The sequence below is a fragment of the Passer domesticus genome, chromosome 18 (genome assembly GCF_036417665.1).
Source record: "Passer domesticus isolate bPasDom1 chromosome 18, bPasDom1.hap1, whole genome shotgun sequence".
In the NCBI taxonomy this organism is placed as follows: Eukaryota; Metazoa; Chordata; class Aves; order Passeriformes; family Passeridae; genus Passer; species Passer domesticus.
In genome coordinates this window covers 10,828,901-10,970,132 of record NC_087491.1, presented here as the reverse complement: position 1 = coordinate 10,970,132, position 141,232 = coordinate 10,828,901, and the positions used below count along the sequence as shown (strand labels likewise).

At 49.8% G+C, this 141,232-nt stretch overlaps 3 protein-coding genes and 1 long non-coding RNA gene across 18 annotated transcripts; all 4 read right to left on the bottom strand.

Annotated features, from left to right (window-relative positions):
- Positions 1–7,954: 7,954 nt before the first annotated feature.
- On the bottom strand, positions 7,955–20,554 carry UBAC1 (UBA domain containing 1). 2 transcript variants are annotated; one of them, XM_064393289.1, is made up of 10 exons: positions 20,183–20,554; positions 16,459–16,579; positions 16,155–16,228; positions 15,379–15,486; positions 14,733–14,835; positions 13,971–14,079; positions 12,581–12,812; positions 11,307–11,393; positions 10,508–10,646; positions 7,955–8,476 (listed from the first exon to the last, which is right to left on the bottom strand). In XM_064393289.1, exons 1-10 carry the CDS (start codon positions 20,318–20,320, stop codon positions 8,361–8,363), a joined length of 1,227 nt encoding a protein of 408 aa, XP_064249359.1. In that variant the 5' UTR covers positions 20,321–20,554; the 3' UTR covers positions 7,955–8,360. The 2 variants fall into 2 exon arrangements, with proteins under 2 accessions (XP_064249359.1, XP_064249358.1); XM_064393288.1 differs by having other exon boundaries at positions 14,733–14,850; positions 20,183–20,456.
- Positions 20,555–27,271: 6,717 nt separating this feature from the next.
- Positions 27,272–33,751, bottom strand: LOC135283081 (uncharacterized). 2 transcript variants are annotated; one of them, XR_010348978.1, is made up of 3 exons: positions 33,646–33,751; positions 29,658–29,954; positions 27,272–27,708 (listed from the first exon to the last, which is right to left on the bottom strand). It is a non-coding gene; the product is annotated as an uncharacterized LOC135283081 (long non-coding RNA). The 2 variants fall into 2 exon arrangements; XR_010348979.1 differs by having other exon boundaries at positions 29,674–29,954.
- A 2,414-nt stretch (positions 33,752–36,165) lies between these two features.
- On the bottom strand, positions 36,166–91,613 carry NACC2 (NACC family member 2). Of its 12 annotated transcripts, none has more exons than XR_010348941.1 (7): positions 91,419–91,613; positions 54,755–55,678; positions 46,731–46,898; positions 44,026–44,131; positions 43,410–43,507; positions 37,268–42,138; positions 36,166–37,156 (listed from the first exon to the last, which is right to left on the bottom strand). XR_010348941.1 is itself a non-coding variant. In XM_064393267.1 (6 exons), exons 2-6 carry the CDS (start codon positions 55,614–55,616, stop codon positions 41,639–41,641), a joined length of 1,734 nt encoding a protein of 577 aa, XP_064249337.1. In that variant the 5' UTR covers positions 55,617–55,678; positions 91,419–91,613; the 3' UTR covers positions 36,166–41,638. The 12 variants fall into 12 exon arrangements, 6 of the variants coding, with proteins under 6 accessions (XP_064249337.1, XP_064249342.1, XP_064249341.1 ...); XR_010348936.1 differs by having other exon boundaries at positions 36,166–37,278; positions 37,346–42,138; XR_010348937.1 differs by having other exon boundaries at positions 36,166–37,267; positions 37,346–42,138.
- Positions 91,614–109,215: 17,602 nt separating this feature from the next.
- On the bottom strand, positions 109,216–112,882 carry TMEM250 (transmembrane protein 250). 2 transcript variants are annotated; one of them, XM_064393558.1, is made up of 3 exons: positions 112,716–112,882; positions 111,640–111,794; positions 109,216–109,767 (listed from the first exon to the last, which is right to left on the bottom strand). In XM_064393558.1, exon 3 carries the CDS (start codon positions 109,659–109,661, stop codon positions 109,242–109,244), a length of 420 nt encoding a protein of 139 aa, XP_064249628.1. In that variant the 5' UTR covers positions 109,662–109,767; positions 111,640–111,794; positions 112,716–112,882; the 3' UTR covers positions 109,216–109,241. The 2 variants fall into 2 exon arrangements, with proteins under 2 accessions (XP_064249628.1, XP_064249629.1); XM_064393559.1 differs by lacking the exons at positions 111,640–111,794; positions 112,716–112,882 and adding an exon at positions 111,366–111,631.
- Positions 112,883–141,232: the final 28,350 nt, after the last annotated feature.

The following is a 141,232-nucleotide window of genomic DNA, read 5'->3' as shown; positions in this document are numbered from 1 at the left end:
GCTGCCCTTCCTCAGAGGACAAAAAGAGGTTCACGGCTACATAAATGTGGTTTATGCCCCAGCTACAGCTCATAAAAGTCAAGAAACCACATCATGCATAAGCACAGCAAGTCTGCCATGAATAATTCAGTCTCGGGGTGCAGCAGCAGCCACACACCTGCACAGCCCCAGGAGGCTCCAGCAGCCCTCAGCAGGGATCAGGAGAGAGGCCCCTGGAGCCCCTGCTCACATCGTGCACCAGAGCAGGAACCAGCTCCTGGAGAGGCCTCTGGAGCCCCTGCTCACATCCTGCACCCAGAGCTGGAACCAGCTCCTGGAGAGGCCTCTGGAGCCACTGCTCACATTGTGCACCAGAGCTGGAACCAGCTCCTGGAGAGGCCCCTGGAGCCCCTGCTCACATCCTGCACCAGAGCTGGAACCAGCTCCTGGAGAGGCCTCTGGAGCCCCTGCTCACATCGGGCACCCAGAGCTGCAACCAGCTCCTGGAGGGGCCTCTGGAGCCACTGCTCACATCCTGCACCCAGAGCTGGAACCAGCTCCTGGAGGGGCCTCTGGAGCCCCTGCTCACATCGGGCACCAGAGCAGGAACCAGCTCCTGGAGAGGCCTCTGGAGCCACTGCTCACATCGTGCACCAGAGCTGGAACCAGCTCCTGGAGGGGCCTCTGGAGCCCCTGCTCACATCCTGCACCCAGAGCTGGAACCAGCTCCTGGAGGGGCCTCTGGAGCCACTGCTCACATCGGGCACCCAGAGCAGGAACCAGCTCCTGCCCCACGCTGCTTCCCACAGTGGGAGAGCTCCTTATGCAACTGCTGATGGATGGGTAACAAAACCTGCTGGAGAGCTGGGACTCTCCCTGTGCCACTGGGGAAGCTGCACTGCTGCATCCCAGGCTGCAGGGTTGGTGCAGGACCCCAGCACGTGGGGTTTGCAGCCCACCTGCAGCCCACAGCTGGATGTGCTGCTGGAGCCACCAGTGACCCCCTGGCATCACAGCTCTGAACTCAGCCCTTTTAAATGGGCACCAGCTCCTCTGCCAGGCATCTGAATCACAGCCCTGGCTCACAGAGCTGGTCACCTCTCCAGGTTTATTTCAGTGCAGCGTGGTCTGGTCCAGCACATCTCGAGTTACTGGAGTCCCTCCCCCAGCCCCACCAGTGCCCGGATTCCTGGTGACACTGGATCTGCAGGGCTCGGGCTGTGTCCCAGCTCAGGTCACACTCGCTGGCACTCAGACCCAGCTCACGCACGTACCCTGCAGCCCTGCCCTGCTTCCAGCCATTTTCCAGGAACAACGTCCAGCTCACAAGTCCTACAGTTGAAGTGAAAGCTTTTGAATTACAAGAGAAAATAATTTCTCCCTTAATTCTGCTCCAAACCCAATTTCCCTATACAAAATCATCCCCAGCAGCTTCCAGAGCTGCCGCTTCCTTTGGCCAATTCCTCTTATAATAAAATGAATTTTAAAGAAAGGCATGATCAAGCAGAGAGCACATGACAGGATTGTCACCAAGGGGACGGAGCCTGGTCTGAGCTCACTGGGCTGTCAGGGCACAGGAGCTCCCAGGGGAAGCATCTGCTGCTTCCATCTGTTTCACAGAATCACAGAATGATTTGGATTGGAAGGGACCTTACAGACCATCTTGTTCCACTCCCTGCCACCAGACCAGGTTGTTCCAAGCCCCGTCCAACCTGGCCTTGAACACTTCCAGGGATGGGGCAGCCACAGCTTCCTGGGCAGTCACTGGAACCCTGTCCAGAGGAGCTGATGGGCATTTGTACAATATTCTGCTCTTTTATGGGGCAGCGTGACCATGACCATGAATTCATGGGAGAGAGAGAACACAGGGAAGGAGAAAAGCCAGCCCAGCCCTGGGATGGCACCGGCACGCCGCCCATGGAGGCTGGGAACGGCTCTTGCCACACCGCTGTGCTGTCAGCAATGCCTCACCTTGCCAACACCAAGCTGCTCCTCCACAGCCCAGTGCAAGCTGTGCTTCCCTTCCCCGCCCTTTGGGATGGATTCGGGCCCTGCTGGAGGTGGCTCATCCCTGCTGGAGCACCCCGGGACACGTCCCTGCGCCGAGGGCGCGCGGGAGCTGCCAAGCACACGCCAGTGCCAGCCCCTCCTGTCACTCACACAGCAGCACTTCTTCATTTTTAAGGTGTGGATTTCTGCCCAGACCTGCTGTACCAGTTCAGGCTCACAAGTGTCATTATCTAATGATACATCCCCAAGCTGCTTTAAGGTAATTTTTTTTGTTTTAATTGTAAATTAGCAGAGAGCCAAAGCTTTGAATTGTCCTGCTGCTGTGCATTACAGCAAACCTGAGTTAGGACCTGACACCACAACCACCTGCTCTTAACACCACCACATTTACCAACGTGATCTGAACAAGCAGCATTTTGATGTCTCACACTCTAATCCTCCATCTCTCATGGGACACAATGAAAATCACTCTCAACTCCTCAGCAGTTGCTGTAACTGCTAAACAAACAGGCTGCTGGCAGGTTCCTTGCCCTGAACATGGAAGAAAATGCTAATTAATTAAAAAACCCAACCGCCAAAAAACTCCAAATGAACTCTACAGATTCTCTCTGCTTTACAGAAATAAACTCACACATTTACACCACCATCAGCTGCCTCCAAGGTACCCAGAGAGAGGGCCAAGGCTTGGAAGTGCTTCCCAATCTCCCACAGCAGCGCTGGCACCACGACAGCCAGATGGGAATTTTGGTTACGTCACGTGCAAGTTGCTGCATCCCACCAGCTGCTGCTTGCTGGAGCTGTTTTCCTTAATGAGGGTTCCCTTGTTGGGAAAGAAAAGATTTCAATTTGTCAGTCAACAACTGTCAAGATAAATCCATCTTCAGTGGCATCGGAACATCCCAGGGGATCACCAGATTGTGTTTCACAAAGCCCTTGCAATAAAGCTCCCCAAGTGCAACTTTTCCTGAAAAATAGAGAAACACCTTCCAGGTGCAAAACCAGCTGCTGAAGCAGGATTTCCTGCACAAACTCTGTATGAGCAGCTCTCAGACCCCACTTTCTGAGAAATAATTCCAGCAACCTGCAGGTACAAGGACCATCGAACAATGTAGATTCACAAACCTTTGCTGCTCCTGCAAATGATGGCTCCGAACACCTTGTAATAAATCAAAAAACTTTATTTTGAAGATATATTATAAATGTACAGCACACACAACATCAGTGTCTGGGGTTATGTGTGAGCAGGTTTAAAGCCTCAGCATTCATTCCAGCCCCAGCCGTGGGTTCCACATCTCCACACAAAACAATTCCAGGCTGAACAGCTCTGGCTTTGCCAACACCTCCCTGACTCCCAGGAACATATTTCAGAACAGCAACTGCTTGAAATGATCACAAATTAGCAGCATTCCTTGCTTTTGGCCTGGAGGATTTCTGCAGGGAGCAAATCCTGCTGGTTTTCCTGCTCAGGGAGAGGTCAGCGACCCACGCGAGCATGGCCAGAATGAATCCCGAATTCCACAGGCTCAGGGATGTCTGCCCTAGTTTAAGCTTCAGAAAAGTAATGTTACACCTCAGGAAGAGCTGTGCATGCCACACGCCGGCATCAGAGCCAGATCAAAGTTATCCTATGCAGTACCTAATTGCTGGATACACAGGTGAAATGAGAAAACGTGAAGTCAGTACCTCGCAATGTAATTTTACTGGTGCTGCCTCGTGGGAAGTGCTGGGTAGCAAATCACATTCGTGTACAGTTCATTAAGCCATGATAAAAATATGCAAATTAAAAATCTCTACAGGCCTCTGTTACCTGCTGCAACAGAGACTTGGGTTTGTGGGGCTTCGTTTAAAACGTGATCCAATTTCCTCCCTCTCCCCAGAGCTCGATATAAAACTATACCCAAATTCAGTAAGAATTTAATGCATTTACATTTACTGAAGTTCACATGCTGCAAACAGGATCTGCATTGAAGATCTTCAAATCTAGGGCAAGAGGTCCTTAAAAAAACCCTTTTGCTACACTGGATGTGGGGATGGAGGTGAGAGCCACCACGAGAACATTCACATGTTACATGGATGTAACACCCCGTGCAGGGAGGTGGGGACTGCCCCCAGGGCCCTGCCACAGCCAGCACAAATCCTTCCAAGGAGGGGCTGCCCCAGAGAGGGGGGTCCAGGCAGGATCACCAGCCCCAAAGCTCCAGGACTCTCAGTTGGGTGGAAATACCAGCTGGAAGCGCTGCTGTTCTGTTGGTTAATAAAAATGGTATTTATTATTAAAAGTAGAAAACCAGGATGGTTCCTTTGGATGAAATGCTGGCTGTCCTGTGCACAAGCCTTTGGGAAAACTGCAACGGGAGCAGAGCTCACAGCAACCTGTGCCCCTTCCACAGGCAATGTTTGCTGACAGTGCTGCCATACATTCGTTTGGTGCGATGCTTGTTTTGGTGTGAACGCCTTAAAAAAGTTCATTGTAACAGTCCTAACTAAAAAGGATTTCAATAACCACTAAAGAGTTGCTTGGATATGAAAATCAATCTCTGAAATGCAAGTTTGGTTCCAGGAGAGGAGGAAAGAAAGGGGGAGTGTCAGGGTTTGGGTCAGGTCTGTGACAGGGGCTGCCAAGGAGCAGCCACGAGCTGGAGGCCCTGGAACTCGAGCAGGAGGGAACCTCCCACCTTCCCAGAGCAGGAATGCCCTGATGGCTGCTTTGGGAACTCTGCAGGTCAGTTCTGCAGCTGCAGGGAGAACACAAACGTCCTTGCAATGGTGCAAGGCCCAGCAGGGTGACCCCGTGTGACCATTCCCATGGAGGGATGCAGCAATCCTAAAGGAAGACTCGTGTCCCTGCTCCCCAGGGGAGGAGGAATGGCAGATTCTTTGGGCTGGTTCAGCAGGAGGGTTACACTAGCTCAGCCTCACAGGTCAGGACAATCAAGGTCCAAGCTGTAAAGTAGCCACTGGCCTATTTTCCAAATACATCCCTTTAAATACATCCCCCTAAAAAGAGAGTATAAATACGAAGCCCTGAGAACAAACTTCCATATAGTACATTGCCATTAAAAATATCAGTGTTTTGGTGACACAATTATAAGTTAGATACATTTCAATAAATAGCTGGCTACTTGCAAGAGGCCTGCAACACCAAAAGGTACAAGACTCTGGCTACCAATGGGGCAGAGAGCAGGAACTGTAAGAATCACGCTCTTAGTCACCCACCACCCCATCCCTTTCCTGCTCCAGCTCCCAGGCTTCCAAATATTCCCCTGACCACGTTAAGAGAAAATTAACTCTGACATGTCTGTGCTAGCTGGAACCTGAACACCCGAGCTGCAAGCACAGGACCCGAGCCTGTAAATCCTCCCTGCTGGGAGCAGTTCTTCCTCACAAAACCTGCTGGTTTTATTTAACAAAAACCTTTGCTGTGTGTTCAGGGATCTCTCAGTGGCCCTCGGGGCAGATCCCCCAGTCCTGCACCCAGGGGCAGCACAGCTCCTCACCAGGCAAAGCCACACACATTCCTTGTGCCCCAAGTGGTGACCTCTCAGCCTTTGCAGGTTTTCCAAGATCTGGGCCAATCTGTGCCGTTCCCAGCAGAGTGGACTCAACTCCCCTCTGCATTTTCTGGGATGAAGCAGCAATCCCAGCCCTGGGGTGATGGGACACAGCCCCGGGTGTAATTCACACCCAGCACCACTGATGTCTGGTTAACTCCTTCAACCTCAGGGGAGTTTTTGCTGGCTTTGAATCAACTCCTTGCTGCAAACACCACACTTCCTAAATTCTGGCCTCCTTCAGCTTTTGGCCACTGCAATTTCAGCTCTCACAAGCCAAGCAGGGTCTGTTAAAGCCATTCCAAACAACACTTCAGCTGTGGAAGTGTTGAGCTCTGGAATAACAAAATCCAGAAATACCCACATCTTCTCAAGCCTCCCAGCACCCTAAAATGCAGAATTCCTTTATCCCTAGGGTCTCCCAACTGCTGCTGCTGAACCTGGGCATTCTCAACTTGTATTAAATAAGGAGAATCTGTTTTCCTGATGCTTTCCCCCACACTTTATCTCCAGCTCAGTGGCACTGAGGGGTGCTGCCGTTCCAAGGGAGCTCTGAGCACTTTCATCCCTCTGAGCTCTGCAGTCCAACCATGGACTCCTGAAATCAAACCCAGCATTTCCCAAGCCTTTACAATCTTCAAGGGCCACAACTTCACCAAAGGATCTGTTTGCTAAGTCTGAACCTCTCCTTATCCATTCAGAAGCCAAAAAACCTCCCACCAAACTACAGGGCAGTTTTTCCCAACTTTGCCTTCTAAAAACACTCATTAAAAGGAATATTAACCATAATCCTGACTGTAGAGAGGGACATTTCTCTCTAACATTAAGAGCTTCAAGTAAAAGAGTCTTCTGGTATTATTACAGGCAAAAAGCTTCAGGAGTAAGCAAAAAAAAAAATTAAATAATCAAAACCTTTCATAAGACCACAATATTCACTCATGAGTAGCTGTGCTGAGCTCACTGGGGTGCAGGATCAGGCTCCTGGCTTCAGTTACAGGACAAGGTTATAATTTCATGTCATGCTGTCAGTCTATTCTTAGCAAGAGCCCACAAAAATGGTTTTACTGTCCAATTTGAACAGAAGAAACATCTCTATAAAGCTTGGAATTTCTAAATGTAGAAGTAAATATTTCAGCAGTCATCAAGTGTAAAGCTTAATATGAAATTACAAAATTAGAAAAAAAGAAAAGAATCCTGGGATAGTAAGACAAGATAAAATCTCAGGCTGTTTTGATTTCCCCACCCTTCATATTAATTATGAGAAATTGGCAACTTCAGTGCCTCAGCTGCATGACAGCACAGAGCAGATGCCAAGTTCAGGCCAAAACTTGTTGTAGGCTTTCGGGTTGCATCTTGCTGCATTTTTGTTTAAAAAAACCCCAACTGCACATAAATCCCTCCCACACCTCAGAGGGGACCTGCAGAGCTGCTCCTGTCTGACAGGACACCTTTGTGCTGTTTAAGCACAGGGTCTCCACCTGCTTTCTCTGCAAGATTTGCCTCTTCTGCCTTTCCTGCAGGGCTGTGGAGCACAAGGCATGGCAGGGATGATGACAGATGTCAATCACGTTGCACTGAGTTGAAAATAAACCCCTTTTTTTTTAGCAGACTGCTAGAAAAGTAACACCTGCAGAGCCCAGTCATAAACACCAGCTGGATATTCACAGTCAGTTCTGTTCTTAACAGCTCAGAATTCCTCCCTGAAATCTCCAGTCAGTCTTCTGGCAAAATAGGAAAGACCCAGCCTGACATTCTTGGTATGACCATGGTAAAAATAAGTATAAAGAAAAACCCACTTCTAACTCAAAGATAGCAATTTCAAGCGTGCTTTAAATACCTTAAACAAGATAAAAACCTGTGTGGTTCTGCTGCTTTACAGAACCCCAGCAAACCCCCCCATGCAATACAGCTGCTTTTGTTTTTGTAAACAGAATAAAACCCCCACAAGCCCCTTGCCAAAACTGTGCACAAAAAATGGGAAAAAAAACCACTATGTGAACATATCCCTCCTTGCAATGGGATATGGCAGAGTGTGAGCTTAGGAATTGCAGCCACCTGGGGATCCAAGTCTTGATGTGGTGAATTCTGTGGTGAAAGAGATCCTGCACCTTTCTGGTACCTGACAGAGAACCTCCTGCAAGTACAACCCCAGTGGGACTGCAACAACACTAACGCAGCAAATAAATAGGAAAAAGTAATGCTATTTATTAGAATTCCATCTCTGAATGATTCTGCTTAAATTAGAATGCCAGATAAACAAGCTTGGATAGAAATGTGCTTGCTCTCCCAAGATTTGGGCTTTTAAAAAACATTTCCTAAGAATCAATTTATTTTTTTTTTAAAAAGCAGTTTTGCAATTTGATAAGAGCTATAAATTAATACTGTATGGAGATGATTAATATCCTATGCTAGTGGTCAGTGACCTTTTGTAAACACCAGCCAGATCCTAGCAAAACTGGCCAGAAAACTGTCACAGGCCTTTTGAACGAGCAATATTTCTTTCCAACAATCAGATTCTTAAGTGTTTTCACAAAACCTTTTTCCTATTTTTTTTTTAATATATATACTTTATTTTAAACCTAATACCTGAAAACATGAACAAATCCTCAAACCTCTCCCACTAACACTAAATCCACAAGGCAACTCACTCCTGTTGGCCGTAACTACGAAAGCTCTCGTGCGAGAGACCCCTCGAGCCAGGATCTCCCCCTTCCCTCCCTCCCTTCCCTCCACCCCTTCCCAACCATCCAGGCAGCCTCCCGAGGAGGTGGGGGGCAGTGAGGGGCAGGGGGAGGTGGCACAGTGCACTGGCAGCTCCCTCTACGTGCGGTTCAGTGTCTGGAAGATTCGGGAGATCTGTAACATCACCGGCCCCGTCTCGGGATCGTTCATCCACTGAGTGCTGTTCAAGGGGTTTTCAAGCATATCCTCGAAGGCTGCCAAGAAATAGGGATTGCAACAGTTAGTCCTTCAGTGTTTGGGAGGTTTCAACAGCAGGACAGGGAGAAATAGCCACAGCTCAAAGGCAGTGCCCAGAAATGCTGGGGATACGCGTTGGGTCCCCAGCCTGGGATGGTGCTCCAGGCTTTGTGCTTTCCTCCCTTCTCAGCACTGAACTCTCTGCACACAGTGATTAAATACTCAGCCTGGATTACAGGCCAGCCCACAAAACCTCAAGGACATGAGGTTGAAAAGGTAAAGCTTTAACAGATGTGTCCAGGTCTCAGTCTCCAGGATCACGCCATGAAATTTATCCCTTCCTGAACACTCTCCTGGAGCTCCACTCCTCTGACCAAAGCTTTTCCCACATCCCAGCCTGGATTTCTTGCACCAATATCCTTTTCTTCCCTGGTACTTAACCAAGACAGTTCATGGAAAGCACAGTCACCCCTTGCCTGTTCCCTGTGCTAAGTGGTCCAAATATTTAATATTCTGTCTTTACAATAAGCTTTGCTGTCTTTACAATAAGCTTTGCTGTTTGTTTGCCTTTCTGTTGTTTTCTTTGCCTGTTTCTAGTTTTGACTCTTCTACTCATGCTGAAGGAACCAGGCAGCCACTGCAAGGGCTGAGCTGCCAACCTGGCAGAGGAATGGGCCTGGCACTGATTTAAGCCCTTTGACAGCCACTGAGCTGGGCTCCTGGACATTTGGAGCCAGTCATCACAGAATGGGACAAAAGAAGCAGCTGCACAGCCACCAAAATGTCAGTGTTGTAAGAGCCTGGCCCAAGGTCAGGGTTCATTTTCCCAGGAGTGGCAGTGCACAAAGCTCAAGTGCCATCAGTGGGAGCTGGAAGTGCCCAGCACCTCTGAAAGGCCCCTCATTAATACCTTGCTCAAGGTCATGCAACTTGCCTCCAGGAAAGCCCAAAATAAAATCCAGATCTCCCCTTTCAGCACTTGAACTATTTTCTTTCACACAGACTCACAAGCTTAAAACTAAAGATTTATCGATATTCTGTAAGGAGCTCATTAATTGCAAACCCTCATTATTAAAACCTGTGACATAAGCAATTTGCAGATGTATCATTAGGAATGTATTCTCTGATGTTCATCCAAGCTCCATGAGCTCCTATAATGGCATTTCATTTTCTATTTATATTCTGAGCTGCAGTGTGGAACCCCTGTTGGAAATGAAGAGACCATTTGTTCAGAAATCAAGAGTGGGAAGGTTCTGCTCTTGAATTATTTAAAGGCTTGCAAACTCTCCTAATTACATTTAAAGTAGTATTTTTAAAGGCTCTCTTGAATGAGCTGTGCACATAGCCTTTATTTAAAAGCATTACTTTAAATAAGTTTTGAGGCCAAAGATTAAATGCAAAACTTTTTATATCTACATGACAGAGGCAGTCATTGTTCTGTGTTGTCAAAAAGAGCAATTCCTCAGGGATTTGAGGCTCTGTCAGTCTCCTCAGCTGGGCACACACTGTGCCCACAGCCTTTCTGACCCTGAGCACACAGACTTTACCACAGAGCTCAAACTCGAGCAAGGGGAAGGATGTTTTCCCATTTTATCTCCATTTTGATAGGCAAAGCCTCAGCTCAACCTTCTTGTTTGAATATTTTTCCACAAGTTCCAGTGATCAGGCCCCACACACAGGGAGCTGCACAGCTGGAGACAGCCTTGTTTTTTCTGTAAAATAATCAGAGTTCTAGACAGACATTCCTGATTTTTCCCCTCGTGGCCACAGGGAGCACACAAAAGGTCTCCTAAATCCACAAAGCACTGCAGCCAGCAGCTATTCAAGTTCTGAGTTCAGCAAGTGTAATCCTGGGGAATTACAGCCATTCCTGGGACAGCCCCAAGGCCTGCTCTGGGCTCAGCTGGGCTGCAGGATGAAGCAAACAAACAGCAGAGCTGCTGCAAGTGAGCAACAGCTCCAGAGCTGCCCCTGTCCCCCAAAGGGAGCTCTCATCATCTCTGCTTGGATTTCCTGGCAAATCCAGCAGGAACCCACACAGGACTTACCTAGTAGAGTTTTAGGGTTGGTGAGCCCTAATTGTACCACTGGGTTTTCTAAGATGGCTTGGAAGAGAGGGCTGTTGGTGTCAATGCCCTTGTCTAAGTCCTCTGGAGAAGGTTTTCTGTCTCCCAGCAGCCATTCACACTGAAAGAAATCAGCAGGCACGTCAGATTTCATTAGAACCAAAGTCTCTACTCAAAAGTTTTGCTAATGTGGCATTTTAAAAATACCTTTCCCTCTCCCAATTAAAGCCTGAGCTGTACATTTCTTTTCACACATTCACTTGTACCATCCAAGCCAATATCCTCTCTCCAGCAGCAGCCAGCACTGGATACTGAAGAGAGGCTTCCCTGGCTGTCAGTGTGTCCACAAAATTTACCTTCATATATAGCAGGGGACTAATCAATCTTGGAAAAACTTCCTGTTTTCTGATTCCAGAAACTGTGGAAGCCTTGCTGCCAAATGGTAATTTACACACTTGCATGGTTGAATCTATCCTGGATCATTGATTCCTGTCCCAAATCAGTTATTTTGGGAATACCTTCTCCTTGCCCATGACAGCACAATCTCAGACTGTGGTGAGGGAGTTTCTCAAAGGCTTTTTGACAACCCAGCCTCAGCCTCTGAGGAGTCCAGACCCTTTGCAGTCATTCCAGTTGTGCATCCAATTTCAAGCAGGCACAGAATTTGTGCTCCTGCATTTTCAGCAGGGGTTGACTTTCTGACAGATGAAAACATGATCCAGCCCAAGGAAGAGAAGTATCAGTGGGACAGACCCTTGAGCAGGAAGGATGTTGTACTCACAGCTGCATTTTGCTGGTTGTTGTTCACTCTGAGTGCATCCACCACTTCCTTTTCATCAAATCCCATCTCCATCAGGGCAATGACAGCCTAGAGCAGAAGCCCACAGCTTAATAAATCTTATATTGGATCAGAAATGAGAGCAATCATATCCCTTCACCTTCTGTGCACAGCTTTATGTGAGGTAAAACCCCCTCATTATTTCCACATGCAGAGCACTCAGTAATTTTATTAACAAAGTTTTCAAATATTCTATATCAAAAGTGTCTTTATTATGGAAGAAGAAAAAAATCTTAGGAGTGAAGGTAGCTCCTACCCTCAACACTGGAAGCTGAATGCAAGTGTACCTGGGGTAGAAAAGAGAAGGAAAATGAGGAAAACCCCTCATTTTGGAGCTCCTCTCCTGTCACAAAGCTCTTGTTCACATCTCACTGACAGATCAGCCTTGATGTGCATTTGTGATTCTATTCACCCCATTTAATTTCACTTCCCAGCTGTGTTACACTGCTGGTGAGTGTGATGTATTCACACAAACATACCCAGATAATAGCACCAGAATGTTTCATTCATTCAGTTTAGAAACTGCAGCCAGGCCATCAAACACATCTGCAGCTCTTAACCCAAATGTCATAACAGCCAGTTGTAAACCCAAGGTGCCAGATGTCACAGAGCCCCTCCTGGTGTGCTCCCAGTGGGAGAACAACACATTCCCACTGCAGGTAATGCTGTGTTCTGAAGAAAGGGCAACTTCTGTCCTTGCTGCAAGACTTCAGTCTGCTGCTGGTGCTTTGCCTTGTTCCCTAAAACAATCATGTCCTTCTGTCCTTTCCACAGAATCATGGAATGGTTTGGGTTGGAAGGGACCTCAGAGATCACCCAGTCCCAACTCCCTGACAGGAGCAGGGACACTTTGCACCACCCCAGGGTTTTCTGACCCCATCCAGCCTTTTCTAAAGCCAAAGGATCTGCTCCTGTCCTGCCACCCTTCCTTCCCAGGCTGCAGTGATAACAGCAGTGCCAGGGGTCTGGAGCTCATGTCAGTCCCCTCAGAGTTTCTAGGTGCAGAAGTAACAGCACCTTTCCTGCAGATCCTGCTATCCCTGAGGCAAAATCCCTGAATTTAAACACTCCCACAACACCTCCACTGAAATACTGCCAAGCCAGCACAACACCCATCTACCCAGAGGGCCCATTTCATTCATTAACTCAACATCTGGATTTTGTGGTGCCCATGAAATCCCTGCCAATCCCACGAGCCCACAGGGGACAGCACCCACCCGTGGGTCAGGACGGAATTCTCTTTTCCTGCGGATCTTCTTGAAGATTTCAGTCAGCTCATCCTTGGCCTCCTCCCCGCCCTCCTCCGAGCTGGGACCCGCAGCTGCCTCAGCAGAGGAGGCAGCACCTTCAGCTGGGGCTTCTGCAGCAGCAGAACCTGGCAGAGGAGCATCCACAGAAGGGTCATCGGCGTGTTCTATCAGCCACTCCATGGCCTGGGTGACGGACATGCTGGAAAACATGGGACACAGAGATGAGGAACGCTCTGGATGAGGCAGCCACGCTCATTGACTCCCATGCTGGATGCACCTGCAGGTTAATTAGCACCTGAAAGCTCATAAGGAAAGTTTTGGAGCAAACAAAACACCTCAGTTCTCTGGGCATTCACAATCATCTCTGAATCTGGGAAAAGAGAGGCTCCAAGTCCAGCGTGGAGCTGCAACCCAGATTTTGAAAGGCATTTCTGAGGGGGTCACCTCACTCTCTGCAGCACCTGCTGTGCTTCCCAAAGAAGCAGGGGCTGTTTGCAGCTGTGGACAGAAGTGCCAACAAAGCACGTTCCAAATCTGCACTGGAGTCACACCTCAGGTGCCAAGGGCTCTGCTCCTCAGGGAGAGGGGAGGAGAAGACCACAGTGTGGCACCATCACTTGCTGTGCAGTGTCACTGCCCCAGCTAAGGGATCCTCAGAGCTCCCAAACACCTCTCCCCAACAGGCAGAATGGAAAAAGGCAAGATAACAACAATGCAAGGAGTGTGCAATCCCATTTGACACACAGGAATTATTGCCTATCCATGGAAGGAAAGCCTTTGCCTATTTGGCTTTTCTGTTACAGCATGAAAGCTGCAGGACAGCAGGGAGAAAGTCTTCCTGAGATACCCGAAAAGTGACTGGAATATGTTGTGGGCTCTATCGCCAAAATTTTTCAAGAATGGCCTAACAAACCCCCCCGAGGAGTGAGGCAGTCAGCTGGCTGTTCTTGGGGCATGAGAAGAACTACATAACCTCCTGCTTCACTGCAGTTGCTCTCTGGACTTCACAATATTCCTGGAATTTTTTAAAGATCAGCACAACGTATATTTCTACAGTGTGGATGGGCAAAGTTTGCCCTTTCCTCTGTAAAATCTGACTTTGAAAGCTGAAGAAAATGTGAGTTTGATCCTTGGAAACTATCAAACAGTATCACAAGGGCCTGGCAGTCCTGTGACCCCCAGACCTTGCAGAGCACATCCAGCCCTGCTCCCCCTTCCCTGTGCCTGAGGCAGCACTTCTTGGAGTTCAGGCTTTCTCCAACCTCCACCGAGGTGACCCACATAAGGAGACCAAAAAGATGCAAATGTGTGTTAAAGCAGACGTGGGTTGAAGTGCCAGGCAGTGCTGGACACTCACTGGTTCAGCCTGAGGGCTTTGACAGCTCTGCTCTCTGGGAAGCCCATCTCGGTGAGCTGGCGCAGCGCGATCTCGTCCACCCTGTCCTCCTCATCCTCATCCAGCATGGCTGCACACACACAAAGAAAACAGAGCTCAGATTCGTTCCAGCCTCACATAAACCCCTGTGTCAATGGAAAGGCATGTGTTAAGTTCAAGCCCCATTCTCTCTCCCATCCCTGCTTTTGTTTCTGCCCCCAGTTTGCCACCTCATCATGTAATTTGCTGCACTCAGCTCGCTCCGGCTCAGATTGATTCTTCCAGGACAAAGACTTTGTCCAGATGTGTTCAAGATATCAAACAAAAGGCCACTAACTCTCATATGACCGTGGGATTTCCACACAATTACATAGATGAGATTCACTGAAGATTTATTAAGCATTTCTCTACAAATTAAGTTGGATCTGGCTGTAGCAGATCTCAAGGATGAGCATCTCCTGCCAACCTGATCAGCAGTCACCATTTCTCCTCATTTTACTACATCCTTGTGAATTTTCAACTATTCATTACCATCACTACTAACAATTTTTAAATGGAACTTCTCAACCATCCCAAAGGGACCTGTTATATCCATGATTTTTATCCACAAGGGGAAACATTTGCCACAAAGTTTTCAGCAGCTTTGCTGCCACATCAGTGTCTGAACTTCACTCTGAGCCCATTGCTATGCTGCAAAAACAAATTCCCAGGATTGAACCAACAACTCTAAAGATATGTTCATACCATTTGCCTTCTTAAATAGTTCAACTGCATCGGGGTTCAGTGCTAGCAATTTCTGTGCAACTTCTATGAGAGACACTAAAATCTTCCGGAGCTCTGTCTGGAACTGCAAGAAAGGAAACTGTCAAAGCATTTAGACAGGAAGTTAGCAGCCATCAGTGAATCTTAATGTATCTATTGTTAGTAACACAGCAGCAGCCTGGCCCTCTCTACACAAGGTTGCTTTATTAGGGCTTTATTTTCATTGTTCAGTCTCTCAGGAGGTCTGGGACCTTCCTGTGAAGTGTTACATGGAAGCAAAAGCCCCTGGGCAGAAAGGTCCTTTTATTTCTACCACACCCCATGGGCAGTGGTCAAGGAAGGGAAATAAACCACAGGAAACCCTGAATTATTTAAGACTGAAGAAATAAAACCCCATTACTTCACATTTTCCAGATCTTGAATATGCTCTGAGGCTTTTTCCAAGCACAAACAAAACTTCTAAAATCATAATTTAGGACGGTATTTCATTACCACGTGTCTAAACCTTAAGCTATTTAATACAAATTACAGACATCTAAATTTCTCTTATAGAAAAAAGAGAAGTGGATTAAAAATACTGATAAATAAATAGGAAAGCAGCCTGTTTGGCTGTGGGTGCAGCACTCACATCCCTCATGTTGTGGTGGGTCACGCTGCGGTCCGCGCTGCGGGCGGGCAGGTTGGCAGTGGCTTTGAGGATGGCATCCTTGTCAGGAGCCTTCTGCTCCTGCTTCCTCTGCAGGGAAAGGAACAGGAGCAGCTTTCAGAACCCATTAGGCACAGCACAGAGTTTCATATTCCTCCCCAAGACACCAAGCAGTGCTCTGTCACTTGTGATGCCATGGATTAACAGCGCCAGTGTCATCCTGCAATTACAGAGCTGCCCCACTTTCAGTCCTTACACCTAAACAGGCAGGGAAATTCCAGCACTGAGAGGGACAGTGATGTATCCCAGAGAACTTGGAGGCCTCAGAGTTTATGTGATACATCAACGTGCATCAACCCTCAGGAACAACTCCAATAAAACAGTCAAGGGCAACATTCCAGCTCCAGAGGCTGGTTAGAGGGTGGCAGAAGGCAACCTGACAGCAAGCCAACATATTTCTTTGTGTTTTTATAACAAACTAAGGCACTTGCTGAACTGTATTTTAGTTATTAGACATTTGCTCAAAGATCAAATCTGAAACATTTTCACTGAGTGTCTCTGTGTGTCTTATTTTAAGGCAAATGTTCTCAGAATGACAGTTAAAAATGCAAAATCAGCTTCCTCTGAGTCTGGAAGAAATAAGAAGCAGTTCCTGTAGAATTGAACTGGCAGCATCTGCCTCTCCAAAGAGAGCACATCACAGTAACCCTTCCCCACACCATCAATAAAGCAGTTAACCCAAAGTGTTTCAGACTCACTTTCTCCTCTGCAACCACATCTGACATCTTGGGGAGCAGCGTCGGCGCGCGCTTCTTGACCAGCAGCAACACATCTGTGAGAGAGAGAGAGAGGGACACTACCACAGTTAGAGACTCTGGGAGAGCAGCTCTGCAAGACACCCCTCAAATTCAACTGTTCCTGGAGATTAAGTCTGTGTTAGTTCCATTTATTTAGCTTCCTATGTCAAAGCAGAGAGAAAACCTTAAAAACGTTTGGAATGTGCCAGGTGAAACCCAAGCTCCTCCTTCCAGACTGATAAAATTCAAACCCAGACAATCTCACCTCTGTCCTGAATGTTCTCCTCCAACACTGTTTTTGTGTCTGTCAGCACCTTCTCAGAAGTAGCATGGATCAGCTTGTGATGTGTCACAGTTTTGGGATCCTCCAAGCTCCCAGGAAGACACTGCAGGAGACAACAAACACTGCAGATCAGAGGACAGGCAGGAGGCTCCTCCTGCACTTGGCACTCAGGATCCTCCACATTCAAACTCTGCATCATTTCCTGGCTTCTCAAGAGCTTAAGCCAGAGGTCAGTGCACATAAAGCATTTTATTGAAGAAAATGAGGTTTGATTTGTGTCTGTGTGGGTGGATTTGTGCTTTCTCAGGACATTTCTCTCACGCTAAACTCTGGAAGTGCTGGAGATTTGGAGCAAAGCAAGGATGCTCCAGGACCCACTGCCACGTTCATTCTGGTCACTGAGGTCCCTCAGAAACTGGTTTCACAAAGTAAAAATGCAAATCTACCAAGAGCAGCAGTGTTTTACAGGAGGGAAGGCTGGAATGATGCATGTCCTCATTCGGAGTGTCCAAACAGGGCAGACTCCCTGCCTCACCTCATAATTATTATTTACTCTCTCAGTAAACAAGGCACTGCCAACGTGACTTTGGTTTCTCTGACCTTAAGCTGGGCAGTTTCTGCACCTTGTTTCAAGTTGAAATCAAGAGATTTGGCTGCTGGAGCCCTAACCTGGGTTCCTGCTGAAAGGGCTGAACTAAAGTTCCACTCACAGCTCTTCCTCCCAACCATAAATAATCAGAATACAATGGATTTTTTTTTTGGTGCTCATTCCCTTACTGCAATTCTGAATTGCATGTCAATTAATTCACCAGGAAATCAGTTCAAATCCTAAAAAAAGAGTGCTCACACAGGCCTTGAGCTGCCTCCTCCTCACACCAGAGTGGCTCCAGATGCACAGTGAAGGATTTCAGGAACATTATTCCCTCAGTGCATCTAGAGGCTTCCAATTTGTCTGAATGCAAAAAAGAAAGCAAAGTGCTTGCAATTCCAGAAAGGCAAGATTAGAAATAACAACCTGAAATTGCTGCTGCTGTTCTCACCACAAAACAGGACACTCCACACTGACCTTGCCTGCTCTGCCCACAGCAAACAGCTTTTAGTGCCACTTCCAAACGTTTCTACCAAGCCACTTCCACCACGTCTGCAGGAGAGTGTCCACCCCTCGTGCCACAGAGCCATTCCCAGAAATCCCACTGAAAATCCCTAATTTTGGTGCTGCCCATCACCAGCCTCCTGCAAAGGAGCCTTTTTATGCACCACCACCCTTCCTGCTGCCTGCAGCTGATGGAAACTCAGCTCCCTGCTGCTTTTCCAACAGGGATTCCAGCCCCTCACCTGAACCTGGCTCTGATGTCTCCCTGAGACTGAGCTGAGAATATCTGAGTGCTGCTTTGTCTAACAGGAGCTTCCAGCCCAAGCAGTGCTGAAGCAGGGCCAAAAACACATTAAGAGCTGGGAGCAGCTCCTGTGATGGAGCTGCTAAGGGGCCCAAAATGCCTGGGGACATCAGTGGAACATCTCTGCAAAGCAGCTCAGGACATGCCTGGGACAGATCCTGAGCTAAGAGCAGCTGGGAGCTGCTTTGGGGTGGACACACAGACCTATTCCACTTCTCCCAGCACATATAAAAAATATGTGGGGACAATCACAAATAAATGTGGGCAGTAATTAATCATAAAACTAATCAGGCGAAGGTTTAAGCAAAAAAAAATTCAAGTAAATTCTTATTTCCTGTTCTTCCAACCATTTTAGTAACAACTGCAGAGACTAACAGGGCACCACAGACCCCAAGAGGCTGCTGAGTGAAACATCTGGCTTATCTTCACACTTTAAATGCCCTGGAAATAGAAAAAACACCTGACCAGCAGTGCCTTTACTCTTTGTCACCTTTAATTTTTAATTCTGGAGTTCCCAGAGGCTGCTCTGCCTGGCAGGGCACAAACATTTGTCACAGGTGCCTGAGCAACTGCTGAAATCCTGAGCCCTGCTGATGCCAAACCCCTCTTGCAAAGCTTGGGATCCTGGTAAACCACAAGGCTTTGTTTGTTTTAAAATATATTAAAAAAAGAGAAAGTTTTTTTTTGTTTGCTTTTAGTAACAGAAACATTTGAAAATAGCCCTGACACTCCCTCCCATTAAACCTGGGTGGTTTAAACCATCTGTTTAAACAAATATTACAGGTAAGGGGAAAAACCAGTGGGAGAGGTTTATTTCTTTGTCTAACAAAAGAGCCCAAAACACCAAATTTGGGGGAGAAAAATACATCAAGAGTGGCACTTCAGAGATCAGCCAGCATCTGAAGGTTATGGAGGCAAAAGTGGCCAATTCCCCAGCTGCAACCTGTCACAAACATCTCCTTTTGCTTCCTGAAAGATTCCAAATTTCAGAGACACTCAGGAATGTCTCTTGGAGCAGCTGCCTGCAGAAATTACCTCAAGGTGTTATCAAGATTCAGGAGCCACGATTCCTCCAGGTCTATTTTACCCCTCCACAAAACTGTTTATTATCCATGATGGTTATGGAAATCCAGCCCAGGATGGATTTTTGCACAAAGCAGCAGAGATTGACATCAAATATCACCCTGAGCTGTCAAATTGTGCCCACACCTGCTCTCTGTCAGTGTGCAGCCATTCCCCCTTGTCCTGTACAACTCCATCCCTCTCTCCCTGTTTCCTTCAAGTACTGGAAGGGTTCCTGGGCACCTTTATTTCACCCAGGAAATAAAAATTTAACCCTTCAAAGGGGAGTTGAGTGGTTACAAATTACAGGGTTCTTCTCCTATTGCACAAGTTTTATGTTAAAAAAAAAACCTTTGCAAGACTTTAAAGGCAAACCCCCCACTAAATGTGAATTAGTGAATCACATTGAACGTGATTTGGTGAATTAGTGAATCACACTGAACGTGATTTGGTGAATTAATGACTCACATTACTGTGATTTAGTGCTGGCAGAGGGAGGGGCTGGGGCTGCACACCCCTCAGGAGGGAAGGCAGAGCTCGGGGCTGCAGCTGCCAGCCAGGCTGGGCTCCTGGCCACGCTGCCAGTGCCACGCTGCTGCTGTCACTCAGCACAGCCCCAGCCAGCCCGGGGCTCTGGGGGCACCAGGCTGAGCTCCCTCCCTGCTCCCACAGCTCCCTGGGCACCTTCTCCCTTCCACAGGGACCCTCTGGGAAATTAGAAAGTGTTTAAAGCATGGGGAGAGTGTGAGAAAGGCTTGGATCTCCCCCAAAAAACACCTCAGCTGTCCCAAAAAACACCTCAGAGTTTAACAGAGCAGGCAATTTCTCCTCCTCAGTCCCTGCCTTCCTCCTGTTTGAGACACAAACAATCCAGGCTGGAGCCCAGCTCCCACAGCACGGGGTACCTGACACTGCTGCAGAACGCCCCCAAAGTGTGGAACCAAACATTCCCAACGGATCTCCGCACAAATCCCCCTTTACCAACACCAAAACCTCCCAAAAAGGGGTTTTACTTCCAGGCGGGGCAGCTCCAGGCGGCTCGGGGGGGGAAGCAGCCACGGCAAGGCCGGACACCGAGCACCGCGGACTCCCCCCTTTGCAAAGCCCTTAGGGGCGTTACAAAAACCAGTTTTCCTCCCGGGGCAGTTTCCCTTTGCCCAGGACTGTTCATTCCGGTCGCTCCGCTGATTGGCAGCCCCATCCCCGCCGCTGCCGGTGCCGCTGCCGGTGCCGCTCCCGCTCCTTACGTGCTTCAGGCACCGCTCCTTGAGCTTCTCCACCGTGGTGTCCTCGGGCACCTCCTCCAGCCACTCGGCGCCCTCCATGGTGCACACATGGAGCCTGAGCACCTTCCCCGCAAAGATCTTCTCCTCCTGCACGAACATCGCTCCCTCCGCCTCGCCGCCGCCTCAGCAGGCCCCGGGCAGCGCCGCGCGCTCCCGCCCGCCCATGAAGGTGACCCCGGCCGGCGCGGGGAGCGGCGGCGCGGCCCGGGCGGCGCGGGGAGCGCGGCGCTGGCTGTGCCCGGCGCGGCCCGGCCCGCTGTCACCGCCGCTGGCACCGCCCGGGCCCCGCCGTCCCTCCGGGGACACGGCGGCGCTCCCGCCGCGGCCGGAAACGGAAATGCTGCGCGGCAGCGGGGGCATGCTGGGAGGTGTAGTTCTACCCGGGTGGGCTTCTCCGGAAGTGAGGACGTAAAACCCCCTTCACGCCGCTGGGCGGGCAGTTAAGGTTTTCTCTAATAAATCTTTAATAAACCTCCAATAAATTATTAATGACACTTAATGACGTTTAATGACGTTGGAGACCGTTGATCAACGGCTCCTCTGCGCCGCAGTTGCCCCGATGCATTGTGGGATCGCGGTCCCCCCGTGTCCCGGTGCGCGCTGGGACTGCGGCGCCGCCCGGGGCATGCCGGGAGTTGTAGTTCCGTCCCGCGGGGCTCGGGGCTCTCTGAGGCGGCCCGGGCAGGGCTGAGGGGTCGCGGACACTCCGGGGACACCGGGAGGCACCGGGGCCGCGCTGCTGGCCGAGCAGGGCGGGACGGAGCGGCTGGGGGCAGCGGGTGTTCCGCGGCGGGCCGTTAGAGGGGGCCCGCGGGCCGCCGCTTCCCGGCCCGCTCCCTGTGGGACCCAATGCCCGGCCAGGGGGCTGATTTCTTTTTATATTTTATTATTAAAACTGTTAATGTGACATTCAAACCGTGTTATTTCCTACGGTTCGTGCCCGAGCAGCGCCGATCGCTGAGGTTCGGGTTTCACAAGCGTTGGAGAGCAAAGTTGTCACGAGTTTAAAATACATATTTATTTAAATTAAACCCATAAATTCCCTCCTGAAGTGGCTCTCCTGCTTTAGAGCTGCGGGGGTTGAGAGTGTGGGTTTCTGGCCGGGGCATTGTGGGGCTCTGAGAGCCCCAAAATAGATCTGTCCCAATTCTGTCACATCTGTCCCAATTCTGTCACACCTGTCCCAGCTGTGCCACATCTGTCCCAGCTGTGCCACATCTGTCCCAGCTGGCAAAAACCCCACTGGAAGGGGCTGGCCGTGCACCCACACGTGCCCCGATTGTTTTCCCACTCGTGCTGCCCCTGACACGCTGTGAGGATTTTAGTGCGAAATACATTTTAGTGTGAAATACATTTTAGTGTGAAATACACCATTAAAGGCGCTCGAAATGAAAAAAGGGCCCTGGGGCTGATGGATTTATGAGATGGAGCTGTTGTTGTCCCGAAAATTAGAGGGATCTGTGGTGTATTCATCCCCTCACTGTCCATGAGTGGAGCTGGTTGAACAGCAGCTGAAACTGAGATAAATCCTGCTGGAATCAGGCCCAGGGACAATAAAGGCAGTAAAGTGTCGTGTGAGGAGGAGCTGAGAGCTTTGGAGAGCCAGAACTCGAGCCCAGGGAGAAGCAGGGTTAATTTGGGGCTGCCACGAGGAGCCCCAGCCCAGGGCTGCCTGTCCCTGGTGTTTGTCTGTCCTTTTTCTGTGCTGGAGCAGAAGCTCCCAGAGCTCCAGAGTTTCATTTCCCAACGTGCCAAGGAGCCCCAGCCCTTCCTGCCGTGCTGAGCTCGGCCTCCAGCCCCAGAGCCCACGAGAGGGAGCAAATTCCTGCTCTGCAAACTCCTCCAGCAGCAGTTCCTGCTGGGAATAATCCCACGAGTTCCCCCAAAAACGCGGCCCTGGAAATCCTGGGTGACCCCAAGTCCTTGTGACGGGCTGAGCACGACCTGCCCGGCACCAAACCCACCCTGAAAACTTCTCTTTCCCGCTGATTCCCGATGGTTTTGCTGCTTCCAGCCTTTCCCTGCCCCGCGGAGGGAGCTGAAGTCTGGGGCTGGCTCGGGAGGTGCCACTCAGAGCCCTGGATTTGGGGACAAACAGGATAAACCTTTGCTGGGAGTTGTTTCAAAGCAGCCAGGGAGCAGGAGTGATGTCCCAGCAGGATAATTCCAGTGGTGTGGAGCTCCTGGTGTGCCCAGGACCTTCCACAGCCATGAAGGGCTCTCAGCAGTCGCTGCTGCACAGGAGAAGAAATATCTGGAGGTGAATCTGGAGCAGAAGCAGGGAAAAATAAAAGAGATTTCTGCTTTCTGGCCACCTCTTGCGTTGAAGCAGCTCTTGCCTAACAGAAGTGGAATACTTTATTTCCATGCTTTGAATGCAGCTGCAGTGTGCTTGATAAAATGAACCCATAAAATTGCAAATATGAGGCAATTTGACTACTGATGGCTAATGCATCATAAGGGCCCAGGGAATGGGAGCATTTAAAAACACCCCATCGAAACACTGGGCACTGCCTCCCCGCCTTGCTCTACAGCAGAATAAATAAACAATATGTGTCTATTACACTGGGATTGTCCAAAGCCAAAAGAATGAGTGTGCTGCTGGCTTTTTATGGCTGCTCCATTACGCCCAGGGACCAAGGTGGGAATGAGGAAAGGGGGAATCAACAGCTCTTTCCCTTGGAGGAAAGGCTCCTCTTGTTTCACATCCCCAGGGGAATTATTTTCTGTGGTTGAAGCCAGCAGCAGCAGCCTTCCCTGCTCCCCAGACTGGATTCTGCTCCAGTTTTGGGGGGAAACACCCCCTGAAGTGCAGGGGAGCAGAGAGGGAGCAGCTCAATGTCAGTGCTGATCCCTGCAGGAAACAAAACACCAGGGAGCTGACACGGAGCACAAAAAGAGCCTTTTCACAGGGGTGGCTGCCAGGACAAGGGGGAATGAATCAGACTGGCTGAGAGCAGGGTCAGGTGGGATCTGAGGAGGGAATCCTTCTCTGTGAGGGTGGCAGGCCTGGCACAGGGTGCCCCATCCCTGGCAGTGCCCAGGCCAGGCTTGGAGCAGCCTGGGCAGTGAGCTGTCCCTGCCATGGCTTAAAACTGGGATCAGCTTTAAGGTCCCTCCCCACCCAAGGAGCACAGGTGTGGGAGCAGGACCTCTGTGCCCTCCTCAATCCCATTCTCGGGCTCGTTTCTTCTCTTGCAGGGGCTCCAAGGAGCTGATTCCAAACCAGGCAGTGCTGGCAGGGTGGGAACATCCAGCTCGGGGGAATCCACGCCAGCAAACCCCGTAATCTCCTCTAAATTGTCTGAGAGTGGGAGGAATAAAAGAGAGTGAAAATTACACACCTTCCCCCCCCCCCCAGCTTTTCCTGGGCAATCTCAGAATTTATCGAGACAACTCCTGTGGGATGCTCCATCATGTCATCCAAGACTTGAGTATCGACTCCTCTCCTGCTGCCGCCGAGGGAAGAAATATGATAACGGGAGGAATAATGAAGCAGACATGTTTGCTCCAAATCAAACCTGCTCTCTCTTCAGCCGGGAGAAAAGGGTAAAGAACTTCCCCTTCACGATATTTTTCTCAGTAATGTGTTTTGACAATTTAATTTAGAAGTCATAGAGTAGCGAAGACAAAGTCACCCGGTGGGTGGACACCGGCGAGTCCCGTTGCCTTTGTGATGAATTGGTGATAGTGCAGAGATGACAAAACAACACAGGGGGACAAGAAGGAGGCTGGCAGCACTGTCGGCAGCAGGCACAGGATAAATTGAATGCTACACTTCATCCAGGAGCTTCAACATTCCCAGGCATCCCGACGTAATTTATGAATTGCAATTAGCATTTTATTACGGCTCGTGCCCGAGCCGTGCCTATTGCTTGGGTTCAGGTTTTGCAAGAGTTGCAGAGCAAAGTTTTCCCTAAGTTTAAAGCACCTATTTATTTAAATTCGAGTGGTAAGTGTGCTCAGGAGCTGGCTTTGCTGCTCTGCAGCTGCAGAGGTGGAGTGTGGGTTTCTCGTGGGGGGGTTTTGGGGCTCTGGCAGCACGCACGTGCTCTGCTGCTGTCCCAGGAATGCTGTGGGATTGCTGTAGGATCAGCAGCCCCGGGGAGCAGCAGGACCAGTCTGTGCCCCACAGCCCCACTTTGGGGTCTGAGCTCTGCCCCTGCTCCCCACTGGGCTCTGAGTCTTCTCTGTGCAGCTCTGGCACAGCCCCATCCTGATCTTTTGGGTCTGATGGCTCCCAGATTTGTTTCTCCTTTTCCTGAGACGTGAAAACTTCAGCCTCTTGCCCTCTGGTGATTTCTCCAGTCGGCCAGCAGAGGAGCAGCCGCTCCTGCTCCCTTTTCCATCCCGGGAGGGAAGCAGAGCCCTTCTGCAAACAGAAAATCACCGTAAAAACCTTCTGAAAAGGGAAGGAAACGGAAGGACTTTGTGGGCAGTAACCACCAAATTTCCAGCCCTGCTTCGGGACCCACAGCACCCCAGGAGGGTGCCCAGCCAGGGTCAGCATCCCTCTGCCCATCCAGCTTTGCCTGGAGCTGCTGTCCCCATGCAGGGACACAGACCTATTGTACAATTTAACTCCAGAGTCACTCTGAAAGGCCCCTGACTGTGTTCAAAACGACTCTGCAGGCTGTTATAAATATACAAAGCTTTTTGTGGGGATATTCATGAAATTCTATCACCACTTACCCTGGCTGGTAATGGCCTTGTTTATGTATGGGCTCTCTACCTGGCTTTGCAGCCTCTCCAAACACAATTCCATTACAGTGTTTAACTGCTCTATCAGTGTAGTACTTAGCTCTCCCTGCTTCCCAGCACAGCTCCTTAATGGCCAGGGAAGGTATTAGGCACTGCAGTTTGTGAGTATTCAAAAGAAAGTTCAAATCTCACCATTTCTTTATTTTAAAATTCATGGAATTTCTAAGTACCGACTTGTAAGCCATGACCAAACAGTCATTTCTTTCTTAAACACCTTTTTTCCTCCCTCTCCTCTCCCTCCTCCACCAGTTAATGTGATCTCACCACAGCTCTGCCAGTCCCTCCTTGTCCCACTGGAGTGTCCCCAACACCCTCGGGGTCCCCGCTGGCTCCTTGCTGCCCGAGAACATCCACAGCCCACCCCAAGCAGGGGGACACCGCTCTGAGGGCACTGTGGGGTCATTTTGGGGTTTGCAGGGGGTGTGGGGCAGGGAGCCAGCTGTGCCCTCCCCAGGGGTGCTGGGGGGAGCAGAGGGTTAGAATTCAGGGGGATATTTAGAAGGATGTGCAGTACCTGTGTGAGGAGGGTGGCAGGGCTGGGGATTGTCCCCCAAGTCCTTCCTCAGCAGCAGCTGTGGTGGGGTGGCCCCAGCTGGGCTCCAGGTGCCACCAAAGCTGCTCCATCACTGCCACCCTCGCAGCCCTCCATCCCCAACCCAGTCCATCAGCCCTTTTTGGATCCAGTTCCCAAATTCCTCCCCTGAAGCCAGAAGAAAAACCTTTCACTTTCATATCAGGAGCCCCAAAATCCCACTTCCCACAGAGAACGGTGAATCCCCACCTCCACCAGCCCCTGCCCCATCCATCAGCTGCTGCTTAACCCGTGCCTGTCACTGAGGGTTTTTCCTTCTCTCTCCAGCTGAGCGAGAGCGTTTGCTCCTTCCCTTGTATGTTTTGGCAGAATGTCACAATTTAATTGTTGGAAACAAGAGCAGGAAATATTAGCAGCGCTGGCACAATAGGATTTTAATTTAGCTTCAGGACAGAAATGGGTCTCTAGCAGAGCGCCAGGCTCCAGGGTTGCCTGTGAGTGCGAGGAGCCTGGAGTTTGCCTAATAGTTCTGCACAACTGGGGTAATTCTGTAGGGATGTGAGGGACTTAATTGGGCTCATGCTTAAACACCCTCGTAATGCGAGGCACACTTCGTGCTCCCAGCATCGTTATTAAACAGCCCATTTCACTTTTTAATGATCGTCTTGGATCACTCCAGCAGTGATCAGCGAATAATCCCGGACAAATAAACATCTGTCTTCAGAGTTCCCACAGCTGGGGCTGCTGCTGGGCTCCCAGGGAGGCTGGGACAGAGGGACAGCAGAGCCCCCAGCCCCAAGGGACCCCAAATAATCCCTCCCTGCCCCAACTGGGGGGCTCACGGGTTGGGGTGGGCTCTCAACACCTCCCCTTGGGCCACCACTGTCTGCTCAGGCAGGAGGGGTCCCCCCTCCCACCCTGACATTGAGGTAAAATATGGGGCACCACTGAATTATTCAGCTGGCGAGAGGGGCTCTCAGGATGGTGTGTTGCTCTTCTGCAGTGTAATTAATAGTCTTTAGATTAAATATGAAATCATTCCTGCTCATTAATAATTCAGCGGCAGCGTGGCGATCTTTGGAGAGCAGCAGCACTTCATATTCCTCTGGAAGGCTTCAGGGGAGGCAGCCGCCCTTCCATCCATCTCAATTACAGCTGCTGGCTGCTCGTTTCCTTCAAGGATGGGTTTTCCAAAGGTGTGAAACTCTCCTGCTCTGTGTCCGCTCCGGTGCCAACTTCTGCTGCTTCCCAAGGTGTCCGTGGGCAGTGCCAGGAGGTTTGGGGTTGGATGGAGCTCAGACACACCTTCACCCTCCTCTTCGTGGGCCCTGAGCGTGCAGCCAAATCCAGGGGGAGGTGGAGGCATGGGAAAGAGCTCCTGGTGGCCGAGGTGCCTGCAGTGACACTCCTGCCATCGTGCTGGTGGCCTTGGTCATGGCAGAATAGCCAGTTCTACAAACCCTGCAATTCCTACTCCCATCTCCACAAACCCCTGCAATTCCCACTCCCATCCCCACAAACCCCTGCAATTCCCACTCCCAGCTCCCCAAACCCCTGCAATTCCCACTCCCAGTCCCACAAACCCTGCAATTCCCAGTCCCATCTCCCCAAACCCCTGCAATTCCCACTCCCATCTCCCCAAACCCCTGCAATTCCCACTCCCATCTCCCCAAACCCTGCAATTCCCACTCCCATCCCCACAAACCCCTGCAATTCCCACTCCCAGCCCCACAAACTCTGCAATTCCCACTCCCAGCCCCCCAAACCCTGCAATTCCCAGCAGACAGGAGCTGCCCCACCTCTGCTCCCCCCTGCCAGCCCCAGGCCCCTCTGCTCTGCTTCCAGGCAGGATGGGGACGGTGGCTTGTGCTGACAATGACAACCCCCATAATTTAGCTTCACACCGGCACTAAAAATGGAGAAAAAATTCCTGTCCTGGGACACGTGTGGCACAGTTGCTGCTGAGGGCGGATTTATGGGCAGGAAAATCTGAACTCAAAGCCCCGGGGGCCGCAGCGGGCAGGGGAGGAGGGCAGGATGAGGCTGGTCCCGGCACAGGGCAGGAATTGCAGCCCTGCGCTCGGCTGGCTGAAGGCAGCACTCCCAGGTGCTGAATGTCACCTGTCCCAAGGAGCCCGAGCATCCTCCTGGCTGCCGCGACCTTTGTGGAGCCCTCCCGGCTCCCCGCCAGCTGCTGCGAGGGGAAAAACGTGTTTGCACACCTGGCTGGCTTTTAAATAGGTCTAATTCCGATTTTAAATAGGTTTAATTAAGATTTAAAAACAGGTTTAATTCTGGTTTTAAACAGGTCTAATTCAGATTTTAAATAGGTTTAATTCTGATTTTATACAGGTTTAATTCCAATTTTAAACTGGTTTCATTCCGATTTTAAACAGGTTTCATTCCGATTTAAAACAGGTTTAATTCCGGTTTTAAACAGGTTTAATTCAGATTTTTAACAGGTTTAATTCCGATTTTAAAACAGGTTTAATTCCGATTTTAAACAGGTTTAATTCCGATTTAAAACCAGGTTTAATTCCGATTTAAAACAGGTTTAATTCCAATTTTAAATGGGTTTAATTCCGATTTTAAACAGGACGAATTCTGATTTGAAAACAGGTTTAATTCCGATTTTAAATAGGTCTAATTCCGATTTTAAACAGGTTGAATTCTGATTTAAAAACAGGTCTAATTCCAATTTTAAACAGGTTTAATTCCCCCGGCGGGGCTGGAGCTGCCCAGGCACCACAGCTCGGCCCACAGGGAGATGCTGCAGCCCCGTGCTGGTTCTGTGGGTGGGGATGTGGGGTCACGGGAGAGGAGCAGCAGCAGGAGGAGGCCAGGGACACTTTAGGGGTCACAAAGCCTCCAGAGGGGTCCCGTGGTGCTGGCTGCCCTCCCAGGAGGGGCTGGTCCGTAAATCCATAAATCCATAAATCCATAAATCCACTCTGGGGCATGGTGGGATCCCCATCCCCTGGGAGGGTGGCTGGGGTGATGTGGGACAGGGCTGGATCCAGCCCCAAACCACCCCAGAGGTGCTGATGTCCCAAACTGGGTGTGAGGGGAGCCAGAGCACCCCGAGCCACCCAAGTCTGACTCCTCATTGAACTGGGCCCAAAACACAGAGCAGATTTCCAGGACCTGCTTCTTTTGGAGGCCCTCCTGCGAGGTCCATCGGGATAAAAAAGCAGAACCCTGAGGGAGCAGGTTAATGAATATGGAAACCTTCTTTTCGGGTGGTGCACGCTCATAAATGAATCCACTTTATGGAGCCATAGCAGGGAGGAAATGACTACTCCGAGCCTGATTTATCTGCTCAAATGCTTTGTAGTACTTCAGATTAATAAAAATATTTAATAAAGAATCAAGTTGGTTTATGCAAAGAGAATCACATCCCCTGTATTTTTATTACTGAAAAATTGGAAGCGGGAAGGAATAATGATATAAGCTACTGTATAAATGACAAAAATACCCATTCTAGTTATATGCATTGCTGTACAATCTTTTTCTATCCTATAAACATAATATATTCTTATGCCTATTCCAACTGATTCAGTAGTCATATGCTGCATTGTGCAGTTTAATACCATCCCGTCCTCAACAGCTCTGGCAAGTGATTAAATAAGAAATAAATTTTGCTGTCATTGCATTTAAAATCAAATCAAGGATCATTTGTTACCCCAAACGAACCAGTTATCCTGCTCTGCTCGTGAGGAGGCTGCTGTTTGCTGAGGCATTTAGAAATGTATATATAGTAAACTCTTTGCATAATGGCTTGTACTGTAATATGATCTTTATGAGCCTCCCGCTCCGGAGACGCTCGGCAGCGCCAATAAACAGCACATTGCTTTTTTAATTTAAACTTAGAGGTATGAGACACTCCATATTCTCCTCTGAGCCCCCTGCCTGTGCCACGGGGCTGGGGACAAAGCCCTGTGTCCCCCTGGGTGGCACCTCAGGGACACAGCCAGGCATGGCAGCTCCTCCCCAGCCCCTCCAGCAGGGAAAGCTCAGCCCCCAAACACCCAGGGAATGCACACAGAGGGGAGGGACAAACTGTCCCCCTCACCAGGAACATTAAATTTAATGTCACCGCCTCGTTAACGGCCCCTCACGTTGTAATGTGGAATATAAACTTACAAATTAATTGTGATACCTCCGAAAGCTCCTTCAATGCTGCCAGAATGAAACCTGGCTGGTGACCATCCCTTCAAAGTGAAATTCTTCGTTCTTCTTAGAAGATTGTGTCTGACCAAGCTCCTTTTGTTGGCTCATTGTTTTGATTCCTCTCCTCCCCAGGAATTGCCATTTTTTTTGGCTCCCTCCACATCCTCACTGGGATTTACCTGAGAGGAGTTGCTCTTTCCTCTGGGATTTCACCCACATGTGAGCCTACACCTGCCTCGTGCTCCAGATGTGAGCAGAAGCCCCTTTTTCCTGAGGAAAAAAAAAAAAAAAACCAACAAAAAATTTTCATTAAAAAATGACCATTGTAAGAAAAAGGTTCCCCAGGGTGCCCTGTGGGGGTTTGGGCATCACCAGTGGCTCCCAGCCCCTCACCACCAGCCACAGACCCACCACGGACCCCTCCAAACCCACCGGGTGAATTATTTGCTGCAAATTATCTGCTCAGCTTTAATGATCAAGTTTTGGCACCCATTAGTTAAACCGGTTAATTTTATTACGGAGAAAACAACAAATCACGCGGCTGACAATAATGAGGATGAACAGGCATTTAATTATCCTCGTTCTAGACAGAACAATTATTAATTTTAAACTGCAAAAACTCATTTGGAAAGTTTGGAGTCTGGAGGATTCTGGTGGGGAGAGGGGATGTTGCTGCGGGAGGTCTGCGGTCATTAACGCCAGGAAATCAATCCCTGCCCCAGCCTCTTCCTCCCCCTTGGAAAGGGCAGGAGCAAAACCAAGAAACTCCTGTCTTTGGGGTTCCTAAAAGAGATTTGGAGTGGCTCGTGCAGCCACTGCTGGATCTGGAAGGGTTTGGGGGACACAGGGAGGGGGATCCTCCTGGATTTTGGACAGATCCCTCCCCTCAGATCCCTCCTCGAGGCACCCTGGAGGCTCAAGGAGAAGCAAAACCACCCAATAATAAAAGTTGGGGGGGTGAACCTGACGATCTGAAGGACCTCCTCCTTTATCCCCAGTGGTCAGTGGCACAGATAACATTTTTCAAAGTGTAATTGCAGTCAATTGTGCTTTCCCCCCAGTGCCCGTCAGCCCAGCTGGGGTGATAAATGTTGGCTTTTAAGCAAGAATGGATTGATTATTAATAGCTTAGATACCAGTTACAGGAACTGCAATAAAGCCAGATTTTAATTTCCCTCTCTATTAAGGGATCTCATGTTTCATTCAACGTAGAGGGAAAATAGGGGGTTTTGCAAAGATATTAGATTTACTGCCACTATAAAAGATCATTGATGCGCCCAGCTCCGGGCTGTATTTGACTGATTTTTCAACAAAAGGCAGCTCAGTGGGTCACTGAGCCCCCTGTGCCCAGCCCTGGCATGTGGGAGCAGAGGATTTCATGGAATCCTGGAATTGGTTTGGCACTCAGAGCCCACCCAGTGCCACCCCTGCCATGGCAGGGACACCTCCCACTGTCCCAGGCTGCTCCAAGCCCTGTCCAGCCTGGCCCTGGGCAGCCACAGCTTCTCTGGGCAATATTTCCACATCTGCAAAATTCCTGATCTCCCTCCTGTGCACTCCTGCTCCCCATTAAACCCAAAAATCCCAGCAGAAAAAATCACTTAATTGGGGCAGGGATGTTTTGGCTGTGATTTGTGTCTAAGTCAGGAGCAAAAGCATAAAAGCTGCCTTGACTGAAGAACAGAGTTGTGCATTTTAATCTCTTATAACTTACTTTTATGATGTAATTCTGAATTATGTTATTGCATTTGTATTTAGAGAGCACACCAGATGGTGCATGCAGTAACACTTTAAATTAGGGTTTCCCAAATACACATTAAATTTAGATTTAATAAGACAGTTATCACATGGGAATTAAATACCAATTGATTATTTAGAAGGTGCCACAGCTCAGCAGAGTGTGCAGCTCCCTGCACTGCAGCTGGCACAGGGGAGGGCCTGGGGGAGCACCCAGGGCTGCTGCCAGGCCCCCCTGGCTCTTTGTCACCTCCGTGGTGACACCTGGCAGTGGAGGGTGGCACGAAGGGAGGGACATTTCTGTCCCCCCCAGCCAGGCCAGTGCTGGTGTGCTGAGATCCCAGTGCCACCCAAATGGCAGCCAGGCTGGTGCCAGGCCAGCATCCCCACCAGGAGTGGGGATCCAGCCCAGTTTCCGTGTGGGAAGTGATCACAGCTCAGTCACTGCCAGCTCTGTGAAAACATTTAAGATCCTTTGCTGCCACTGATTTATTTTTTTTATCATTATTATTATTTTTATTATTATTATTCCGAGCCACAATGTGCTGCTCATAGACTGCGGGTAATTTACTTTTCTAATCAAATTGATTTCCATTCAAATGAATTCTCTTGTCCATCTCCATTCCAGTAATGTTATTTTAAGCGTGAGCCCTGTCTTGGTACAAATGTCTAATCAAATGGGGAGATGCAGAGGGCAGCCTGGTGTGTCCTGGTGAATCACTCACAAGTGAAATTAGAGATGCTTTTAGGTGCAATAATTTATGTATTGTAACTTCTGTCAGTGAGATTACATTGCCCTCCTGGATTTATCTGCCTTGGTTTGTGCCTTGGCATTTCTGCCCTTTTTTCCCCCCATTTTTGCTCTGTCCCCGAATTTGGCTGATCCAACCCCTCTCCCAGAGCCCCAGAGGGATGAGGGTTGTTCCCATGAGACCCACACCCACCCTGAGGGATTTGGGTACCCAAACACCAACCCTGCCTCCCCCCAGCCCCGGCAGCCAAAATTCGAGTTCCTGCCTCACTGAGCAGCCCCTCACTCCTGCCCATTGTCACCGCGCCACTGCTGTCACCACCCCGTCCCTCCAACCCCTCCCTGCCACCCTTTCACACGCAATTATCATCCCTGTCATAATTACCCTTAATCTGCCCTCCGTGACCCCCGGAGCTCTCCCTGCATCCCGGGGTGATGGATGCGCTGCCGGAGCGCGGCGGGGACGATGCCCTCCCTTCTCCTCACCCTCTATTTGTATTTTGTGTCCTGCACGATCCATCCGAGCCGTCCCCGGCGCTGGGTGGCTCCGGAGCCGGTTCTGGAAGGGTCGGTGCAGGAGATGCTCACCGACAGGAGCAGCCCGGGTGGGGCTGTGATTGATGGCCCGGCAGCAATCTCCCGCTGCCCTCACACGGAGGGGGCAGGAGGGGGAGCGGCGGCACCCCCAGAGCCCCCGGGCTCACACCTCGGGGCAGCAGCCCTGGGGATGAGGGGAAAGAGGGGGATGAGGGGGATGAGGGGGATGGAGCCTGCCCTGTGCCAGGCTCCGCTCTGGGGCCCTTTGCGGCTGCAGGGGCAGGGACCAAAAACTCCTGCAGGGGCCAGGGGCAGCCACCAACCCCTGAAATGGGCAGCCCCTGCATTGGCCAGCTCCTGAAATGGCCAGAACCGCCTGAAATAGCCAACCCCTGAAATAGCCAACCCCTGCAATGGCCAGCTCCTGAGATAGCCAGAACCACCTGCAATGATCAGTGCCGTCTGCAATGGCCAATGTCTGCAATGGCCAACCCCTGAAATAACCAACTCCTGAAATAACCAACCCCTGCAATGCCAACCCCTGAGATAGCCAGAACCACCTGCAATGGCCAACCCCTGCAATGGCCAGAACCACCTGCAATGGCCAACCCCTGAAATAGCCAACCCCTGAAATGGCCAATCCCTGCAATAGCCAACTCCTAAGATACCAGAACCACCTGAAATAGCCAGCTCCTGCATTGGCCAGCCCCTGAGATAGCCAGGACCACCTGCAATGGCCAATGTCTGCAATGGCCAACTCCTGAAATAACCAACTCCTGAAATAACCAACTCCTGAAATGGCCAGAACCACCTGCAAGGGCCAACACCTGTAATGGCCAACTCCTGAAATACCCAATCCCTGAAATTGGCAGCTCCTGAAATGGGCAGTGGCAATGACCAACCCCTACAATGGCCAGCCCCTGCAATGGCCAATACCTGAAATAACCAACTCCTGAAATGAGCAGAGCCACCTGCAATGGTCAACAGCTTCAACAGTCAACTGCTGAAATGACCACCTGCTAAACTGACCACCTCCTGAAATGACCAAAGCCACCTGCAATGGTCAACACCTGAAATGACCACCTCCTGAAATGACCACCTCCAGAACTGGCCAAAGCCACCTGCAAGGACCAACACCTTCAGCAACGGCCAATAACTTCTGCAATGGCCAATGCCAGCTGAAATGACCACACCTGCAATGGCCAATATATGAAATGGCCACACCTGCAATGGCCAGCACCTCCTGCAATGGCCACCCCTGCAATGCCCAGACCCTTCTGTCCCTGGCTGTGAGCCCTGATCCCAGTGTCCCTCCAGTTTTGTCCCTGGAGGCCCCCAGTGGGGACCATCTGCACCCGTGTGGGTGTAAATGAAGAGCCAGACTCAAAGAGTTCCAGCAGGTGCAGTGCTCCAACATCTCTCCATCTGCAGCAGATCCCAAGGAAATTAAGACATGGGTTTTTTTTTCCTGAGAAAACACCAATAACCAGATATTTTTAATGCCCTGGGAGGAGCGCACCCATGGGTGCCCCATCACCCACCTCCCTCTCATTTTGGCACTGCCAAAACCACGACCCCACCCCAGGCAGGGGGGAAAACTCCTATTTTATAACAATACCAATGAAATTAATGGCATGAATGCAGAGAAAGCCCCCTTTCCACCCCCCAGGCTTGCTCTCCTGGCGCTGCTGCCGCAATCCCAGGGCGCAGCCAACCCCCCCCCGTGCATTTTCCCTCAGCACATTTCTACAGCAACGTCGTTTACTTGGTTAAATAACTCATTTATCTTTTTATACTCTCTGCAGATCATAATACACCCACTCTGACAATACCACACACCAAAGCCCTAATTTTAGCGCTGGTGTTTAGAAGTAATCAGTTTGAAATATTGGAGCGGGCGTACGATGGGCTTGGGGTTGGTTGGTTTTTCTTTTTTTTTTTTCCCCCCCCTGAAATACTGACGCTTGCAAGAAAGCTGCTCATAAGGAAAATTCTGATTATAACAACTCATTTAGAATAAATCAGTTTGAAATGGTTTATATAACGCGGCGGAATGCGCCGCACGCCAAGGCATCCAAGTTTCTGTGTTTTTCCTTCTCAGTGAGATGAGATTAAATGAAAACCCAAATGCAAGTGGTTTTCGGGCACTTCTATTTTGCTAAGCTGAGGAAATGCAGCTTCTCAGCAATTTTATGGCCAATTGGGTTGGGGGAAAAAAAAAAAAAAAGGGCAAAAATTAGAGGGAGGAGAATTACCAGTCTCAGAAAGGAGAATTACCAACAGCCCCAGACTTACGGGACCCTGCTGCAGCTCAGCCTCTCTGAAACCTTTGAAACCTTTGAAACCTTTGAAACCTTTGAAACCTTTCCCCCTCCTCATCCTAAGGACAGCAACAGCCCCAGGACAGCCCCAAGCAGGGCACAGCCAGGGGTCCTGGGAGGCTGCTTGGAGCTCCTGGGGCTCCATCTGCCCTGGAGCAGGGGAGGCAGCGCTGCTGCATCCCTGGAGCATCCCTGGAGTATCCCCAGAGTATCCCTGGAGCATCCCTGGAACATCCAAGGAACATCCCCCAGAGTATCCCTCTGAGCATCCCCACAGTATCCCCAGAGTATCCCCTGGAGCATCCCCTGAGCATCCTCTGAGCATCCCCAGAGTATCCCCTGAGCATCTCCAGAGCATCCCCAGAGTATTCCCAGAGTATCCCTGGAGTATCCCGGAGCATCCCCTGAGCATCCCTGGAGCATCCCTGGAGTATTCCCTTGAGCATCCCCAGAGCATCCCCTGGAGCAACCTCTGAGCATCCCTGGAGAATCTCAAGAGCATCCCCTGAGTAATCCCCAGAGCATCCCTGGAGCATCCTCTGAACATCCCCTGAGCATCCCCTGGAGTATCCCCAGAGTATCCCCTGAGCATCCTCTGAGAATCCCTGCAGTATCCCTGGAGTATCCCCCGAGTATCCCCGGAGTATCCCCAGAGCACCCTGAGCACCCTCTGTGCCCGTGTCCCGGGGGTGGCAGCGCCTCCTGCCCGGGCTGGGGCTGTCCCTGGGGGAGCAGAGCAGGGCACAGGGGGATTCCAGCTGCTGCTGCACCCTCCAGTCCCGGCCCCACTCCCTGGAAAAGCCCCGGATTAATTTGGGAGCGCTGCAAAATCAGTTTTAAATAATAATGATAATAATAACAACAAATTTTAGTTTTTTAAGTGGAGGGAGGGAAGGTGTGATGTGTCCAGGTAAAAAAGCCAAAAGATGCCCCAACCACATCAGGTGAGGCTCAGGGCAGGGCAGGGAACTCCAAAATCCCAAAATTTGGGCAAAACCCTTCACCTGGCCAAACCTGGGGGTTGTTTCATACCTTGAAGTGGAGCCTGGGCCATCAGAGCCCCCCCAGCATCCATCACCACCCCCTGCTTAGCACTGCCCACCACCCAGGGAGACAAAACACAGCAGAGGAAACCTTTTAATTGTAATTTACTTTATTATTTTGTAAATGTGAATTTTACAAAGCGTTTTACAATTAATGATCACATTGGGTTGGTTTTTTTTGTTTTTCTTTTTTTTTTTTTTTAATGGATTTTTTTTCATCATATGAAAACAGCTATGAGCACAGTTCCAGCTCGGGGCAGGGGGGGTCTTCATGTTTTCTCTCTCTTTTTTTTTTTTTAGTTACTGATATATCATGTCAGCCATGGCTACAAAATAACAGTCTGAACTATACAGAGTAAGAGCACATAAATACTAGTGAATAATGCACGGTAAAAAATAAAATAAAATAAAATAAAAAAAAAAAAAGAAGCTAGCATCGTTCGTGGCTGAGACAGTTGAGGAACATAATTCAGTGGTACTGTGAGATTTCCTTACAGCACAGAAAGTATTTTTAACAGTCATGAATTACAGTACTACTTAATACCCTATGAAGACGCTTTAAAAACAACCTTGTACTTTAAGTCCTTTTTTTTCCCCAAACATTCTGTCCAAAGGATTAATGTTCTATTTGAATCAAGTGCCATCCAAATGTTCAAGTCAAAAATATTTATACATTTATACTCAGTTGTTTTTTATTATTTATTAATTATTTTATTTACTTTTCTTTTCTTTATTCTTGTCTGCTAAAAATAGTATTGCAAGTTTTGGCTTTTTTCTTTATTTTATTATAACCTTGACATAAAAATCACGATTTTTTTTTTCTCTTTTTTTTTTTGTAAATTTTTTGTGTGTGTGCAAAACGCTTTTAAACAGTGGAAGAAACTCGAGGAGGAGTGGAGGGGTTTCCAATGTGAGCGTGTCCAGCAGGGCTGGGAGAGCAGAACACTTGGAGCAGCAGTTGAATCCCGGGATGGCTGCGGGGACACCTGGGGACACTCCGGGCTCATCCCGGCTCCTTCCCCAGCGCAGAGAGCGATTCCAGGGAGCCAGGGAGCAGAGCCCCGGGACAGACCCGGGACAGGACTGGGACAGCCCCGGGACAGCCCCGGGACAGCCCCGGGACAGACCTGGGACAGACCCGGGACAGACCTGGGACAGGACTGGGACAGCCTTGGGGACAGACCCGGGACAGACCTGGGACAGACCTGGGACAGACCCGGGACAGACCTGGGACAGGACTGGGACAGCCTTGGGGACAGACCCGGGACAGACCTGGGACAGATCTGGGGACAGACCTGGGACAGACCTGGGACAGATCTGGGACAGACCTGGGGACAGAGCTGGGACAGATCTGGGGACAGCCCTGGGACAGACCGGGGACAGATCTGGGGACAGAGCTGGGGACAGCCCCGAGGACAGATCTGGGACAGACCTGGGACAGACGTGGGGACAGCCCCGAGGACAGATCTGGGACAGACCTGGGACAGACGTGGGGACAGTCCTGGGGACAGACCTGGGACAGACCTGGGGACAGAGCTGGGACAGATCTGGGGACAGCCCTGGGACAGACCTGGGACAGTCCTGGGGACAGACCTGGGACAGGACTGGGGACAGTCCTGGGACAGCCTTGGGGACAGACCCAGGGAGAGACGTGGGGACAGACTTGGGGACAACCTTGGGGACAGTCCTGGGGACAACCTTGGGGACAGTCCTGGGGACAGTTCTGAGCAGAGCCCCGGGACAACCCTGGGGACAGCCCCAGGGACAGTCCTGGGGACAGCCCGGGGGATAGACCTGGGACAGTCCTGGGGACAGTTCTGGGAGACAGTCGAGGGGACAGACCTGGGGACAATTCTGGGAGACAGTCCTGGGAACAGCTCTAGGGACAGCTCTGAGCAGAGCCCCGGGGACATCCCCAGGGACAGCTTTGAGGACATTCCTGGGGACAGCTCTGAGCAGAGCCGAGGGGCAGCCCTAAGAGACATCTCCGGGACAGCCTGGGGACAGCCTGGGGACAGCCCTAGGACATCTCCGGGACAGCCCTGGGGACAGCCTGGGGACACCGCAGGGTCTCCGCTGCCCAGCCCTGGGGCAGTTCCAGCCGGGGCTCGGAGCCGCCGTTCCCGGCCCCATCCCGGAGCACCCCCGGCCCCAGGATGCCCCGGAGCCGCTCCAGCTCCTGCCCTCGCCGCCGGGAAGGGTCGGGAATGTCACCGTGCCACCGGCCCGTGCCACACCGCGGGGGCAGAGGGTCATGCAGCCCCTCGGCCGGGCGAAGCGGTGATTAATTAGCGCTAACGAGGAGGAGAGGAGCTGGTCCTAGCTACGGCAGCTGCGGGGAACTCGGGTGCTTTGTTTTACACTCTGCGCTCGTTAAAGGTGCTTGGTATAACTTTAGATATAGAATATACAGGTAATATTGCTAATAGTCAAGCATAAGAATAAAGGTGCAGACATACCATAAATACTGATGCTCTGATTTTACACTGTCAGACCTAGATGAATGCAGTTTCCTATTCACATTATAAAGCAGCCCCAAAATTCTAGAATTTAAAATAGTGTCGTAAACAAAGAGGAGGAAGGAGTAGGTTATGATCTGATCTTCTTAATCTGTTTTCCTTGGAAAAAAAATGATCAAAAAATTCTAAGGCACTCAGGAAAGCCGCATACAATCGATGGACTGCTCTGTTCTCACCTTACATTCAGTTTTAAGGGGTTATTTTTTTTGCTTTTTTTTTGTTGTTTTTTTCTCGGAAGAATACAATCATTACCATATAACATTTTCAAACATATCATTAATCCTCCACACACAGGAAACATTAGTGCAAAATGCTTGCCCTCATCTACCAGATAAGGAAAAACCCAACGCCCTTCACATTTTAGAAGTTTGCCTTCCTAATAATAATAATAATAATTAATAAAACAAACCCAAATCAGGAAAAAAAAAAAAAAAGGAAATGAAAGAAAAAAAAAAAAAAGAAAGAAAAAACCCCAAAATATACAGGAAGTTGTGCTAGGTATAAAAATATATATTTTCACTGTGCAACTTGACTCTCTGCAGACTCTCTGTCCTAAGCCATTCAAGTACTTTGCTGCTGCCCCCCCGGTGGCCCCCCCGGCTGTCTGGGAACAGGTTTGGTCCAGAATTAATCCCTCCAGCCAAGTGCAGCCCCTGGCCAGGGGGCTCAGCCTGCTCCCCACCCCCTGCAAGTGCCAAAAAGGAGGAGGAGGAGGAGGAATCCTCTGCAATATCTCTTCTCTCTATATTTATATTTATATATATGCACACAGACACACACACAAGGGACGACTTTTGATCTCCGCTCCCAGCTTGCCTCAAAGTTTTGGCAAACCCAAAGATTTGGGGATCAGGAGGGTCCTCAGGCAAAGCTGAGCCCCACCAAGCTGGCTGAGCTGCCCTCCAGCAGCTGTCCCCAGGGCCAAGGAGGTGCTCCGTGTCCCCAGGGATGGGGACAAAGCCCCCCGAGCTCAGCCCGTGGTCCCCGGGCTTCTTTAGTGATGTGGGTAAAGTGCAAATAGAGCCGTGCCCATTCCCACTTCTCCAAAGCATCCCACACCTCTGCACCTGCACCAGCCCCCAAAATCTGCTCTGGGGCGTCACAGTCCCCCCAAAAAAAGCTGTGCCAAAACCCAGAGTGGGGCAGGACCCCCCTCATCACTGATTTGTTGTGTCAGGAGCAGTGGCACAGGCTGGGCAGCCTCGTTATTTACGACGCAAAAAAACTGCTTCAAGTATCAAAGAAAACAAAACAAATGGCCAAAAGTTGGGTTATCCTCTCCCCACTCCCCCTTTCCCAATGGAAATACAAAGAAGGAAGAAAACCCTGAGCAAAGCGCTGTCTGGATTAGGGAATCAAAGCAGGAAAGAAAAGAGGAGCACAGCCACAGCAGCCAAAAAGTGACTTTGTGCACCTTGTTCCTAGTCCCAAACGTGTTAGAGAACAAGCTGCAAGTGTCATTAAAGCAGGTCGTTAAGTCACAGTAAAAATAACCATCATTAAAAAAAGGAAAGGAAAAAAAGGAAAAAGCCAAACTTGGCTTTCATGTTCCTGTCCCCATCCCCTGGGGACCCCCAGCCTGGCCCCAGCCCTCGGGGGAAGCTGCAGTGTCCCCTCAGAGCTCTGAGGGACAGACTTTGGGGTTTGGAAAGGTGAGGGACAGAGCAGGTACCTGCTGCCCATCAGGCTCCAGGGACACCCACAAGTGCCATCCCGAGGCCACCAAAGCCACCACAGCCTGGGGACATCAGCCTGCAACAACAAAAATAAAGACACATAACTCCACATTGGGTTTTCCCCAGAAGGGGCAGCGGGAGGGTGAGCAGGAGGCAAAGTGCTTCCTCCTCCCCAAAACCACTTCACAGAAGGGCTCAAAGCTCATTTTTAAAATTTCTGCATCCAATACACCCCAAATTATTAAAAAGTGAGAGCCTGGTTGGCCTGGGGAGGAGGGAGGGGCAGAGGGTGAGCTCTGCACACACTGAGCTCTGCCTCCGGTGCGGATGCTGCCAGGAGCCAACACCAGGAGCTCCTGACTCTGTGCCCTTTGGAGCAAGAACAACGTGCTCTCCATGCTCAGATTCCTCCCTCAATCCCTAAATGAGGGGGGCTCCTCCCCTCCCAGTGGGTGCCCCAGGAGCTGCACGCCCCGGGGTGCAGAGGGGTGACAGAGCCCGGCCCCCCACGAGTGGGGAGGTGAAGGTGCAGACACGGAGAAGCAAAGGAAAAGGGATGGCTGGGAGGGAGGGAGGAAGGGAGAGAAAAACCAAACCCAAACCCAGCCATACTGGGCAAAAACCAGACCACAAGCACAACGGCAGCCAGGCTCTCCACCTGCATCCCACGCAGTCCTCCCGAATTCCTGCAGAGCCATCCCTGCAGGATCCTCCCCGGGACAACAGCACCCACTCAACAGCCAGGGCTCCCCCCTGCCTCCAGGGGGGTCTGGCCACGGTCACTGCCACGATTTCCCCCAGCCCATCCCACTTGGCTCGAGCCCTTCCCGAGACAAACGCGGCCAGTCACAGCACCTGCACCCGAACACGCCTCGCTTTCCTGTTCAGTGACAAAACTCTCCTTAGAGGACAAGGTTAACGATGGCTTTACTTCTGAGCTGAGTGATGGATGGGGTGATGACGGGGTGGTGGTGGGTGGGGGGGGTGGCTAGCTTTTCTCCTCCCCTTCTTAAAACAAACAAAAAACAAAAAAACCCAAAAAAAAACCAAAAAAAAAAGGAAAGGAAAGGAAAAAAAAAAAAAAGAAAAAGCTACAATCTTATAGACTAACCTCAGGAATATCAAAAAAGGAGCCCAATATTTTTTTAAGTAGGTCGCCACAGACCTAGTCGTTTACAGTATAACGAATGCGATTATTTCCTTCATAAATTTTAAATACAAGCAGAATAAAAATCACATTTTTTTCAGGCAACAGTAGCAGTTCAGTAGGTAAGTGGCTTGATCACATTTTTTCGTTTTGTATTAGTAACGCATGCAAGCAGCTTTAGTATTACAGATCCCTTATAGGTCATGAAATGTTTGCTCTCCCTCTATAAAGTCCCTCCATAAGTACCATCCTGCCTCCTGACGGGGGTCTCGGGCCGGCTGGAGGAGCCCGAGCCTTGCTCGAAGGGCTGCGGAGTGCTTTGGGTTTCCGAGGCCGCGGCGTCTGGGGCGGCCGCCTCCTGGATGACGGAGCCGGCGCCCTCGGCGTCCTCGCCCTGCTCGAAGGGCTGGCCGGAGGCGTTGCTGAGCTCCACGTTCACCGTGCTAGTTCTCAAGGCCACGATAGTCCCCGCCTCGCTCCTCCTCTCTGCATAGATGCGCTGCTCGAAGGCCTGAGCGGCGTTGGGCTGGAAGTCTTGCTCCAGGGGGACAGTGTTTGTGGAGGAGCCCATGACGCTGCGGTACATCTCCATGCCCTCGGGCAGCATGGATTTGATCTTGGGCAGCCAGCGCTTGCGCACGCGCCGCGCGTTGGTGCACATGTCGGCCGCGATCACGTTCATCTCGCTCTCCTTAAAGCTCGGGGCAAAATTCTGGCAGTACACTGCAAAGACAGGGAGACACGGAGCTCAGCCTTCGGGGGGAGAGGCACGAAGGTGAGCCCGGACTCTTGGGAGTGGAGCTTCACCCACTGAGCTCCTCAGCTGGAGACGACAGGGAGGGGTGAGAGCAGAAGGTGTGAACACCCCGTGTGGCAGAGAAAGGGGGATGAAAAAGAGCCCCTCGCTCCTTGGGGAGCCCCACAGCCACAGCCACGGCACGTGGGGATGGCCAAAGCAGAGGTGGGCACAGAGAAGATCCCACAAACGCCCCAGCAGCAGCTCCGAAGATCCCACAAACGCCTCAGCAGCAGCTCCATTAGTGGCTCCTAAACCCGCGGCGCTGCAGGAAATGTCAGAGCTGAGGGCTTGCCCAAGGGATTGTCCTCTGCCTGTCCCTCTCCTCAGGCCAGCCCTGCGTGGCCCAGCAGCCTGACTGCCCCAGCCTGCCTCTGCTGGCACGTCCCTGGGAGGCAGCAGCAGTGGAGCTGCAGGAGCCCTGCAATCCCCCGAGCACCTGATGGTACAGAGCAGCATCCAAGGCACTGCCATGGTGAGTAACTGTGAGCTAAACCTCGTGCACAGGGACAAATCCAGGCAGCAGGAACCCACCCCACACCCTGGCACACAGCAGCAGTGCCCTTCCAGCCCACTCAGGAAGGACCATGGCTGGAAAGTCCAGAGTTGGGGCTCTCCAGGATAAAACTGCTAACAGGGAGTGACTCCACCATGTTCAACCACACTGCTGAACATCTGCCCTCTTGTCCCTCTTCCCAGACACCACAGATCCACCAGGGCAGCTGGAAGGCCCCTGGACTTTACAATTAGGGAGGGGAAAGATTTCTCTTCCAAATCTTAAAAACTAAATGAAAAAACCTGCTGAAGAGTTTTGTTCTTCAGCACAGGAATATTTACACATAGATTTACTCCCAGAATTCAGCCAGGGTGAGAGAGCACAGTGATTTCCACTGCACATGAAGCCCATGGCAAACAGATTTTTCCACACCCCTCAAGGTTTCCTCCAGCCTTCAGCTCCTCCCTCTCCAGCACCTCCAGTCCCAAAACACTCCAGGTATCCCCAGGTGACTGACGGGGAAGTGGCTGATGGAGAGCACATCCCACCCACAGCTTCTCTGGGCAACCAAAAAATGATGCAAACTAAAAAACAAATTGATTTTCCTACAATGTAATTGCACATTACCACACAAGAGAGTGCCCTCCCCTGCCCAGGGCTGGGCCATGCTGTACCCCAGCAGCAGAACACCCCTCTCCTTACATTTAACTGCATTAAGGACCCTGCTGTCCAAGGGCTTCCTGCTGGGATCGCTGGTGGAGGACCTGATTCCAGTTCCACAGCTGTTGGCAAGAGTGTTCCTGTGGGGAGGAAAAAGGAGAGCCTGGGAGAGGGGCCAGGGGACAGCCACTCCCTGCCCTCCTCCCTTCAGGTCCTGCTGGATCCATCAGCAGGATTTGGGAAAGGGAGATCTGGGAGAGGGGACCAAGGGACAGCCACTCCCTGCCCTCCTCCCTTCAGATCCTGCTGGATCCATCAGCAGGATTTGGGAAAGGGAGAGCCTGGGAGAGGGACCAGGGGACAGCCACTCCCTGCCCTCCTCCCTTCAGGTCCTGCTGGATCCATCACCAGGATTTTAAGGTGAGGGATGTGAAATGTGCATGGAAATGGAATAAAGTTCTCAAGCACCATTAAGGAAATGCCCAGAGCTGAGTGCAGAGGAAGAAGCACTCGTGACACAGGGTTAAAGCCCTGGGAGGTGAAGGGAGCAGGGAAGGAATCCCCTGGCAGAGCAGGAGGAGCAGTGAGCCCTGGGAGGTGAAGGGAGCAGGGAAGGAATCCCCTGGCAGAGCAGGAGGAGCAGTGGGACGGGACCTACCGGTCGAAGAAGGTGGCCAGGAGACGTCTGAGCAGGACCTTGTGTTTGACACCAGCACATAAATGGCAATTCATCAGCTGCCCCCGGGTGATGTAAACACCTGAGCCTGCAAGGGTGGAGAGGGACAACCCAAAATGAGCCCTGACACAGCCCCAGAGCCACCCCTGAGCCACCCACAGCTCCTCCTCGCTGGTGGGAACCTCTTCTGCACCTGCTGCAACAAGGACAGAGGGATTTCTGCAAAATCCTGACAAATCCCTGGGGCCTTGGCAAGTCCCAGGCAATAACAGCTCCTAATTTTATCTGTACAGACAGGAAGTCTATGGGAATCAAATGAAAGGATTCTTATTTTCTCACCAATGCACACGGTGCAAGGCTTACACTGTGATTTGATATGTACAGATCAGATTATTTATTCTTTCTGAAGCTAGAAAACCCCAACCCATTTGGCCTTTTCTTTTTTTTTTTTTTTTTTCCAGTGCAGGACTGTAGAACACAGAGCTGGAAATGAAAGAAAAAACCCATCTAGCACAAAAAGAGGTACTTGGTTACAGATCTAACTGCTTCCAAAACCCCAGCCCATCACCTCTTGATACCTCTGGTGAGCAGGGAATTTTCCTTCTAATGCACAGGAACTGCTGCCTTTGAACCTGCTGCCTTTAAGGATGTTTTCTGGAAGAAAAAGGAACCCTGTGCAAAGCAGCTGGACACGTCCAGAGGTCTGGCAGTACTTTACAGCAGGTTTTATATCAAACCTTTTTACTCTGCTCACAGACCAAGCTGCTCCTGCCTCAGCACTGCTTCCAGGGAGGGGTTATCCCATTTTTCAAGCATTCTCTTACATGAGAGGGTTTTGGTATTTGCTGTTAATTAAGATTAAATAATGGGTCATAGCTGGATCCAGAACACACTCTGTTCTGAAGATATAAAAACATCTGCTGGAGAAGCAATATCTCCTGGATTTCCAGGGAAGGTGATTGTCCCTGAACTTCTGGATGGAGCTGGAGCTCAGGGCAGCCCCTGGGCCTGACCCTCTGCACCTCCCTGGCACCCAGGGCACCCATCCTGCCCCAGGATCCAGCATCCCTCTGGATCTCTGAGCCATGCCACGTCTCACCAGGAATTCTCCTTGTATTCTTTTCCATCTAATGAGGGGTTTTTTTCTGTTTTTTTTTTGGTTTTTTGAGTAACAGCTACAGTCCTTCCCTCAGATGTGCCGTGGTGACTGCAAGCCTTGTTAAAGACCCTTTTTCAGAGAGGGCTGCTCAAGTTTGCTGAATCAATTGTAGCATGAAAAACCAGAAACAAAAGGAAAACACTCCCACTTGGAGAGCTGAGGAAAACTTTCACAGCAGGATCAAGCCTCCCCTCCAGGTCTGAGACAGGAATTAGGGGAGTTTATTTTGTATTTTAAGAGATAAGGCATCAGAGCAAACACCAGCCACCACTGAGGGGAACTTCACTTTAATAAATGAGAAATAACCAGGCAGCCACTATCGGTTAGTGATATTAATCTACTTTTTTTCCAGATTGAAAAATGTAAATCAAGCAGAGTTGCCTCAAACCAATTTGCAGCTCTCACTGTGAAAATAACCTGCACCACTTGATGGTTTTAAGAAGTCTCACATTAAATGGAAATGGGTACAAAATGAATATTCCAGATCCAAAATAAATTCTTGTGGTTGTACGCTGTGCTTTGCCTCCCATCAAAGCCCCGTCCTCCATCAGCTGCAAACCTTTGTGGGCATCCCCTGAAATCCTGGCTCCTTCTCCAGAATGAAAATGAAATCATGCTACTCACCAAGAGAGAAATGACTGCAAGGGAAGAAGAACTGATTTGGATGGACTGTGCTGCCACATGTCCTTTTTGGACCAATTAAAATTAAAGGGATTAATTAAACCTCCCCACCTGGGGGCACGTCTGGGATGTCCTGCCCAGCCATCCCCACACAGCCACATCCAAGGGAAAAACCCACAGCCAGGCCACTGCAAAGTAAAGCTGGGGGAAGCTTCTAAAAGCAGAATATGATTATTTCCACTGGAATTCGACCTGGTCACTCCAGTTGAACACTTTCTGTGCAGTGCTGGGTGTGCCTGGGCACAGCCACCTGATTCCACTCCTTCAGCTCTAAACAGAACCATCTTCCACCTCACACTGGCCAGAAATCTTTTCTAGAGAAGGAGTAAATTCTCTCAGTATTGCAAACTCCCCCCAAAATGAAAGCAAAGACAGAAGAAAGGACCAAACCCAATTCCTTCTTCTCCTCTTGCTGCAGCATTTGACCACTCAGTAAATTTATAAAGAAACTTTTACAGGTTTTTCAAAGCTTGTTCACTGACACAAATTTTATCTCCCCTGCTTTGTTGATCTTATACTGTGGTAATTTTTGAGGGGGGTTGGTTGAATTTTTAGATCTATGATTCTAAATGAAAACACACTCACTGCAGCCACACCGAGCAGGAAGAACACAAGCTGCAGAATTCAATTAAAATGCTAAATTAATTCAATTGAATAAATCCCGTTAATGACACATTTTTCTGTCAGCAAATTAAAGGAAACTCAGAACTTTTCAAAAGACGAGTGGTGACGAATAATCCAGAAAGACACAGCAAGGGCACACGAGATGCACGACTGCAGCAAGACGGAGAGCACAACTCCAGAAGGAAAACAGCAGCAATCCAAAGGTATTCCAAGGAAAAGCTACCTGCAACGAGCTCGAGCTTTTCCCCAGGGTCTCCCTCGGAGTAGAGCTTTGGGTGGCAGCGGTACCCGATCTGGCTGATGAGGCTGGCAGGGAGAGCCACCAGGTCCCGTCGGATCAGGACACAGGAGCGGTTCTCCAGCGGGATCTGCTCTGCCTTCTCTTGGGCAACTTCAAAATGAAAAGGGAAAACTGTTAGAAGAACTTGTCACAACGCTGGCAGAAGGTCAGGCTTTGACTTCTTCATGCAGAAGTTGGAAATATTCCCCCCTCCAGATGTCCACCCACAGGGCAGGTGCCACCTGAAGGCTTGGAAAAATCCCCTGGTCTCCCCCTGCACGGCAGCCTCAGGTTCTGCAAAAGGGATTCTCAGAACCTCATTATGCTTTAACTTCTCCTGAGTTAATAATTTGTGAAAATGGACAGCTCTGCACAGCTGGCATTGCTCTGCAAGCGCAGCACACGGAGCTGCTGCCCCACAACCCCAGGAGGGAGGCAGGAACTTCACCAGGGCTTCTAAACAGGCAGTGAATTGCCCCAGTTTGATGAACACCTGCAGCAGTTCCATCGTTACTTCTCTTGATGGTTTTTCCTGCTGAAGGAACAATCCAGACCCTGCAGACACCTCTGCTCTGAGCAAGGTCACCAGAGCCTCTCCTGAGATGCACCCCCAGCCCACCTTCTGCTCCTCTGCCTTCTGCAGGCCAACTTTTCCTCTCAGTAACAAAAGAAGCCCCCATCAACAAGGCAAAAAATGTTATTAGGATGTAGCTTGAAAACCAAAATACCAGATTTTCCCAACCTGCTCTGATGCACCATCTCCAGAGCCCACCAGTGCCCAGGAGCAAGCAGTAACATGGAAAAGCTGGAATTACTGGGCTGTCCTGCCAGCACCTCCAAATCTGGGCATTGTGGGCACACAGAGGATGGGTTTCTAAAACACATTTACAGCCCAAGACCACCAGACTGCTTAAAATGACAATTTCTGACAGCAACGAGGGCTGACCATGCACATCAACTTCAGGACACGGTGGGAACAGCTCCAGGGCTGAACTGCAGCCCAGCTCTGCCATGACCCACCTTTTTTCCCCCAAAACTGTTTGATAACGTGGCAAGTGCCACACACAAACCCAAACCCAGCTCCGTGCTCGAATATCTGTGAACACAGAGAAGCAGAACCCCAGCAAGGAGCGTTTCTGAGGTAAAACCCAGTCCCCTGCTCCAGAGATGCCTTTTCCTGTGATTATCCCCGCGTTCTGGGGGCCACTTTTCCTCCCTGCAGATAAAATAACAAGTTTTGCAGACTTGTTGCTCAGTAACCGAGGGCGATGGCTCGGGGACAAAGGGAGCAGTGTTCTAAGTAGGACATGCCCGTGGTGCTGGGCTGTGGCATCCTATGGCAGGCTCCGGGGGCATCCCCACCCTCAGGGCTCCCTGAGGAGCGCCAGGAGGGATTCTGGAATGGCAGGAGGGTGGCAGTGCTCAGGGAGACAGGACCCAACAGCAGCAGGACAACTCACAGGGTGGTTTTGAACTCTTTGTGCCATCACAGCCCCGTCATCAGCGGGATATCTGTGCCCCTGACATTCCCAGCTGCAATATTCCCAGTATTCCCAAGCCAAGATCCCGTTGGAGATGGGGGTCAGCTCCCACTGAGGGAGAATCTCAAAGACCAGCTCTATTTTGAGGCTTTTAAAGAGTGATAAGCAGACCATATCCAATTAAATGCTTGTATTTGCAGCTTAAATAAACCAGAAGTGAAGGGACAGTGGGTGTGGGGGAACCAGCCCTGCTCTGCTGTCCTTCCCTGGCAAGGCAGGGCCACCAGGGCAGCTCCAGGGGAGGAAGGGACACCTCAGTCATCTCCTAGAGGTAAAATTTTACTCAGAGATAAAATTAAATATATACCCCCTAGGAGCTGTATATGTGACCTACACAACCCCACCCCAGCACAGGGCTCTGCCCAGGTTATCAAACTGAATTTTTAATATTTCATTTTTACTTTAACCAATGGCTCAGGTCAAAAGCACCCACAATATCTAACAGCACCATACTTCATAAACAAAACTAAAATTCAGCTAAAAAAGACCAAGTACAACTCAACCCACTGCTGCATTTTGGTTACATCTGTCCTGCTGGCTCACTGTCTAAAAATCTCTTATTAAACACGGCCATGAATCATTTTGGGGGCTTTATTTCCATTCAAGCATTAGCACAAAATAATAACACCAAACAAAAAGAGGTTTGGGGCTTTCAGTGGCACCTCAATTGAGCAGATAGCAATCAGTTATGTAAAGGAGCAGGACACAAGAGCCACTTTGGTGCCATGTTTCCACAGAAAGCCACTCTGTTTGGCCTTTCTGCTCCGGAGAACAGGAGAGTATTTGCTTCTAATTAATTTGTATCTTCAGAGGGCAGCGGCTCCTTCCCTTTGAATGAAAGGGCAAACAATGGGAAGTATTGTTAAATACAGTTTTGGTCCTGAACAAGAAAGGAGCTCCCAGCCAGCAGAGAGGGGCAGGAAATCATTGCAGAGGAAGCCACGAGAGCTGCCAGCCAAACACTGGAATATTTTATTTCTTTGGATATATGCTTTTATCCCAGACTTAGCTGGATGCTGCAGCTGCAACAGGTGGTGCAGAATGGGAAATATCCATTTTTCTGGAATTTTTTGGCTGAAGAAACAGCCTCAAACTGCTCCATGGCTCCAGGCTCTGCATGATGCTGGGGCTCGTGTCCTCCTTATCCCTAAAACACATTCCAGAGATCCCTCACAGCACCTTAGTGCTGAGCCCATGATGGTTGGGTGACATTGGGATTTCTGCGTGTCCCACCTGAATTTGCTGGGTTTGGGCTGCTCAGGGCAGTGCCTGGCAATTGCTGGGCACACAGCTGGCCCCAGCACCCACTTATCTCCTCAATTCCTGACAGCCCAAACAGCAGGGCTTCAAAATGAGCCATGAACCCCCAGTTCCCACCAGTGTGGGTTCTCCAAACTGCACATAAACACCAAGGTGCTCCTGTGGGTAAGGAACAACTGGTTATGGCTTAGGAATGGGATTTGGAGATACAGAAAGATCAGAGTGATGGAGCTTCACCCAAAAATTGATGTTTACAGAGTCCCAGGGTGTAACCACACACCTCAAGCCCTGAAGAAAAGGCTGGAGAGCCCAGCTCCACCTGCTCCACCATGGATGCAAACATGTGGATGATCCTCCCCTGTTCCCTACACGGCCAGAAGTCTCTTTTCAAACAGCAATATTTTAACTTTTCTCTCCCATCAGCCTATTTCCCATTGGCAGTGGGACCACCTCAAAAATATCTTCCCTCCACAGCCTCAGCATCCCCAGCATCTGCTGCAGATGTAAACCTGTAGCAGAGGACACACGCAAGCACCACGGGATAGATCCATCACAGAGTCCCAACGGGGAGAGTTTACATTTCCCAAATAGTACATTTATACCAACGTGCTGAGGCGTAGCCCTTTGATTTGTGACCTATTTATACAGGGAGGTAATCTGGAATTAGTATAGGAAAAATATTACTGGTTTATAAATACCCCTATCTTGCCTTCGCCTCAGATCTCAGCCAGGAGTGAAACATCTGCCAGCCTAAAATTAAACATCTGTGGTTCAGAGGGAGGAAAATGGGGCTGGAAGTTTAATGCCAAAAAAGGCCAGAGGCTGAGTGCCCCCGGGCTGGGGCTCAGCTCCCCCCTGCTCAGCTCCGACCGTGCCAGGGTCAGGATGGGCAGTGCCACCACAGAGCCACTCAGCCTGGAAAAGCCCTCCAAGACCACCAAGTCCAAGCTGTGACCAGTCCCCAAAGACACACAGCCAGGCTTTCAGCACTTTGAATTTTGCAGAGGGATTCAAACACCTGCAAAGTGCTCTGGTAGATAACCGGCGCAGCGCTCGACCGCTTCATTTCCTAAAAATCCACGAGCTCTTTGCTGCTGAGCATCCTCCCCGTGCCCAGGCTGGCCCCCGGGGAGCAGGGGGAGCTGGCAGGATCGGGTGGCTGTCCCTGCAGTCCCTGCCAGCTGCTCCATCCCGCTGCAATTCCCGGCGTCGCTGCCGTGATTTACGTCGCTGCGGCGCGGCGCGCCCGGCTCCGCTCGGGATGCTGCACGGGCTGCATCATTTGGGATTCTGGGTTGTTCCTTGCCCTCTTTCCTTACTGTCAGGAATCAGAGGCCAGGAGAGAGAACTATTCTCTCAGCTAATTACCACAACTATTCTATAATGGCTATTTTAGATGAATTTTTAATGAAGTGTGCTCTTGTCAGTTCAGGATTTCATAACTTTCAAGTCCAGCCTTTACATTCCAGCCATTTGCTGCATAAAGATTTTCCCTTTTCCCTGCAAACCGGTGCAGCAGGAGCAGGGGAGGAGGACGGACCCTTGCACAACTTCGCTGGTGCCTGTCAAAATTAAATTAACTGCATCTGCTCAGCAGAGAGCTGACTGACAAGAACGTGGCTCAGTGCAGAAAAGCGCCGAGCATCTGCAAGTCCTGCTGAAACCCACTTCAGCTCAGGCCCACGACGCTGTAATTAACGGGGATAAAAATACTTTGCTTTTGTTTAATATTTTCTGGAGTTGTGCGTTCCTCAGATCAGATGCTGGAAACCTCATTAAGTCTTGCTGGTGTCCTCGAGGCCCACATGTTCTCCACAACCAGACCTAGTTATGGAGTGAGGAGCCATTTTACCGCAGTGCTCCCAGCCCGGCACGGCACGGCCACCAAACGTGGCCAGAGCCTGGGGGGAAACTGAGGCAGCTTTTCCTACACCCCTCTGCCAGCTTCACCCTGCCAACAGCTAAGCCTGACCCTCGTGTGTTTAATCCTCATCCTGCTGGTCCTTCTGCAGGTCCAATGCCTGGTCCCTCACTGCAGGCGGCACCAGCCTCTTCTCCCAGGTTTCCTCCAAGAGCAAACAGCCTCAAGTTGTGCCAGAGAAGGTTCAGGTTGGACATCAGGAGGAATTTCTTCAAGGAAAAGGGGTAAAGGCACGGGAAGGGGCTGCCCAGGGAGGTTTTGGAGTGCTCACCCCTGGAGGTGCCCAAGGAATGACTGGATGTGGCACTCAGTGCTCTTGGTAGTGTTGGTCAAAGTTTGATCTTGGAGGACTTTTCCAACCTTAATGATTTGGAGATGTGGATCTGATCCAGCTTTGGAAATTCTGAATGGCTCTGGCTACAAAAAGGGGTGAAGAAAACAAATTAAAAACCACCAGCCTTGGGGCAATAAGAGGGTTGGTGACCCCTCCAAAGGTGGTGGGTGATGCTGAAGGCAGGTGACGAGCTCAGCCACCAGTGTCCCACCACACCCTCACCAGCACCAAGACTCCAGATGGGGAACAAAAAAGCCTAGAAAAGAAGGAAAAAAAAATCCAGCAACCCTCTCTGAAATTCAGAGCTTCGTCTGCTCCGCTCCTCTTTGGCTTTGTTTTTGTTTTCACAAACAGGGCTCTTGGAAACCTTGGCAATCCCTGTTTTAGAGGGCTCCCCCTCCCCCAGGGCTTTGTGAGGCTGTCGGGATCTCCATGCCAGGAGCAGGATTAGCTGCCTTCTCTCTTCCATCTCACAGTTTCATTATTCTGCACCTTTTGAGAGGGTACAGTTTATCCCGAGTAATTAAAACACAGTTAGCTCTACAAGTCCAAACCATAAAGGAACAGCTTAGGTTTTACTTTTTGTAATCTCTTTTTTGCATGCCCTCTTTTCCAGGAAGACTGATACCTATAGCTGCCTTATTTCCAACAGGAAACTCCCTTGAAAGGTGAGGTGGGGGAGAGGAATTTCAGCAGAAATGTGGGATATTTAGAGCCTTTCAACCTGCCTCTTCCCTGCATGGCCTCAGCATCACCACCTGGTTCTCCCAACAGAAAACAAGCAGGAAAATTTGGCTGTGGGATGCCCAACTCTGGCACAAGGGCTGCAGCATCTCCAGCGACACCTGAGCAAGCTGCTCAGATTTTCACTTTTCCAGCTGGGATGATTCCTGCCCGACATGGATTAGGGACAGCCTCAGAGCTGCCGCCTGCACCGTCCCCAGGCTGGTCCTGTCCTTGCCTTCTGAATTGGTTTTGTTCTGTTCCTGCAGGAACTGGCCCCGTGACAGGGATGGAAAACACACTCCAAGGGCATGATCCCACTGCTCTGAGGAATAACTGAAGGCAAACCCACATTACTCACCACAGGCTCTACAGCAGGGAAAAGCAAAATAAACTCAAAACAAGTGGGCAAGAGCACAATTCCTGTTCAGTCTGGCTCCAACAGCAGCCATGGAGGAGACCCTGACCTTGTCCCACCCTGATCCCACTCCTCTCCTGCCCCATCCCAACCACTGGGACCTGAAGCAGGACAGGGAGAGTATTTAGGCTTTTGAGGCTCATTTCCCACAACTGCTTGTCCACTTCTCCTAACAAATATTTCTAATATTAAAATAGCAAATTTGCTGTTTTCCCCCTTTTTCATATGCCTTAGTGAAAAAACACCTTGGAAAATCCTGCTTATCTGCTTGCTGTCTGGCAGGAGAACGTGCCAAGAGGATGCTGAGCTCCTGGGATGGGATGGGATGGGATGGGATGGGATGGGATGGGATGGGATGGGATGGGATGGGATGGGATGGGATGGGATGGGCTGTGACAGGACAGTGTGTGGCAGTGAGCCCACTCTCAGTGCTAAGGAAGCCTACCTGTTTTATATAACAAAAATTGTCCTATTTGCCAAACCTCGTTCCTTGGTGAAGACTAAAATCAAATGGCTTTGAGGAAAGCTCATCAATGAACCAGAGTTCAAATATTTGCAACATTAATGCAGCAATTCCAGGAGCCAGAGCAGGGAAGCAGCTCCAGGCCAGGGGATGCTGCGTGCAGCCAGAGCCAGTGGGAAGATGTCCCTCCCTGGGGAGCTCCTGGGGATCAAAGCTGCTGCCACAAACACCTGCAGCTCCCACGAGGAGGCCACTGCGAGGCTGAGCTTCCATGTGGGACACTGCCAGCTCCATCTGTGCGGGGTGCTGGGAGCTGTTCCAGGGGATGCTCACAGGACAGCACCCAGCGGGCATCTCCCCCTGGAACTGAGCCCCTGGAGCTGCACCCCACCCGTCCTGGCTCCTCAGGAGGGTCTGAGCCCTGCAAGGTGCCAGGGGAAGGGGCTGTGTGCCCAAGAAAGGGGAGGGAAAGGACCTCTCGTGTCCCTGTGCCCACCCTGGGGCTGAGCAGCAGCTCCCAGCCAAGCACCACCAAAGTGAAGCTGCCTCCTCTGTCTGAGACCCATCGAGGGATTCACATTCATCCAGTAATCCCAAATTCTAGAAGGGCAGCAGAGGGATTTTTAGTTCTGGGCACTGTGTTTTTAATGGGGAAATAAAAGAACATCAAGCCCCAAAAATGCTTTTTCCCTTTCTGACAGTGATGTATGGGACCAGGCTGGCAAAGGAGAGAGGGGCACTTCAGGCAGTGGGGAGAAAAGTCCATCTTTCCTTCCTGTTGCAGGTACTCCTAGTTAACTTCAACAGAAATTATTTAGTCGACGTTCTCCCTTCCTCCAAATATCCCACGTTCATCACTTCTTTGGAAACTCTTATTCTAAAAGGCCAGGACAGAAGACAGCTCCCAGAACAACCACCTCACTCTGTGCCCAAAGGGCTGGTGCTTCCCTTGCCATGGATGACCCATGGCAGGTTTGCTCAGCCATCACCTCGGGATGGATGCCACCACCACAGGGCTCGTGCAACCACCAGGCTCCTCGCTGGCAGCCTCAGCCAAAAAGCAAAGGCTGATCTGACCCTGGTGGATGATGGAGAGTCTCGCAGTTGGGGAGTGATGGCACAGGGGAGACCTGCCCATGCCACACCTGGACACCAGCACCAAGCCCACCACGTGGCCAAAAACCAACAAACAAAACCCCCAAAGACAAAAACCTAGTGAACAACCCAAACCCACCCAAGCTGGCTGGACGACGCCCACACAACCACTGCGAGGGCGCAGAAAACCCAAGCAGAGAGACATCCATTACCAGAATAACCTCCCGACGACTTGATGTACATCTGCCCGTACTGCTCCTCCACCATGGTGTCGTAGGCCTCGTCGTCCTCCTCGTCCTCCTCGTTGTGGTAGGAGGTGGGGCTGTCGGTGGTGGGGATGCTGCTGGCGCCGGGGCTGGTGCGCTCTCCCTGCGAGTACTGCACCTGCTGCACGTTGGGGAGCAGCGTGGCCAGGTTGGGCACGCCGTAGTAGGAGACCCGCGACAGCTTCAGGGGCCCCGCGCTGGCGCCGCCGGCGCCGCCGGGCCCGTCCCGGGCGCCGGGCTCCAGGGGCCGCTTGCCGGGCAGGCCGGGCAGGGCCTGCAGCTCCAGGTTCTCGTGTTTGACGCGCGTGAGGAGCGGGATGGGCATGGAGGGGGACATGACGTAGGGCGCCGAGGCCGACTGCAGCTGGTTGCAGGGGCTCTGCGGCTCCGAGCTGGGGTCTTCGATCATGGTGGTCTGAGAGTCACAGTGGGGAGAGCTGACCTTGAACATCAAGTCCGTCCCTTTCTCCACGATGTGCTGGATCTGCAGGAAGCCCGCCGTGTACATCACCACCAGCTGCTCGCTCGCCGCCATGGTCAGCTTGCCGGTGTAGCAGAAGGAGAGGATCTGCTGGAAGCAAGCCGGGGGGACGGTGCCCGGCAGCTCAAAGGCGTTTTTGCTGTTCCCGCTGAACAAGTCTCGGAAGTAGAGGCTGCTGGCGGCCAGCACCGCCCGGTGAGCCTTGAAGGCTTGGCCCTTCACCACGATGGAGACATCGCAGTAGAGCCCCAGCAGCCGCTGCTCGTTCAGGCAGCCCAGGACGGTGTTCCCGAAGTTGGGAATCTCTATGTGCAACATCTGCGACATGGCTCAGGATCGGCCGGAGCTCCTCAGACATTCAATGCAGGAATATCCAAAGTAGGGCACATCTGAAAAACCGAGAAGGCAGGGGGAGAGAGGAACAAGGTTTTTAGACAGTTCACCAAAGCAGGCAGGAGCACGGGAACGCACCTCACCCGACATCAAAGGCTCCAAGGCGAGCTCGTGGAAAAGCAATCGCTTACAAAAATTACTTATCGATGGTCTCGAGCGGCGTTGGGAATGCCATTGGTGGATGGCAAAGGATATTCCAAAAAAGCAAGGATTTCCTTCAAGTTGTGGTCTGTTTAAATAAGCACCACTGATTTATTCCCTCGGGGGTTTTTACTTTATGCAGGAAAATCTGAACGATAATGGGAGAGAACAGTAAAGCAAACGAAAGGCAGTCAGACAGATCTCGGTAGCATTATATAAGAAACACAACAACCAGCAGCTATGTTGAAACTACAGAAAAGATATTTATAAAACAATGTGCCATTCTGCCCGAAATAAATACAGGATTCTGCCGGAGCCAGAGCTCCCAGGAAAAAGCACTTTGAAAAGCAATCTTCCCATTTGCACCAGAAAGAGGGAGCATTTCAACAGTTAAACCCCTTCTCAACAGATTTATCCTCCAACAAAACGAGGCTTATCTCCAAATTAAGCCAGATATTTGAGCCCCAATAAAACAAACCAACGTGCCTGCCGCAGCGAGCCGCCTACCAAGTTGTCTCCTCGTTTTCCTCCCCCGGATCCCGAGCGGGGCAGGGGGAGCCCCAGCCCAGCCCCTGGTGCAGGCAGAGCCCCCAGCCCAGCCCGGTGCCCCCGGTACCGGCAGCGAGGACCCCCCGAGCGAGCCCGGGCTGGAGGCGGCTCCGCAGCCCGGCACGGCCGCTCTCCAGGGCCAGCTGTACCTTTTGGCCATGGGCAGAATCGCCGCTTCCACCTCCCAGAAAAAGAGGCTGGGAAGGTGCGCAAAGCCCGAGCAGGTAGCGCTGGTGCAGCCGAAACTCCAGCGGAGCAAATCGCTCACTGCGGATGCACCGAGCCCAGACCCCCCCTGCTCCCTCCCCAAAGAGCCCAGCAGATTTCAAATCCTGTCTGCCTGCAATAACGCCGGAGAAAAACTACGTTTAACTAGTACCGAAAGCTCAGAAGAACGAGATTTTTTTTCTTTTTTTAAAGGGGAAAAAAAAATATAGAAGTTTATCTGAGAAAGATTAAAAAAAAAATCTCAGGAAAGAAAATAATAACCCACAAAGAGCTGCTCTGTTCCCATTGCCGAGGGGAGAAAAAAAAAAAAAAAAAGTCCTATCTGCAAGGCCACGGGGTAACAGGAAGAAAAGGGAACACACTCGGAGCCAATTTAATTGTATCTGCATGGTTAAAAAAAAAAAAAAAAATTCCTCCAAGCGAGGAAGTTCGCGGTGCCTTCGCCTGGCCGGGAGCGAACGTACCTTGAGCAGCGTCCCTGGAGCCGAGGGGCTCCGCTCCCCGACCGCCGATGCTCGGGGGAGGGGGAAAATAAAATATAGTATCAAGCGCTAGGTTTGTATCTGCTGGAGCTCAAGCTTTTACCAAGTCAAATCTCCCCGGCAGCGCACAGCATCTAAATGAATAGGCCGGATGCAGATTAACATTCAGGCTGCTCTCTGCAATGAATAGAGCCCTTTGATTAGGGACCTGAAGTAAATGCCAGTTTCAAACCGAAGCTTTAAAAACAGAGAAATATCAGTGCCAGAGGAATGCTCTCAGTGTTGGTACAAGACAGACTTTTGATGAGTCACTGCAATGCAAACAAAGATGGCAGAAATACTGTACTGTATGCTGATGAAATGCTTAGTGGTGCCACGGCAACTGAGACAGGTTTTAAATTTATAGTGCAGTTTTGCATATGAATTACGCTGTAAACTGCCTCCCCTGCCATCTAGTACATCCAGAGTGTCAAAGCATTTAAACTATTCCAAACAGTCTGCAGAGCTGGCACTGCTGCTGGTTAACTCCTGCGGCCAGGGGAAGGCACGGAGCAGGGGTGGTGAGCATCCCCTGCATCCTCCTGGACCCCCAGCATCCCCCCGGCATCCTCCTGGACCCCCTGCATCCTCCTGTACCCCCAGCATCCCCCCGGCATCCTCCTGTACCCCCAGCATCCTCCTGTACCCCCAGCATCCTCCTGCATCCCCCCAGCATCCTCCTGTACCCCCAGAATCCCCCCAGCATCCTCCTGTACCCCCAGCATCCTCCTGTACCCCCAGCATCCCCTGCATCCTGAGCATCCCCCTGCATCCTCAAGCATCCCCCCAGCATCTTCCTGTACCCCCAACATCCCCTGCATCCTCCTGAATCCCCGAGCATCCCCCCAGCATCTTCCTGCATCACCCCTGCATGGTCCCAACATCCTCCTGCACTACCCCCACCTGCCCCCAGCATCCCCTCAACAACCCCTGCATCCCCCCCAGCATCCGCCCACCTGGCCCAGCGTCCCGCCCCAACAGCTCCCCAAAAGCACAGCTTTGGGAATGCCCAAATCTGCCCAAAATAAAGGTGCTCCTTGGGCAGTCACAGTCCTGCTTCCTGCCCCTCCCCAGATCCCCCCACCCCCAATACAAGAAAGCCTTTCAAATGCAGGAAAAATGTTTACCCCTTGGGGAAAGCTTCTTTCAGTCTGTGGCTGAATCCACTAAAAGCAAATCCATTTGCTTAAGTAATGAAATCCCAGTCACATTGTCTCCTGGATTCAGATTTTAAATTACCTTCGCATTTATTGAGCATGTTTGGTGCTTTTTTTCTGGGAAAGAGGGTGGGGCCTCCCTTTGCTTCTTTCTCCCTTGCCCAGAGCGTTTTCCCCTGTGCCACTGGCCTCGGGCTTGGCTCAATTGCTGCGCTCCGATGGTCACACACAGTTAAAATTCCAGGGATGAGAGGTGAGAACATCCCCAGAGCAGGATAACTGCAGGGAGCACAGGGCTGGTGATGCTCCAGCCTGACCCTTCCCTCCTGATCCTGCTCACAGATCCACACCCAAAGGGATGTTTGGTGCACCAAGTTCAAGCCCAGGGCAGGGCAGTGCTGTGCTCCCAGCACAGCCCTGTGATGTGGCTGCCCCAAATCCCACAGGATCTGCAGCCCCAGGGGGCTGGAGAGCCCCACTGCCCCCACAGCAGGGCTCCCTGCCTCGGGAATGCTCAACACACTCACCCCAACCCCTCAGGATGTTCACCTGCCTGGTGCTGCTGAGAGGGGACCGAGGTGACACCCCGCGAGGAGATCAGAGGTGACACCACAACGAGCAAGCCTGAGAAAAACTCAAAAACTGCCCAAAAACTCTCCCAGGCATGACACCACCCAGCTCTGCTGGAGAAAGGATGGAATCTGCCCTGGCAAACAAAGATCCGCTCTGGATCTGTGAAAATTACTGGGGAAAACCTGAGTTACAGAAAAAATAACACTGCTCAGGCACCTAAGGAAGCCTCATCCTTCCACGAGGATGGGAAGAACACGGGTGGAGAAGGATTTCCTCCTCTTCCCTTCCAGGAAGGGCTTCCTCAGAGAAGACACCAGGGAGGCCTTGGATGGACCTCCTTGGACCCAGCCAAGGACAGCTTGGTAGCACAGAACAGGCCAAACTTAAAATAAATATCAATTATTAATATTACTTAGAATTTGCTCTATAAACAAACAGGCTTGTCAGGAGCAACCCCTGTCTCTCCCTAAAAGCACCAAACTGGGCTGGTTTAGGGTATGGTTAAGCCAGAGAGAAGCAACAAAGTGCCCCAGCATCCCAAACCTTTGGCAAATCTCAGCTAAAACCTCCCAGGAGAGTTTGAACCAAGATGCTGCACACAACTGTGCATCCCAAAATGCAGCTCTCAGGGAAATGGGGGGAAAGTAACAGTGTTTGGCTTAGAAAGAGCATCAAGGAACACGAGCAAAGCCACACAAGAAAGCTGCAAAACCACCCCAACAAACCATCAGCCAGAACTGCTGGAATTTTTCCTTCTTCCTCCCTCTGCCCCTTCCTTTTTGTGACCAAAAGATATAAAAAAAGCCTCCCAAAACCCAACCCAAAACCACCACCAACCCCAAAACATGAAGAAATAAAATAAAACAGTCTTGAAAGCCCAGGAGAACCTGCTCACCACCAAACCTCGCATTCCCTAAATACAACAGCAACAAAAAGCTACTGTGATTAGACAGCAAATGCAATATAACAATTTCTAACTTTAAAATTCCTCTATTAAATATGATATTTTTTCTTTTAAATAGAGCACCAAGTGACTTTTGAAGGGTTTGAAATGGCCTCAGCCCATCTGACACAGGAAGAGCTGTGCTGCAGGAGAAATGACCTTTGCAGTTACAGATGCAAACTGTATTTTTCCAATCTCATCTCCCAAGCTGAGCTGTGTCCCAAGGTGCAGGAGGAGCCCCCAGCATGATCATCACCCCAAAAAATCCAGTTCCCTTTGGCCTAGAGTGTCCTACAGGTGACAGACCATCAACAGGACATATCCAAATGGGCAAACTTGGATAAAACTGGATTAAAACCAGACAAACATCCCCCACCTTGATCATTTTATGTATGTGACCATTCAGGCAAAACATCATTTTGTTTTCTGATGGCAGCCTCTTTCTCCAGCCTGTGGATCCAGGAGGGTAATTTGTACATCTCTGCCTGATTTTTGTAAAGTCATAGCCTTTGTCACAAGATGTTCATAAAAAATGCAGCTGTTATTTGAGACAACTTCCAGGAGAGTTTGGGAATTCTCAGTTTCTGCATTCATCTGCTTTGGGGGAAAGAAAAAAGCAGGTTTGCTCTTTTCCAAACTAATTCCCTGCTCTGAGGCCTGAAAGGTCAGGGCGAGGCAACAGCAACAAAGGAAAAAAGCATCGACCTAGAATAAGATGCTGCCATCAGAGCTCCCCCAGGAGTAATCAGAAATAATTAGATAATGTATTTAAATTGTCTTTTTTTTTCTTAGCCAAACAACAGAGAGACTGGGTGGAGAATCATTCCCCCAAAACCCCCCAAATATCCCCCAAGCCCTGCAGCTCCCCAGGAAGGTGGGACAGGGACAAAGGGACAGGGACCCTCGGGGGTGGGGGACAAAGCAGCCAAAGGCTTCCACCCCCCCAGCCAAAGCCCCAGGAAAGAAAAGAGCTGAAAAGTCCTGCCCTTGAAGGCCCCAAAGGGTCAAAGGAAATTTCCCTTTCTTCTGTAAATGAGGAGAGAGGGGGGGAAAATCCCACCCTTGGATTTGAGGCTGGCAGGGGGATGTCACCCAACTGGGCAGGGGGTCCCCAAAGCCACCCAGCCCCCCCGGCACAGGGGTGGCACCTGCCCTGCTCTCACTGCAGGGTTTGGGGGTTATTTCCCCATTTTTTTATGCAAAGGAAATGTAAAAACCCAGGGGAAAATATGCAACAGCTCACTGCAAACTCAGCGGCCAAGTGGAGATGCTGTAATGCCTCAAATAAAATAAAAGAGTTAAATAAGATAGAGTTCAGCAAACTAAAGAGTTAAATAAAATAAACAGCCAAATAAAATGCACTTCAGGTCTAGGCTGAGCACATTCCCCCCACCCCTGCACCACAGGCTGTGCCAGGGAGCCAAGGAGCCAAAATGCAAAATCTTTGCACCCCCACCCCAACAACTGAGCATCCCCTGTTGCAGGTGAGAAAATCCAGGAGGGGAAGGGAGAGGGACTGAAGCACAGGTCTGGATTCCTGCACAGCGTTTGGCAGGGGGGAGAAAACAAGGTTAAGTTCAGTAATCAAATGGCAATGAGCCTCCTCTCCTGCAGCACTGGTATCTGCAGCTCCAAAGTATTTATTTTTGAAATGCTGCAAGTGGCAAGCGGCGCGGACGGACCCTATTTTTAGTGTAGCAGCCAGTGGCAATGGGTGAAAGAAGATTATTTCTGCCTTATTAAGAGCAGAAAGTGAATTTGCAAATATTACTCAGTAACACACGGGCAGCCCCCACGAAGCAGACATGCAGCACGGAGCCACCACGGCTCCAGAGCCCTCAAAGTTCACACAGAAACTACAGCCACGGAGGCTGGGCAGGGAAAAATGGGGGGAAAAGGTGGAAAAGTGAACTAAAATCAGGCTGATGCTGCAGCTCAGGAGCTGTGGGCAGCCCCACTGCCAGGGGATGCGTACTGGGTGATGAGTTTGGGACCCTGGCACTGCCCTGGGGGCTCTTCTGGGGACCAAGCTCCAAGCATCTCTTCTGGGGACCTGGCACAGCCCTGAGGGGTCTCTCTGAAGATCCTGACACAGCCACAGGGATGCCAGGACAGCCCTGAGGGGTCTCTGTGAAGATCCTGGCACAGCCACAGGGATGCCAGGACAGCCCTGAGGGGTCTCTGCCCAGGGACCCTTGCACAGCCCCGAGGGATCTCACCCCAATCCCTGGCACAGCCCCGAGGGGTCTCTTTGGGGGGACCCTGGAACAGTCCTGGGGGCTCTTCCTGGGGACCCTGGCACAGCCCCGAGGGGTCTCCTTGTGGAGACCCCAGAACAGCCCCAGGGTCCCTCCCTGGTGCCCAGCATAGCTCCGAGGGTCTCTCTTGGTCATTCTGCACAGCTCCAAGGGGTCTCTTTATGGGGACCCCAGCACAGTCCCAGGGACACCAGCACAGCCCCGAGGGTCTCTCCCCAATCCCCGGCACAATCCCGAGGGTCTCTTTGCAGGGACCCGGCACAGCCCAGAGGGTCTCTCCCCAGTCCCCCTGCCCATTCCTGAGGGTCCCTCCCCTTCCCCCATCACAGTCCCAGGGTCTCTCCTGGTCCCCCAGCACAGCCCCGAGGGTCTCTTTGTAAGGACCCCATCATAGTCCCAGGGTCTCTCCCCAAACCCTGGCACAGCCTCGAGGGTCTCTTTACAGGGACCCCCGCACAGCTCTGAGGGTCTCTCCCCAATCCCTGGCACAGCCCCGAGGGACTCTCCCGGTCCCCCATCACTGCCCCGAGGGTGTCTCTCTAATCCCCCATCACATTCCCGAGGGTCTCTTTACAGGGACCCCTGCACATTCCTGAGGGTCCCTCCCGGTCCCCCATCCCTGTCCCGGGGGTCTCTCCCCAATCCCCCTGCACATTCCCGGGGGTCTCTCCCGTCCCCCATCCCTGTCCCGGGGGTCCCTCCCCAATCCCCCTGCACATTCCCGGGGGTCTCTCCCAGTCCCCCATCCCTGTCCTGAGGGTCTCTCCAATCCCTCATCCCTGTCCCGGCGGTCTCTCCAATCCCCCATCCCTGTCCCGGGGGTCTCTCCCGTCCCCCATCCCTGTCCCGGGGGTCTCTCCCCAATCCCCCTGCACATTCCCGGGGGTCTCTCCCGTCCCCCATCCCTGTCCCGGGGGTCTCTCCCCAATCCCCCTGCACATTCCCGGGGGTCTCTCCAATCCCCCATCCCTGTCCCAGGGGTCTCTCCAATCCCCCATCCCTGTCCCGGGGGTCTCTCCGATCCTCCATCCCTGTCCCGGGGGTCTCTCCCCAATCCCCCATCCCTGTCCCGGGGGTCTCTCCCGTCCCCCATCCCTGTCCCGGGGTCCCTCCCAGGCCCCGCACAGCCCGTGCCCGGTGCAGCGCAGCCCTGGCTCTGTCCTGCTGCAAGGTGAGTCACCGGCAGCCCGGGTGCACCGCGGCTCCTCGAGGTCACACACCCGGCAGCTCCAAAAAGTGCCGTCATTCAGCCAAGGCAAAGCGTGGTTTTGCCATTATTATTTAATTAGGCTTTTTTTTTTTCCTTTCCCCCTTCCCTAACACTGATCTTAAGAGCTCTCAAAGCAAAGAGAAGCAAAAATAGAAAATGCAACATTTTAATTTTTTTTTTTCCTCCTCTCAGATTGCTGCAAGGGGAAGGGAGAAGGGAGAGACATGGCTAGAAAATACAATTATTCTGCAGAACGGAGTATTTTGCCACCTAATAAAAAGTCAAGACCCCGAGTAAGTTACGGCCACAGGAAAGCACAGAGCACCCCATCACCCTGCCTGCAGCATCCCACCACAAGCACTAATTCCCATCCGTAACACATCAAAAAAGACAAGTGCCATGCTGAATCCTATTCTCCTCACTCCTAGTACACAACAGCAGAGCTAGCAATATATAACATGCATGACTCAGTCCTAGCACCGTGCCACTACGGAACAGAAAGCTTTAAAATAAAGTAAATATCTTAAAAGGTCAATTAAAAAAAGCTTACAAAACATCAGACGCTGCTTCTCGCTAGAGCTCATTACCTAGTATGGTGGAGCTGCCTGTGTGTTTTTTTTTCTTGTGCAAGTTAGTCTGTGAGTCAGCATTAACACACATGAGAACATCAGGAATACTGCCTAGTTCTGATGCAATGGAGGTTGTAAAAAAAAAAAAAAAAGAGAAGAAGAAGAAGAAATCGCACTCGGTTTGGACAGGAGCCTGTAATTCAATTGCCTTTACTTTTCAATTACTGCATAGCCTACCCTGACCAACCTGCAGAGGGGAAGGAAACTTTGCTTACATCTCTGTCTTAAAATTAATGACTTTTACTTTTGGCTACAGCTTATTCTCCCTGCTTAAAAAAAAAAAAAGGACATGGCATAATTAACCCTTCAAGGGCAGCTGAGCCTATGCAGCAATTGGGATCTCTGTGTTTTTGTAGGAATTTCAGGGCTGCCAAAAAGTTCTGGTGAAGGGAGACATTTAGGCATTAAACTTTTAATACTCAATAAAGCAAAGCTACAATTGCATCTGAGCTTGATGTTTAATGGAAATAGAAGCTTGCAGACAGGGGAAGTTAGAGACTGCAGAAATTTAACTCTGAGCTTCTGGGCTCAGACAGACAAATATGACCCTGCACAGGAGGCTCTTCAAAAATGAGGGGCTTGGTCACCCAGCAAAACCCCTGAGAAATCCAAAATTGGTGACACGAGGTGGCCTGACACCCACTTTGCCCAGGCAGATGGAGGCAAAGCTGAAAATCTGCTTTTTTTTAATATATTGCATTTACTGCTTGTGGTCCAGCAAAGAATTCCCTGTCTCCCTGGGGGGAAAACCCTCCCAGACTGATCCCTGCTCCCGGGAGCATCGAGTACAGGAGCCTCAACACTGATTTTTCCTTTCTGCCTCCTCTCCTCCTGCAGCAAAACCCCTCACTGGGGGCACCAAACTGTGCCCAAAGCTTCAGAATGTGACTATTTCTGCATCACACCCTGAAACACCCCCAGACAATGCTGCAGCCCAGAATATTGTATTATACATGCACTGCTGATTATTATCTATATGAAATATTATAATATAGATGATGTATGAGCAATATATTGCTTTTATATATATATATTATATGCTAAACGATGTCCACCAACATCGGCCAAGTTCTGAGCTGCTGGGAGAGCCCCCTAAAATCTGGGGTTTTTTTAATCTCTGCAGCAGAGAAAGGTCAGAGGTTGTAGTGAGAAAATCTCCCCAGTGCTCACAACCTGAGCTGGTCCCTGACCAACCCCCAAAAATATAAATAGCTCTAATTCACATGGACTCATAATCCAGTGAAACACAAAAAATGCCAAAGCCCAGTTTAGTTTGCTGGTTGTTTTCATGAGCAGACACAAACACTGCAAAACCCTTTCTTCTTTCCAAGTATAAATACTTATTAATGCTGATTAACCAGCACAGAACCCTCTAATATTAGAGATCAATCACTTCTGCAGGCAAGGGTCTGTCTCAAACCAGTATGAGCCTGGTGGGGTTATTTTTCCTTAAGCATGTGGGATACTTGAATACAGATGAATTGAGTTTTAAAGGAAAAAAAACCCAAGCAGCAACTTCTGGGCCAAGTTCTTGTGTGCCAAACTTTTCAACTGCCACAGCACAGCTCGACAGTGTTTCAAAAGAATTTAAGCACTGTTTTGAATACTGCTGACAATCTTCCTCATCAAAATTTGTAATTTAAATACCTCAAATCTGAAAAGCACGCTCCCTGGGGCATGCTTCATTCTCCCTCCCCACCGCCCACCCTCCCCAAGCCCCATTTGGAATAAAATCCGTTGCTTTCCGTATCTGGCAGGGCTTTCCCCCCTCCTGCAGCCCCCCAGCATCCCCTGCACCCTGCAGGGAGCCCAGCAGAGCTGGTTCTGCAGGGCAGCCCTGGATGGAGCCTCTGAGTGCACCCCAAAGCACAGCCCCCTTCCTCTTTTACAGCTCTTGAGGCTGCTTCAGAGATAGAACCAGGCACTGGTTTAGAGATAAGATCAGGCACTGGTTTAGAGATAAAATCACTGATTTAGAGCTAAGTCCAATTAGTGATTTAGGGCTAAAACCAGTTAGTGATTTAGAGTTAAAACCAGTGATTGATTTAAAGCTAAAACCAGTGGCTGACTTAGGGCTAAAATCAGTCAGAGATTTAGGGCTAAAACCAGTTAGTGAATTAGGGCTAAAACCAGTAACTGATTTAAAGCTATAACCAGTGATTGATTTAAAGCTAAAACCAGTGGCTGACTTAGGGCTAAAACCAGTTAGAGATTTAGGGCTAAAACCAGTTAGTGAATTAGGGCTAAAACCAGTAACTGATTTAAAGCTATAACCAGTTAGTGATTTAGGGCTAAAACCAGTTAGTGATTTAGGGCTAAAACCAGTTAGAGATTTAGGGCTAAAACCAGTTAGTGAATTAGGGCTAAAACCAGTAACTGATTTAAAGCTATAACCAGTTAGTGATTTAGGGCTAAAACCAGTTAGTGATTTAGGGCTAAAACCAGCTAGTGATTTAGGGTTAAAACCAGTTAGTGATTTAGAGTTAAAACCAGTTAGTGATTTACAGTTAAAACCAGTAACTGATTTAGGGTTAAAACCAGTAACTGATTTAGGGCTAAAACCAGTTGCTGGTTTAGAACTAAACCCAGTTACTGATTTAAAGCTCAAAGCAGGCTAAATTCAGAGCTCAAGCCAGGCTGTCCTGACTCCCCCACCCAGAAGGGGTTAACCCAAGGAGCCCCTTCCACCCCTTGCTCTCCAGTGGATAAGATGTTCCTTCAGACGTGTCAATAACCCCCCAAACCATTCCCTGCTGCCGAGCCTAATCCTGGAGGAGCAGCTGAAGGAATTTCTTGGGGTGGCTGTGCCGGGGGAGCAGCAGCTCCATTTTGGCAGGAGCGTGTTTAAGATTCCCTCCCATGGCTGCAAAGCACCTTGAAAGGTCGGCGAGCGCTCGGATCCGTCTGTGGCGCTGCCGCAGACGAAACGGATTGACCTAGACAAGAACTGCAACAGCCTCCGTGAAATAATCCATCAGCAGCCCTCAGCTGCAGCCTCCTTTGTCATGGGAACGCTGGGGAATCTCACCTACCTACTGCAGCCGAGCAGGGGCTGGAGAGCCTCGAAATCCCAGCCCTGCTCTCCTGGGATGCAACCAAAGCCGGAGCTGCGGAGCGCCGAGCCGGCACACGGCAGCCAACACCTCCATGTTCCAAAGCCTGTGCCCATTACCCAACTCATTAAAGGCAGTGATACTTTGTAACACACTCTAATCTTTAATATTCATAGCTTGCTTCATTTGCATATCATGCCATAAATAGTTGGAGCAGAGGTAAAACACAAAGCGCTCCACTTGCATTTCTAATTATGCCTTAAAATCAAATGTAAATCACAACACAGCCAAGACACAGAAAATATTAAATTTGCTGGCTCTCAGTTAAAAATCTTTTAAACACATCCCCCCCCCGCAATCATGCTCACAAACCCAATTATTTTTAAAAAGAAAAATCAAAGGGGCTCACGCTGCCTGTTTTAAAGAGGAGCTGACACATCCCAGCCCCAGCCCTGGTGAGGAACCCAGCAGCATTCCCCCGGTGCCAGCCCATCTCCCCAAAACCACCCCTAAAAACCTGCCCTGCCCTTCCCGGGGGGCTGGGCTGCAGCTGCCCATTTAACCTTGGTCTCTGGAGGAACATTTGCTCCGGGGTGCCTGGGAAAGCTGATCTCAGGCAAAGGAGGTAAATTTGAAACATCAGCTCAAATCTGAACTTGTGCTAATTGGGCTGGCTGGAGGTCAGGGCTTCGGATTTGGGAGAGGGAAGGAGAAAGGCCCTGGGGCTGGGAGCTGCTCATTCCCAAGGTTTAATGAGGGAAGTTTTGGGGTGCTGGCACCCAGCAGCTCCGTGTCCAGAAAAGAACAGATGATTCCTGCTCACCATGCACCAAAAGCAGGCAGAGGCAGCACAGGGTGTTCTCCTCTGCTGTGTTTTCTCCTGGAACATGGAAGAGCCCTCAGAGGCAGGAGATGCCCCTCAGTGGGGCACCAGTCCTGTGGAAAAGGCTCAAAAAAAAACCAAAACAAAACAAAACCCCATTCCATTCCTGCCATGGGAAGGTTTGGCAGCAGTGAGCCCTGTGCTCCCTCCAGACACATCCCAAATATCAGCCCTTTTTATGGGAAATTCACCTGCTTGCCCAGAAAGGATCCTGGGGAACTGTGGGGTGCTGGCAGTGCCTCGTGGGACTTCAGTCCAACCAGCACAACTCTGGAGGATTGGTCCACAACAACACCCTATTTATCGGCTTTTAGGGGGAAGTTTGGCATCAGCCAAGGTTGCAGCATGGGGGAAAACAGGGGTGAGGTGTTTTTACCTGCACAGATGAACTGACCCCACCTCCCCCAGCTCACAGAGGCACCAGAAGACTTTATACCTGCAAAGCACCTCGATATTCTTGGATAAAAATGGTTATTAGTACATTCCTGACAGTGGCACAAATATTTTCCCTGATGCTTCTGCATCAGGCACTGCAAAATCCTCATGATTTTATGGAAAGTGTTGATGGAAAACTTCTTAATTTTACAGAAGTCCATCACTACCACTATGTGAAAATGCACATTTTTAGTTCAAGAGCACAGCAACCTGAACCCAACCCTGCCCACCACACTGATCCAACACATTGATACTGCTCCCAGGAAGCTCAAAACCTTCCTGATCTTCATCCATCTCCCCACTCCTCCTCTACCTCCCAAGAAGCTACTCACAACAGAGAGACACAGCATCCACAAGATTCAAAGTTTTACAGATTTATGCCCAAAGACTGAATTAAAAGAAAAAGAAATGAGTTTTACAAAAGCACAACAAAAATCCCACTCCTTGGGAAGGCACGAGGTGCCCTGGCCTGGCACCTTGGAGTGAGGAAGGCTGGGTGCCACAGGGATCTTTTCCCACTTAACTTCCCTTTCCCACTGGGCTCCAGCTCCATAAACCCACCACATCTAAATGGAAGGCTGTCCCCAGGGAAAAAGGCATTTTAAAGTCAATTGAACACGGACTAATTTTGAAGGAATCAGGTAAATATCACCACAGTGAGCTGGGCACCTCTCCCTCCTGAGATTTCTCCCACTTAACAAAAGGTTTAAAGAGACTTCTGAGAATGAAAAGTGGAAAGAAGGAAAAAAACTCCGTATTACCACTGCCATACTCTGCTCTTATTTGTATGCTGGTTTTCCAGGGTCCCTAAATCCCATCAGTGAACGGGTCCAGAGTTCCCCAATTCTTGCCCTCCCCTGGTGCTGCAGCTCATCCTGCCCCTTTCCAGACTCAACTCCAGCTCAGCAACTACACTCCATCAGTCCTAAGAAAGAGTTAAAAGAATTTTTTTTCTGCCATATCAACTTCCAAAGGATTCCAGAGACATCATTAAATTTAACCCCAAAAGGTGAGCAACTGCCCCGTGCCCCCAGCCCGCACCAGGGAGAAGTGAAAGCGAGCTGCTCACAGCCTGCAAAGCTTTTCTGCTCTTCTTATGTACCCTGGCATCTTGCCCAGACCTATTTTTAAGCCCATTTACTAGAAATCCCACAAATTAAAGGAAATACGGATAATGTTGTAAGAATCCTTTGGGCCAAATAAAAGCTACACATAATTTTCCTTGTGCATCAAGAGTAAGATCCTTAACCACAAAAACCAGATTTCCCCAAAGCTCTTTTGCAACAGTGAGAGAGAATCTTGTTTTGTAAAAAGTTGCTTTGATTCACTCCTGGATTACAGGGAGCTCCGCTGCCTCCCGGCCAAACCCAGGAGTGATTCCTGTTATGAAACACAGAGGTGTTGGGAGAACACAAATAAATTAAACATCTCCAGCTCTGGAACGGGGACTGCAGTGACAGCAAGGCACAGAGTGCAGTGGGGAGAAGCTGCAGGATGCTTATTGGGGTTTTTGCCTCTGCAGAGGAGATTTGGGTGGGTTTATCTCCCAGTTCCTGTCCCACTGTGTGCTCACAGTGCTCAGGGAGGGTCAGTGTGCTGGAAAATGTCCAGAAAATTTCCATCCTGGCATGCTGCAGGCAGGACAGTCAGGGTAGATCTTCCCCTCCATCCCCAGAGCCTCCTGCACCCCCAGGATGGGGACAGGGTGGTGCCAATGTGAGCTGAGCTTCACTGCACCCCCAGGGAAGGGTCTCCTCAGCATCTCCTCAGGGATTTCCTCAGAAACAGGGATTTTATACAAAAATAAATCTGTTTGAATAATGGCAGTGGGGTCTGTCATGGGGTGAGCAGGAAATAAAGGAGATCCACCTGCTGCAGGGCTTGGGGAAGGAGGGAAGAGCTGAGTTTTGTGCAGCATCCACGATTTTAACTTTAAATAAACTCCACTAAGAGCCCTTGTACTGGGGTAGGATTAAAAAGAAACCACCAACCAGATCTGTGTTTCACTAGAACTCATCAGACAAGCAGAAACAGCCCCAAAACACAGCAAGTCAAAGCAGCATTTGTGGTTAGTCCTGGCAGGGAGGGAATGAGGGGAAAGTGCTTCCTTTCCCCATCCAACCTCACCCTCCTCTCACTCTCCTTCATCCCCACCAGTGGCTTAAATGTCTTCCTCACAAACATTCCAGCTTCCTTTTAAAAAAGGAAAATGATTCTGCAGGGGAATAACCACTTCTCTCCTACAAGAACACAGATATGAACAGTTAAACACACAACTTTGGGAACTTTGCCAAGATTTATATGTTTTGCATGGAAAGCAAATGTTGGTGGGGATTTTTTTTTTTCATCCTGCCTGGGAAAATATTTAAGTGCTAAGTTTATGGAGCCAAGTCCATTTATTCCTGGTTTAGGCTGCTGCTCAGACAGGACTGAATCAGTGATCTGAGCAGCTCTGGGGGATGCAGTGCTGGCCCATGCCAAGCCCCCTGCCCAGAGCTGTGCTGGCACGTGGCTCTGGGAATTCCGGCCCAGACAGAGGTTTATCCATGGCACAGGATGGCAGGAGTGGCCACCCTTCCCTGGAGCAGCCCAGGGCTCCCAGGAGAGCCCCCAGGTCCCTCCCAGCCCCACCAGTTCAGCGCTGTGGTGCTTTTTGACGCAGTGAAAGTCTTTTCATGGTGATGCCTTTAGAAACAGCATTTTGATTTGCATTTTCCTGGCCCAATTTACCAAATCCCTGCCTCCAGATGGAAACTCCTCCCTGTGATCCCAGCTCAGAGCAGCTCCCAGCTCCATCAGGGTGCTGGGACCAGTCCCATGAGCCAGCAGTGGGCAGCAGTCCTGTGCCATCCCTGGCAGTGTCCAAGGCCAGGCTGGACAGGGCTTGGAGCACCCTGGGACAGTGGAAAGTGTCCCTGCCCATGGCAGGGGATGGAATGGGATGAGCTTTAAGGTCCCTTCAAAACAAAATCATTCTGGAATTCTATAAAACCCCAAGATCCACTCTGTCCCACTTGCTCACACCTTGAGACCTCTTCACAAAGACCTCCAGCTTTTTGCAGCAAGCCAGCCAGTGATTTTTGCCTCTATATTTCTATTTATTTGTGTATTTTTGCAAATCTTTCTGGCCAGTTAAACCAGAGCCGTGGAGATTGCGAAATCCAGGAAATTTGCTGCAACGCTCTGTAACTCTTGCAAGGCAATTAGCCAAAACCTCACACAAATAAGCTTTTTTGCCACACCATTCTAACCACCAAGCATTAACCCATTTTCTTAGGAAACAACATCTGCTGAAACAACTTCCTAATCTAGCAGCAGGCATGGAAAAAACCCACTGCAGCATCTCTAGGGCAGATTTGCACTGCTCAGAGGGTACTGACCAGACCCAGCCTCCTCTCACAGACCCTCTCCCTGAAATACTTATTCCCTGGGGCAGGAAAAGTGTTCAGGTCAAAGGTTTTCCTGCAGCACTTCCATGTTTTAAAGACAGAGATGGTGGTGGAGCAGCCTGGGGGCTTTGGAGCAGGATTTGCATCCCTGAATCCCACTGTTGTGGGGTGTGAAATCCTTGGAGCTACAGGAGCTGCACCCTACAGCTGTAGGGACAAATGAAAGCACAGCAGGATGGCACAGGTGTCATTTGTAAGAATAAACAAACTACTGGGCAATAAAGCAAGTTTCCTTTCCTACCCTGGCCTTTACACAGTTTTTTTTTTCCTGGGAAAATGGGAACAGAGAGCCAAAATCAGGCTCCGTGATTTGCCCTAGGAAAGACAGAAACCACACTGCATCCTTCTCCTTGCTCCAGACTGAAACAGCAGCTACACTTCTGTGCCATTTGTTAGAACTCATTTCCTCCCTTGCTCTCTGCCCCTGCTTTCTCCACCATCCTGAAAAGCCAATAAAACAAAATAAAAAGCTTCCTTTTGGGCAGGCAGTGGTAATAATATTGCTCCCATCTGTTGGGAAGTCCGAGGACCTGCACGGGGAGCAAAGAGGCTGGAAAGCTGAAAGGGAGTCAAGTGTTTGCATGGTTTTACTGAGAAATGAAATCCAGCTTTAAACACAGTAAATCGGAGACTATTCTGAATCACCTCTTGAATTTTTTAATGCTACTCCTGGGAGCACTGAAGGTAAATATGTTAATTTGACTTCAATCATGGTGCAGGGAAAAAAAAAGCAGCACACTGTATTAGTTTAGGGTACCAAGTCTTAAAACTATTCATGCATTTCTGCATATTTTATACTCAGCAAATAAAGTTCCAAGGTTCTATAAGGAGGCTGCAAAATTATTCTGAGTAAGCAATAATGAGCTGTGCATTATATAAGGCTGGTACTAATGGTAATCTATTATTAAAATTTGAGAGTTATAGCAGCTCCATCAGAGTCCAAGAGCAGGTTTTCCTCCCTGGGAAGGGAGAGCAGCAGCTGGAGCAGGGAGGTTGGCTGGGTTTTAGGGGGCCCAGGCTGCACCCGAGGTCCTTGGGATCATCTGTGCCATGTCTAATGAACTCTTCCACAGCACCACCCTGCCCTGAGTGCCAGCACCTTCACATTCCCAGTGTCCCACTGTCTGCCTGAGCGTAACACATCTCCCAAAATGCATCAAACAATTAACAGGGTGTCAGGCTCGTGCATCTCAGCTGTCCCCAGAGCCAGCCTGACCCTGATCCCTGCTCAGCTGCCCCACCTGGGCTGCAGGGATGTGCCCAGTGAAAGCCAGGGAGCTTTTCCTGCCTGTCCCCTCCTGCCAAATCACCTGCAGGGCCTCCAAGGAGCACCAGACATCCAGGGAGGGAGCATGGATTGACACCTTGAGTGGAAGGTTCCCTGCCCTTGGAACAGGGTTGGAACAAGACAGGCTTTAAGGTCTCTTCCAAACCAAACCATTCCATGGTTTTACAATGCTCAGCCACTTCAAGCCAAGCTTTGCTTGGTGCTGGTTTGAGCTGGAAGTGTTCTGCCCCTCTCCCAGCCCCAATCCTTTCCTGGGGACTGCTGCTTCAGGATCCATCCCAGCCAGCGCTGAGGATTTTAAGGACAAATCATCATCTTCTGGAACAGCACCTCACTGCACTGCTGTGAGAGAAACAAACAGCAAAAAGCCCAGAGTTTGGCTCCTTTTCCTCCTTCCTACATCTTTTGGTGAGAATCGAAGCAGTCTCTGGAGGCTGTAAATGTGGATCTGGAGAACTCACCCAGAAATAGGCACAGCAGTGAGGGACCAGGACATGTCCATGTTTAACCTGACACCTCCATCCCACAGGCTCCTGGATCCAGAACACACCTGAGAACATGGTGGTCTCACCTCATCACCCACCCCTCAGAGGAAAATCCTCAAAAAAAATTTCCATTTTCCCTGCGTTTCAGAGCGTGTTGCAGAGAGCAGCCAAGCTCCTTTTCCCCAGTGAAATTCTGCAGTAAGTGCAGATCCCAAAGGCAACGTCCTGCCCAAACCAGAGGATAATGAAGCATAATAATTCCAGGAGAAACAAACTTATTCTGAGACTTTTCTGCACTGAGAAGGATCTTAAACAGCACTGAGCTCTTTGCTCTCTCCACGCTGAAAAAGGCTCTGGGAAGGAAACCAAACAGAGCAGGTCAGATTTGCTGGGTGTTTATGGCACCCACCTGCTCTGTGCTGACTCCCTACCTGGGCTGAAGGAGTTAACAGCTCCTGTGGGGTGTAACAGGAGCTGGAGCTGGTCACCCAGGCATGTCTGGATGGAATCAACCCCAGCTGCCTATGAATGAAGTTGCCTTGGAGATGCAGCCAAAAGCAATGACCAGATATTAACTTTTCACCACGGGCTGCCAAGGCAGGCAGGACTTGTGAAAGCAGCAGGACACAGCTCCCAGCCAAGCTGGAACATCCTGATGCAACGTGAGGGACCCCTGATTCCCCCCAGAGGAGTAAAACTTTGTGTCTTTCCTCAAGGAACAGGAGAAATTTCCCTTTGCAAAGCCAAGCTGGCCAAGGGCCGGCAAGAAAACCCAGCTCTGGGACCTTCTGGAATGGGCAATTAATGTCCATAAGCAGGATGATGCCTTCCCTTGGTTTAATTTTAAAGCTGATATTAAAGATAGCAGCTCATTGCTATTAAAGATACCAAGCTCCTTAATTCTTTCTGTAATCAGCTTCATAAGCAGAAAAAAGCAGCACGGGCACCTTACCCAATGCAGCTGAAATGAGACATCATGAAACAAAACCATTAAGAAGGAGCTCAGAGGCTGGGCTGGGGCAGGATCACACATTTTTCTAAGCCAGCACTTCCTCTCCACTTCCAAGGGCAGGTTTGGAGGTGGGTGAGCAGCAAGGAGAGGCTGCTGTGCCTCCCAGGGCAGCCACGCAGAAGGAAACTCAACTTCAGGCAGAGCTTTCTCAATCTCAGCTCAGAACTGCTTTTTGTGCCCCCCTGAAGGTTCTCAGCCACTTCCCAAGGGGACCATGCAATGAGGACAGCAGGTGACCCAAAAGGTGGCAGCAGGCAGCACCAGGAGGAAGAGCATCCACTCAACTCCATGGGTGAAACCAACCTCCCCTGCACCTCTCCTCCCTCCAACCTCACTGCCCCAAGGGGAAAAACAGCTTCCAACCACCCCAGGGCTCGTTCTGCATGAGAAAAATCAGAGCAGCACACTCCAGCCTGCCCTGGGGAACACACAGCACCAATGCACACATCTCAGGAGCTGATTTCCAACCCCAAACCCAGCCCCTGCAGGCTCCAGGGAGCTCCAGTGTGGCTCACACAGGGCAGCACCTGCAGGGCTGTGCTGGACACAAAGCCCAGCCCCACCATGAACGGGTGCTGAAGCCACACTTGGGACATCACAGATCCAGGGAGATGAAATAAAATGGACATCTTCCCATCAGAGCAAACACTTCCTTCCCATCCACACGCCAGCCCCTCGGTATTTTTTCCCTGAAGGAAAAACAGAAGATGCTTTCCATAAGCAGACGATTTCAGCAGCTAATTTTACCATCACTTATGGTCGACTTTATGACTAAGATTTCATGCTGACTATATTAATCCTGTCAAATTTCAGAGTGAGAGAGAAATGATACTGTATATTTTATGGCTGCAATAACTTCTAAGCCATTAGACATGCATGCTGACATGAAAGTAATCAAATTGATTTTTTCCTATTACAATGAAGAACTTTGTATGAGCAAATAGTCTTTCTGGCACAGGAATGAAACTCCAAGAAGCCTGTGCTCACTCAGGAAATTAGGAAATTGCCACGAGCCATCGTTCAGAAATTTGAGTTTTCTGCTTACTCACATTTTATTGTCACCAAAGCTGAAAGGGACATGTTAGTCAACCCAATGATAGACAAAAGCCAACACCAGGGATAATCAGAGGGGTTTGAAGCCCTGTTAAATACTGCAGAAGCTGCAGTTAATTGTTCTCCCAGCATTAAAGGCTCCCCTGTGCCTTTTTTAACCTCATCAGACACGTTTTCCCCCTCACAGCTCACTGGCCACTCCTCCAGGTGTTGGGTGGGCAAGGCAGAGGGGACAGAGTAAGTTGCTCAGAGGGTTTTTGGCAAGTCCAGGAGCCCTGGAAGTGTTAATGGATATCCCACAGCCAGTGAGAAAGCCAGGGGGCCAGAAGGTCAACTAAAATTATTTTTAAATGCAAATAGGTCTTTAATTGTAAATTCCACTTGCTTAGTGCTTTGTTGAGCATTTCAACACCAACTCATCTCCACACTTCAGCTCTGCCAACCCAAAATCCCAATTTAAAACCCCTTAATCCAACCCGTGTGCCAAGTTCTAGAGAAAGTCAGGTCCCAACAGCCCCACGGTGGGCAGAGAAGTGGCAGGGCAGAGGTGCCAGCTGGGGTGTCCTGTGGGGACAGGGCAGGGCAGGGGCTCTGCAAGCCAGGCCTTGCAGGGAGGTGCCAACAGGGCACACCTGCCAGCTGAAAACCCTGTGAAAACCTGTTTTCTTCCCCCGCTGCGTGAGAACACGTTGGGTGTGAGAGGACAAGATCAGGGAGGCTCAACATCTCCAAAGACTCAGCAACCAGAAGCAATTAAGTGCAGATAACACAAATAATGCAAGAGACTCACCTGACACCCTGCGGGCACGGCCACGGCTGCTCTACAGCCAGCAAAGTGCAAGATTTTATTTTAGTTTTTGGGGGTTTTTTGTAGAATATTGGTATCAATCATTAAATAATGTCAGATCTTTCAGACCCAGCCACTTGCACAGGGATATGCTAAAGCTGTCTGAAAGCTCAAGAAGATAGGGGTGTGTATGTATATATATATTTATATACATATATGTATCTATGTCTTGTGTTAGCAAAATAATTATAGTTTTAACACGGATTTAGTTGCTAATTAAAATGCTTTGATGGTTCTCTATCAATAACATTTGGTTTTGGTTACATTTTTTTTTTAAACAAAAAGAATTTAAAAATACAAAACCATAAAACCACAACTACACGGATTGCCTCAACCAAGACTTGCAAAACATCAATTTTAGTGAATCCCAATTTTAGTGAATTCCAGTTTCAGTGAATCCCTTTTCCTTCCACACCAGATATTTGTAAAATCATCAGAATTGCCATGGACAGGGAACCTTCCATGTTCTAGACTAGGTTGCTCCACCCAACGTGGCCTTAAAGAAAAACAAAGTTGGGTATTTTGTTGTTGTTTTGGGGCTTGTTATTATTTGGGATTTTTTGTTTGGTGGTTTGTTTGGTTTTTTTTAAGTTCCATACACGTGAAGCTCTCCCAACAAAACCCAAGCCAAAGCTCACCCCAACACTGAGCCCCATCAACCAGCACCAACCCAAGGTCCTTCTGGGATTCAGGAGGATCCCAGAACATTCCAGAACGAGCCTGGTCCTGTTCTGACTCGGGATGTGGTGCCCAGAGGAGGAGGATGAGCAGTGAGCCACGAGCCCTCCTGAACCCCAGCAAGAACCAGCAAATCCTTCCCCAGCAGGAACCCTAAATCCTTCCTTCTTGCTGGGATCCTATGCAGCAGGATCCCAACAAGATCCTGCCTCCAAGTTCTTCCCCAAAGCCCCCAAACTCCTGCAAAGGCAGGAGCAGGCTCCCAGGAGAGGCACTGAACAATATCCATGAGTTTCTCATGACCTTACGGAGATTGCCATGACAACACGGCTTCGATCCTCCAAACATGGATATATTCATTTGCACTGGTGTGATTGAGAATAATTAGAGTGAGGTTCCCTGAGCTGGGGAGTCGCAGCCGAGCACGGCTCTGGCAGCAGAGCCCAAGTTTCAAGGGAAGCAGCCTCAAATTTAAATGTAAAAAAGAAAACCCGACAACACTCCTCGGAGCCGCGTGACCTAATTCATTATAAAGAATGTCAGTTAGCAAACCTTTTAAATAAAACATTAAGCTAGAGGTAATTTGAAGCCTTGTGGATTTTGTTTTACTCAATTATTTTCTAATGCTTCAACTTCAAGAATAAATATGCAGGAATCAAAAAAAAAAAAAAGAGGAATACTAAGGGTTTCATTTAATTCTTTTTTCAAAAGAAATGAAGACATTCATACTAAACCAAAATACCCTCAACCAAGCTGGATTTTTAATTAAAACTTTTATGTCCTACAAGATTCTTCAAGGTTATAATATCTGCTCCCACATCGTGAGGCAGCAGCACACTCACACAAGGGCGAGCCCGACATCCACGTTGGAACAACCTGTGCTGTGCATTGCTATTCCTTATTTCCAGGACATCCACTCCCAAATTAAACCAGGCTGGAATGCTATTTCTTCCCTGCCCCATAATTTCCATAACCACTTGCAATTTTCACTCTGTTGGGAAGAGTTTCCCTGCAGCAGATGAGGCGGGGGATGATCACGCTGGCCTCTGCTTTGGTTTTATTAATGCCTGGTGCTAAGAGCACGGCTGGAGCGAGGCAGGTGGGGATGGAGAACCTGCAGAAGGGCAGCAGAGGGTAAAAGCCACTGCTGGTGCTCACAGCCTGAAATGAGGCTAACTGGGAAAAGGGGAAATACAAAGGGAATCACAGAATCCTGGAGTGGTTTGGGTTGGAAGGGACATCAAAGCCCATCCAGTGCCACCCCTGCCATGGCAGGGACACCTTGCACTGTCCCAGGCTGCTCCAAGCCCTGTCCAGCCTGGCCTTGGGCATTTCCAGGATCCAGGGACAACCACAGCTGCTCTGGAAGGAGCTGGGTGAGAACTGCAAATGCTCTTCTAAGAAATACAACAAAACAAAAAAAAAATAGTCATAAAGAATCATCCTTTGAAGAAGGAAAAAAAAAAGTTTAGAGCTAAATATTTGATTTGATTTTGGCAGCATCACCCTTTTCCAGAGGCTACCAGAAAGAGATTTGCAGGAATGTGCTTAACACCACTCTGCTACAAGTCCGTGCTCCAAAACATTCCGGAAACAAAGAAACCCAGAAGATAAAAAGATTCCTTTCCGCCACGCTGCTCAGAATAAAACACCTCCCTACTTTGATTCAGCCTTCCTTGCAATGTTTAAAAAATAAAAAGTCAGATTTTGCCCGTAATCCCCCCAGTGGGGTCCAGCAGGGATGCCCAGCAGCTCCCACCCTGAGCCCAGGAGATGCCAGGGAAGCAGAGCCAGCTCATGTAACCCCTCACTGCCCTGATTTTCAGGTCACAACCACACCCTGGGGCCACTTTCGGGGTGTTAAAAGTTCCCCGTGTCACGGAAATCAAGGATTTGGTGTTGGTGGAAGGTGTGAGGGGTGGAATTCACATGGCACATCACACCCGCCCCAGGGCGCCCCAACCCCCTGCACCCAGGGCTCCTTTTCAAGGCAGAAAACTCCGGATAAATCCATTTCTCTGCAGCAGGGAATAAACAAGGATTAGAATTCACCCGTTCACAACAGGGAAACCCTGCAGCTAGAGGTGGAGTCAGGCAGTGCCAGAACATCCAGCCTAAGTTGCTTGACGAATGCTAACTATGACTTCCAGCTTATTTATCTAATTTGGGTTGATTTTTAAATATTGAGTTATCTAACCAGACATAAAAAAAGAGCCTGAAAATTTCCCCTGTTAGTGAAAACTCTCCCTGCTGCTGTAATTCAATCTACATGTCTGAATATTACTGACTTTTCTCAATCACATTTGTATTGAGAAATGGGGACCTCGTTTTCTCCAAATGGTGTTAAGTGCCTGGAAAAGGGGGTTCTGCAGCAAAAAAGCCTCTCCAAGGCTGACTGTGATGCACAGCTTGCAAGTATTTCAGCCATTTACAATATTTATCAGGCTCTATTTTTGTCAATCAATCCATAAGAAGAGCAGAACAGCCAATACCTATGAAACAATCCGCTCGATTTCAGCACAACCTGGTTTCTGTGTGAGAAAGGGGCAGCTCTGAACTGATAGAGCCAGCTTGTGGCACACACAAAAATACATACAGGAGGGATGAAGTCAGTGGCAAAATCCTCAATGGCTTCAGCTGGGCCAGGATTACCTCCAGGAACGTGCTGGTGCTTGGAGAAACACAAGGGAGATGCCAAGGCTGGGAAAAGGAGGCTCAGGGAAATTGTTATTGCTCTCCACAAATCCTGACAGGAGGGAGCAGCCAGGGCAGGGCAGGCTCTGCTCTCAGGAGAGAGGGAACAGCCTCAGGCTGTGCCAGGGGAAGAGGCTCAGCTTGGACATCAGCAGGAATTTCTGCATGGAAAGGATGGCCAGGAGTGCCCATCCCTGGAGGTGCCCCAGGAATTCCTGGAGCTGGCACTCGGTGCTCTGGGCTGGGGGCAAGGTGGGGATGGGGCACGGGATGGACTCGATGATCCCAGAGGTTTTTCCAGCCTCAGTGAGGGGCAGGAGCACCCACCCCATCCCTGGTGTCTGGGGTATCACAGTGCCCCCCTCCAGGCTGGTCTGACTGGTCCCAGTGACCCCGAGGCTGAAACTGGTGGCCCTGGACACCTGGGGAGTCTGTCCCTGTGGAATCCATCCCAGCCCTGCTCCTTGGAACTGCTGCTCGTGCCCTGGAGCATCCCCACCCCAGGGAACACCAGGCACCACCACGTAATTTCAGAGAGCACCACACAGCTGAGAATATCAGAGGCTGTCATCGCCATCAGGGTGGACTGGAAACAACAATCCAAGCACAAAAACCCTCCCTGACCATCCCTGAACCCACGAGGTTCCACACACTCCCCCCAGCCCCAGCCTGCTTTTAAAATTCAGCCTTTATCAGCTTGAGTTGAGCAAATCCAGTCAAAAGGCAGAAGCGGATTGTGCTAGTAAGCAGAAAAACTGTTACATCTTCTGAATGTAATTTTGCCAAAAGCCTCTGCACAATTTTTTTTGTCACGCTTTGCATTATGAAGGAAATTTCTTTTTAGAAGAACAGGAGAATGATTTGCATAATATTCTTTGCAAGTTAATATCAGCCTCTGATAATGATCTCTGCATAATGCAAAAACGTTTGAGAAGACTGTTACAACACTAAGTAATCATATTTTAAATTATGTTTCCCTTTATAGAAAGGTGTTGCAAAAACACACAGACATGAAATCTGTCTGTTGAAGTCCCAAGAACCACCTGACCATCTTCCCACTATTCTACTGTTACAGATTGCAACACTGCCTTTCAAAATCTTACAAAACAAATTACTCTGCAACAGTCTGGCTTCACAGAAGGCAGAGCTTTTTCCTGTGCTGCTGCTCCAGCACATTACATTTCACAAGAGCCTCTGATGTGCTGCAGGGGTTAAGCAAGGGCCCAGAAATGAAGCTGTAACACCTCCAGACGTGGCTGTTCAGGTGGATTCTCCCCTCTGACACTGCCACCAGCTGCAGGGACACTGCTTTAGCTGGGTGATCCCTGCTTTGGCCCAGCTGCCTCACAGATGGAGCACTGGCAACCCAGACTGGGACACGCCACAGGTGTCCCTTCCAGCAGGGAGGGATGTCCCCAAAACCCCTGCGAGGCACGAGGTGCTGGATGCAGCCACGAGCTGCCTGCTCACACCATCACTCATGGCTAATTAGGTCAGGAACCAAACATCAAAGCAGAGGTCCAGGAGGAAGCCATTTGTACAACTCTGCTGGGCAGCATCCTGTCAGATGTGGGCGATTTCCCTCAGCCCTTCTGCAAAGGGGGATGTGGGTGGGCAGCTAATGCACTTGGATATTAAATACTTAATATGTCACTGAGACTCAACAGCCACAGGCAAGTGGTTTAAACCTGAGCCACCCTTCCCTGAACGACCAGGAACAGAGGGAGGTTCCTGGGACAGGAGGAGGTGGAATCAGCAGTGGGATGAGGAGCAAAGAAAGGACTTTGGGGCCAAACAGACAAATGATGTAGCTCAGACCTGGGGTGAAGCATGGAGCAGGATCCATGGGGTGGGCTGTGCTCCCAAGGGCAGTGCCAACACCAGAGCGTGTCCCAGAGAGCCACAGGGGCCATGGCAGCCCCAGGAGCACAGCGGGCAGGCAGTGCCACCCACGCCAGTGACACACACAACAGGGCATCATTCAGCCTGCCTGGTGGGTGGTTCTTGTCCCACCTACAAAACGAAGGCTAAAATTCAAATACCACATCTGAGCAGCCAAGGCAAGGAGAAAAGAGCCTCTGGGGTGTCAGTGTGAGCTCGCTGAGGCAGCTCAAGCACTGCCCTGGCTGTGAAACCATCCCAGAAGCACGAGATCATTCCTCCCCTCCAGAACTTTTGGTAACTTGGAGAGTTTGTCCAACTACATGGAGATGAGAATAATCCTTCACCCCATCCCATCTCCCCTTTTCATACCTTTTGAAAGCAGCTCCTTGCTACAGCTCATCCCAGGCTTCCTCAGACGGGTTTGCAAGCATTGGGAGGTTGGGTTTTTCTCCAAAAACTGCCAGCAAATCTCTCCCTTTTTTCCCCCCAAACTGACATATCCATCCACACCGGTGGGTGGTACCACCAGACACAACTCCTAAGCTCCCAACCCACCTGCTGTCACCTGGGCAGCCCTCACCTGGCCACCAGGAGGGAAAACTTCTCCCAGCAAACACCGGAGCTGCCGGCACGTGCGCCAGGGCGGGCACCGGGCTGTGGGCACCGCCTGCACCAAGTATTTCCATTGCTCATGCTGCACCCTGGGTCTCACACAACATTCCTGAGGCACCCAGGAGAGGTCAGCAGCAGGCTGCGGGGCGGGGAGTGGACACCAAAGCAGCCAAACAGCACAAATGCCTCAGGCCCAGCCAGGGGAGGCTGCAGGAGCACGGCTCCCCTGGGGCTGGCACTTGGCATCACTTCTGATGCTTCATAAATACACTGCAATTGAACTGTGCTTCCAGGATTTTGGGGGGGGGAAAAACACTTGGGAGGTGAGAAAAAGAACCAAGAAATCATGGCTGTCACTCTAGAGAACCTTACAGAAGAGTGGTAAAAGCCACTGGAATATTTTTGTTTAAAATCACTTGCAATACTCTGCACTGTGGACATCACCAGTGTGCCAATGGAGTTCTCTGAGTTTTCATGATGGTCCAGCAAAAAAATCAAGCTCAATGCTCTGCCAAGCTGTGCTGGGGTGACAGCCTGGACCAGACACACACAGGCTGCAGCTTCTCCTGGTTTCTCCACCCCCTCCAAGTTGTGCTGCCCTCCTGTCCCCCTACAAAGAGTTAAGTCCTCCCTCCTGCATCATTTCTCCTGCCAAATGCAGATTAGTCAGCAACTACTGCAGGATACACCTCTCCTAAGGCACTCATGAACAAAGCAACAGCCAGTTTGGGATCTTAAAGGGAAGGTAAATGAGGAAACTTCCTAAATTTGATTGCAAAAATATTCATGAAGGTACCCCATGGCTCAGGTACCTCCAGCTGCTCTGCTGAAGCTCCCACTGGCTCCCAAGGGACTGCAGAGGTGTGATGGACACTAAATCAGTGCTGAAAGCTGGAGTTAGAATCCACCAGTGGATCTGAAAAGCACCCCAGCCCTCACTGCCTGACCCCAGAGCAAACCTTGGGATGGAGGCTCCCTCTGCCCAACCAAAGCACTGCAAGCACCCTGGGCTCCATCTACGTTTTTACAGTTGCACAAAGAAACCAAACAGCCAGCAGTCATCTGAAAGGCCAGTTATTAGATCACTTGAAATGAGCTGAAATGAAATTCCCACAGGTTTTATTGGACTACTGAGATATTGATTCTGGTGTGCTTCTCACTCAGCCTGCAGCACAGAAATTCACCCTGCTAGAAACCCCACCTGTGTGCTGGGCCAGACAATTCACTGGGAATGTCCAGGGTTGCTTTTCCTTGCTCCCTCTTCCTGGGCCTGGAACTTTCCCTTCCCCCAAGGGAAAGTCGTTTAACTTGACTGGCACAAATGGCACAAACCACCCCTTGGGGCACCCCTGCTGCAGAATACACCCCCAGTTCATCTGACCAGCTGAGCTGGGACAAGGATGGCCCCCACTCTGGCAAGGCCTCCCCCATCCCTGCCATTATTAGACAATTTTGGATCCCCCATCCCCAACTCTCTCAGGTTATAAATTCACGCGATGCCTCGACAACAAAACAACACCACCATAAATTATTATTTTTTTTTTTTTTACCCACATAAAAAGGGAGCAAAACAATTAAACCCCAGGCTGTGCTGTGTGTGCAGAGAGCTGCAAGCAGCCTTGCCCAGCCGGGGTGCCCAGCGCTGGTGCCTGTGATGCGGTGCCAGCGGCACGCTCTGTGCTTCACGCCTGGCTTCCCACGGCATGAACCCAGCCCCAGGCCACTGCCAGCCCAGCCTTCTCCTGCTCCCCCAGCCCTGCAGATGTTTCAGCTCCACTGGGCTGCCTGGCCAGCCCAGCACCAGCCATCCCTCCTCTCCTGCCCGCCTCGGAGCGCCGTGAGCGCCTGGGAGGCGGCAGCTCTGCGGCTGGCACGGATCTGTTCAGCTTTTTGCCTTTTTTTTTTTTTTTTAATATCTAAATAAAAATTCGTGCTTGCAGCATAAACACAAGCTGGGCTGATACTCCACTCCTCCCTCGGCGGGATGTGCTCATCCCTTGACTTCCAGCTCAGCCAGTCCTGAGGTGCATCATGCCTGGACAGCAGCACGGCCGCCCTCCCAAAAACCCCAAACCCCGTCCCCATGCTGGCAAGGACACTGCTCTTCCCTAAAGAACCCTTCCCAGCTGAGCCAACATCCCACAGGAGGTGTAAAGTTCTTGGGCAGCACAGGCAAAGCTCTGGAGGTTTCCAGGAGGGTGTAAGGCTGGGACTGAGCAGCACAGAGTGTTCTGGAGGGGCTGAGCACAGCCCATGGCCCTGATGCAGCCATGGCACGGATCCTGGGAGCTGTGTGGTGACTCAGGAAGTGCTGGTGTTGGATTCACTACACAGCCTGTGAATTAGTCAATCCTCCTCTTTCGCCTGGGGAGGGGGGCTGGTCCCAATTCAAATATTGTGTAAGCTGAAAAAGAGCCTCTTATTAAAAAAAAAAAAAAACAAACAAAAAAACCAAACCCAAACAGAAAAAATGCAGAAATACTATTTTGGAGGAACTGGGGTAAGCTGAAGCAATAATGACAAACGATTCCTTGCTGTTCTCCCATTCCCTTCCTCCCAGGGCCTTAAAAAGGCCTCTCACCATCCTGCTCTGGCCCTGCTCACGTTACACTGGGATCAACCAAAGCAGAGTCTGGTGCTCGTGTCCTGCCCAAGGTCACCGTGACAGCCAGAGCCCAGGAGGAGCCCAGCCTGGAGCTTCTGGAGCTGCCCAGGGCTCTGCCCCAGCCCCTGACCCCGGCATTCCCACATTCCCAGGCATGACCTGGGGAGAACACACGACCAGGGAGTGATGGAGCAACAGGGCTGGGTTTTTTTGGGTTCATTTCCATGGACACCACGCAGAAAGCCAAGGCAACCTTCTCAACTTCCCCTTTTTCCCAAGGCTTTTCTCTCTCCCTCCTTTTTCTTCCCCCCAGTTCTTAAAATCCAATTATAGCACGACTCTCTCAGCAGGGGTCAGTGTGGAATAAGAATCGCCCGAGTTAATGGACATGAGACCAAGAAAGATTAATGCCTAAATGGTTTCAAAAGTTGTATGATGCCGATTTCATTAACATTTTAATTGTAATGTATCTTTTTAATCTTCTTTCACACTAATGGTTTTTATATGCTTCAAAAAAGAAAGAAAGGAAAAAAACTGCTGACAACAAAAATATCAACATACCAAAATTAACAGACGGAACTGAGTGCTGTAATGGGAACTGAATGAAATGCAGAAAACCATGTTAATGATGCATTAAGAGTAGAAACTGTGCTCAGACAAGAGTCAAAAAATCAGCCCTACACTTGCATGCCCTGACTTTGAACAGGGGCACCTTTCCCCAGGTGCTCAGCACAACCCCACGTTGTGTCTTTCGGGGGGGAAAAAACCCCAACCTGTCAGGTTTCTTATGCTTAAACGTACATTTCATAATCACTTAGAAGTTTTATGAAAAAACTACCCCAGCAGCTTTACCAAATACTGAAGTTTATACAAAAAAAAAAAAAGCTGGCAATTAATCTGATTTTTAATCTGATTTAACGAGGGTGACAGAAAGGAGCAGCAGGTTCAGGGGAGGAAGCAGCTGCTGCTGTCCATGCCCCTCTCCAAGGAAAGGCACTGCTGTGGCTGTCACCACTCCCTGGGCTCAGGCACCTCAAGCACAGCAGAATTCCCAGACAGGAAAGATGCTGCTGCAACCGCCGTGCAAAATTTTATTTTACTTAATTAGGAGACAATTAAACCTAAGCAATAATGTTTCATTAAGCATGGGCATGTATTGATGATGTTAGCATGGATAAATGGAGGCACAGAAGGAGCAGATAATTGGGGAGCAGACAGATGAAGTTTCAAACAATTTTGGTTTGTAGAAATTGAGTGAGAGATATGGTTCTGTCACCTGCCTTGAGGCCAAGCTGCAGCTGCAGGGGTGATGCAAAAACCACAAAGTTTTCCTTCCCAGTCCGTCAGAACTTCTTAGAAGGGAGAAAACCCAGTCAGAGAGATTCAAAGCCTCCTTATGCCCATTAGGAAATCATAATCCCTAGGTTTGCCATGAGGATGTGGTTCCAGCCACAACAGAACAACGAAAATACACATTATCCTGCTCAGGTTTAAACCTTTCAATGTTTCTGCAGCTGGTGCAGTGCTGAGGGAGGTTTCCAGTGAAGGGGCACCTATGGAGAGAGGGATTTTATCCCACAGGATCTCAGCCATGGAGCAGTGCCTCTGCCAGGAGGGGTCTGCACTCCCACAGGGCAGCCAGGCTCATGCACCCCACTGCAAGTCCCCCAGCAAGCCCCATCTGCCTCTCCCCTTGGAAATCAAATCCTTTTATCCACCTTCAAATGGATAAACCCTCACTCCCCATCTCCTTTGGGCACCTGGCCATTGCCTTCATGGCACACGGTGAAACACCAACCCTTTATTGATGCCTCACGTTAAACCTCTGTGGAGCACAACCCCATAAAGCTCAGGAGGGCCAGAACATGATCACCCCTTTGCCCTGCCACCACTGCCCAGCCTCTCCTCCAGCCTCCCTGCAAGCACTGATGTTCTCTCCCGTTTCCCTAATGCTTCCTATAATCCAAGTGTAAATGTTTGTCCTATGACAGGGAGAACTGGCATGTAAAACATGTCCCCCCACACAAAATGTATATATATATCCCAGGCTGCCATATGCTTCCCGGTGGATACCACGGCAGGAACGCTGCGTGGAGCAGAGCCAGAGCTGGCAGGACCCTTCCCCACCTCCACCCCAGCCCCACTGAACCCCCAGCTCCCTGCACGGGCTGAAATGCAGCCCCCAGCCACCCCAGGATGGAAAACACCGGCCTGCTGTCCCCCAGCCCACACATCCAGAGCAGCCCTGATCATCCAGAGAGATGCTGCAGGTGAAAAAAAGAGGGATTCTCTCCTGCACGATGAACAGATCCTGGCCATGGCTTCACGGCTGTGGGGATGGCACCGGGGAGGTGAAGGGTTTAATCTCATCCCAGTGACTAAATATGGTCACTGTGATGGAGCCACCTCCCTGTGCTCACGCTCTGCTGCCCTTGGCTCCTGGCACTGGGCTCGCAGCAGACTGGCAGGGCCTGGGCACGGCGCCGGCGCGCCACAAGTCAGCAGACTCCCCACGTTCCTGTGCTCTCTCTCCCCCTTTCCCGATTTTTTCTGGCTTGTAAAAATCTTTTATCAGTTAAAAAACAGAGAGAACGCGCGATACTCAAAGAAAAAAAAAAGCCCTAAAAGATTTTAAGAGTGCTTTATAGGGAATTGTTGCACGGGGGGGAAAAAAAAACAAGCTGTCAAGTTGTGCTTGTGCTTAAATGTACATTTCATAATCACTTAGATGTTTTGTGAAAAAGAATAAATTCAGTCTTTTGGTGAAAAGTGTATCAATTTATTCAGCCCACATAGGCTGTTAGTGCTGGGTAGTTTGTGGCTGCAATTCCTGGCCCCCCCCCTCCACCCACCTAGGGGGAAAAAAACTCACTGAAATACTTGTCTTCATAGGAAATGCAACACCAAAAAATGTACTTGACATGCAAAATTCTGTGAAAAGTCTGACGTGAGGACCTCTGAAAAGCCTGAGGCCAAACTGCGCCGGCTGGGGGAACACACACAGCACAAAACCTGTGCCAAGGGCTATTTATCTTCATTTTATCCCATTCAGCCAGGAGCTTTCAGAGGGTCTTGGTCACAGTTACCAAAGAACTGCTCTCATCACCACGGTCCCAACAGCACCAGCATCCCCCATCCCTCCTGTCCCAGGATCCCAGCCTGGATCCTTCACAGGCACAACCCCCAGCAGGAGAAGGAGGAAGCTCTGCCTGCATCCTCTGTCCCAGCAGTGTGATTTTTATTACCTCCGTCCCCATTTAGGAGTAACCACATGACAAAGCCCAGCGCAATCCTGCCCGGGGAGCTCGCCTGGGATTGCCTCTCCCTCCCCTGGAACACAGCATTTCAGCAAGTTTTCCCTTCACAGCAGAATTTGTGGCTACAAAGAACATAAGATTTAAGTATTTTTTTTTCAGATGCCTGTTCTGCCTCCAAACATTTGCTCAAAAACAAGTTGAACTTAAAAAAAAACCCAAAAACCCCAACAAAAAATAAACCACTAATGAATCACAGTTCCTAGCAAATGAGCAATTGCAGTTGACACAATGAATTATGCCTGAAGCAAGCTGGGAAACATATTTTGCAAATGATCTCATCCACAGGCAAACCTGGCATGACACTTGATTTGCTAAAAAAGACACAAAGCCTGTCAAAATTCCTGTCACTCCGCAAATAAAGTCAGGTAGAGAAAACCAACAGCCTCACCCTCTTTTAAGCACGCTTCACCTATTTCTCAATTGCTCTACAGGCTTGATTTAATAAAATACAAAAAACCCCACACGCCCTCCTGTAGGTGTGCCCATCCCAGTGGGTGCTGAGGGCCACGGATCCGCTGCCACTTCCCTGGATGAGGAATAAATGGGCTGGGAAGCTGCTCTCTGGATGCCAAACACAGGCTCAGCTCGATTTGAAGCCTAATTGCAGCAAGATACGATGCTCGACGCTCGCTCTGGCCATTAGGTATGGCAGGGAACTCACAATTCCCTTTAATTTCCTCCAGCTGCATGCCTGTTTTGTTTTTTTTTTTTTTATTTCATTACATTCAAGTAAACCCAAAGGTTAGAAAAGAGAGGGGGAAAAGCCACTCAAGTGCAGCCCCCCCTGCATCCCTGGAGCTGTCTTGGAGCAGTTCCCTTCGGCCCAGCACATCCCACCCTATTTCCCCACCTGAAAAGCTGCTGGCTCAGAAAACCTGGAAAAACTCAAAGCCATGGCTGAACCCTCCTTCTAACCCCATTTTGTCAGGCTCGAGTATTTTTAAACACAGAGCAAAGCAGGAGCCGAGTCCCAGCACTCTCTCCCGGGTTGTTCCAGGGTGTTTGTCCCCAATCCATGCCACCCCAGTGCTGCTGTGCCAGCTCTGCCCCCATCCCTGCCCACCCCACAGCCCTCCAGGAGGCTGGGCAGGGACCAGGGGCTGTGCAACAAGACAGCCTGAAGGATATATTTCCATCCCAAGGTGAGCTGGGCTGTGTCCCCAGCCAGGAAAGCACAGTCTGGAGGTTCCTCCCAAGGCAGCCCAGAGCTCCCCGGGTGGATCAGGCTCTGGCAGGAGCTCTGTTGGTGTTTCTTCCCTGGCCAGCAATGCTGCAAAGTGGCCTCGCTCCTCCTGACACCTCCAGCTGGGATCTGAGCCAAAGCCCAGCCCAGAGGGACTCACCTGGATGCTCCAGCCAGGCTCAAGTTCAAGGAGAAGGGATTTTTCTTTCCTGGACTTTACAAGCAGTGAGGATGCTCCGTGTCCCCCCCCGAGAGTGGGGATGCTGCCCTGTCACTGGCACCAGCCAAGAGGAGCCAAAATCTGCCTCCAGCTCCAGCAGGCTCCCTCAGGAAAGCACAGTCATGGCTGGGGGAGCTAAAAGGCTTTTATATTGCCAGAGGGCTCCAAAAATATCACTTCCAAAGTGATCCAGCATCAACGCACGCATCCTGGCTAATGGCATCCATCTCTCAGATCACAGGGGGGCTCTGGGAAAAGCTTGGGGAGCCCTGGACAACGTTTTGGGAGCACTGCCCTGCACAGCCACAGCCCAGCCAACACACAAATCACATCTCTGGCCCCCGTGGGACCCCCTGCTCCTGCCCTGATGCCTGGCTTTACTCCACTCTCTGTAATTCCAGCCGCCTTGGGAGGGTTTTTTTCGACAAATTTTAAGTTTCAGAAATCCATCCCCACCCTCCTCTGTCCCAATACGACAGCTTTTACCCAGTGAAGCCTTAATTAAAAGGCCTCTGCAGGAGGAAAATCCCCAAAACACAGCAGTTACAGCCACAGAAGGACATTTACTCTCAGGGGGGAGAGGATGAGACCCCTAATTTTTTTTTATACTTTCCACTTACTTCAAATCCAAGCATTATCACCTCCATCATCCTCACCTTGGGGTCACAGCCTCACTGTCCTCAGCTGGGCAAGCCACAGCAAGTCAGCTCCTAAGGAACAGCTCAGCTTTGCTCTTTTCAGCTAAAAGCTTTCAGAATTTCAGAGCAGGCTGTGAATCTGGCAGGAAATTTGGGGGGGGAGGCGTGCTGGGATGCTGCAGTTTGGAGCAGCCCCGGCTCCCCCGAGGAGCCCAGGGGCAGTGTCCCCACGGAGCAGCAGCAGCAGCAGCAATCATCCCGGTTTGTTTACCGATCCCAGCTTCTCCTGCTGTTTAATATTTCAGCCGGAGAAGGTGAGCCGGCACGCCAGCCCCTCAATTACGCAGGGCGAGAGGCAAACACTTGGCAGGCAGCGAGCACATCAAGCTGCCCACAAGCTTCGCAAATGCCTCCGGAAAGGAGGAGGGGGGAGAGGGGAAAGAATTTAAAAAAAAAAAAGAAAAATAAAAATAAAGGGAATATTCAAATTAATGAGCCGGCGGGTAATGGAGACTTGGCTGGAAGTGATCCTGCACTTCGCGTTCGGCCGGGCCGGCGGAGCAGCACGCGATGTACCGCCGGCGTTGGGTTTTCCTAGGGCAGGGAAGATGTTTGGAGAAGTCCTTGAGCGCTGTGACTACAGCAGGCTGCGGCGGGCAGGGAGCGCTGCCCCAGCCCAGCCCGGCTCCCTGCCCGGCTCCTGGGCACCGAGGGGTCCCGCGGCATGGGGGCTCAGCTCCCCCCCGGCTCGGGGGTCCACCCCCAAACCCCAATTCCAGGGTCCGGCCGCGATTTGGGTTTCAATCTCTCCCTTCTCGCCGCGTTTCCCTCCCCTGGCAGCCAAAGTCCGAGCGTGCGCCTGCACTCCCCCTCACCCGCAGCCCCCGAGGGGTCCCGCACACCCCAACAATCCCCGCCGTGCCGCAGGACCGCCCGCAACCCCCGAACCGCGGACCCCGCTCCCCACGGGGGCACAGCCCCGCCAGGGCCGCCCTGCCCTTCCCCTGCCCGGCCGGGACCCCCGGGCCCCGCGGGGCTGCGGGGCGATGTGCCCGTCCCTCAGCCCAGCCCGGCCCGGCCCGGCCCGGCGCGGGGGCGATGCGGGCTGGGCGCTGCCCCGCCGCTGCCGGGGCCGCTGCCGGGGCCGGGCCGGGGGCCGGGGCCGGGCGGGGGTCCCGGGGCTGCGCTCACCTGCGGGGCGCCGGCCCCCGAGGCTGCCCTGGGCCTGACGCGGCGGGGCCGGGCGGCGGCAGGAAGTGATTCCAGCCGCTCCTCACATGGACTTTCCCTGACCTCGCCCAGCAGCGCCGGCAGCCGCCGCACAGACCGGCCCGGCGGGACCGGCACCGGCAGCGGCTCCGCGCCAGGGCCGCCCGCGGGGCGGGGGCGGGCGGGGGGCGGCACCGGCCCGGGGGGACCCGCGGGAGGAGCCGCGGGGGGCGGGACCCGCCCGGACACCCCGAAGCCCCGGCCCGCGCCCCCAGCCCCGGCCGCGGGAGCGGCGGGCACGGCCCGAGCGGGGCGGCACCGCGGGGCTCGGGCTGCTGCCTTCGGCTGGGAATGCGTCCCACTATTTTATTTTATTTTATTTTATTTTATTTTATTTTATTTTATTTTATTTTATTTTATTTTATTTTATTTTATTTTATTTTATTTTTTACTTATTTTTATTTTATTTTATTTTTTTATTTTTATTTGTTATTTTATTTTATTTTATTTTATTTTTAAATTTTATTTATTATTTTATTTTATTATTTTATTTTTTTATTTTATTTTATTTTATTATTTTTATTTGTTATTTTATTTTATTTTATTTTATTTTTAAATTTTATTATTTTTTTTATTTTTTTATTTTTTATTTTATTTTATTTTATTTTATTTTAATACTATTCTAGTCTATTTCAATATTATTTTATTCTATTCTATTCTATTTTAATATTATTTTATTCTATTCTCTTCTAATATTATTCTATTCTAATATTTTTCTATTCTATTACAATATTTTTTATTTTATTTATTTATTTATTTTGCATTCTATTCCATTTTATTCTATTCCATTTTATTCTATTCTATTCTATCCCATTCTATTTTTTTCTATTCTATTTTTTAAAATGTTATGTTTTGTTTTTATTTTATTTTTTGTCCATTTTATTTGATCTTTATTTTAGTCTGTTTTATTTTTATTTTATTATCGCTTAATATTTCATCTCACTTTAGTCTTTCTTTTATTTTATTTTTTTTTTCTGTTCATATTTTTAATTTCCTTTTCCTCACTTTTCAAATTCCATTTATTTTGTCCATTTGTATTTTATTTAATTTTATTTTTCTCTCTTTAATTAATTTCATTATTGCCTTGCTAATTTACTTTTAATTTCTTTTTTTTTTACCTGATAATTTATTTTTTCTTTTTATTTATAATTACATTTATTACCTTAATTATTTCACCACATAAAGAGCTCCCATCCCCAGCAAACCCGCTGGAGTTTTGGTCTTTATCCCAGATTTGATGTCACAGGGCTGCCCCTTTTCCATACCCTCCTCCTGCAGAAAAAACCTTTCAAGCATCACAAAAAGCAGAGTAATCTGAGGTGGGACTGCTCGAGCCTTGTGGGCACATTTCCATTCCAAATTTCATCCTACAGCCTAAAAAATTGAAAAAGTCCTTTTGCTTTGTTGCCTCCCTAAGCCCAAAATATTAAAATCAGCAAATTTGCATGATGAAAGTGTGCGGCGTTGGCCCTACGTCTGCTGAAGGAATTTCAAAGGAGTAACAAAAAACCTCTTTAAAGCAGGAGCCTCTTGCTGTCTGCTTTGCATGCGAGATTATGTCAGAACTTCTTTGGATCTGGAAGTTTCTCTCCTCTCACGCTCACCAACATTCATCATTTCGAGGCTGCCTTAAAATCCGCAGCAAAATATCCCCATATTTTAAAAATCAGCATTGAATGCCTAGAACTGCTCAAGGCTGAGGAATTTCATTAGCACTTGACACTTTAAAAAACAGTGTCAGGTCAGGACAAACACATTTGCTTTTCTGCTCAAGATAAATTCGGGGGTTTTTTTTTAGAAATGATGCATGAGGAATATTTCCCCAGCCGGATTCTGAGGCAGAGCAGGCAGAGAACCCTTCCCGTGTGAGACCCCAGCTCCCCTCCCTCGCTGTTCTTTGGAGCACCTCCACATCAGGAAGGGGTGGTAGGAAAAGGGGGAATGCTTCCAGGGGAGAGAGGCCAGGGTTAGGTGGGATTTTGGGAAGAAACCCTTCTCTGGGAGGGTGGGGATGCCCAGAGCAGCCCCTGGATCCCTGGAAGTGTCCCAGGCCAGCTTGGAGCCACCTGGCACAGGGAAAGGTGAAAGGTGAGAAATATCTCCTGCAAGAGCTCCCCTGGCCCAGGAGATGCCCCAAACCCCCCTGTGGGGTGACCAGCCCTGTCCCCTGTCCCTCCCTGAGCACCACAGCCGCCCCAGAGCATCCCCGTGTCACACAGGACATGGGGACACAGCTCAGGGGACACCTGTGTCCCCAGGGTGCTTCACTGAGCGGCTCCGTGCCCTGGCTCAGCTCAGGGATTCGGGGTTTGGGAGCCCCAGCACCTCCTTGAGGGTCTCAGAAAATCCAGCCACATTTCCAGGGCTGGAAATCTCCAGTTCCTCCTGCAGCAGAGGAGATCCCAGCTCCGAGACTCGCCCGGGGCCTCCCCAGCTTTGGGAGACAGCAGAGCCCTTAATGCTCCAGTGCAGGAGCATCCTCCCTCCCTTCAGCCGTGGACATTTTAAAAACGTTCTGTGATGGAGAAAGAAACATTTCTTAAGTACCATTTGATGTCTCGGAATGGCTCCGGGGCTAGAGAAAACATGTTTATTTACTACTCTGCTGATTTTAATGCGAAAGATTGGTTCAGTGAGTAGAGGAAACAAACCAGGCAACATTTTCCATAATGTCTGCAAAGTGTTCTTGGGCTGCGGAAATATTTTCTTTCTCTCTCTCTCTCTCTTGCCTGCGTTTTTTTCAATCTAGCATTTCAAATTGAAGAATGGCTTGAGGGCTGAAGAAATCACTTGATAAAATACCCAACATTTACATTCTTGCAGGAGAACAGCTAACTTTTTTATTTTTTTTTCCATCTGAACAGTGGTTTAGTGAAGCAGAAGAAACAATCCTGCAGCATCCCACGTCCCTTTAACCCTTTCTGGCTGCAGCTCTTCAGCTGAACTTTCGCTGTTCACTGCAAAGCTTTAGGGATTTTGTTCCTTCTCCAAATCCTGGGCTCTAAGGCCACTGAAGGTGGCTAAAATACACTTTGCAGCTTGATTTCCAGGTGGATTTCTGGATGTCTGGGTGAGGGAGCCAGCCTGGCTGGGGACCAGCCCGTGGCAAAGCATCAATCGCTGCACCAATCTCTGATTTATTTTGTGCAGGGACATTTTGTGACTTTCCAGCAAACTCTGGACAGCAAAAAGGTCTTTCTAATCTTCCTGCCCCCAGAGATGCTGCGGTGGGAATGCCCCTGGACTGATTCCCAGCACTTTGTGGTGTTGGGAATCACCCTGAGCACCCACGGGGGTGGAAGGGGTGCTGGAAGACATGAAAAATTCAGGATCTGCCAGGAGACTCCTTATCCTGCAGCAATCCTTCAGAGGACTTCAACTGTCGCATCAGGGAGAATTTTTGTATTTGCTTTGTAGGTAGAATAAGTTTTTATCTCCCCAGCCCAAGGTGTGACCAATATTTGTGCTGGGCTGTGAGCTACAAAGTCTTGTGGCAGGTGGGGAGAATCTCCAGAAACCTTCCCTGTGATGGCCCCTTGGCCACCACTGCAGCACAACTGATCTTCGTGGAGGGAGGAGAGGACACAGGGCTCTGTCACAGCCCAGCAAAGTTCCCTGGGATTGGCATAACACCGAGGATGGTGGCAAAAACCAAATCAAAGTGAGTCAGAACCCCTCGTTTCTGTGCTTTACTCCTTCATGCCAGAGGGATCTGCCTTCTCCTCTGCCGTTCACAGCCCAGTGAGCTCTGCCAGGTGATGAGTTCTGCTGGTGCTGCTCCCTCCTGCAGGAGCAGAGGCAATATTTAAAACCAAGGAACAGCACCTGGGTGAGGGGAGAGCTGGTTCCGTGGGGATTTGTGGCAGCCAGCAGGGCAGAGGCTCTGGCCAGGGAGAGCTGTGACCCTCCAGGTGCTCCCCTGCCAGCCTCAAAGCTCAAATCGGGGCTGAAGGCAGCTCTTACAGCACCTTTCCTCCTGGAAAATGGACATCAAGAGGTTTGATGGCCCTGCCACCCGTGTTGTGGTGTCTCCATCTCCTCCTGCTCCAGGATTTCTCTCTGCTCCCATCAGGGCTGGGTTTCACTGGGAAAGCTCTAACCCTGCTGCAGTAAATCTCTCCTGGGTCACAGGGGGTCTCATTCCAGCCCAGCAATGTTTCCATGTCAGCCCCCAGAGCTCCCCTGGGAGGCCTGGGGCTCACAATTGGCATTTTGATGGCGTTGGAGCTCTCTGAACCTGGCTGTGACCCTGCAAGGTCTCTCCTCGCAGCCCTCTGGTGACAAGAGCCACTGCAGCTGGGACAGTGAATGTCCCCCCATCCATGGAGGGATGAGGTGTTAACACCACATTTTGGGACAAGCCCCTGAAATCTTTGTTCAGCCAAAGCCACAGCACCCAGGGGGATGATTCCTTACCCGAGAAAGCCTTTTGTTTGTTGTCTTTGGTGGCTGTTCAGCGCTGTCATTTTTATCTCCGTGGGGTTTTCTCCTCCCCAGCTCTGAAAGGGGTGTGATGGCTCCAGCTCTCCCGGCCCTCCATCCACTGCAGTCCTGTGATGTCAGCCAGGAGAGGGAAGCTCTGGGGGCAGCCTCTGCCACCTGCTCTGGGCAGGGCTTTCCCCCACATCAGCAGGATGGAGTCACTCATGGGGTGATGGGACGGAACCAGACATTCCTGGAATCCCAGAATGATTTGGAAGGGACCTTAAAGACCAAGCAGTGACACCTTCCCCCATCCCAGGCTGCTCCAAGCCTTCCCATCCTGGTGTTGGACACTTCCAGGGATGGGCTGAAGTCAAAGTTGTTATATTTTATCAATACCATCAATAAATCTCTGAGTCCTTCACATGAAGCCTCCACGCAAGGCTCGAGCATCGCCCTGTGCCACACAGCTGATGTGGATTATTTGATTTACATTCAAATGATTAGGAATAAGTTAAAACAAACAGAAATGAGATGTCTCCAAGGCAGCTGCATTGTCCTGACCAAACTGGCACAAGGCTGTGTGTAAAAAGGCTTTAGTTGTTAGTAAATAGAGAAATCCTTCAGATCCTGCCGGGAGGATTGCTCCAGAAACACAAGGCACCGCTGGTTTCCAGCTGGCTCCCCCGAGGTGAGAGCAGGACAACAACAGAAAATCATGTATCGTTGGCCTGGTTTAGTAATTATTTATTATATAATGGTGTGGTGCTTGTGCAAATGGCAGGAGAGAGAGCCCAGCCCTGGGAGGCATTTTCTGGCTGTGTTCATTCGTGGCAGGTACTCAGCTGAGGCTGCTGGCCTGGGAGCCTCTGACCTCCCTGGACACAGCCTGCAGACTGTTTTCCCAGGAGCAGCATTAAAATAAATTTCCATAAAAGTATCTGCTTTCATCTTAAAGACTCAACGTGCTGGTGGATGGAACCTCGTCTGGTAAATGATGTTGATATTTAATTGCCTCTAAAGCTCAGAAATGGTATTTAAGCCGAGCTGGCGCAATTCACAGGACACCACCAGCCTTGCCCTGGCTGCCTGCTCTCTCTCTGGGCTCTGCCCACGGTTCCTGCTCCCCAGATGAACCATCTGACACTTGGCTGTGGCAGCAGACGTCCCGTTAGTGCCGGGTCCAAGAGCCCTGGGAGGCTGAGGCAACTCTCCAAGGGACTCGCTCCTGCTGCAGCTTTGCACTGCACTCAGGGATTGCTTCAAAGAGTTTGGAAAACTGGGAAGGGGCTTCTCTTTTGGGTCTGGCAGAGGAGGTGAAGCTGCTCCCCGGGCACCCCTGTGATGTGGAGGGGGCCAGCCTGGGGGATCTGGGGACGTGGAGCAACACCTCAGGATGTATCTCAGCCCAAACTCCCTGCAGGCCCTCTCAGGCCTCTCCCGGAGTGTGGCTCATTTCTCTAATCACTTTTTTGATCAGAGAAAGTGACCAACCATCACTTTTTCAAAGCCTTCCTTGGTTCATAATTTTAATTCACTTAAAGCTGGCCACCCAGTGGACTGCTGAGCCAATAAACGGTGCTCAGGCTCTGCCTGCAGATCTCTGACACCCCTCACTATTTCTGAGGTGGGTGCTCAGGAACACAAGCAAGATGCCTTTAAATCAAGACGCTCAGGTCACCCTTGCAGGGCAAGTAACTCTGGCCAGGTGGAAAGGGGAGGAGGTGGCCACGTGCCTGCTCTGCAGGAGATGATGATACCCTCGATGAGAGCGTGAAGCTGCCAGAGACAGAGTCAGGCATTTGATTTTTCTGAGCTAAGCATGTAAATGAGCCTGGCATAATCGGTCTGTGTTTCCCCTTCCTTTCTGTAGAGGAATATTTTGGGTTGAAGTGTCTGTGATGTGACTGATGCAGCAAGTCAGCGCTGTCAGAGCCTGATTCACGAGTCGGTGCTGCAGTGCTGGGGGTGGGAGCGGGTAACCTTGGCTCCTGCTCCTCCTCCTCCTCCTCCTCCTGCTGCTCTGCCGGGATCCGGTGTCACCGGGAGGTGCAGCTCTGTCCCCCTGCAAAGGGGTGACACCACAGGGCAGCAAAACCAGCAAAGCTCCTGTCTTGGTCACTGCCAATGGACCAGGAGCAGCCCAGGTGTCTCCTGAAATATTGCTGCTGCTCTGGGTTTTTATTGCGAGGGATGGAGTGGCTCTCGGTGCTGAAGTCAAGCCAAATCTCTTCATATTTCCCACAGAACTCCAGTGTGATCTTATCACAGGAGCTGCAGTGGGGCCTGTGCGTTGGCACAGCTCCTTTGCTATTGTTGGGGAAGCCTTGGTCTGAGAAAATTTAGAGTAATAATGATCCCCCCTGAAGTGTATTGTTACTCTTTATTCCGTGTTTGCCCTGGTAGCTGCACCTTTAAAGCAGAGAGGGCACCCCAAGGAAAAACACTGCTCCAGCCCACCCAGGACAGCAAGAGAGGGGAGAGAGCTTTGCCAGCCAAACTTCTGTTGGAAAGAAACCTTCAGCTGATCAATTTTCCAGGTTTCCCACAACAATTTTGGATTTTTTTGTTTCCCATTGTTATAAAACAAATTTCTAAGCCACTCTTCACGAGGAGCTGGGCAGGGATGAGAGGTCCTGCCCAGCCCCCAGACCCATCCACCCCTGTGGGATGTCTCCCACCTGTTCCAAGGTGCTCCTGCTGGGGCTGGGCTGGGCTCCTGGCACCAGGCAGGAGGAGGAACTGGAGCACCAGAGACTGCACAGAAAAGCATGGGAAAAAACCTGCTGTGATTTACCCACACGGGGTTCAATAAACATTAGATCTGATGGCATTCATCGTTTTTTCATAGCATGCTCGAATACTGCTTCAGTTATTGCTCAAATGACATCATTCCTGGCAAAGGAATTGATTGATTTTTTAATGAATATTCATATGGCATTTCAGCCAGGAGTAGGCATTAATATTCTAAGAAAGAAGAATGAAACGTACATCCTAATTTAATGAATGATTGTAAATATGTATCTGATGGATAATGTGACGATGAGCATTTAAAAAGGCATCCACAGTCACCTCGGGGGCTCTTTTTGGGAACAAAGGGGCAGCCAGGGTGCAGGCAAGGCAAAGGGGTGAGGGAGGGACTGGGCCACCCGGTCAGATGTCACCAGAGATCCCCTGTCACTCACGCTGGGATTCTCTGAGATAAATCATATATTGATAACTCTCTCTGATCCAGGCCATGCTGGGGCTGTGACGTGGAAAACAGCGATGAGAGCAAGATGTGAAGCTGGGCAAAGAGACAGGGACAGCAGAGAGCCCCCATTTCCCCCCCTGTCCCACCCCAGAGGTGCCGGGGGCTGGCTGGAGGCAGGTAAAGCATCGTCTCCATCCCCCCGTGGAGCTCTGTCATGTTCAATTCCCTTCATCACCCTGCGGCTGCCAGGCTCGTGGTCCCCGAATGTACATACATTTGTCAGACATCCTTAAGATGTCTCCCCGTTCTGAGCGCTGATCCTTTGTGAAGGCAACAGTTGTAGTGCTCAAACAGCGACAGCAGCCTCGCTTCTCCCCCCACCCCGTGCCATCCCGGCTCTGGAAAACGCTAAAACCCGGCTTTAGAGCCTCTTAAACAGGTTTAATGCATTTAAATGCGCCTTCGGTCGCACGGGGAGAGCGCGCACCTGAAGCATCCTCCGGACGCAGGGATAAACCAGGGCATCGCCGTGGAGCCAGGAGGTGACAGCCACGAGAGGCTCTTTGTGCCCAGCGGCGATCCGTGGTGCAGGGCAGGGAACGGGCCCTTCTGCTGACCGAGCAGAGCCGCCGCGCTTTGAAGCGCAAAAAGCATCCCCGAAAATTCCCGGCGAGCCTGCGGAGCCTGCCCTGCCACCGAGGAAAGGGACCTTAAAGCTGCTTTTCTCCCCTTGCCAACCAACTGCTCCTGCTGGAGCTGCAGGGAAGAGGGATAACCTTGGGAGGGAGGGAGGGAGGGCATCTCCGGTGGTGCCCGGGAGCAGCCCCGGGAGCAGCCCCGGCTCCGTTCGCTCATCCCCGCGCGTGGGACCGAGTTTGCCGATAAAAATACAGCCGGAGTTATGCTTGGTATGGAACAAGCAGGCAGTAGCTGCCGGAGACTTCACAACATCCCGCTCTTGGCTCGCCTCCAAGGCACCAAAACAAAACAAAAATTCAGTTGGCATCTCTGCGGATTGAAGCGAGTTTTTCTTTTTTTTTGCAGCAATTGCTGAACAAACGTTTCGAGGCTTGTGCCGCCGCCCCCGCCCCGGCTTTCTCCCCCGAATCATGCGCTGGAAGGGTGGAAAAGATGCTCAAGGTCATGGGCATGCTGTGAACAGAATGACAGAATCCCAGAAGCACTGAGGCTGGGAAAGCCCTGCCAGACCATCGGGTCCAGCCTGTGACTGATCCTCACCTTGTCACCCAGCCCAGAGCGCTGAGTGCCACCTCCAGCCCTCCCCTGACACCTTCAGTGCTTCTCTGGACACATCCAGCCCTTCTCTGGACACATCCAGCCCTTCTCTGGACACATCCAGCCCTTCCCTGGACACATCCAGCCCTTCCCTGGACACCTCCAGCCCTTCTCTGGACACCTCCAGCCCTTCTCTGGACACATCCAGCCCTTCCCTGGACACCTCCAGCCCTTCTCTGGACACCTCCAGCCCTTCTCTGGACACCTCCAGCCCTTCTCTGGACACATCCAGCCCTTCCCTGGACACATCCAGCCCTTCCCTGGACACCTCCAGCCCTTCTCTGGACACATCCAGCCCTTCCCTGGACACATCCAGCCTTCTCTGGACACATCCAGCCCTTCTCTGGACACCTCCAACCCTTCCCTGACACATCCAGCCTTCCCTGGACACCTCCAGCCCTTCTCTGGACACATCCAGCCCTTCTCTGGACACATCCAGCCCTTCCCTGGACACCTCCAGGGGTGAGAACACCACCACCCCCTGGGCAGCCCCTTCCAACCCTTTCTGTGAAGAAATTCTTCCTGACCAAACCTGCCCATTGCCCATCTCTGTGCCCACTGCACTCTGTCACCAGGGTGGAGCTCAAGCCGTGGGTGTTGGGGGCCTTGGCCCAGCAGGGCCTGCAGGAGTGGGGTGGTTTCTCCAAACCACTCTTTTATCATTCTGGGGGCTGCTGGACCCCCAGGGAGGTGCAGTTTGTGCACCTGGGCTGAATTCAACCCTTCACCTTCCTCCCATCCATGGGCTGCTGCCTTGCACCAGCCAGGAAGGGGCACAGCCCAGGAATTACAGCAGAGTCAGGCTGGGAAAAATCCCCCAGCAGGGCCCTGAAATGAGGGAATTCGGGGTCTGGCCTCATATTTCTTGTGTGACACAGGACACAAACAATGTACATCTTCTGTAGGTTTGAGTGTTGCAGCTTGACCTTCCAGGCTTTGCTTTCATCTGGTTTATTTATTTTCCCAAGAAAAAGCAGGTTTGTTTGAGAGGAAACAAGGTGAAACCCTGACCTTGCTGAAAGCCCTGAGAGTTTGCCATTGATTGCAGCAGAATTAGACATTTACACAGAGTTATAACCAGAGGTTCAGGTCTTGGTTCTTGTTTCTTTGGTGCTTGATGCTTTAAAGGAAGAGACCAAAAATTCTCCAGCCCTTCCCTGCATGCCCACCACTCATTCCCCCTCCTGCCAGCCCCTTCCTGCCCTCTCTGGAAGCAGCTACAGCCCTTGAAGCATGAAATTTCCCTCTCCTTATTGCAGCACATTGCTATCATGTCGTTACTGATCGGAAACATTATCCTGTGTTTTCCCTGCATCATCCAGCCCTTCCCGAGGGCGTTCACAATGTGTGAGCACGGGCACCACTGGAACAATCAATCTCTGTGGAAACCACCCCCCTGCTCCTGCACGGAGCAGTCAGGGCACTCCCCTGGCTCTGGGCAGCCAGAGTGCAGAAATGCATCAATTTGGGTGAGTTTTGACCCGACAGCAGCCCCCCCAAACGCTGCAATAGCGACTTTGCAACCCAGACTCCCCGTGCACCCAGAGGAGCTCTTTGTACAGTGTCTTAATCAGTACATAAAATGCTTCCAGTGAAATGCTGCCTTCTTCTGTCTATTTGTCACAACTGATGCTCTGGTGAGCAGTAAATAGGAAATTTGTTGGCAAATCAGCACCACCAGCTCGCTCTGCAAGGCGAGGCTGGAGCACAGAACTTTGGGCAAATCCCTGTCGTGCCTCGTGCTGGACCCTCAGTCCTTGAGGCTCCTGGAGGCACACAAATCAATCCTCAACAGCCCAGCAAAACCCAGACAGCGCGTGGTTATGTAACTCCCAGCACTCCTGGTGTTATTAAAAGGGCTGATTAAAGCAATGTATGCACGAGAATTCCCCGTCAGTTTTGCTGGGAAAGCTCCACACTGAGAATTCTGGCCTGTGCCTCTCCCCGCCTCCCTCCCCTCATCCCCATCCCCGTTGCACAACGCTGGTTTCATGTTTGCCACCAGACAGTTTGCAGTCAGCCTCACATGGAAAAGAAGGAAGTAACAGTGCCTACATTGCACAGAGCTGCGAGCAAACGCCTTTCCAAGAAACTATTAAGCAGTGCTCATTTGAAGTTTAAACGAGAGAAAAAAAAAAAAGAAGAAGAAGAAGAAGAAGAAAAACTTGGAAGGATTTTTCTTGGCTCGGAGCTTTTTATGAAACTCAGATTTTTGAAGTGAAACGTGGCCAGGCAGCAGAGGCAGAGAGCAGGCAGGGATGCTCTGGCAGTGCCAAGCTCTCCCCGGTGCCATTCCCTGCCCTTGTCCCCTTCCAGAGGGACAGCAGGGAGAGCATCCCCCGGGGCACAGCCCAGCCTCTCCCCTGCTCCATCCCCTGCTCCGCCGTTGGTTTTGGCCGCGCGGGTCCCGGTGCCCGGGGATGCTGGCAGGGCTGCAGCGGGCACGGCGCTGTGAAACGGCCCCTTTGTGCCGCACACAGCGGCAATTGTTCCTCGGCAGCTCTGCAGGACGAGCCCGCTGTCCCCCGGCGGCTTCAGACACCCCTGATGGCAGAATAAACGAGCAGGCAGCGTTAAAGCGACAGCGCTGCGCTTTTCGGGTATACATCGCTGCGATTTAGTTTTTAAAGCGTGGCTCATTTTTCCAGGCAGGGAGATAAGATTCCTCCGGAAAAATAAAAAAAAAAATCTCTTTGCCCATCTAAATTCTCCCCATTACTGAGCAAATGGTTTGCAACAACAAATTTATTCCGCAGCGTCTCCTGTGCTCTTTTTTGTTTGAAAAAGGCACAAACAGATTGTGATTTTCTCTAACAGATTCACCATCTGGGAAATTTTTCATGCAACTCCTTTCCTCACTGGGAGCAAGTTACTCAGAGGGGAATTCCCAGCAGAGAGCAGACTCTGAAGGGATGGGTCGTTCATTTAATTAGCATGCATAATCTGGATGTCCTTACTCAGGCAAAACTCTCACCAGGGCCAATGGGAGATTTATTTCTTTTTTTCAAGAACCAGCTAAGGACTTTGGTATTTGTCTCTTGGTGTTACATACAGTGTTTTCCTTGCAGGGAGAAGTTGGCTGCACTCGAGGCTGTGATTTACTACAGTCTTGTGCATCCAAGGTCAGTTCGTGGCCCTTGCAGGCCGTGTCACAAGGCTGAGCCCTGGCAGCAGCAGCTGCCTCTCACACACTTCCCCAGCCCAGGGAACGTCCCGGTTTTGGGGTGGAGGTCAGTGGGGGAAGAGGCTCCACAGAGCATCAGCACAGAGAAGTGTCCAGTTCCTTGTGCAAGGGATGGGGGGTGGTTTTTTCCCCCTCAGCAGATGAATTTATCACTTGGGAAGGTGCAGGAAGCTCAGGGATGCTCCTTTCATCTGCTCCCCTAAAGCTGCTCCTGTGGAACACCAGCTCTGATTGCAGCTGAGAGCAGACCCCCCTGCCCAGCCCTGCTCCCAGCTCAGCACAGCTCTGAGAGCTGCACAAGGAGATCTTACACTGAGCAATTTTCACTGGCTCATTACTGGACAGAACTTCGCTTTGAACTGACGTTTTCTGGGCACGACGAGTGCTTTGAAGCAGGGAGACAAAATTAGTGCAGAGAGTTGGCAGGTGAAGAAATGACAGGGTGGTTTTTTTTTCTTTCTTTCCCCTAGCAGCAGGGCTGTCCAGGAGCTATGGAAACCTTGTTTGGCTAAATAAAAATGCAGAAAGATAACAAGGCTTCATATTTTCCAGCAACGTGTTTGCTGGAACAGCGTTCTATCTGTGTGTGCTGGAGGCTCCAGAACAGCCAAAGCTGTTCCTGAAGGGAAATGTGCTGTGCTGTTCTCCACAACTGGAAGCAAAGACTGTCTCCTACCTCCCCAGCAGGGAGGGAAATCAAGCCAATGATGCAGGAGAACCCTGGGAAGAATTGCAGTGAGCCTTCAGGCAGGTGAGGGGCTGGTTTCCTCTCCAGTCTGTTCCTGGTGACTTTTGAGACTTGCAGCTATAATCTGGGACAAAACTTGGCCCCAAAGCTCCCTCTAGGAACTGGGCAAACAAGTTCTTCCCCAGGAGATGGCAAAGGCTTTTATTCACATATTACTGAAAGTGAAAATGCATCCACCCTGTCCAAATCCTGCTCTCTCTCAGAAACATCCCTCCCCTTCAAGGGGGACATTCAGCTCTTGGGGTAACAGAAAGGAGCATCTCCCACACACATGGGGATGGTGGGCTGCTCTAGCCACAGCTGGGTCTCCAGTTTGGTCTGTAATGGTCCTGTCCATGCCATTGTGGTTCTCCAAACCTGTGCTCCGTGGACTCCAGCTTTGCCAGTCCCTGGAGCAAAGTCCTGTCCAGCGTTTGTTTCAGGGTTTCGTGCTGTTGAACACCACTGCAGTACTTTCCACACAAGGATAACAGGAATGACAGTGCCCACCACAGCAGGAATATTCCTCTGTTCCCAACTGTGTCCTGAAACTACAGCTCTGCACAGCAAGCTCAGCTCCAGCAGGGAAAGGAGCAAAGGCAGCACCTCCCAGGAATTAACTGCTGTGCCCTCAGTGGGAAGTGACAGCTCCTTCCATCCCCTCCACCCTGCACTGCTCTGTTTTGGAGAATCACAAAATCATTCATTTTGGAAAGGACCTCCAAGATCAAGTCCGACCTTCAGCCTAAACTGTGCTCCCCTCCTGCCATCCCACCGCCAGGACATCCCCACATCACAACGACACCACCACCAGAAGAGGAAAAGGAAATTCTTCCTTTTTCTTCCCAACCCCTCCACCAACATGTTAACAACCCAAGTTTAATGTAGGTGGCATGTTTCATACAGAATCTTACAGGCACCCAAAACACCAGCTGGTGCCATGTTCTGAAGAGTTAACGAGGTGAAACTCCAACACTTCAGTCTCCTTCCAACGTTCCCAGGCTGAACAACAGGCCCAAGGCGGCTTCGCCACCGCGGGGATCCCCAAACGCCTGCCAAGCCCTGGAGCCAGCAGGACTCATCCCCCAAAGGGCTTGGAATAGCTCTGCAATGGACACACTCTCCCAAATCAGTATTTCTAATATTTTTCCTAATCAGTCGTAAGGGGGTTTTTAACCCACGATGAGGAATGGAAATGTTTAAAGACCAGACATGGAGAGAAAGGAACAATCCAAACAAACCATCTGCTCTCGCCGCTCAAGATGGGATCTGCATGAAGGAATGATGGAATGAAAATTGCAGTAGTTTTAGAGTTAAAGCCATTTATATCTTTAATAGACTTAATATATTTTGGAGCCTGATCCATTCCTCCCAACACTGAATTTGGAAAGAGTGAAACACTCAAAAGAACATGAAATTCCCCAGCGAGGCACAGTTTGCAAGAACCTGCTCAACATGAAATATTTCTGGCAAATACCATTATAAACCATTCTTGAAAAGCAGAAAGTTCAACTTCCCCTGTTTCCTTACTTGTATTCTACAACTTGTATTCTACAACATTTTGTGTGTCCCTTTATTAATAATGCCAGGTTTTTCAATTAAATTAAAGGGGGGAGGGAAGATCAACTTATTCTTTGCACAAACTTAATACAACATTTAGTCTGCCTCTTTCCCCCTCCCTCAGTTGTGGTTTGGCTCCCTTTCAGCTTCTAAGAAAGTTTTGGAATCTCAATTCTGCAAGAAAGAAATACTTTGGCAAAATAATCCTGAAAGCTTTTTAAAAAAAATTAAAACCAATGAATTTACATTCTGAACCATTCCCAAGATCTTACTTACTCTGCAACCTCCTGGGGATGTTGTGAGGTTTAATTAGCTCCAGTTGGAAAAGGCTTTGAAGAGGAAAAGTGCCAAATATCGCTCCACTCAGGTAGAGCTAAAATGTCTAAATTATTACATCATAAAACAAATAATTTGAAAATTAATTCCTCTTCCTTGCCAGCGTGACTTCACAGGGACTTCACTTCCCCAGTGTGCTGGTAGGATCACACCACCAAGGTGTGCAAGTGCTGCTAACAACCAAAAATCAGAGATTTTTGAACATAATGGTGCCTTTGAGGCCGCCTCAATCCCTTAATTTTGGGGATGTTTAACTGTTTGCCACAGCAGACCTGATCCTCAGGGCATCCTCAGTGCAGGTGCTTGGCCACCTCTGGAGAAGGTGCTGAGGAGTCCCTGAGCTAAAGCAGCTCAGCCCCAGGGCCTGTCTGGAGGAACATCTGGGCATTTGGCACAGGTTATTTTTTGTGATTTAACAAGGACACGTCCTTCTTCCTCAGCACACAGGGCCACTGGAAATCTGAGCAGCCAAGGGGGTTTATTGAAGGAAGGTGTAAAAGTGAGGCTCCATCTCCTGCTCCCCAAGGACGTGATAATGACCCGAGGCTCCCAAGATGGGATTTTAATGCTCTGTGGTACCGAGGTTTTGCTCAGCATCATTCATTTACCCACACCTGCCCTTGGCAAGGGTCTCTCAGCCCCAGGAGTGACCTTGAGAGGCTCCAGCTCCAGGCAGATCCCCCATCCCAGCAGCTGCTCAGCAGGGACAGCTCAAAAAAAGGCTCACTCAGGCTGTCATATTTATGGAATAAAGCAGTTGGCTCGCAGTCAAATTACAAGTGATGAAAAAGGTTGTGAGACTCCTTGTACCCACGGGCTGCTTTGTTCCTTGACCAAATTAGCGCTGGAAGAACCACCTGCAATTCATGTGTTAATCGCATGATCGCTGCTCCCCTCGCAGGCGCACACACATCAAAGGCGGCCGTGGCACCCTGTTCCTGTGGGGGTTTTCAAAGAACACCGAGACACCAGACAAGTTCACGACCTGCCACAGCGCGGACCTTTATCTCCTCAAACCAGCCCAGGGTTGGCCAAGCAGGTGAGTGTGTCCATCACAGAGGAGCACAGGACCACAAATCACCACAAATCCCCCCAAAAACCCCACATTTTTACCCAAAGAGCGCTGAAATTCAGCCACTCCCAGGTGGAACCAGGTCCCACCGTCCAAGGAGGGTCCCGGCTGCTCTCCCAGGGCTGTTTGCTGTGGGTGTGACAGGTTTTGTGCAGGAATTCTGGAGCACAGCCACCTGAGAGCATCCCCAGCCTGCGATGCTCCGGGCTGGCAGCTGGGCTGGGCAGGGAAGCTCCGGGCTGGGATTCCTGGGAGCTCTCTCTGCACACAGAGCGAGCTCACAGAGCAGCTCACACCTACAGGACACTCAGAACAATCCCAGGAAAGGCTCTGGGGAGCTCTCTGTCGGGAGGAAAGTTCCAGACACCGGTTTGTGACAGATGCTGATGCTACATCTCTGCTGCAGAAAGAGCCTTTGGCTCTCCTGGGGCTAATCTAAAGTTCACACCACCGTGGCCATTATTTATTCAGCTCTGCTGTTCAGCTGCATTATCTGTAACACTCCATAATGAGAGAATTTTGGGGAGTGCTTCAGCTTTGGGCTTCTCTATTTTCTATCCACAAGCCTCCAAACCAAAGGGTGTCAGCAAAAGACTGCACCACTCACCAGCTGAAATGGGAAGGATGTTTCCCTGTGGGCAACTGGAACTCGCAGCTCTGACCAAGGAGGTGATAAAAAATCAGTCACATAATTTCACTTATTTCCCTGTGATTGACCCCAAAGATTTTGTGGAGGGAGGGAAAAAGGTTCTGCAGAATTTTTACCAACTTGTTTTCAAACAGTTCCTTAAAGAATGCAGGGAAAAAGGCAATATTCCATCATAAGGCAAAACAAACAAACAAAAGCAGAATAAAAACAAACTTTAGGCCAGCTTCTGGGCTCCATAAATAGAGTTACTTAACTGACTGCACACTGACATCTTAGATCAAGACCAGTGGAAATGAGCTTAAAATTCAGCTGCCTTTTTGAGCTGTTGGCAATGCTCTGCAGTGACCCTCCCTCTCCCTGCTGCAGAGGTAGAACAATTTGTGTCATTTCAGGGAACAATTATTGCCAGCTCAGGCTGCACCCTGCCTCCAATCTCTCCTAGGTAAGACAGTCTCACCTCATTGTGCTCCCTGAGACAGAAGAATCTCTGTGAGAAAGCTGGAACGAATCAATTCAGGGAAAAGTAGAAGCAAATGCCAGGATCTGAACGCTGAGGATCATTGCAATGGGTCCCCCTTAATCACTGCAAAATGAGAACATATTTGCCGTGACTGGGAATTTCAGGAGCACATGATAGCAAGCCCTGCTCCCATCCCTCCTGTGGATTTGTGCTCTTAGGGAAAGACTCAATTACTCAGCACTAAATGCCTGAAAAGGACAAAGCCACTCAAAGCTACATAATCACCTTAAAGTGGATGAAACAGTGGGGCAAATGTATGTCTTGCATAAATCTAAAAATAAAAGAGGAAAAAAATCCCAAAGCCCTACAGTCTGATGGATTTTGGGCCCAGATTCTCATTGGGAATATGCAAAACTAAAACCTACAAGACACTTATTACATGTCTGAGACAACAAGGAACATTTTTAGGAAAATGGTAAAGATGGATTAAGTGTGGAGTAGAAAATTATTTGGCTTCTGTCCTCCAGATAAATCTCTGCCTTTTTCATGGCCACGGGAATACAGGAACAGCAGGAAAATAGGCTCTCATGGATTAAAAGGAGCTTACACTAACCTGCACTGTGCAAAGAATAAAACACCCAGTCAAGCGTTGCACTTTGATAATCAAAATGGCACCTCAACCATCAAAGAGATACAAACTCCAGAGACAAGCACGTTAATTTATCCACAAAAATTATCACTGAGAAATAAATTAATTTATATTAAAAAAAAAAAAGAAGAAGATATTGACACATTTCGGGGCTGGAAGAAAAGTCACCTCCTGATCCCACATGCGCTTGGTTTTATTTACATATCCACAAAGACCATGAAACACCAGCCCAGCCCTCCCACCAGCAGCATGGTCACATGGATCCCGTAGATGAGCAGTTCATTCATGAGGCTGAAGTCCACCCGCCTCCGCCCCAGCAGCAGCAGGATGATGGAGAGTTTGTACTGGAAGCGCAGGAAGATGCGGATGCCGAGGTACTGAAGGCAAAACAAGATCGAGAGAGCCACCCAGAGGATGGAGGTGAAGAGGCTGCAGCTGAAGTAGAGCAGGAAGCGGATGAAGCCGTACATCCATCGCGACTTGAGATAGATGTCGAAGTTGTTGTACTTGGTGCGCACCAGGTGCGCGCTGCGCACGGGGCCGCAGGCGGAGTGCAGGCAGGTGGTGTGCGGGCCGTGGAACGAGCGCACCCGCCGGGGAATGGGGATCACCGGCATCGGGCCCCGCCCCGAGCAGCCCGCCCCAGGCCACCGGGGCACATATCAGACGGCAGCGGGAGGCGGCGCAGCTAACCCTGGGCTGGACGGGCGCCGAGGGAGACACCTGCGGGGAGGCACAGCGGGCACATTGGTTTGGTGCAGAGAACACAGACAAGAGGAATTTTCCCTAAATGACACAGACAAGGGGAATTTTCTCCATACAATTTTCCCTAAATAACACAGACAGAAGAATTTTCTCTCTATAATTTTCTCTAAAGGACACGGACAATAGAAAGTTTCACTTCTCCTGAAGCTGCCGAATAGCGCAGCCGATTTCAGTATCAGCACTCCCTACAACTGCTTTCCAAATCTCAGCTTCTTCCCTTGAAACATCTTTGTTTTGCCTCTTTGCTTCTTATTCCCCACATAAGCATGCTCTATTTCCATGCCAGATTGCAAATAAATTCCCCAGCCAGCTCCAGTTGTAGCCTGTTATAAACTTTATCCAGGGTTAACGCGGCAAAGAGGTTTGGTCTGAAATTATCCTGGCTAATTCACAGATCCTTCCTAATCTAAGAGCCACCCACCTGAGCAATAATATTCATGTGAGAGCAGTTATATTAGCGTATGTGTTTGCATGGGGTCACATTTCCTTTAAAATAAAAAAAAAAAAAGCTCTCTGAGTACTTTCGCAAGTGCATTCCAGATTTGCGCTCATTTCCAAACTTGGCAAAGCTTCACCAAATAAACAAACTGCAAATAATGGAAGGTCTTGGAAGAACAATGAGGCAATCATGTTTTTCACACCCCACAGGATGTACCTCCCCTGGCCCAGGCCAGCCTTGTGCTCTCACTGTCACTGCAGGGCCAGGCCAGGCAGCCTTTCAAAGGCAGCCACCAGTTTATTCCTCCCCCTGGGGACCTGCAGAGATAAGTGAAATTATCTTGATCTTCTGCAGTGTTTAGGATTTATAATCTTAACATCCTTCCACACGCCCATTGTTGTTGTGTGAGTGATGAGCAGGAGCCTCTGAGCTGCTCTCTGCTTCACCCCAGGCTTCTGATGTGCCAAATTCCGGGAATTATGAAATGACAATGCACTCATCAGATAATGCTGGAAAACAACAGGGACTTCCCCAGACCCCTTGCACACCCAAGTGCTCAGATCCAGGCAGATCTTTCCTTTGTTGAACCCAAAGTCTGACTGTTCTTAAAATTAAAACTAATTCAAGAGTTACTTCAAGAATTCTTTAGTTTCCTTACTAACAGAACTAACCACAGAGCAAATGAAAAAGCTGCAGGAAATTGTAGTTTTTGATACCAAAATCCTTCTCTGATTCAATGTGTATCAGTGGGGAAGTCTCTGCCCTGCTTCCTGCCTCAAATTCCATGGGAATGGAAATTCCAGCTCTGATCTGCTCAGCCCCACGTTCCAATTCCTTTTTGCCCTTACAGAAATGTGAGGCAGCATTGGCTCTGCATGGATCAGGGACTCCCAAAAACGAGCAAGGGCTAAATTACATTTAAGGAATTCAGGAAACCAAGGGCTCTCCTCAATCATCACAGACACGCTCATAATTCTGGGTGCCTCTTGCCCTGTTTCCTGTCAGGAGCAGGAAATGCCAATCAGAAATGTGGCTTCAGCAGGGCACAGGAACTGCCCAGGCTCTGAACCAGCCCTGCCTAAACCCAGCCCAGCCCTGGAGCAGGGAGCCCACACACCTCCCCACGGTGGCTGTGAACTGCTCAGTTTGCTCTCAAAGATATTTTTGGAGGATTAAAACAAGACAGGTCAAAAATCCCACGCTGGGGATCCAGAGCATTCCATTCCTGAGGATGCAGCCCCTCCTGGCAGCTTCCCTCACAAAGTTTTCCAGCAAGCTCCAGCACAGCTGCTGTGCCCACCCTGGGAGCAAACAGCCTTTGGTGGGCTCATGCCCTTTGGGTGAGCTCAAACATCAACCCTGGGAGGACAAAAGGAACTCTGGATTGTTACATTTTAGGGGTGCTGCCATCCAGCTCGGGCCGTTCTGGGATGCCACTCAATTCCTGGAACAAAAGAGTGAAGTTTTCCTGGGACACCTTCTAGGAAAGGCGGCAGAAGCTGCTGAGGTGCTTCGTGAACTCACAACCCTCTGCACAGCAGCTGATCTAAAAGACAAAACCACACAACCACTTTCAATTTTGTGCATTAAAACGCTCGCAATTACCAGGCCCTCCCTCAAGCATGACATGAAGACTCTTTTGAAAAAAAAGAGCCCAGCACTCAGCAATTTAAGGATTCCAGCTTGTGATCCATGCTGGAACAACCAGGGAGCTGCTACTCAATGCCAGGACAGAAAATCTTGTGCTGGCCACCTTCTCCTGCCACAGACAGAATGTGTTTCGTGTCCTGGGGCACGTGAAACACCATGCAGGGAGCACGGACTTTCCACACTGAAGGTGGAACAGCAGATCCTCCCCTGGGAGGGTGGGCAGGCCCTGGCACAGGGCGGCTGCCCCCGGATCCTGGAAGTGTCCCTGGGAGCAGCCTGGCACGGTGGAAGGCGTGGGCGGACGGGGTCAGTTTTTAAGCCCTTTCCAACCCCAAACTCGCAGCGATCCCGTGCTTATCCCCGGCCCGTATTTCACACGCGGTGCCCACACAAGGACCGGGACACCCGGTCCGACGTTGTGGGGCCGCCTGGGTCATTCCGGGGCTCCCCCGGCCCGCCAGAACCGCCCGGACCTCCCCGTTTCCAGCACATTTCCCTCCGTCTCCGGTGCGGAGCGGTGCCCGGTGAGCAGGGAGCGGGAACCGCCGCGCCCAGCGGGGCTCCACAGCGGCACCGGCCGCTCCCGGAGCCTCCGCCGGGCCCCGGGCGCTCCGGGAGGCTGGGGACAATGACAAATAAAGGTGAGAGCTTGGGGCGAGCGGCGGAAACGCCAGCTCCGCCCACAGCGGGGCTGCGGAGGGAGCCCGGCCTGCCGTGATTCCCCCCCGGCGACGGGGACCGAGCGCCGCCGCACGGCCGGGCCCCGGGGCGGAGCTGCCGCCGCCGCAGGGCCCGCCGGGCCGCGCCCCGCACTCACCGTGGAGCCCATGGCCGCGCCGGGCCCGGGCGGAGCGAGGCCCGGGCCGCCGGCCGCCCGCTCTGCGCATGTGCGGGGGCGGCTCCGGTTCCTCCGGTTCCGGCGGCGGCGGCGGCGGCGGGCGGGGAGCGGCGGCGCGCGGTGATGGCGTCATCGCGCCGCGCCGCCGCCGCCGCCCATCCCGGCGGAAGTGGCGGGGACGCGTTGCCATGGCAACCGGGGCGGCGGGGCCTGGTGACACCGGGGGTGACACCAGAGGGGTCACGGGGGGATTACACCGGGGATCACACCGGGGATCACTCTGTGGGGTCACACCGGGGATTACACCGGGGATTATACAGAGGAGGTCACACCGGGGGTTACTCTGGGGATTACAGCGGGGGTCACACCGGAGGGGTCACACCGGAGGGGTCACATCAGGGGTCACACCGGGGGTCACACCGGGAATTACACCTGGGATCACACCGGAGGGGTCACACCGGGGATTACACTGGGGGTAACACCGGGAATTACACCGGGGGTCACACCCGGGGGTCACACAAGGGCTGAGGTTCCGTGCCCAGAGCAGCACCCAAAAGCTGTCCAGAGAGCCCCCAAAAGACCCCAAAGAGTTCCTAAAAAAACAAACAGGTGGAGAAAAATTCCAAACAGCACAAGGCAAGGAAAACAACTTCCTCCCTGCTGGTTGCCCTTGGGTTTAATTCGGAATTCTTCTCCATGATGGAAAGAAGACGCGACTTTGGCGTTGGCTCCCTGCCCCGCTCTCTGTCACAGTGGAAAAATATTAAATAATAATAACTCGGGCCATCTGTCACCTCTCAGAGCTGCTGCTCTGCACAGCCCAAACCCCTCCCGGTGTCCCGGAGCTCCTGCCGGGCCCTTCCCCTGCCCCGCAGAGCACTTTGATCCTGAAACACAGAGGGAATTCTGGATAAGGGAGTTCTCCTGGGAAATTGGCATCTCCCTGTGGCAGGGAGAAGGGGATGTGAGGAGCTGATGAATTTCCCCAGTGGCTTGGAACGGGGAGCAGCTGCTTGGTGGCTCGGAGAAGCAGCACAGCCACCCTCACTCCATTTATTTCCCTCTGTTGTTCTTTGGGACTGGAGCCATAACCCAGAGATGGGAATTCCAGCCCGAGCAGCGAAATCATGACGGCGCTTTGTCTTCCTCGCCTCGGGGAATCACGAGGGTGCTGCTGAATGGAACTGTGGCAGTGGCAGTGCAGGAATCCCTCGGGTGGGAAAGGTCTTTCCTGCCCTCCAGAAAACCCCAGGTGTTATGAATAGAAAGTTATCTATATTTTTTTTTTTAGGTTGCAGAGTTAAAAACAAGTCAGACCAGTTGCTGTAAGCTAGTTTCACTGCTAAAGAGGAGTTCTTCAATTACCTGTTAATGGCTGGTGATTAACCATTGCCAGGGAGGGACACGGGACAGACCCTCCAGGTGAAGAGAATAGCAGTGACATCAGAGCCAGTATGCAGATGAGAAATGCATTGCGCCCCGGATTTTTACAGTATTCCCAGGAAAAAACCCTAAAATTACGAGCCAACAAGTGACCTAAGTGACGTCTAAGGATGGGAGCGTAGTCCTGTGCTTGGATCTTTTTTGCTTCTCACCCTAACCTGAAAAGATGTTGATTAAAGAGACGCCCCGGGGTGTTAGACAAAAAAGCAGGAATCTGCTACTCTCCCGTGAGGACAGAATCCCCAGCTCTGCCTGCAGACCAGCGGACAAAGCTGCATCATCCTCCTTCTCCTCCTCCTCCTCATCCTCCTTCTCCGTGCCACTCCTGGGAGCAGCGGCGGCGTCCCCGTCGATTCCTCCCCACCTGAGCTGATTCTTCTTAATAAAGGCATTAAAAAGGAGAAAGATCTCCTGCCCATTTATTTCACCAGGGAGTTGCACTGAGTGCTCCAAACTCGTGTGTGCACCGCCGCCAAGGCTGACCCTAGGCCGGTCCCTGGCAGGGGGTGGGATGAGGTGAGGTTTTAAATCCCTTCCGACCCAACCCATTCCCCGATTCTGTGACAAAAACCAATTTTCTGGTGGCACGTTTGCTGCTGAAATGCCCCACAAAGCAGGGATTGCTCCGGGGTCAGGCAGGAATGGCAGCTTTGACATTCAGGGAGATCAGACCCTGAGGGAGGGCCCCGAGCGCAGCCCGCCCACAGCCCTCACGGCTGTATTTCTTCCCCGTGCTAATTTTACTAAAGACACAACTCATATTCGTGTTGATTGAACAGTTTTGTGCTGACAGCGTTGGAGATTTGTGGTGGAACTCATCACCAGCCCCGAGAGCGGCCCATTAGTCCCCGTCAGCGCGGCCGGCGAGGCCTCGCGTGTTTTATGGCCCTCTCTGAAGACAAACACACACATTTATATGTCACTTGTTGCAATATAAATGCTAACTTGTACTTCTTTCAAAACTTTTAATGAATTGTGCGCATTTCGTAAGATTTATAGCGAGAAGCGGACGGCTCAAAATATTGCTTTAAACATATTTGTCACTTTGGCAACAGAACAAAAAAATCTGGAGGATACTGCCTTTAGAAATAAATCATAAATATGTGCGTCTTAAAAGAGTTTATTTTGGTCATTAATAGTTGATGCTCCCTCCCCCACCCGCCGCAGGATTTAAAGTTAAATTATGCAAAATCAAAAACAAACCTTATAATACTTAATCAAACATGCATAAAACTGTCAGGGCCAAATAAATTCTCTCAATTAACTTGCTTCAGATTGTGATTGCATTTACTAATTTAATCAACACTAGAATAATTTGGAGACTGGGTAATGATGAATGGCTGTGGTGCTGCACGTGAAGGGCCGCTGAGGTGGTGAGCTGAGGCAGGAGTGCAAGAAATGCCTTCGAGGCTGAGGGCAAAAAACTGCAGCTGAGTCGTCACCATCATTTCGTAATGGAAACATCTTTTTCTTCCCATTTGGAGGGGGATTTTTGCCAGCATGGACGGTCCTGGTGTGGATGGATGGCTCCAGGGTTAGCCCATGGAGTCGATCTCATTTCAGATGAGCAGAGGAGTCAAACCTGCAGAGCTGTTCCCTCCCCATTTTTGAGTCATTTTGTGAGTGTGATCTTTCCCTGGGGGCGCTGACCTCCAGCCCTGCTGCCTTCAGCCTGCTCAGGTCGTTGAGGCTGGAGCTGGAGTAACAGCCCTGCAATATTGAGATGTCCTTTAGCTCAGTCCTTTTGCACTTTGAATGGATCTGCACTTACAATAAAATGGGCCTGACCCCTGCCTAGGAAAGCTTTCAATACTATTACTTGTGGAGAGCTAAACATTACACTTCTGCAGGCGTAAGCAAGGTTTTATGGAGAGGTTCTCATTACAGGTCCACGTGAAGGAGACTTTAAGGTGTATTCAACCCTATAAAATACCTGAACCTCAGAAAAAATCACACCCGTATTTGGTCTTTAACCTTTCCACACCTGTTTTACAAAAAATAACAATGTCCACCTAGCTGCTGGGGGAATGAACTCATTGCAAGGCTCTCCTCCTCTCTCTTTCTCTCTATCTCTGAAAAATAGGCTTTCCACAGCCTAACTGACCATTTTGGCCACTTTTTATTCGAAATGGAGATTGTGCTTTATAAATGTCTGGCACTCAGCACCGTTTGGTCCCCAGCAGAAATCAGTAAATAAAAATCCTTGTGCTGAAGAGAATATCCAGAAAAATAGTTAACAAGTTTCCTTGGGTGACCCAGAAACAATTACTTCCCCAGCAATTCCAGAGCCATGTAGACATCCATAATTCCTCAGGGTTTAAAGATAATAAAGTATTAACATGGGGTTTTTCAAGCATTCACTGCTGCCTTCCATTCAAAACTAGCAGCATCTTAAACTTCCTTGGGTTTTGCTGAGCAAGAAATAAAACAAATGAAGGAATTAACTCTTTCCTTTTCCTTGAAGGAGATTTAGGGTTGAGTCTGTCCCTTAAATTTTGAATGTAACCAATCCTCCCTGCAAATCTAAAGTGCAAAAGCTTGTGAAATAATTTTTCCTTGTTACTTCTTTCCAGATCTCATCTCGTGGCTGGAAATGTCATCTTTAATCAGTTTGAGGAGATTTTCATGTGTTAAATAATAATGCAGCCTATTAGACTAACCAAATAAAAAGACATGTAGCAGAAAGTGGAACTAATTCCCAGTTCTGCAGCCCTGCAAGCCCCGGCTGCAGCCCTGGAGCAGCACCCCGAGCTGCTGGCTCTCCCAGCTCCCCGGGGCTGCAGAGTTTTGGGGTGTGATTTGGGGTTTGGCAGCTTTGCATCCCGAGGGAGTGAGGGATGGACAGAGCAGCAAGCCCTGCACTGAGCACCCTGCAGGCTGGGGAGCAGCAGTGCCAGCACAGATGGTTGGGTTGTGGAGCTCAGCGAGGCCAGGCTGCCGTGTCCCTGCAGGAATCCTCCTCCTGGAAGGGTTTTATGGATATATATTTTACAGGTGACTTGTGAAATATAAAACTAGAGCAGTCTGCAGTTTCTAAAGAAATAAATGATTGGTGTGAGGCTCGGTGAGACAGTAATGTTTGATGTATTCCATCTACGTGACACCTCAGGCTGCTTTTGGGTATAATAATCTGCTGCTGCCAGCCTCTGCTGCTCTAAAAACAAACCAGGGGATGCTCAGGGGGCTGGGGGCTGCCTGCCTCCCCTCTGCCCCAGAAAACTGCTCCCTCCCTGCTGCAGGAATCAGGACAGGGAGGGAAAGTCTGGTGTCAGCATGGTGGGATCCCAGTGAACCCACAAAAATGTTGATGAACATAAAAAATGTGTGTTGTCCTCTAGCAGGGACACTTGGCTACTCCAAAAGACACAGCTTTGCTGGGCTGGCTGTTCCCTCCACCTCTGGAAAATGGGAAGGTGGTTATTTTAAAGATGCTGGAGTCATGGAAAGATTCCTGCTGGCCTGCGGGGGCTGGAGCAGGAGCCAGCTGCACACATATGGCGAGTGAGTAACTGTCTCTAAAACAAATGAAAATAGAATGGGATGCTTTGCCAGGGACAGAATTCCTGCCAAAGCTTGTTGCTGCATCATGTTGGCGAGTCCTGATCTGGCTGATGTCAGAAACTGCTTATTATGCAGAAAACTCTCGAGGAGAAGTGTCATTATTGCCTTCTGTTCCTTTGTAGGCTGGGTCTAATTTGAGCAGGAGGCAGTAAAACCCAATCCATGTCTGCCCTGTGGAGCTGAGCTTTGCTGGGATGGCTGAGAAAGCCTCCCAAACCCTCTGGCTCTGCCAAGTGCTTCTCTAAGGGTGATATTTCAGGTCAAAGGAACAGCTTTTCTCTGGGAATCTCAGTTCCCTGATTTCCCATTCATCAAGACTACATCTCAATCATATCACGTGCAGATGGGTCCTGTTAAAAATCATTGCACAGATCCATCAGGATCCTCCAGTCTGGATGAGATTGGTCTGCTCTGGGGTCACTTTAGCCACAGCAACCTCCTCTTGTGTCATCCACAGTGCTGGGTGACAGAGAGAGCAGAGACAAGCCTTGGATTGGCAGAGGGGTTTGTGCCTCTGAATCAATGAACTCACCTCCCCTGGGCACTGGTCAGGTGTCAGATTTAGGGACAGCATTCAGCCCAGTGGGATCAATGGAAGGCCGAGTTTTCCTGTATTTCTTAGGCTTCGTTCCAGAGCATCAGTTAATGTCAAGTCCTCACTGCCTGGGATTAACCCTGATGGCATCACTGTCAGCACGAGAGGGTCCACTGGGCCAGGAACCAAAACACCCCGTGCTTTTTGATGGGGTGCTCTAAATACACCTCTAATAACCCAATTTTAATGTACATTACTATAAGAACTCTCTTTTTAAATTATTCTTTTCCCCAAACCAATAGGGAAGAGCAGGCGAGCATCCCTGCACCTCAAACTCCCCGGGCATCATCTCCCGCGTGGGGCGAGGGTCAGCCCCGATGGCCGGGGCGTGGGCAGCCCCCGAGGGTCCCCGCAGCCGCCGGGGGTCCCCGCAGTGTCCCCGAGCCGGGGCTGTGCCTGCGGCCGCGCCCCACGAGGCGGTGCTCCTGCCCCAGGGATGCTGCGGCTGCCGCGCCGCAGCGACAGGGAGCGGCGGGGACGGCGAAAAACAGCTCCGAAACGTCCGAATCCGTGGCGAAACCTCTCCCCGAGGCTCTCTCGGCGTGAGTAAGGCATGTTCCCCTCGTCCCGTGTCCCGGCCCGTTCCCCCTGGTCCGTCAAAGCTGCGGGATGGAGCGGTGCTGCGGGAAGGACCAGCAGCGGGAGCCCCCCGCATCCTCTGGGGTGGATCCTCCATCCCTGAGCCTTCTCCACCTCTGTTTTTGGGGTGATAAACCAAACTCTCACGTTTCTGTGAGGCAAAGTGCGCCTTTGTCTCTTTTGCTAAGTGGAATTTTGTCCCTGTGCTCCCAGGGCAATCGGCACTGGCAATCCAAGAGGTCTGAGGAAGGGTTTGGCTGCAATCTGGAAAAATGCTTTGCTGACAGTTTGAGAGAAACTTCTGGTGCTCAAAAGCTTTTCAGAGTCTTTTTAACATCGATCATGCATAGAGTGTGTAGTACAAAGGAGAAAATGGCTTTCCAGCATCAAACGGTAGCAAAATCCATATGAATAAAAACCATCAAGGAAATGGAACAAAGTGTTTATAGGACAAAACTGTCTTCAGATTTATCAAGAACGATTTTCAAACCGGGGGAAATCATTGCAAGGAAATAAAGCTGATTTTGGCGTAGATCACAGCACTGTCCCTCTCCTTATGTGGATCTCCATGGCAAAATTGCCCCTCCATCAATAATATGATGTATTTTATAACCACAGGAAGCACAGGGAGAAGAGCTGAGAACATTGCTTCCAAAAATGCCATGCTGAGGGTCACCCAAGGGATGTGTTTTGCTGGGGTGTCTCTGCCAGGATGAATCCTGCTCCTGGCTCCCTAACTTTCTGTAATTCACTTCCAGCCTGTAACTTACTGGTGCAACATTTTTGCTCGGAAGAACATGAAGGAGACAAAAAACCCAAAGCCCTCATCAATCACAGCCTGGCTCCTGGTACAATTAGCAAGTTCTATTATCTTAAGAATGACACTTGTAGCATGGAGCAAAGCCAGGAGCACCCAATATTCTAATTCTGCATGGAAAAAAGGGAAGGCTTGAATTGCATTAGCATTGCATTAGATTCCCATGACTTTTTATATCAGCACTTGTGAGTTATTTATGAATTCATTTATTTACAAGGACAGCCCTTTCTGCATTCAGTTGCCATGGTTGCTTTAACTCCTGTATCCTATTAATTCTGGATGTTGTGAAATAGATATAGATCAGACAATCATTGTGTGGTGGCGAGGGTTTTTTTTTATTATTCTTATTTTACTGTTTGATTCCCTGTGTCCTGAGCAGAAAGGCTTTAACACCCATCATCTCTCCAGAGTATCCACTGCCAGCCGGCTGGGGAGGAGGTGTTGGGGCAATTCCCAGAGCTCTCCCCTCTGCCAATCCTTCCTGGCACAGAGATGCAGCCTGGCCTGGGGGAAATGTGGCAGCTGATTCCTAGCACAGAGCCACCCACTTTGGTCTGAGGCAGCAAGTGAAGAGCAGAGCTGGGGGCAAAAAGGGAATTCAGGAAGGCCAATGCCAGCCTGTCTGGATGGCACAGGGTGGCACAGGGCACCCTCACCTTTGGGAAGTGCTGCAAAACCTGTTGTGATGGGGATTTAGGTTTTCCTGCCCTCCCCCTGCACAGTCTGTTTGCAAAAAGCACAGTGAATTCCAGGGTGCCAAAGCAGGCTCAGCCCTGGGAGAAGCCAGAGGGTTTTGTGTCACCCCAGAGAGGTCAGAGTGTGTTTGAGAGCACAGATCTCACGTGCAGCTACTCCCCAACTCCTTCTGGAAGGAGGAGATCAGTTTGGCTGCTCTGCCAGCTGAGGGACAGGGAGAAATTCCTCTGACAGGGAGAGCTTTGAGGTGCTGCCTGTTCCAGCCAGGACCTCATCCCCACACTGGGCAGGAATATCCCCTGGGACTCTGGGACCCTCTGGGCCAAGGAGCTTGGGATTTGTCCCTTGGAGAGGGCAGAGGTGCTGCTCAGGGAGGAGGATGGTGCTGGAGATCCCAAAGCCAATGTGCTGGAAGTGTTTTGTAATGGAATTCCAGAAGAAAATTAAATCAATTACTGAGTCTAATAAAGCTCTCAGGGTTTTTAATTAAATGAAGTTTTAATTAAGGCAGCATGAGCCCATGCTCTTTTGATATTCTGCTTCAGACCCTAGAGGATTGTGACTCCTTTTTGTAATTTACAGGGGCTGGATCAATCACCAGAGTCACAAAAATGTGAGAACTGTGTCAATTTGATGGGATGAAATACTGTACACGAGCCTGCAAACTCCAACAGCTCTGGCTGGGAGAGGTTTTTAGTTTGGGATCACCTTTCCTGCCTTGGGCAGAGCATCAGCCTGAGCTGCTGTCTTGGGAAAAGTCCTCTCCCAAGCAAAACTCCTGCCGGGAGGCTGCTGTTAGTGGAAGTTACATGAACTCAGTAATTCCCTGGTCCACACTGAGCTGGCACTTTTGCCCCTCTTCCCTCATCCCAGAGGGATCCCAGAGCCCATCCCAGGCTGTAACTGTGGTTCAGGAGCCAGGCAGGAGAACTGCAGGCAAACCAGACCCACATCTCCCAACCTGGACATCTGGTAAGTGGCCCCAGAATGTTCTGTCTCTATTTTAGTCTTGTTTTGTACACAATATGCCCAAAACATGCTTTGTTTCTTAAGGAGATAAGGATCTTTATGTAACCCATTTTTCCTTAACGCTAAGTCCTTTGTCAGGATTAAAGAATCCTAAAACATCTGTACAGGCTTGGGTGGCAGATGTATAGAACAAACAGCCTAAAATAACATGGAATATTAACCTACTAAATGAGGTATTAAAAATAAAATAAAATAAAAGGACCCTCTTGCATTCTTAGTTCCAGCCAATTCCCAACCCCAGCTACCATGGTGCAGGTGGATAACAAAGGAGAAATGGGGATTTTCATGGAGAAATGGGGATTTTTTTCTCTGAGGAAGAGAGGGGATAGGAGGGACCTTTGCTCGCTGTGTGTTTGCAGAGGGGGCAATGGAAACCTGGCTCCAGCTCTGCCCTGGGAAGGAGAATCCTGGTGCTGTTCCTGGACAAGTGTGCACAGCTGGGCTCGGAGCCTGGGGCTCGGGGGCTGGCAGGGAGCCCCTCTGCAGTGCTGCTGGTCCTGGAGTGCCAGGGGCAGTGTCTGGGAAAGGCTGGGAGCTGTGGAGAGCTCAGGAGCTGCCCTCTGCCAGCTCCAGGGGCGCTCCTCAGCTTTGGCAGCTCAGCATGGATGGATGGGCAGGGGTGTGGGTGGATGGATGGCTCAGAGCACTCAGTGACCGCCCTGTCAACACCCAAGATCAAACCTGCTGCAGTTCAAAGTCTCCAGAGCAGGTCAGAAATCCCCTGCAGTGCCTTGGCCAGTTCGAGCCCAGCGTTAGCAGCCTCTGCCATCCTCATCTCCCATTTCCAACGATCCATACAGGTCCCATCAGTCCTGGCCACAGCCAGCTCCCCTCCCAGCCAGCCAGCTAAGGCCATTAGTGTGATTACTGGAGGTCATGAAGTTCAAACCAAAATGTCAATTTTCATTTGGAAGAATGGTCCCATTTTAGGAGCAAAGGGAATTTTTTTCCTCTCTCAAAGAGACCCCGAGTGTGGAATCATTGCTCCCGGAAGACTTGCAAATTTCTGCCCAGAGAAAGGTGCCAATAGTTGCTGGAGCCAGTGAAAAGATTAACAAGGGTCACCAGTGCTTTCCTCTTTGCCTGCACTCAAAGGCTCTGGGGCCTATTTGGAAGATATTAACCATTGCCTTTACCTTCTGCACGTTCATCATGGCTTTGGGGTCTTTATGGATTTATTGACAAGACACTGCCCATTAATCTTCCCCGCAGAATGCCAGCCTGGGAGTCACTCAGGTTACGTCACCCTGCAGACAGGAGCCTTTAGCCAGAGTTTTAAAAGGAAGGTGGAAATGAGGTGAATTCGGTGGTGGGTGAAGCCAAGTGCTGCTCTGAGAGGCCCTGGGGTAGGGAGAGCACCCACCCAGCAGCCTCTGCCAGTGTGTGATGGCACAACCTGACCTTGGGGAGGCTGCTGGGCTCTGCCCATCATTCAGCAGGGTCAGGATGACCCCTCTGTGGTCTGGGGTTAATGAGACACATTTGGGGATGATTCAGGAGAGCCGAGAGATGGTGAGAAGATGGGTGCTGACCCCACTCGGGGTGTCCCGGGCAGGGCTGGTGATGTCATTGGAAGTTTTAGACGTCTCCTTTCTGGAGAAACTCAAAACTGCTCTAAAAGGCCTTTCTCACACCAGGCTGCTGCTGGGAACACTGGCAGGGCCATTGGCACTACAGGGTGGCACAGGGCAGGGTGGGCTCCTGCCCACCTAGGAGATGTCACACTTTTAAAGTGGGGTTTTTTCTTCTGTGTCATTGTGCTAAATAATTAAGTCTGTTCCATCTTTACCTAGTGACAATGTGGCACTTAATTAAGTAGTTTAATTAGAAGCTGGCAGCTTTAATTAAGTTTAGGACTGTAGAGGTGATTGGGAGCCTCCAGCCGAGTCGCAGAGCCTTTCCCTGGGGATGCAACGTGGTGGGGGAGAAACTTTTGCTCCCTTGTCCACCATCCTTAGACACAGCACCAACACCTCCTGCAGCCCCAGCATCTCCCAGCCAGTGTGGGAGGGGGGGTTTGAGCACCCTTTGGGAGAGCTGAGGTCACTGTGCCCATGGAGCAGGAGGGGTTGGCCAGGAGGATGGAAGAGGTGGGACAGCAGGAGGGGCTGGCTGTGCCCAGAGGGTGCCCAAGCCTCCTGACCCTGGCTGAACCTGCTGAACACCTGGGAAAGGTGACTCTGAGCAGGACAGGGTGAAGGCCGTGGTGGGCTCAGAACAGCATCTGCAATTCTGCACCATGCCCAGGGCTGTCGGAAAGATGTATTGCTTTTTAATAATGTAAATATGTAAATATTACCGAGGTGCCATTAATCCTCATTGCCTCAACATGATACCACTCTTAAGAACAAATGTAATAAGAGATTATTAATATGCAAAGTAATAGGACATTAACCTGACTAACACCAATAAATTCCCAGCTTAGCACAAAGCCAGAGGTTGCTCACGGAGCAGCCTGAACCCCACTTGCCTTGAGCCACGTCCAGCAGCACCCCAGGCTCTGCACACAGAGGAATCCCAGTTTTCCGTGTAGGATCCCTTGCCTGGGGATCCCAAACCACCGGGGAGGAGCAAGGAGGCCCTGGGAGAGGAGGAAGGTAGGAGCAGCTGGGCTAGGCAGACGCTGCTCCTTGCTTTGGAGCCCCAACTGCTGAGGGTCCTTTTCCAGAGCCTCACATTCTCCCTGAGGGATCTCTTCATCCCTTCTGGCAGCAGATTCATTTTAAATTCTAAACATGTATTAGGAAGGAGAGTCTTGTTGGTCCCAGAAGCACGGGAGTGAACCCAGGCTTTGTGCCAGAATTCCTGGCTGGGCTTGCTAAGACATGGCCAAGCCTCCATCTCCTTGGTGGCTGCAATTTTCACCCAAGGAGCTGCACCTCTATTCAGAGCCCTAAACCCCAGCTCTGTTAAAGGATTCCAGCCTCCAAGCTGGGTCCAGTGCAGCCCCTTTCTCTGCCTGCCTTTGCTGGTGTGTGTATATTCCTCTTGGAATACAAGCACATCCAGGGATTACACATGGAAACAAGTGCCCCAATTTGCAGGTTCCTGTCACCTCTCCTTGGCCCTGGCAGGGCAGCCTCTGCCTTGATCTGTGTGAACTGACAAGAGGGATCAGAGGGAGGACACACAGCAGACCAAAAGGAGCAGGGGAAGCCATAAAGTCTGAATTTAGGGCTTGAAAAGGAAATTATTCTGTGCAAATGGCTGCTTCAGTTCAAATCAGCCCTGCCTTGTAAATCCTGCTCATCCCTCTCAGGAGGGAGACCCGGTGAAACAGCCAATATTTCAGGAGCACAGACTCCCAGAGACCTTCACCTCTGAGTGTCCCCGAGCCCCACACCCAGGCATGGGCCTGGAGAGCAATTCAGGCACGAACACGGTCATGGTTTATGCAAAAATTAACCTGTTGCCCTTACTTGGGTCAAAGCAATTCCGTTTAATTTGGTAATCTGGGCCCTTTATCATTAATGAGTCCTTGGGGGGTGGGGGTCAGAGCATCTCTTTTTTGGCAGCAGAGATTACTGTTAATATTCAGGCTGTTCAATAGAGCAGAAAGACCTTTTGCTATTGACAGTACTGCTGGTTTTCACCTCATTGGTGAAGGGAAATTGCCAAATTAATCTCTCATTGGATCTGAAATTAATCCTCTATTTTGTGGTTAATGAACCTCAGAGCCACAGATTTACCTGGGTAGAGTATATTGAGAAATTGTACACAGTAGATGTCTGCAAATAATCAAGATAATATCCAAGGAAAATAAGAAAACATAGTTTCCTTTCTGTGGAAGAATTAAGTGGAACACAGTAGAATCATCAGGCTGATTATTTTTTTCCCCAGAGCATTACAGGATGATGGAACTCACTGCTGGAGGATCTGTATAAGTTTTCTTATGAAGGACCTTAAAAAGGCTATGCAAATTCATGTATTGTACCTGCATCGACTGCTTTTAACCCAGGAGTCTCTCATCAGCAGGTAGCTGAGGGCTGTGATATCAATTAAACCACTCCAAGCTCACATAAATGAGGGTTTAGGCCAACCAGAAGAGCTCCAGTTTATCTGCCTGAGCTGGTTTTGTCTCTGTCCCTCACCAATGCCCTCCTTGCTTGCTCTGCCAGAGCTCTGGTGCTCCTTTCTCCCCTTGCTCAGCTCACTGGAGCTCACTGTGCTCAACTGCACTTCCCTCTCCAGAACGTGAACCTTCCCTTTCCTTCCAGGGTTTCTTTCATGCATCATCATTTTAGCAGGCCCTTTTGTACTGGAAATCTGTTTGCCACATGTTAGCTGGAGCTCATGTGCTAAGATCCCCAGTTAAATATTCATGGGGAGGGAGCAGTTGAACTCAGGTTACACAGCAGAGATGAGAAGAGTGCTCTGGCAGAGGAGATCAACTCCATATCAAGTTAAAAATCCTGTGGAAATGGTTTACCCCACATAAGGCCTGGGCATGGAGAGGTAGGAAAACATCCTGGTCACACTGTGCTGCTGAAGTGTCACCCCTGAAGTGGCACCCTGGAGCCCTAAAGCACAGCTCTGGTGGCAGGTGAAACACTGTGTGAGCTTGTGGCTGTTGGAGAAGCCAGAAGGAACTTCCAAACAGGTTGAGCTTCTAATGGGGAAAGGAAAATGAAGTGTCCTTGCAAGTGAAGTGCCCAAAGACACGGGGAGAGGAGATGGGTTGGATGGGGAATAGCATCCAACCTGCAGTGCCAGTCTGAAGGAGTGACTCCTGAACAGATGATGCTTGAGCAGGGCAAGGTGGAGAGAGCACAGCCTGTGACAGGCCCTGTGCCTTTGGAGAAGTCTGGGGCCAGAACAGTGGCCTCAGCCCTTGGAGGAATGGCTGGGGACAGGACAGAGCCCTGTGCCTTCAGAGGAGGAGGCTGGGACAGACCACCCAGCCAGCTCCTCTCCACCGGCTCTTAACTCCCACAGCGCGGGGACAGGAACAATGAGGGCAAAAGGACAAGGGAGCAGAAGTCAGTCTGGGGTGTCGGGTAACCGGTTACCTGAGCTCTGCCTGAAGGTAACTTCCTCATGAATAGCCCAGGAGCGCTCATGCGAACGCTCAGCCCAGCAGCGCCGTGCCAGGCTGGTGAATTATGCAGGGCGGGGTGCTGAGCAGATGGCAGCGCTGCTGCAACCTGAGCAGCCCCGCGACACAACGCGCAAAGCCCAGCAATTAACCTTTTCCAAGGTTTCCTCTTGTCTCGGGGATTAAACCTCCTTCAAGCCCCTGCGCTCCACTCCTGCCCGAGAGAAACGAGTAATCCCCCAAATAAATAAGGGAAATAGATTTCGATAGCTCCGTGAGGCTGTCACACGGCTCCCAGCCCTCGGCATGGATAGCGGCGGGGCTGGGGAGGGAGAGCTCCGTGCTGCCTCTGGATCTTGCCCTTCCCAGCCCCGGAACAGTCCCACCCCGGTGGGCTAAAGACAGGGAAAAAGTGAATTCCATTCCCTGTCACTCCACCTTGGCAGCAGCTTGGTGGCCACACAGTGTGGTGTGGAAGGGAAACATGAACGTGGGCAATGATTTACTGCTTAGATGAAAAAAAAATATTTGCCAAATGCAAGGCGTTCACCTTGGTGCATGACAAAAGCTATTATTTTAACTATGATACTTGATCCTCTTTGTAATTAAACTGATTAATTCACAACAATAGAGTCTATATTGCCTAATACTTTTAATTAACAAATTGTTGTACATATACTGGCAGAGCATTACTGGCATGCTTCCTAGGCAATACACTTAATTCTGTAATAAATTATTAGGACAAATGACTAAGATACATTGCACCCTGGAAGAGAATGTCAAGAGAGAAGGACTTGAGACTCTTGGGCACTGGTTGGACCATCATGGAGCAGAACAGAGCCTGGGGAAGGTAGATGTGTGTAAGTACAGCATCGACAGCTACAGCACCTCCAGAGCAAGCTGAGTGCAGAGCCAGTCCTGCTCCTGCCAGCCCCGGTGACTCAAGACTGGGGTCACCAGCCGCTGTAGGGACACCTGAGGAAGGAAAAGAGTGGAGGTACCAGGGGAAGAAAGCACCAGAATGGAACTAACCAGCAGGACTTGACCCTTGGCACATGCTGGACTTCTGATCTTAGAGGTGACCAAAGTTTTTATGATTGGTTAGCAGGTATGAAAAGGAAACCATAACTTGTAAAGTAAGAATATGGTGGTTAGGGGAAGGAATGTATGCTTTTCCAGGTTTCTTATGAATCAGTTAAGAAACAAATACCCTCAGGACACATGCAAAGCAAAATTAATTCCTGCAACTTTTATTGGATCACAGTTGAAGAACCTGATGGTCACAGGTCATCTGAGTTGCTTTAAGACACAATCCCTGGGGTCAAGCTAATTAGCACCAGGGATCACATCGCAGGCTTTTCCCTTTCCTCTTTGTTTCCGAGCCCTCTCTGACCTCTGGTCAGAGCCTCCCAGTCACCACTTGCCTCCAGTTTTCTGGCTGACAGACCTGTGGCTTGGCCGAGGAAACATCCAGGTTTCTTTCTCTCTCAGTCCAGTTTGGAACCAGAAAAGAGATAATTCATGGCAAACACACCATTCTGCCTCTCTCCAAATTATGGGAGCCGTTTGCTGGACAGATGTACCCATAACAGATGCTGATTGTAAGAGCCCCACAGCAACCCCAGCTGAAGGGTTCTCAGCAGCATCCAGCTGGGCTGAGCACATTCCCTGCTGTCCCTGGGCAACGTGGGCCAGCACCACTTCTCCTCTGACTGGCAGATCCCAGCCCCTTGTGCTTGGTCAGCACATCACAAAGATGAGTTTCATGCAAAAGCTGAGCCTAGCCCCAATCTCATAAATTTGTTATGCATTACATCCAATTAATGTAAATTATTACAGTGACTAAATAATGGCTCTGCATCAGATAAGGGAATAATCATAAGTGAGCCTGAAAAGTCCCAAGGTCCAACTGTGTTAACCCTTTCCCCTGACTCCACTGGACCTGGTGTGAGGTTTGGGAAGCAGCTCAACTCCTTTGCCTTTGGAAAAGGGGACACTTAGTCCTGTCTCTGAGGCAGATTCAGTGTGGGCTTTGGGGGGGTCTGTGGTCAGAGTGCCCCAGGCAGGGAGCTGATGCTGATCAGAAATGCCTCCAAGTGTCTGTGCTGCTGAGACCTGGGGGGACCCCGGTGTGTTTTTCAAGGCAGAAGTGGTCATCAGTGTTTGCAATAATACTGGGCTCAGATTAAATGGAATAAAGGCATGAGTTCTGAGCAATAAATAAATAGTCCTCTCCCTGCCTCAACGTGCTTCTCATGGATTCATTCGGAAGCTTTCCTGCCTCTTCCTCCTTGCCTTGCTTGTGCCCAGCTCCTCGTGGTACCTGTTTTACCTTGGCAGAGCAGCCCACAAATCATAGTGACACACCAATCAAGAGATCTGGAAATTTTTACACCACTCTGCCTCTTGAAAGATGAGTCACCTTCTGCACCGCGTTCCTGGGCATCCAGATAAATCTGTCACAAACTTCTCCTTCCCTCAAGGTGCAAAATTCTCTCCCTCTTTCAGTAGAGCTGTATTTCCTCCTTTTAAGCTCCTCTTTCTTGCCCCAACACACATTCCCACCCCTCAGCCATCTCAGTATATTTCTCCCTTTGTTCCTGTTTCACTGACAACTTCATCCTAATAGTCTCCTCAAAGGAATGATGAATGCATAAGCTGCATATTGATCACTGCAGTGATTGATTACTGGATCTCTTTGACAGATGAGCCTACTAAGGTAGTTGCCAATATGGAGGTATGGATGGCAGGGCCCCCTTGTACAACAGTCTAATGGTATCTGACCTGATAGGGCAGAGAGGCAACTCCCTCATTTCAGCAGAAAAAAAGGCCTCTTTATACTCTTTATAAAATAATTCATAGGAAACTTAAAACACTCAGACACAGAGAGATTGCAAATGGGGAAATATGATGGATTATGGGTTGAAAGGAGCCGACTTCTGGAAGCTAAATTGATCCCCAGGAAAATGTTTTTGTCTGCTGTGAAAAATGGGCAATATCTCAGCAGCTCTGGAGGGCTATAATCTGGAAAATAATTTGCTTTTGATTTCCTTTAGTTTCATGCAGGGTTTTTTTTTTTTTAAGTTGGTTCCTTGCAGGCTTTGTTGCTCAGCTGGGAGAATCAGTGATGAAACAGGCGAGGGATTAGCCATGGACAAATACGAGCTGATCCTTACTTATGGTTATAAAGCCCTCACCCCACCCAGTGTCACTTATTCCACGGGAGATGTTACACCCCCTGCAAACAGCATTCTGCCTAGGAAAAAAAAAAAGCAAAGCCCAGCACAGAGTTTGGCATGAGTGTATCTGAAATAAATTAGAGAATCTGTGTCCATGATCCTGCAGAGTCCTGCAAACAAATGTGATGAACACACTCCTTTTCTAAGTGTCTCCAGATTGCCTCAGTGACAATGAGGAGTAGATTGCACAAGGCTTGCTCAGCCTCCTCACTCAGTCCTTGCTCAGTGAGAAAGGCTCTGCATGAAATGGGAGGCACAGTTTTGGGAGCACTGCTGGCACCAGGCAGGCAGGGAGAGAATTCCATGAGCTTATTTACTGCTTCTGCCCCTCACCAGGATGTTCTGCCTCCCTAATTCAGGGGCTGGAAAGACACAGAACATAGGAGTGGTCAGTAAAGCACATTTAGAGGCTTCTCTTCAGCAGAGGAGTTTCTTTTGCTCCCATTTTTTATTCAGCTTCCCGCTTCTGCTGCTAATAACGAGAAATGTTTTGGCAACAACTAGAAGAGTTTTGTCCGAGTTCAAAGTGCTAAGAATAAAATTTATAGGAATAGTTACAGCCTCTCAGTGCCTGGAAATTCCTTGGCAGTAGGCTTTTGCTCCAGAGAAATATTGAATCAATGGTGTGCTAACAGCTCAGGAGCCTATTACAATAACACGCATACCTTGAGTCCAGACAATCAATAACTCAGCAGGATGCAGCTACCAGAAAACAACAACAAATTAGTTAGATTTCCATAGACTATACATTTGGTGAGTAATAATCTGTAAGTGGAAATGAACCCAGCCTGGAGAGACCACTGAGCCAAATGGAGATCTTTTATTCATGGCTTCAACTATTCACCGAGCAGGACGTTTGGGGAGGGCTTCAAGCTTCTAAATATACATGTGCATGTTTGGCTTCCCACATTTTCCTACTGAGCCCAGCCACTTTATTGCAAAGGTTTCCCTTTGCAATATAAAAAAAAAAAGTTCTGTTTGCAAAGGTTTTCCTTTTCAGTATAAGTCAGGATAAAGGTCCAGTAGGGAAAGACTGGCAGGCTTAAATTTAATGTATCTTATTATTTGCACGTTCCTGTTTTGAGATATGGCTGAAAATCCCTAAATACAGTCCAGAGGTCAAATCTTTCTCAGGTTACATATTATTGCTGCTGACTTATAGATCTTCTAAGTCAGCCAGGATTGACCTCTGGCTGTATAAAGCACTTGAAGTATAAGAGCTCTCAGAACAGCAGAACCACAAATCACCAGGTCTAAATACTACAAACAGTTTCAAAGCTATTTCCATGGTTTCTCTACAGGCAAACTCCTCTTTCCTCTGAGATATCAAAGTTCATTTTTCTCCCTCTGGAATAATGAACATTTGAATTAATTTTTAATCATAGAGTGCCTATCAAAAGTTGATTAGTCCTTTATTGCTAGAGCTTCTGTTAAATGATAAAGAAAAGTGTGAAAAAGCACAGGTGACATCCACACCTCCCCTACTGGTTTATTCAGGCCACAGCTGTGCCTGTCCTGTCCCTCACAGATCTGGATCCCAGCTTTTACCCAACACCTGTACAGAAGAGAAGGGGCCACAAAAAAATTATTTCAATTACTTGGCTAAATTCAAAGCAGCTCAACTTGCTCATCTAAGTGTAAAATTAGATCAGAAAGTAGCCATGGAGCATCAAAACATTAAATGTTTCTCACGCTCACCGGGCAGGCAGTTTCTGAGGAGGCAGATCTCACAGGCTGGGAGCTGATTTTATCTGCTCAGGCATTAAACTCTCCTATTCTTGACAGATTTTAAGGAGCCCTTTTCTGAATAGCAGGTTTTATTTTGGCAGCTGAAACACAAATACCAAAGAGGATGTGTTACAGAGATGTATTTGCTTATTGCTTTTTGTAAAGTCTAAATGTCGGCTGCAAGCTCTCTGGGGAAAGCACATCTGCATTAAAAGTGGCCTTTCCAACAGGAGAGACCCTTCATAACTACTGCTATTAGTCAAAAAAGCTTTTAATTACATAGTTCTGACTGGAACCAGTGACTAGTTACATGTGCACATAACACCGAGCACTTGCCTCTGTATTTCTTTTTATTTTATGGTCATTATATAATTGTATTTCATTCAGGAGAAACACAAATTGTCAAAGAAAATAAGACTCCCTATAATAACCCCAAACTTCTGGATATTTCCAACCCTGCACCACACCTCAATCCAAGCTGAGAACAGGCAGGAAAGAGTCTCTTAAATGAAGATATAAAGATAAGGCCGTGCCTATCACACATTAAGTTGCTCCAGGAACATATGTACCTGTGGGGGTGTCGGGGAGGGACCAAAATTGTGAATTCCATTTCAGGGAGGCATTTTCATATGGATGTGGGGAAGCATTCAGCAGTGTCATGGAGTGATCTATGGCTATTGCCAGCACAGGCCAGGCACAAGCACTGCAGTGAACTTCCACACTCGTGCACGTGGAACTATTTTTCATGGATCTGATGAATTCTGCAGCGACGTTCATCGCAGTAGGACACATTATTGCTGCAATATATGACTATCAGTAACACCTACAAGCCTTTAATATTCTGCAGCTGAGCTGTGGAAACAGAAGAAAGTCACTTGTAAATGCCTAATTCACAGTGTAAGTGGGTTGTCTGTCAAAATAATGCTCAGATGTGAAACTTCAAGTAGGAAGCCTAAAAATCAGAAAAATGCAAGGAACCTCTTGATGAATGTTAAAGGCAGTTTAGAGAAGGAGAAAACGACCAGAATACTTTTCTGCTTTCGTCCTCATCACAGAGTTGCAATTAGCTCTGTCTGTACAGGTATCTAATCACAGGAATTTCTGCAGTCTTAGCAACCACCATCTGAAGAGTAAAGAGGGTTGTTTCAAGCAACAGGGCTTTGAATATGGCAAAATGGATTCTGCCCTTCATTTTGCCACTACAGGAAAGGTCTCCTGCTTATTTCTGTCTCCCAGTTCATTTGTTTCAATAGAAGTGGTGGTTAAGTGTGCTGTGCTCCAGGATTTGCAGCTGCACTCCGTGTTCCTCTACAGATGGAGTCGGTTTCCTTCAGAGCACCCATGGGAACACGTCCTCAACTCTACCCCCTCAAGGACATGAAAGCTAGGTGGTGGCAAGAGAATTCAGATTTGGAGAAAGAATGGACTGAAGAGAAGGGTTGCAACACAAAACCCACATTTTTAAAAATGGGCATTTTGTGTTACATGACAGGATTGTCCTCTCCTGCCTCACCCCAGTGCCAATCCCGCTGCGGGATTTGCAGCCTGCGAGTCCATCAGACTTTCCCTGTTGGTGCTGCACCCACACGGGGCTGGCACGGGGCAAACAAGGAGCGATAGCTGCGGAAGCTGCAGCCCAGACAGAGGCCAGCGCCCCTCTCCTGCACCGCGGCCATCCAGCGGGACAATCCTAGTTGGCATTCCCGTCATTGGAACCGCCCGACAGCTCTGCATGAAACATCGTCCCAGGCTTTGGCAGGAAGTTGTGCTTGCCGACAGGCTCTCATAGGAGGCACTTGATTATATTAGACAGATAATTATTGATCCAGCTATAGTTTATCCTTGCTGCCTAATTTCAATAAACAACAGCTTGGGGGAATTAGCAAGGGATTCTGTTCCCCCTCCCCCTGCTTCTTCAGGATTTGTCAGAAACAAGATGATTTATGTGTATTCCAGTAAGATTCTCGTTTGGTGGCAGGCTGCAGGGATTGTTTGGGGTTGGAAGTACTAAGCTTTTATATTTAAATGCTTCCATGCGAGTATTCATGGGTCTCAGTGCCTTGCATTGTAATATCTGAATAATAACTGTGACTTATGCAAACCAGTTTTCAGCTGTTCATCGGGATCAATTTTTCATTTTAAGCAACTCCCTGCCATCCCAGGGAAAAAAAAATAATAATCTGATAGGCAAGAAGAGTGAGACCCAAGGAAGGCAGCAATACTCTTCCCTTTTTAAATAATGCACAACTCATTTCTGGAGCACTTTCAAATGTGTTGCTTTCTATTAAGCACAGATAATATTCTGAGGATGTTCCCCCTCCTTTCAGGTGAGGCTTTTGGAATAGCAAACATCCACAAAGCACAGGCAGCATGGCCAAATAACTTCAGTTCCTTCAGGGAACACCTCGGTGTCATTTCTCTTTTTTAATAAAAATCTCCCACTTGGACAGTGAAAGAAAATTCTTACTGCTAATAGTTAGATCTCTGCAGGTAAATAAGTTTTTAAAAAACACCCTGGTTTTATTTCTACTTCCTGGCTCCTTTGGGAATCCCAGTTGCTAGAAGACTGCTCGGGATTTAGTTGTCTCTTACTGGCACAATTTGGAAGCTTGCTGTACAATAAACACTTCATTAAGCACCAGACTGATGAGTTACAACACGATTTACAGATGAGCACTTGGGAATGATCTGCTCACTTCCAGGCCTGGGCTTCCCTACGGGAAGCAGATCCCAGCTGGTGGTTTTCTCAAGGCCAGTTAGATTGATGCTCTGGTATTTCAGAGTCAGAGCAGCCAAAATTCTTTCATTAGCTACCAGATACAAAGGTCACACAGGAAATGGCTTGAGTGGGTATCCATGAAAAACCCCTGATTTGGCAATATCCCTGTGCTCGCAGTCTGTGCAGTGAGGAGGAGCCCGGAGTTCTTGCAGGCGTCAGCAAGGAATCCTTTTGTCCAGGAAAATAGAAAGTAAAGAGATTCTATACAGGGCACACGGTATTTCATACTGTCACTTGATTATTTACTTTACTTTCAAGAAAGGTTTCAGGATAACCTTTAAAAACTGAAAACCAAGAAAAAAACCCTAAAAAACTCAAAAAACTCAACACAACCCTCTTCCCACCTTAGTCCCAAGACCTCCTTACTCCTGAGTCACAGTCCCTATTATAAATTGTAAATTTTGCCCAGAAAAAGGTGGAGTAAGGACCTGTTGTAGCTGGCAATCCCAAAATAAACTGTAAATCTGGGCTGGCACAGCCTGCCCATTTCCTTTGGCCTCCCACAAAAGGAATCAAATCCTTTTCCAGAAGCTTTTGCAGCAGTGGGACAAGAGAACAACCTTCCAACAGACCCCTGGCCTGGTTTTAAAGACTTCGTGGGGAACATCCCCACAATCCATGGGAAGAGCCCAGCAGTGAATCATTAGCACAGCTGAGAAAATTTAACAGGTTCATGCAAGAATTATTGGAGTGGGAGAGTTTTCACAAAATATTGAGGCTTTTTCAGAAGAGATCCTCTGTTATTTTTCACTCTCTTGCAGCACAAGCATCCAGGATCTCCTTTGCTGCATATTTAGTGAACAGCATCTGCAGCATCTTAATTACAGTAGCTGTTCTCATCTTAATCCCTTGCTTCAGAATAAGGTTAAGTGTAATCTGTCCTAGATTCTTATACAGATGGTTCGTTTCTTAAATACTTGAGAAGAGTTTAGTCGATCTTTAATTCCTTAATCTGGGAACCAAGACCAACCAACCTGATTCTGACTGATATTTTATCAGATTTTACATGAAAAATGTAACACACACAAACACGGGTGGGTTCCTTTTCAATATTTTTTTTTTTTTGGTTCTAATGAAAGTCACTGGGAGTGAGAAGATACATGACTCTGCCTTCCTCCCATTTAAGTCCAAGAACTACACAGCATTATGGATAAAGAGCACCTGAATGTCAGAAGAAGCCAGTAAATAATTTTTTTCTTTGGCTGAAATATAGAAGTTTCTAAACAGTTCAATAATATAATCAGTAGATTTTTTTTATTTTTTTTTTTAATCTATAACCAGATTGCTGGCATTGCCAAAAATACAAATCCTGATTGGACATAGATTTTCTTTCTTTCTGCAAGAAAGTTGTGCCTACCCAATTATGATCCTGGCAGGGAACAAACTGAGACACACAATGACAGTTTCAGTCTGGTTTATATTGAAACAGTTTCAGTCTGGTTTATATTGAAACACAGCAGCAAAAACTGATGTAAAATTTTAAACCAGAGTTTTGGTTTCTAGTTATTTATCTGAGTCTTGAACCAAACTTCTTGACCTTCACACAACCACGAAGAAAATAAAAGGGCAAATTTTTCAGTCACACTAAAGGAATGAAAACCTCAAGGGTTCACTACACTTTTTCTTGTCTGCTTCAATTTCCCTTTACGAGCTGAGTTGCTCTTTTATTCCCAGTATGGCACCAAGGGAACCCAGCTGATGAGAGCACAGTTCCATCACTCCACACTCCCAGTGAGAAGCAATGACAGCTCCCAAAAGCAGCCAGAGGAAGTGATGAAAGAGAAATCACCACCCCAAAATCCCGTGGCAGTGTCAGCCCAGGATGCTGCATCCTTGGAGTTCCAGGCTGTCGTCCAGCACGGCCCTTCTTTTCCAGAGGAAATAACTGTTCACCTCTTTAAGCTAATAATCACTTCACCATTTTAATTCCCCAGCTCTTGGCTTGCGCTTATGATTTCAAGCTTTGCATTCAGTAAGACCCTAAAGAAAGCTCAAGAAATGAGCTCCCCAATAGTCACTTCTCTTGATGGGCTGTTCCAGAACAAGATCTGCCCACGCTGACCTCTGGCAAACCTCCAGGGAAGGCATTTTATTGCCCTTTCCAGCAATTCTGGGAGCTCCAAGTAAGACAATTGAGATGTTTTGTTTCCCTTCAAATATGGAGTGAGGGATTTTCTGGGAGCATTTTAAAAAATAGACTTGATAGGCACAGGTTGGAAAAGACCTCTAAGATCATCAAGTCCAAATGTGCATGAAGAAAGCCTACAAGGAAGATGAAGAGGGACTTTTCCTAAGAGCGTGTAGTGATAGGACAAGAGGGAATGGCTTCAAACTGAAAGAGAACAGGTTTAGAGAGATATTAGAGAGAAATTATTTCCCATGAGGGTGGTGAGGCGCTGCACAGGTTGCCCAGAGGAGCTGAGGCTGCCCCATCCCTGGAAGCATCCAGGACTCCACTACTTCCCTAGGCACCCAACGCTTTCCACAGAGAATTTTTTCCCTAAACCTCCCCTGGCACAACCTGAGGCTGTTTCTTCTGCTCCTTTCACTTGTTACTTGGCAGAAGAGATTTTCTTGCTCCCCTTTTTGATTCCCAGAACCGGAGCCACACGCTGCAGGATACCTGCACCCACCCTGCAGGGCGAATGAACCATTCCCCCAAAGCCTCGTATTAAGGCATTGATCCGAGTTAACAATAATCTTTATTTATGTCCTTGATAAATCAGCAGCTCCTCAGGCCCAAGCCGCCCAGCAGCACCCCTGGAGAGCCGGGTCTCCCCACACAACCTCTTTGTGACAGCCCCTTCCCCCTGCCCGCACTCAACTTCCCCAAGTTCCTAATGTGCCTCTTGGCAAGCCGCAATTTTTCTCCGGGATTATAAATTTCCGCGGTTGCCCTGATCCGGCAGCTGCCGGGCTGCCAGCGCGCCGCGATTGCTCCCCGGTGACACGAGCAGATCGATTTCTCGCCTCGCAGCGCGCGGGCGGATTAACACAGTGATAAATGGCCGGGGATTGATTTGCACTTAATTGACAATTTGGTGAACCTGCTCTAAAAACCCCGAGGTTTGGCCCCGGGTAATGGAGCGGGATCGATCCGTGAGGGGAGCGCGGCGCGGGCCGACAGGGGGCGCCAGAGGCTGCGGCACCGTTGGCGCGAGGCCCTGAGGGCTGAGGGGAGCTGGGGGGGGCGGCGGCGCCTTCCCGCCTCTCGCTGTTCCCGCCTGTGGAGTCACATCCCTGAAAGGTTAAAAAAACATGGATATAGCCCCTGGGGACACGGGGTAGTGGTGATCATGGTGGTGGTGCTGGCGTGATCACAGAGTCACGGAATGGTTTGGGTTGGAAGGGCTTTGAAGCTCATCCTCTGCCGTTGGCAGGGTCACCCTCCAGCCTGGTCTGGGGCAAATTCTGTGGGGAATCTGTGCCAGAGCCTCGCCACACTCACAGAACATTTTTTCTTTGTAATATCCAATCTAAGCCTACTCCCAGTTTGAAGCCGTTCCCCCTCGTCCCGTTACTCCAGACAAAAATAAAATAATTTCTCTCCATCTTTCTCGTAGGCTCCTTTCACATACGGGAAAGTCACAATTAGCTCACTCCAAACCTTCCCTTCTCCAATTCTCTGAGTCTTCCCTTACCCAGCTGCTCTGGGAGTGGTTCCAAACTCATTACCTCTGCCTTTACCTGCGGCATTATGTTTATCTTAAATGTAACAAAAACTCCCCCCAGGATCAGTCACCTGTGACTGCAGGGCTTTATGGACAAAGCAGAAATGGGCTTACTGGCAGGAGAGAAAGTAAAGGCCAGGGAGGAAGTTAATTAACAAAAACTGTAACCTTCGTTTGCCTTTTCTGTCGTCTTTTGTTCTTTCCTTCTGTTGTGCCAAATCCCACAGCTTTTACCCAACAGCCCCACAACACAGCCTGCATTATATGATAAAAGCTCCGTGCAATTCACAACAGCAGAGCAACGTTATCCTCCAGTATTTATCTATTATTTATCACAAAGAACTTTAGAGTTGACAAGAGAAGCACTATGGAGCCAACCTGTTGAACAACACATTTCATCCCCACCTCGTGTTTGAGGTTTCTGAAGGGCTGTGTCCCCATAGTGAGTACAACTCATGCGCCTCCTGAACATAAAGGATGTCTGAACTGGGAGTTTTTCCAGTAACTTTTTAAATTCCAACTAACCTGAGCTTCAGTTCCAACAACAACATCCATACAACCACCTCTGCGTTTCAGTCTCTAGGTTACAATTGCTACGTCTGGTGAAAAAAAAGAAGGCAAAGAAAGATAAGACCTTCCTATTGAAGAATTACTTTAGGCTGCACACCTTCTCTTCCTGCTCACCCCAGTGCCATCTTCTCCCAGGAAGTTGGCACAAACTGATAATGAGTTTCAGTTTTGTGAAACAAATGCAGGATTCCAGAAAGGATGAATCATTCGACAGAGCAGAGCAAGTCCTGCATTCTCACAGCCATGTGTGCACACATGTAGAACACCTCGCCCTGGAAATGCAGAGCTCCTCCTGAAAACAGTCACACACTGCCCCCACAATGGGCTCTGACCCTGCAAGGCAGCCCTTCCTTGAGGAAAATCAGAGTTTTTCTCAACTCCAGGACTTGTCTCCAGCTCTGTTTCAAGTAAGAACGACAGTACTACCAAAAACTCAATCCACCTTGCCTACAAGGCAGCCTTCTAGACTATTTTGTTACACTGGTTACATAATGGAAAGGAGATAGAGAAGCAAATTAATCACATGGGATAAAGAAAAGATCTTTTTAATGTTACCTGTAGCTTTGTGGCATCTTCATACTGATTACAGCAAAGGGAAAATGGATTAGAAGCCAAGTCAGAATGCACCATCAGTACATTTCATTGGAAATGAAAGGGCGGGTTTACTGGTTAATTAAGAACCATATCAAAAGGCAGCTAAAATTACATGGAAAGAAAAACTTGAAATTTCTCTGGCCCCAGTATGACCTCCACTCCTGCCTGCAGCTCCCTTCGTATGTGGTTTAGCCAAACGTCTGTGTGTTCCTTACCTGGAGACACAGGAAAGTGGCTGAGGGCGCCAGGAAGCAAAATAACAGTGGCTGGCATAATAAATAAATGCAGAGTTATAACTCCTGCCATGAAGAGGGTTTAAATAATTGTATGTTCAATGATTTTATTTCCTTGTGCAAGAATCAGGAGGTAAAATAAAACCTGATACTGCTAGAATGAAATAGCACCTTCTGACAATTCCAGTGTGGTAAAAGCTGGTGACTGCTGAGCATTCGTGTTTTAATTATTGGACACACATAAATCATTTATTACACATTGATTTGTTTTTTAAGGATGTTTTGGTAGTGTGAAAACAGCTGGTAATTAACTTGTGATCAGATAGATTTAGCCCCTTAGCAAAGCAGGGGGAACATCTGAAGGCTTATGTTTATCAACCATTTCACTTTTAATTCTAAAAACAAATCCAAAGCCCACAGGTTCTTGCTGAAGACATGGAAATTATTTTGTGGAAAGTCATTAAAAATTGTAAGAATTTTCCCTGTCCAGAAGAACTAAAAGTAAAGATTTCAGATTCATAAGAATTTGGATTGTGCCTGTGATTTTTATTTGATTCCTAAGCTGTATCCAGAGGAACAGCTAGTTGGAAATTAGGAGTTCATGAGTTGTTCAGAAAAGGAATATTGGTAGAAATAGCTGAATCTTTGAATCTTTGGTCCTTGTCCTCAGTTCCTTCTGCTGGCTTCAGTGGGTCAGGGTTTCACCCAAAGGCTCGAAAGCTTTTCAGCAGGGAAATTGTTTTATTCACTGCACTTTTACAATGAAACTCTTAATAAAGAGACTTTCCTCTAAAAACAAGCAAGAGGAACGGAAATGAGCTACTCTGTAATCAGGCAAGTCAAAGCATCAAACGAACCTGGCTGGTTTGAGTTTCTCATTCGGATGCTATTCAATGCCACTGTTATTTCTGAGCACGATGGTGCAGCCAAGTCTGGAAATGGAGGGATTTGGAAAACAACAGGAAGAAATCCCACATCCCCTACCTGTCCTGTGAAATGCTACAGGAGACCCCTGGATGATTATTGCCCACGGCAATCTGGGTCTGCACCAGGGGACACAGGGTTAAGCCCAAGTTATTTTGAACAATAGATTTCACTTTATTTTCCTGTTTCCTACTTTGCAGACTTACATTCTGAGGCTTTACTACTTAATCCCCACTGTAGTAATAAAAATTTTTAATCCTGTGTTTAAAATATGAGATTTACTTGTCAAAATCTGGATATACAGCATGGAATTATAATCGCTGTTCAGCAAAAGCAATTCCCCTCAAGTTCAGGCTGCTGTTTGGGAGAGCCTGTCAGGTGCTTTGTGTCAGCACTGGAGGAATGTGCAGACTGCAGGGTCACAGCAGCTTTCCCTGCACACTGGGGACACAAGTTCACACACATTTCACAGGCACCAGCTCAGATTTCCCATTTTTCTCCGATTTTGTATTTTAATCCCCCTATTCTTGCTGGGGTGTTAATAGCAAGTTTGGCTCCCTCAGCCAGCACCTGCCAGGCAATTACTACCTGGCAATTAATGGGTAAAGCATTCATCCAGCACAAAATTAAGGGCAGATTTTTCACAGAACGTCACAACCACAGCTGGGCACTGCTCAGCTCTGCACAGACTTGAGTCAGGGAATTTTTGGCACCAGGAAAGCCTTGGAAGCCTCAGCAAGGATCACTCCCCTGCACTGGGCAGGCCCAGGATGCCCAGACCGGCCAGGCACTGCCCCAAAGGGTCAAGGTTAAACTTCTCCTGAATTAAAGTTGAGATGCTGATAAGGAGCAGATGTGGGATCTAACACAGATTAACATCCGATTGCCAGCACTGCCTCTCTGGGAGAGGGAATTCCAGGCTGACCTCACCACTTAAATAATAAACTTGAAATATATTCCTCACCGGAACAACATTTAGTTTCCTCACCCAATATTTATTCAG

What these genes read in the sequence shown, in the direction of transcription:
- UBAC1 (XM_064393288.1), bottom strand. Translation starts at nt 20,320, where the DNA reads ATGTTCGTGCAGGAGGAGAAGATCTTTGCGGGGAAGGTGCTCAGGCTC. An exon ending in AAAGCCCTCAGGCTGAACCA is followed by an intron (nt 12,813 to 13,970) that starts GTGAGTGTCCAG and finishes CATGTTTTCCAG; the next exon opens with CATGTCCGTCACCCAGGCCA. An exon ending in CAACCCTAAAACTCTACTAG is followed by an intron (nt 8,477 to 10,507) that starts GTAAGTCCTGTG and finishes ATTTCTTGGCAG; the next exon opens with CCTTCGAGGATATGCTTGAA.
- NACC2 (XM_064393267.1), bottom strand. Translation starts at nt 55,616, where the DNA reads ATGTCGCAGATGTTGCACATAGAGATTCCCAACTTCGGGAACACCGTC. An exon ending in AAAGCTCGAGCTCGTTGCAG is followed by an intron (nt 44,132 to 46,730) that starts GTAGCTTTTCCT and finishes CCACCCTTGCAG; the next exon opens with GCTCAGGTGTTTACATCACC. An exon ending in GGTCCTTAATGCAGTTAAAT is followed by an intron (nt 42,139 to 43,409) that starts GTAAGGAGAGGG and finishes CTGTCTTTGCAG; the next exon opens with TGTACTGCCAGAATTTTGCC.
- TMEM250 (XM_064393558.1), bottom strand. Translation starts at nt 109,661, where the DNA reads ATGCCGGTGATCCCCATTCCCCGGCGGGTGCGCTCGTTCCACGGCCCG.